General features: G+C 39.8%; 1 protein-coding gene across 4 annotated transcripts; it reads left to right on the forward strand.

Moving 5' to 3' along the window:
- The first annotated feature begins 62,870 nt into the window (after positions 1-62,870).
- On the forward strand, positions 62,871-121,509 carry LOC128698705 (RING finger protein 141-like). 4 transcript variants are annotated; one of them, XR_011393654.1, is made up of 7 exons: positions 62,871-63,282; positions 75,239-75,394; positions 77,248-77,419; positions 78,570-78,648; positions 83,075-83,384; positions 94,255-94,375; positions 118,403-118,524. XR_011393654.1 is itself a non-coding variant. In XM_070097749.1 (6 exons), exons 2-6 carry the CDS (start codon positions 75,243-75,245, stop codon positions 118,560-118,562), a joined length of 873 nt encoding a protein of 290 aa, XP_069953850.1. In that variant the 5' UTR covers positions 62,871-63,282; positions 75,239-75,242; the 3' UTR covers positions 118,563-121,509. The 4 variants fall into 4 exon arrangements, 3 of the variants coding, with proteins under 3 accessions (XP_069953850.1, XP_069953851.1, XP_069953852.1); XM_070097749.1 differs by lacking the exon at positions 94,255-94,375 and having other exon boundaries at positions 118,403-121,509; XM_070097750.1 differs by lacking the exon at positions 94,255-94,375 and having other exon boundaries at positions 83,075-83,324; positions 118,403-121,509.
- The last annotated feature ends 12,353 nt before the right edge of the window (positions 121,510-133,862 follow it).

Raw genomic sequence — 133,862 nt, forward strand, 5'->3', positions numbered from 1 at the left:
CTCACATACCTCCTGATCATTTCTTGTGAGTTCTCTACCTTCTGCCCTTAATCTGATCACCTGGTCTTTGACTGTTGTCTTCCTCCTGAAGTGGCTATACAACAGTTTCGGGTCAGTCTTGATTCTCGATGCTATGTCATTTTCATACTGTCGCTGGGCCTCCCTCCTTACCTGTGCATACTCATTCCTGGCTCTGCGACTGATCTCCCTATTTTCGTGTGTTCTCTGCCTTCTGTACTTTTTCCATTCTCTATTGCATTTTGTTTTTGCCTCCTTACACCGTGTGTGTGTGTGTGTGTGTGTGTGTGTGTGTGTGTGTGTGTGTGTGTGTGTGTGTGTGTGTGTGTGTGTGTGTGCCTGCGTGTGTTAAGTCCGTGTGTGTATGTTTGTGCTTGTGTGTGTGTGTGTATGTGTGTGTGTATGTATATTTCAACCAATAACTCATTACAGTTGTGACCGGGTGTGGACGTTATAACTGCTCATTACTTTATAATTTGTTCATAATTGTAGCCATGTATAAACGTAAGTAAATTTACTTACATGATTCATTACCTTTGTACCTAGTTCAGCTATGAAAACTTTGGGGGCCCCGTCCCTGGACCCATTATGTACCTCTGTAACCTTTTGACTACTGTACTGTAATACAATATAATACAATTACAATTACTTCTGAATACTTTCGTTTAATTTCCTTGGTTAGCTCAGTCGGTAGAGCGTCGGACTGTAAATATGAGGACGGCGGTTCGATCCCCGCCTGAACCTTTCTGTTTATTAATGGACAGTTGTTAATTAAACTTAATTTGAGTAAATATACATAACAAAGTATGAGAGTGAGAGTCAGCATGACTTGGTCATCATTGTTTGTGTAAGATCACAATAAAGTGAAGCAATAAAATCCTCCATAAGGCAACCTTCACTTGCAAGATCATCATCTTGTTGTGGTTAGTACGTCAGCTTGCGTGTGGCCAGCAGTAACAGCCTGGTTGATCAGACCCTGATCCACCATGAGGCCTGGTCTCAGACAGGGCCGCGGGGGCGTTGACCCCCGAAACCCTCTCCAGGTAAACTCCAGGTAAACCAGTTGCAGATGATGGATGAGTAGTGAGGGGCATATAAATGAGAATTGTTCGACATTTTTTATTTGTCGACCGATTTCGTTCAGTTTTGGTGTACTAATAGAAGCTTATATCGACCATGATTTGATGAAGTGCCAGAAAGATCGGCTGAAAGCAAATGAAAAAGAAAACAAAATTTACGAAAAATTACATTTGGCAGAGCACAGGGCCAAAGTGGTACTTGGAAAAGTGGTTTTGACACTTACTGCTGATAGAAACACTTTTAATTCCATCCTCCCTCGTTCCTATTTTTGTAATAAACCTTATCTTCGTTCTAAAAAAAATACAGTTTCTATGTTTCATGACATATAGGAAGATATCACCCTTGTTTACTCACACAAATCTGAAAATATTTGGGATACGTCAAAAATCGCAACGAGTTTGTTGTGAAAATCAGGTCAATTCGTTCATAAATATTGGGTCCGTGGCCCCAAATAGGTAAATAACTTACTTCCGAGATATAGGCCTATACGCGCGGCAGCCCAGGTATGCGGAGAAATATTTCTTTTGTCTGAAAAATTCGCTTTATTTAAACTTTTTCCGTAACCTACGAGTGTTTATTACAGTTAACCATCGTAAATTTCCATTTTCTCTCACAATAGTAACTAGAGAATGGGTATATGATTTTGAGATGTGATTTGTCCGTAGACTTTTTTCCCTCTGGGGCGTCATATTATGCTATATATTATTTGTTCTGGTGTACGTTTTATGCTTCTATGCTATTATTATATCACCTTATTAGATCAACTGGAATAGGTAAATAAGCCTTATACTTGTTATTAGCATAAGCATGGAATATTTTGTTGGCTGGTGTGTGTCAGCCATCTCAACACCATTCCCAGGGGAGGTTCCTGATTGGTTTCTGGACCACATTAACTCCGCCCACTCTACAATGATCTCAAATTTTGAATTTGTATTATATTAGATGTAAGTAAGTAAGTAAGTAAGTTTATTCAGGTATACACAATACAGTTACATAGAATTATCATACATAGCAGCATATGTGTAGAGAACCTAGGATAACCCAAGAAAGTCAGACACAGTGACTTATTTCCATTGGGGTCCTTTTACCTTATTATTATAATATAAAGGTTATAATATTTTCTTATTATTCTATAATGAAGATAACATCTTATTATCATACTAAAAAGACTATCTACTACACGAGGGTCATTAAGACTATCTACTACACGAGGGTCATTAAGACTATCTACTACACGAGGGTCATTAACACTATCTACTACACGAGGGTCATTAACACTATCTACTACACGAGGGTCATTAACACTATCTACTACACGAGGGTCATTAACACTATCTACTACACGAGGGTCATTAACACTATCTACTACACGAGGGTCATTAACACTATCTACTACACGAGAGTCATTAAGACTACTACACGAGGGTCATTAACACTATCTACTACACGAGGGTCATTAACACTATCTACAATACGAGGGTCATTAACACTATCTACAATACGAGGGTCATTAACACTATCTACTACACGAGGGTCATTAACACTATCTACTACACGAGGGTCATTAAGACTACTACACGAGGGTCATTAACACTATCTACTACACGAGGGTCATTAACACTATCTACTACACGAGGGTCATTAACACTATCTACAATACGAGGGTCATTAACACTATCTACAATACGAGGGTCATTAACACTATCTACAATACGAGGGTCATTAACACTATCTACTACACGAGGGTCATTAACACTATCTACTACACGAGGGTCATTAACACTATCTACAATACGAGGGTCATTTATTTATTTATTTATTTATTTATAATTTGAGCACACTTACAGAGGTACAAAAAAAAATACAGATAAGAGCAGCATGCCAAAGCCACTTATACTATGCATAGCATTACGGGCTGGCTTAAAATTAACTTAAGATTAACTAAGCAATGATGAAATCAGTGAAAAACATTAATGTAAACTGATTACTATAAAGCACAAGTGAGTATTACAAAGACAGGTCATATGGTTGCATGCATTGTTGTAAATTCAGTAGAATGGAGTATTCTGTTAGGTAGTGAATTTAAAAAATAATAAAGTTAGATTGGGTTTTAGGTTTAACATTTATGTGATATAATTGTGAGAAACATTTAAGATATACAATTTATAAGGTTCAGTTATTCAGTATTTATTTGGTTTTGGGTGAGTAAGTGATCTTTGAGAAGAGACTTGAATTTATAAACAGGTAGTGTTTCTTTTATATTTACAGGTAATGAATTCCAGATTTTAGGGCCTTTTATGTGCATTGAGTTTTTGCATAGCGTGAGATGGACACGAGGAATATCAAAGAGTGATCTGTGCCTTGTGTTATGGTCATGTGTTCTGTTGAGGTTGGCAAGGAGATGTTTGAGGGGAGGGTTAATATCAGAGTTGAGTGTTCTATGTATGTAATAGGTGCAGTAATAAGTATGGATGTTTTGTATGGTGAGTAGGTTGAGTGTATTGAATATTGGTGGAGTGTGCTGCCTGTAGTGAGAATTTGTTATCATTCTAACTGCAGCCTTTTGTTGGGTAATTAGTGGTCTGAGATGGTTACTTGTTGTTGAGCCCCATGCACAAATTCCATAGGTGAGATAGGGGTAAATAAGAGAGTGATATAGGGCCAGGAGGGCTGACTGTGGAGCATAGTACCGTATCTTCGATAGTATGCCTACAGTCTTGGAAATTTTCTTAGAAATTTGTTGTATATGTGTATGAAATTTGAGTCTATTATCAAGGTGGATTCCTAAGAATTTTCCCTCTGTTAGCTTTGTGATAGGTGATCCGTTTATCATTATGTTAAGAGGGACATCTGTAGCTCTGTTACCAAACTGAATGAAGTAGGTTTTGTCAATGTTTAGTGTAAGTTTGTTAGTACTCATCCAGGTAGATATTTTCTGTAATTCGGTATTTACAGTATTGGCTAGCGTGACTGGGCTCGGGTGGGAGAAGACGTATGTTGTGTCATCAGCAAATAGTGTGGGTTTGAGTAATTGAGAAGCATTTGGTAGGTCATTTATGTATAGGAGAAAGAGAAGAGGGCCAAGGACACTTCCCTGTGGGACACCAACTGTAATTGGTTGTGCAGAAGAGTTTGCCCCATTTGCGTACACATATTGGCTTCTGTTGCTGAGGTATGACTTGAGGTAGTTGAGGGAGTGCCCTCTTATACCATAGTGTGTTAATTTTACGTGGAGCAAGTCATGGTCAACTGTATCAAAAGCTTTACGTAAGTCAATGAAGATCCCCAGTGGGACTTCTTTTTTCTCTATTGCAGTGTATATATGTTCTAGCATGTGTATAATAGCATCATTAGTATTTTTATTAGGCCTGAATCCAAATTGGCAGGGGTTGAGTATGTTTTGGGAGATAAGGTAGGAGTAGATTCGTTTATGAATTAATTTTTCGAAGATTTTTGAGAGAGGGTGTAAGTTGGATATTGGCCTATAGTTATTCAACTCTGTTTGGTCTCCTCCTTTGTGGATCGGGGTGACCCTTGCTATTTTGAGTACTGTAGGGAAGGTGGAGGATTCAATGGATTTGTTAAAGAGTGTTGCAATGATTGGTGATAGCACTTGTGACACTTTTTTGTATATAAAGGGTGGTAAGGTATTTAAATCTCCTGCCTTGTTTTTTAGTGCGTTGATAATAAGGGAGACTTCGTATGGGTTAGTCGGAGCTAGGAACAGTGTGTTCGGGTAGTTGCCGGTGAGGTAGTCATTTGGTGGGGTATCTGAGCTTGGGATTTTATTGGCAAGGTTTTGTCCTATAGTGGAGAAGAAATCATTGAGTCTGTTTGCTGTTTCTGTTGGTGGGAGTTGGGGTTCATCTGATTTTGCTAATTTTATTTCGCTATTTCGTGATATCTTTTTTGTTCCCAGAATTTCTGATAGGGTTTTCCAGGTCTTTTTTATATCACCTCGTAAGTTGGATAATCTGTTCTCATAATACAATTTTTTTGCCCTTCTTATCAGGCTGGTTAGGATTGACGAGTAACGTTTTGTTTGGTCTCTGGTTATGTGACCCATTCTGTACTGTTTTTCATATTGGTGTTTTGTATTTATGGATTTGAGAATGCTGGGTGTTAGCCAGGGACTGTTCAGTCTCTTAGCTGTCATCTGCTTAGTTTTTTTAGGGCAGTGCTTGTTATAGAGGTATTGAGTCTTTTTTAGAAAATTATTAATACATTCGTCAATATCTGTATTGATTTCTAGCTCAGTGTGCCAATCAATGTTTGCTAATGCTGTTGTGAAGTTATTAATGGCTGCCTCATTGTGAAGTCTGAAGGTGACTTTAGTAGTGTCTTGGGGTAATTTACCAAGAGTTGTTATGAGGAAAGTAGGGTAGTGGTCTGTGGTATTATCTGTAATTATGCCTGATTTTAAAGGGGATATGGTGTTGGTCCAGATGTGGTCAAGTAGGGAAACACTAGTCTCTGTAACTCTTGTAGGTTTTGTTACTGTTGGTAGCAACATACAGTTACTCATTGTGTTTGTGAATTCGAGGGTCATTAACACTATCTACAATACGAGGGTCATTAACACTATCTACTACACGAGGGTCATTAACACTATCTACTACACGAGGGTCATTAACACTATCTACAATACGAGGGTCATTAACACTACAATACGAGGGTCATTAACACTATCTACTACACGAGGGTCATTAACACTATCTACTACACGAGGGTCATTAAGACTACTACACGAGGGTCATTAACACTATCTACTACACGAGGGTCATTAAGACTACTACACGAGGGTCATTAACACTATCTACTACACGAGGGTCATTAAGACTACTACACGAGGGTCATTACTAGGAATAAGGTAAAATTTACAAGTATGTTAGCTAAAAAGTAGACTTTGTATATAGTAGTATGTCATTGTTGTCAGCTAGGACTGTATACCTTGTACATGTACTTGTAGTAAATAAAGTTATTATATTATATTATATTTTATTATATTATAATGAAAAAAATATATTTCATTGTGTTTGTTTATTATTAAATTATTGTAAACTTATCTAAAATACATTTAGTTGGATTAGCTTAAATTAAATTGCGTTTGTTATAATGTTAGGTAAGTTTTCTAAGGTTCTTTTTGTACAAAATTATTAATTTTTACATTAACATAAATGAAAAAATATATCTTTAAACGTATCAGAGAAATTTTTAAAAAGGACTTAATTTTAAATGAGTTGTTGCTAATTGACTAATTTTACCTATTCTGCACGACATAAATAAATATAATATGCCAGCAGGCCACTGGTCTGCTGGCCAGTGTCTGCTGCTGCTGCTGCTGCTGCTGCTGAACATTGTTTACCTTGGTAGTGCTGCTGTGTCTGCTTCATGTACAACTATATAGTGTCTACTGCGTCTGTGTAGACTCTATATAGTGTCTGCTACATGTGTATAGCGTGTTGTAGTAACTGTAGCGCAGCATGTGAGTATAACTACTAACACTCGCACCTGCTGGGTATACATGAACCTCTCCATATGTATATACACGCAAGTGTATGAGGTATATACATATGTATATTTCAGGCATATACACAGGTGTATATATGCCTGGCTGGTCAGGTACTGACTTTAGGTGCCTGTCCAGCACCTTGAAGACAACCACGAATTTAATTGTAATCCCCCTTATGTATGCTGGGAGGCAGTTGAACAGTCTTGGGCCCCTGACATTTATTGTGTAGTCTCTTAGTGTAGGGAGATGCAGCATAACCGCTGCTTTTCATTGCGATATGTTGCATCTCCTGCCCAGTCTTTTGCTTTCATAGTAATTTTCGTGGGCTAATTTGGGACTAGCCCCTCTAGGATTTTCCAAGTGTATATTATTTATCTTTCTCGCCTAGATTCCAGGAAGTACAAATTAAGAGACTTCAACCATTCCCAGTAATTTAAGTGTTTTATCGTACTTATATGTGCCATGAAAATTTTCTGTGCATTCTCCCAGCTGTTTTATTTAACCCCAGAAAGCTCTGGCAACAACTAAAACAGCTGGGGTATAGTAATAAACCTGTAGATAGATTTAACATAGTGCTAAATATTGATAACAAGATATACCACAAAACTACTAAGGTTTTAATTGTTTTAGTTCATATTATACATCTGTCGTATTAACACTAGTAAGTAAACTGCCGGTTGCATCGAATGCCTTAACACACATTGATAAGTTTAAAGTATACTACACTAAAAGGGGCATCACCCCGAACAGTTGCCAACTGGTAGGTGTATCTTATGACATTGTACAAGAAGAACTAAGTAAAACCCAACAGAGCACTGATCCAGATAACATCCCTGCTAAGTTCCTAAAAGATGGTGCCTCAAAATTACCAGTACCCATTGCACACATAATAAATTTGTCCAGTATGGAGGGGTTCAAGGAGGCCAGAGTTACTCCTATCTTCAAGAAAAATAGTAGGTCTGATATCAGCAACTGTGGGCCTGTTACCTCTCAAGGGAGGTTCCTTGATGCTGATGAGGGGCTCTTGATCTAGGTAATTGGATCTGTGCTCTGGTTCCCTGAACTGAGCCTGAATACCTTCCATAACCCCCCCCTGCACATGCAATGTATAGTCCTACGGGTTTAGCGCTCCCCCATAATTATAATACAGGCCTGTTAGCATATTCAGTGTGATACCTGGGGTTTACCTGGAGAGAGTTCCGGGGGTCAAAATTCTAGAGAAGGCAATATACTTTCAAGTAATTAATTATCTGAACCCTTTAGGGGGCGGGTCCGAGTGTTTTTAGGACTTGACGTGCTGTTGGAGTGTGAGCAAGGTAACATTTATGAAGGGATTCTGGGAAACCAGCAGGCTGGACTTGAGTCCTGGAGATGGGAAGTACAGTGCCTGCACTCTGAAGGAGGGGTGTTAATTTTGAAATAATCTTAAAATATTATATATATATTAGGAGTTTTTGAGTTGTTGGTGGCAATATATAGTAACTGTGTTGTTAATTTTGGGAGATGAGGTGATTTCTAACCAGAGCCTTGAATTGTTGTGCAGGCAGGGGGGGGTCCTTTTGTATGTTCAGGCAATAAATTCCAGATCTTAGGGCCCTTTATGTGCATAGCATTTTTGCATAGTGAGAGATGGACACGAGGGATATCAAAGAGTGTTTTGTGTCTTGTGTTATGCAAGTGAGTTCTGTTGTAGTTCTCAAGAAGGAGTTTGAGAAGAGGGTTAATATTGGAGAATAATGTTCTGTGTATGTAGTAGGCACAGTAATATGAGTGAGTATTTCGTATGTTAAGCAGGTTCAGGCTCTTAAATAGTGCTGGGGTGTGTCGCCTGGTGCAGGAGTTTATAATCGGTTTCACAGCAGCTTTTTGTTCGATTATCAAAGGTTTAAGGTGATTTGCTGTGGTTGAACCCCTTGCACAAATATCATAGCTAGGCTTTAATTAATAAGATATCACAAGGACTCCAAAGTAAATAAGTCATGCACAAATACCATAGGTGAGGTAAGGGTAGCTGAGAGAGTGGTAAAGAACGAGAAGTGTTATTTGGGGTAGCTAGGCTTTAATTAAATAATAAGACATCACAAGGACTCCAATGTCAGTAAGTCACTTTATCTTACTTTTTTGGATTATCCTAGGTAATTTACACAAGTGGTGCTATGTATGATAATTGTAGTCACCTAAATTTGTGTACACCTGTACCTAAATAAACTTACTTACTTTAATTGTTTTCCAGGGGGGGGGGGAATCTTCAGGCAATTTTTTTTGTTATTATTTACCTTGCATACAGGCAGCTCCATTTCAATGCAGTGCTGTTGAACTTTATTTTGTTCTCACTTTTTTTTAAAATTTCTCTAAGTTTAATGATAGAGAAGTCAGATTGAGCTGTAATAAACAAGTTGCTGAATAAACAGAAAGATGGATGGGAGGCTCGAACTGTGGTCCAGAGACTGACAGGCCCAGCACTCTGCCACTTTGGCTATGGTGGTTTCAAATAGATCAAAATGAATTTGGAATGATTTGGAAACAGTAATTCTGTATATTCTTCTGTCAGCAGCACCAACTGTAACCCAACTGAACTTCTCCTCACAGCTAAGGAGCTTTAGCAGTAAATCTATTCTTACCTCCCTCAAAGCCATATAGTCTATGAACTCAGATTAAGTCATAATAAATTACTGTCAATATGACTTTGAGGGAAGTAAGAATAGATTTACTGCTAAAGCTTCATGGCTGTGGAGATGCATTCATTTAGGTTATAGTTGGTGCCTCTGACAGAAGCACCTACAGAAGTACCGTTTCCGAATCTTCCCGATTAGAAGCCACCATAGCTGAAGCAGCCAAGCACTGGGCTTGTCAATCTGTTGTCTCCCAGAATGTGACCCACAATAGTCAGCTAACACCCAGGTACCTACTGAATTTATTGCTAGGTGAACAGGGGCAGCAGGTGTAAGGAAAGATGCCCATGCTAGGGATTGATCCTGGACCCCTCATTGTGTGAACTGAGTATGTTACCCACCAAGCTATGAGGCACAGATCTTGTATGCTGAGGTATGGGGAAAATGAGAGAAAAGTAAAGCATTAGTAGTGTAGATTTCAGAACATAATAGTGCTACTTTTAAAGAGTATCCTTACAGTCTGATACTTTTGCCGATGTGTGTTGGATGTAAATATTAAATTTCAATTTGTTGTCAATGATTTAACCTGGGAATTTCCCCTCTCATTTTTTTCTATTTCTGTTTTATTAACCCTTTCAGGGTCCAGAGGCCAAATTTCAAAGTGTGTACCAGGGTCCAAGAATTTAAAAAAAAATAATTTTGTTACTTTTTCGTATGAAGTGGTAGAGAATCTTTTTCTGAAGGTAATAAAACAAAAAGGACGAAATTTGATGGAAAATTGATGAAATTATGCTCTCGCGAAATTTGATGTGTCAGCGATATTTATGCATCGGTGATTTTGCCGACTTTGATTCCCATTTTAGGCCAGTTACATTATTTCAGTTGACCAAATTCTTAGCTATTTCACTAGTATTACTTCTATTTTATTGATTAAGCACAAGAAATTGCCAAGTCAGCTGTTTCAACTACAGAATAGTGATTGGAAATTGGTAATGTGGCCAGTTTAATGCAAAATTCAAAATACAGTGGAATCTTGGCTTTCGAATGCCCCGCCATGCAAATTTTTCAGGATACGAACAGTCACTCGATCGATTTTTTGCTTCTGGATACGAACAAAATTTCAGGATGTGAACTTCCCCCTCAAGGGAGGTTCCTTGGTGAGGGGCTCTTGATCAAGGGAATTGGATCTGTGCTCCACTTCCCTAAATTAATAATAATAGCAATAATAATAATAGTTATTATTATTACATACTAATAATAATACAATTCACCAGGCCTGTTGGTCCATACTAGGCAGGTCCTTCACAATCCATCCCATTAACAGAATATTTGCCCAACTCAGTTTTCAATGCTACCCAAGCAATAAGCTTTGATAATTCTATTTACTCATGTGCAGGTCCCACTCACGTCCAACCTCTCTCACTCGTGTATTTATCCAACACAAATTTGAAACTACCTAAGGTGTTAGCCTCAGTAACCATACTAGGGAGATTGTTCCACTCATCAACATACAAATATAAGAAAGGAGGAACAATGCAGCAGGTCTGTTGGCTCATACTTGGCAGGTCCTTCACAAATCCAGCCCACTAACAGAATGAATGCTACCCAAGCAATAAGCTTTAATAATCCTGTGATAAATGGTTTAATAATCTTATTAATAATCCTATTTAATCATGTGCAAGTCTCACTCGTGTATTTATCCAACCTAAATTTGAAACTACCCAAGGTTAGCTTTAAAAAGAGATTGGAGAAATATATGAGTGGGAGGGGATGGATATGATTGGTGTCATGGGTACATAACATTAGAAAGGAAGAACACTGCAGTAGGTCTGTTGGCCCATACTAGGCAGGTCCTTCACAGATCCATCCCACTAACAGAATAAACGTACCCAAGCAATAAGCATTGACAATTCTATTTACTCATCTTGACTGTGTGCTAATGGAGGTACAGGAAGCTGACATCGAGGAATGCTGAACACTGACAATGATGCACCTGTTGTGCATTCTTTGAGAGATGAAATTAGATGAACTGTGATATATAAATAAACCGAAGCCGTAGAGTTGATATTAGCATCATATTGAAGTATTTTGTCGTGCCTCCTAAGAGCAGGAATTTCATTGGAATGGATTAATGCCATTTCATTTAATTTAAATGAGGAAAATTCACTCAGCATACAAACAAATCGGGATACGAATGAGGTCATGGAATGGATTAAATTCATAAGCCGAGGTTCCACAGTGTTCCAGTTTCAAAATAAGGGCCAGAATAAACAATGCAGGCACAGTGCAAAGAAACTGCTGTCAGGATAATACAGAACCACGTACAAGTCATCGTGCAAAACAATGAAATCAAAGAAACACGTTTGCTAGGAAAACCAGGAAGTAAACACAGTATAATGATCAGACTTCATTCATACGATAAAAGAAAGGACCTAATTAAATCAGCAGTTACAATGAAAAATGGAGTGTACATAAATGAGTGTCTAACAAAAAAATGTCAAAACCTTCTGTTCAGGCTGAGAAAACTTAAACAGGAAAACAAAATACATCAGTGTTTCACGCGAGATGGGAAAATACTAGTAAGGAAAACATCAACAGGACAACAATATACCATCTCAAACGAACATGATTTCTCTACCTTCCTTAGAAAAGCTGACATTTCTGTAACAGATTAGATAAGTGCCCTTAATACATATATACGTGTGGTGCATATAGTGTACGTTACTATTATATTGTACATTATTATTTTTATTATTTTTCATCACTAGCTAATGCCAACTACCTCCAATACTCTATACTTCTTTCTTACTGCTATTAATTGCTCATAATTTTAAATTACAAGTCAAATCTTACTCCAAATTAATAATATTCATTTTTCTTACCTGTCCATTTAATTTTGTTTATCACTACTTGTTTTTTAGTCACTTTTCATTGTGTATGCAATTAGTGTATATTCCAATTACTTTTTTGCAAGTACCAAAACTATCTTTTGCTAGCTAGTACCAACTACCTCATTTTTTTTTACTTTTATTGTGCAATAAACTGCTCAATTTATCTAATATTACAAATCAGATCTTACTCCTAAACCAATATTATTTCATAGTGACCATCTGTCCATTTAACTTTGTTTACCATTACTTAATTTTAGTCCCTTATATATTTTCTCCTTTATTTTAGCTTTATATAACTACCCTAGTTTATACATTCACAATTGTTAAAATAATCAAGGTGCTATTCTCAGGTGCTAAAGTAGAACAAGTTCACAATTTTGCCATTATATTCCAAAACTCATTTATTTTATAGTACTACCTACTATCACATTCCCAAGCTCCATTATTTGATCATCACTTTATTTGTACTAGTCCCTTTTATATTGTCTCCTTTATTTTAGCTTAAAAAAAAAAAAAAAAACTACCTTAGCTCATTATTTTACATTTGTTAAATAATTCAGGTGCTATTTTTTTTAGCTTAAGACTATTTACTCTGTTTTATACTTAATTCTACCTATAGATTCACTACAAATCTTATGATTACAAGCATTGATCCTGATACCAACCTCTTATTTAATGACTTAAATGAATCAAACAGTTACTGTAATTACTACACTGCAGAACAATCAAAGGCACTTCTCAGTGCCAACAACAACATAACTATCTTTAACTACAATATCAGATCTTTAAGCAAGCATTACGATGACCTCATAGCATTACTAAATTCCTTACATGCCAATATGTCCATCATTACACTAACTGAAACCTGGCTAAAGCCTGATAGTACAGATGTCTATGCCATTCCTGGTTACACAGCCATACACAACTGTAGGCCAGACCAACAAGGGGGTGGCACAGCCATATACTACTCAGACCAACTAGAATGTATCACTAATACTTGCACAAGAGATGAACATGGGGAATATATAATAGCCAAATTCAAATCCAAATACCTACAAAAACCTCTCACATTGATAAACATCTACAGAGTTCCACAGTCAAACATTAGCCAATTTAGTCAAAACCTAGGAAGTATGATAACTGATGCACGCATGAACAAAGATCACTTACTACTCTCAGGTGACTTCAATATAAATCTCCTGCAAGACCAGGACCCACACGTTACTGAATTCACAAACACAATGAGTAACTGTATGTTGCTACCAACAGTAACAAAACCTACAAGAGTTACAGAGACTAGTGTTTCCCTACTTGACCACATCTGGACCAACACCATATCCCCTTTAAAATCAGGCATAATTACAGATAATACCACAGACCACTACCCTACTTTCCTCATAACAACTCTTGGTAAATTACCCCAAGACACTACTAAAGTCACCTTCAGACTTCACAATGAGGCAGCCATTAATAACTTCACAACAGCAGTAGCAAAAATTGACTGGCACACTGAGCTAGAAATCAATACAGATATTGATGAATGTATTAATAATTTTCTAAAAAAGACCCAATACCTCTATAACAAGCACTGCCCTAAAAAAACTAAGCAGATGACAGCTAAGAGACTGAACAGTCCCTGGCTAACACCCAGCATTCTCAAATCCATAAATACAAAACACCAATATGAAAAACAGTACAGAATGGGTCACATAACCAGAGACCAAACAAAACGTTACTCGTCAATCCTAACCAGCCTGATAAGAAGGGCAAAAAAATTGTATTATGAGAACAGATTATCCAACTTACGAGGTGATATAAAAAAGACCTGGAAAACCCTATCAGAAATTCTGGGAACAAAAAAGATATCACAAAATAGCGAAATAAAATTAGCAAAATCAGATGAACCCCAACTCCCACCAACAGAAACAGCAAACAGACTCAATGATTTCTTCTCCACTATAGGACAAAACCTTGCCAATAAAATCCCAAGCTCAGATACCCCACCAAATGACTACCTCACCGGCAACTACCCGAACACACTGTTCCTAGCTCCGACTAACCCATACGAAGTCTCCCTTATTATCAACGCACTAAAAAACAAGGCAGGAGATTTAAATACCTTACCACCCTTTATATACAAAAAAGTGTCACAAGTGCTATCACCAATCATTGCAACACTCTTTAACAAATCCATTGAATCCTCCACCTTCCCTACAGTACTCAAAATAGCAAGGGTCACCCCGATCCACAAAGGAGGAGACCAAACAGAGTTGAATAACTATAGGCCAATATCCAACTTACACCCTCTCTCAAAAATCTTCGAAAAATTAATTCATAAACGAATCTACTCCTACCTTATCTCCCAAAACATACTCAACCCCTGCCAATTTGGATTCAGGCCTAATAAAAATACTAATGATGCTATTATACACATGCTAGAACATATATACACTGCAATAGAGAAAAAAGAAGTCCCACTGGGGATCTTCATTGACTTACGTAAAGCTTTTGATACAATTGACCATGACTTGCTCCACGTAAAATTGTCACACTATGGTATAAGAGGGCACTCCCTCAACTACCTCAAGTCATACCTCAGCAACAGAAGCCAATATGTGTACGCAAATGGGGCAAACTCTTCTGCACAACCAATTACAGTTGGTGTCCCACAGGGAAGTGTCCTTGGCCCTCTTCTCTTTCTCCTATACATAAATGACCTACCAAATGCTTCGCAATTACTCAAACCCACACTATTTGCTGATGACACAACATACGTCTTCTCCCACCCGAGCCCAGTCACGCTAGCCAATACTGTAAACACCGAATTACAGAAAATATCTACCTGGATGAGTACTAACAAACTTACACTAAACATTGACAAAACCTACTTCATTCAGTTTGGTAACAGAGCTACAGATGTCCCTCTTAACATAATGATAAACGGATCACCTATCACAAAGCTAACAGAGGGAAAATTCTTAGGAATCCACCTTGATAATAGACTCAAATTTCATACACATATACAACAAATTTCTAAGAAAATTTCCAAGACTGTAGGCATACTATCGAAGATACGGTACTATGCTCCACAGTCAGCCCTCCTGGCCCTATATCACTCTCTTATTTACCCCTATCTCACCTATGGAATTTGTGCATGGGGCTCAACAACAAGTAACCATCTCAGACCACTAATTACCCAACAAAAGGCTGCAGTTAGAATGATAACAAATTCTCACTACAGGCAGCACACTCCACCAATATTCAATACACTCAACCTACTCACCATACAAAACATCCATACTTATTACTGCACCTATTACATACATAGAACACTCAACTCTGATATTAACCCTCCCCTCAAACATCTCCTTGCCAACCTCAACAGAACACATGACCATAACACAAGGCACAGATCACTCTTTGATATTCCTCGTGTCCATCTCACGCTATGCAAAAACTCAATGCACATAAAAGGCCCTAAAATCTGGAATTCATTACCTGTAAATATAAAAGAAACACTACCTGTTTATAAATTCAAGTCTCTTCTCAAAGATCACTTAATCACCCAAAACCAAATAAATACTGAATAACTGAACCTTATAAATTGTATATCTTAAATGTTTCTCACAATTATATCACATAAATGTTAAACCTAAAACCCAATCTAACTTTATTATTTTTTAAATACACTACCTAACAGAATACTCCATTCTACTGAATTTACAACAATGCATGCAACCATATGACCTGTCTTTGTAATACTCACTTGTGCTTTATAGTAATCTGTTTACATTAATGTTTTTCACTGATTTCATCATTGCTTAGTTAATCTTAAGTTAATTTTAAGCCAGCCCGTAATGCTATGCATAGTATAAGTGGCTTTGGCATGCTGCTCTTATCTGTATTTTTTTGTACCTCTGTATGTGTGCTCAAATTATAAATAAATAAAAATAAATAAAAAAATTCCTGGCACTAAACTAACATTTCCTCTGCTCATTAGTTATGTTTTCAGGCTTTACAAATGAATTCCATTTTGATTTTTTATTCACATAATGAATTTTTATTCAAACCAAAAAATAGAAGATTTACTGTTGTGCAATATTGTAATAATTATATAAATAATATTACCACATTTGTGAACGTATATTAGACCCACCAGCTGGCGTGTATTAGAAGTGTGAGATCATTTGTTTACTCTTGAACATCAGCAAAAATTTAACATTTCTGCTACTTTGAGCTCGGTTTCAAGCCATTTTCAGTACTAAAACCAATCAAAATCATCTCTATTTCTGTTATATATCTTCCATTCTATCAAATGAGACCAAGAAATCGCAAATACAACTATGTATAAAAAACATACGAAAGAACATGGCAAAGTTGCTGTTTTAATAAAAAATTACGGTCAATTTTTTTCTCATTATGCACTGTGTGCTGCAGGATTTGTTTTATGTGGTGCACACATACCACAGATATATTCTCTCATATCTAGACCCAAATTTACCGCTCACAGCTTATCAGAGTGAGCTGAGCTCATGGCGTAGATCTACAGTTTGGACTCTCAACGTAAAGCTGTAGATCTACAGCATGGACCCTGAAAGGGTTAATTACAAAATTTAGTTGGGGAAATAGTTTGCTCCTCCCAAAATACATAATTTTTGTTTTCAGTATTAAGGTCAAGTTTATTGGTAATTATCCAGGTATATAGTACCTTGTTTTAATTCATCATAAACTACAGTGGACCCCCGCATACCGATTTTAATCCGTGCAAGAGGGGTCATTGGTATGCGAAATAATCGGTATGCGAATGAATTTTCCCCATAAGAAATACTAATGGAAATCAAATTAATCCGTGCAAGACACCCAAAAGTATGAAAAAAAAAATTTTTTACCACATGAAATGTTAATTTTAATACACACAAACTGAAAAAGGCATGCACACTTACATGACACTTACTTTTATTGAAGATCTGGTGATGATTGATGGGATGGGAGGAGGGGAGAGAGAGTGTTAGTGTTTAGAAGGGGAATCCCCTTCCATTAAGACTTGAGGTGTCGAGTCCTTTTCTGGGGTTACTTCCCTTCTTCTTTTAATGCCACTAGGACCAGCTTCAGAGTCACTGGACTTCTTTCGCACAACATATCTGTCCATAGTGGCCTGTACCTCTCGTTCCTTTATGACTTCCCTAAAGTGTTTCACAACATTGTCATTGTACAGGTTGCCAACACGGCTTGCAATAGCTGTGTGAGGGTGATTTTCATCCATGAAGGTTTGCACTTCAAGCCACTTTGCACAGATTTCCTTAATCTTTGTAGTAGGCAACTTCTTCAATTTCTCTCTCCCCTCCTCTGAACCAGTTTCCTCAGGTCTGGCTTCTTGCTGTTGAAGTTGATCTATCAGCTCATCAGTGGTTAGTTCTTCATTGTCCTCCTCCACCAACTCTTCCACATCCTCCCCACTAACCTCCAACCCCAAGGACTTTCCCAATGCCACAATGGATTCCTCAACTGGCATAATCCTCTCAGGGTTAGCCTCAAACCCTTCAAAATCCCTTTTGTCTACACATTCTGGCGACAGTTTCTTCCAAGCAGAGTTCAAGGTCTTCTTAGTCACTCCCTCCCAAGCCTTACCTATAAGGTTTACACAATTGAGGATATTAAAGTGCTCTCTCCAAAACTCTCTTAGAGTCAGTTGAGTTTCTGAGGTCACTACAAAGCACCTTTCAAACAGAGCTTTTGTGTACAGTTTTTTGAAGTTTGCAATAACCTGCTGGTCCATGGGCTGCAGGAGAGGAGTGGTATTAGGAGGCAAAAACTTGATGTTAATGAATTTCATGTCCCCGTAAAGTCGCTCTGCCACGTCTGTAGGATGACCAGGGGCATTGTCTAACACCAGGAGGCACTTAAGTTCTAATTTCTTTTCAGTTAGGTAATCTTTCACATTGGGGGCAAATGCATGGTGTAACCAGTCATAGAAAAAGTCCCTAGTGACCCATGCCTTACTGTTTGCCCTCCACAGCACACACAAATTCTCCTTGAGGACATTCTTTTGCCTGAACGCTCTGGGAGTTTCAGAGTGATACACTAATAAAGGCTTGACTTTGCAATCACCAGTAGCATTGGAACACATCAACAAAGTAAGCCTGTCTTTCATAGGCTTATGTCCTGGGAGTGCCTTTTCCTCCTGAGTAATGTAGGTCCTGCTTGGCATTTTCTTCCAAAACAGGCCTGTTTCATCACAATTAAACACTTGTTCAGGTTTCAGTCCTTCAGCCTCTATGTACTCCTTGAATTCATGCACATATTTTTCAGCCGCTTTGTGGTCCGAACTGGCAGCCTCACCATGCCTTATCACACTATGTGTGCCACTACGCTTCTTAAATCTCTCAAACCAACCTTTGCTGGCCTTAAATTCACTCACATCATCACTAGTTGCAGGCATTTTTTTAATTAAATCCTCATGCAACTTCCTAGCATTTTCGCTTATGATCGCTTGAGAGACGCTATCTCCTGCTAGCTGTTTTTCATTTATCCACACCAATAAGAGTCTCTCAACATCTTCCATCACTTGCGATCTTTGTTTCGAAAACACAGTTAAACCTTTGGCAAGAACAGCTTCCTTGATTGCCTTTCTGGTGCCCACAATAGTAGCGATGGTTGATTGGGGTTTCTTGTACAACCTGGCCAGGTCGGCGATACGCACTCCACTTTCATACTTATCAATGATCTCTTTCTTCATCTCTATTGGAATTCTCACCCTTATTGCTGTAGAGTTGGCACTAGAAGCTTTCTTGGGGCCCATGGTCACTTATTTTCCAGAAAAAGCACCGAAAACACTGTAATAATACGAAATATTCCGATTGTATGCTTGGATGTTACCGCGGAGGCTGGCTGGTAAACAATGGCACGGGCGGCACATGTGAGGCTGGCTGAGGGCGCACATTGGACGCGTCTCGGACGAACATCGGTGAGCGGGTTTTTAAGCGGTATGCGAGGCAAAATTTTTGCGATTAAAGCAAGCGGTATGCGGATTAATCGTTATGTGATGCCAACGGTATGCGGGGGTCCACTGTATTGTGTTTATTGCCCAGGGGTCTGAACTTGATACTGCATTATAATTATTATAATAGTTATAATTTAAGTTTTCGAACTGTAGTACATGTATTGGCATGCCCCAGGCAAAACAGTGCTGCAGCGAGTAATGATGAAAGTACAGTGGAATCTTGGTTGTCGAACATACTAGTTGTCGAAAAAATCGGTTTTCGAACAAAGAATTCGGTCCTGGTTTTCGTACGTGGTCTTGGTGATTGACCAACAGTGCTAGGATCACGTGATCACCAGACAGAGCCCATGGCGTGGGTTTCAGCCAGTATAACAACTAATGCACATGCTGTAAATATCTCTTGAGCTCTTGCTGGGCATCTTGTGAAAGTAATGAAATCGGAAGTATGAAATTTCATTAAAAACTTACGGAATTATGCTATCACAAAGTTAGCGGTCTCATTGATATTACACATCAGCGATTTCACTCACTTTGAGCCTTATTCTGGGCCAATTTCATTGTTCCAATCTACCAAACTCAGCTATTTCACTAGAACTCCTTTTATTCTATCAATGAGTACAAGAAACTGTCCATTTACCTATTTCATTTTTAATTTTTATTCACACAGTTATTACAGTTATGCAGACTACTGCATAATTGTAATAACTGTATAAAACTAATGTCATTGTATTTGTGAATGCATATTAGACCCACCAGTTGACATGTATTGGACTCTTGACATGATTTGTTTACTCTTGACCATCAGCAAAAATCAAACTTTTCCACTACTTTGAGCTCAGTTTCAAGCTATTTTTAGTCTTTACACCATTGAAAATCATCTCTATTTCTGTAACATATCTTCCATTCTATCAGATGAGACCTTATTCCCTATTCCTATTCTTGAAGAAAATAAAATACCATATGAAAATATACTGCAAAGTCACTGTTTTAAACCAAAAACGCTGTCACAGTTTTTTTTCTCATTATGCACTGCGTGCTGCAGGAATTTTTTTTATACTGCACACTGACCACGCAGATCCATTCTCTCACATGTAGGCCTACCAGCTTTCTCCTGCAAGATTTGGAGCTGCTAGAATTTTGCCATTAGCTCTCCTCTAACAGGTAAGAGGAAGTTAAATTTTCATTTACTGTACAGTATTTCAGTTAAATTTTCATTTAGTATTCATTTTTTACAGTTTCCATGTGCTGTTTAATTTTATACATTGTTTTAGGTAGTAGTTAGTACATTATTATTAATAAATTATTATACTGTCATTTTGGTTTGGAACAGATTAATTATATTTACATTATTATTTATGGGAAAAATTGGTTTGGTTGTCGAACCGACATCTAGAACGAATTAAGCTCGACAGTTCCTTTGTATAAAGGCAAAGTGGACAAAAGAGTGTAAAAATTATAGGGGAATAAGTCTGTTGAGTATATCTGGTAAAGTGTATGGTAGAGTTATTACTGAAATAATTTTAAGAGTAAGACAGAGAGCAGGATAGCAGATGAACAAGGAGGCTTTAGGAAGGGTAAGGGGTGTGTAGACCAAGTGCTTGCATTGAAACATAGGTGAACAGTATTTAGATAAGGGTAAAGAAGTTTTTGTGGCATTTATGGATTTGGAAAAGGCATATGATAGGGTGGATAGGGGGGGCAATGTGGCAGATGTTGCAAATGTATGGAATAAGAGGTAGGTTATTGAAAGCAGTGAAGAGTTTTTACGAGGATAGTAAGGCTCAGGTTAGCCCTTAAACTGTCCAAACGTAGATCTACGTTTATATGGGTAGCGCTCCAAACGTAGATCAGTGCTTTATTTTTCATTCCTTTAAATTTGGCACAATAGGCTTGAGTTGCCTAGACATGAAAGAATGGGTCTGTGCACTCAGTGTGTGCACTATTAAAAAAATCTGGGAGCACTTAGTACCTTGTGGGAGCACCAGTTCAATTGAGCGCCAGCTAGAGCAAATAGCGTGGCAAACACCAGGGATTCGCTGATACTGTGTCACATTAACACTCCCATTTTAAGAGGAAAGTAAAAATAGGTTAGATAAATACATGATTTAGTGTGGGTGGGTGTGAGTTGGACCTGACTAGCTTGTGCTACTAGTTGTAATGTCATGCTCCTTCCTTCAATGGATGTGACCTGACTAGGTGGGTCATTGGTCTAAGCCGGGGGCAGGGTGACATGTACCTGCCTTGCATGGGCCAGTAGACCTGCTGCAGTGTTCTATCGTTCTTATGTTCTTATGTATTTGGCAGGTTGGCTTGCTTTGGCTCTCTCTCTGTCTATATCTCTGTCTATCTATATCTCTGGCTATGTATCTGTCTATATCTCTGTCTCACATGTACACATAAGTACAGTTATTATACATAGTGTAAATTACCTAGGATAATCCAAAAATTCCAGCCAAAGATAGACAGGCAGACAGACAGGCAGACAGACAGACACAGAAACATGTTTGTGTGCATCAGTGAAAACAAACAAAGCCAGGGTTCCCCCAAGCACCCATTTATAAATCAGATGTCACTGAACTGATAACGGATGTCATAACACGATTCTTCAAGGAGTGTGATATACTCCAGGCAGACAGAAGGACAGATAAGCAGAGACAGACAGACACAGGCAGGCAGGCAGGCAGGCAGGCAGGCAGACAGATAGACAGACAGATAGACAGACAGATAGACAGACAGATAGACAGACAGATAAATAGAGAGACAAGACATGTTTGTGTGTAACAGTGATAACAAATACAGTGAGGGTTAGCTGGAGTAGTGGGCATTTATCAAATGTCACTGGGCTGTCAACAGTATAGGGATGCCTTTCATGACAACATGCTTCAAGCTATATGCCAGGGTATCTACAACATTGCTGGGACCTATAAATACTTTGTATATATTTCTACGCAATAGTAAATAATCCAAGCAGGTGTAAATGTTCACCTGTCAATGTGATTGTGACTATTTGAACACTATTTCAGTACCTAATAATAGTGTCAGAACAAAGATTGGCTATGAAATTACAAGAACTGTTATAAATTGTAATTATCAGAACATAAAAAAATATAAATTAAAATAAAAACGAGAAAAAAAGGTATATCGGCAACACTTCTGCAAGCAGCAGGAGTCTGTGTTGCTGACAGGTGAGCATCCAGAGGCAGCTTCATGGTGGTCTTATATCTCGGTAAGTACTGACCCTAATTTTTGTTTTTAATCCTACAACATGTAGAAAAATGTGCTCTTCATTTTAAAAGAAAAAAACGATTTTTGTCTTTTTCAAAATATTCGGAGTGACATGCGAGTGAATGTAGATCTATGTTTGAACAGTTTAAGGGTTAGAGTATGTAGGTGAGTGGGAGATTATTTCCTAGTAAGAGTAGGCCTTAGACAGGGATGTGGAATTATGCTCTTGCGAAGTTAACTGTCTCGACGATGTTTACGCATCGGTGATTTCGCCCATATTGAGCCTTATTTTCGGCCAATTCCAATGTACCAGTTGACAAAAATCATACCTGTTTCACTAGAACTCCATTTTTTCTATCAAATGAGTACAAGAAACCACCCATTTACCGATTTCAGGTATCCAATAAAGTGGTCAGAAATTGGCAGTTTTACCAATTTCACACAAATTTCAAAAGATGCCAATTTCCAAATAGGGTCCAGAATAAACAAGACAGACATTCTTGGCACTAAAATAACATTTCCTCTGTTCATTACTCACGTCCCCAGGCCTCTGTTACATTTCCTTTCCACTTTGAATTTATATTCTCACAAAAAAATAGAAGATTTATGTTATGCAAACTACTGCATTAGTGTAGAAATGGTATAAATAATATCAGTGCACTTGTGAAAGAATGTATTAGACTCGCCAGTTGACGTGTATTGGACGCATGGCATGATTTGCTTACCTTTGAACTTGGGCAAAAATTTAACATTTCTGCTACTTTGAGCTCAATTTCAAGGTACTTTTCATTGTGAAACCAATCAAAATGCGTAATCTCAATTTCCGTAATATGTCTTCCATTCTATAAAATGAGACCAGGAAAACTAGAATACAACCATAAATAGCATACGAAAATACACTGCAAAGTCGCTGTTGTAAACCAAAAACACGTTTTTTTTTTTTTTTTTTACCTCATGATGCACTGTGTGCTGCAGGATTTTTTTTACACTGCGTACACTGACGACATAGACCCATTCTTTCATATGTAGGCCTACCAGCTTTCTCTTGCTAGATTTGAAGGCACTAAAATTTATGCTTACTAGTACGGCACCAACCTTGGCGTGCAAGCCATACTAGTACGGCACCAACCCTGAAAGGGTTAATGCTGCAGTTTTAAACTGTAGTGTAACCATGCCTCTGGCAAGGCAGTGATGGAGTGAATAATGAAAGTTTTTCTATTTCGGGCCATCCTGCCTTGGTAGGAAACGGCCGATGTGTTAATAAAAAAAATTAAAAAAAAAAAAAAGAGCTTCCACTGTATTTCTTCTTTTTCAGGTCACCCTGCTGTGGTGGGTAATGGCTGATAATTTCCAACACTGCATTGTAATTTTCTTGTGTTAATACCAGAAGTACTGTATATGGCATTATTTGTGAGAATAAAATAAATTATGAGAGGAAAGGGCATTGATGAGTAACTGAGTAGTTACCATTTCTTGTTAAGAATGTGGAAAGTCCTCCCCGGATATATTATAAGCCTTATCTAATCTACAAGAGGAGAAGGGTGTTTTCTGTCTTTTACAGCATTTATATAATGTCATTACTGAATTCAGTATACAGTTAGCCGGCCAGCCTCCTGTAGTTCACTGTACAGTTGAGCAGTAATACTGGTATGCTTTTAAACTTTGTTTATCTATACATGATAATTATTTTTTATACTGTACTATAGTACTTTGTTTTTTATGTTTAACTTTCAGAACTTGATGTTATCGTATGTAATAAAAAGAATGGCTTACACTTCTTTGAATTCCTATGTGTATAGCAGTCTACAATGTTAGAGTACTTTATAAAAGATATTAGATTTCTTTCTGTTAGATCAGTGAAGGGAGGGTGGGGATTCCTGTAGGGTTATCAGAGTAGTTCAAGTATATAATTAAATAGATTATGGCTAGTTTTTGGACACTATTTTCTCACATATGCATTGGGTCTGGGTGTTGAAGTTCAGTTTATATATTGTCTATTTGTAGGCCTATGAATTTGGTGTCTTTTTATTTGGAACAATTGATCACTACAATATTCTTATGTGGTGTTAGCATGAGTGTTGGAGTATGGAGGACCAGGAGGAGCGTCTGCTTGACCAAGAGGAGTGGCATGTGGAAGCTGCTGCTGTCATCCAGGATGTGAAGGACTGTGTCTCCCAGATTCAAGTATCCTCCCTTCCCTCCTCAAATACCACCATTTATTTCAATCTTACCACAAGGGAAGATAATATCTACTGCATTGAGCTTACTGCTTCAGGATTCAGGTGGGGTTTTATAGTTGTACAACAGTGTTTTTGTTTTGTAAGGTATTTAAGTTCCCAACTTACAAATTACCTAAGTTGTAGACATCTGCACTTATAAACAAGGAAACCAGTTAATAAATGACACCTGCCAAGCTGAGGTATGAACATGTGTGAAATATAACATCCTTTGTACTGTTAGATTCAATATTGGTGCAGATTCAAAATTTTAAGTTGGCAGTGCAGGAACACAAATCAATTGCAAGTTGAAAACCTCCTATATTCTATTATAGATGATGACTGAGAGGTTAGGTAATTTAGATGTAGAATGAGTATATGTATATGAATACAGGTTACTGGGGACTACATGAATGGTTCAGAGAAAAATTCAAGAATATGAGTGATTGAAATTAAGTACATTAGTGAGAATGATGCCTGTGAGGAAGTGAAAGTCAGGAATGTCAGGGAGGAAGTATACTAGTTTGTTTTATCTTATTTACAGAGCACCAGAACCACCTGGTTTTTCAGTGCTTTAAACATATGCTGTATCTAAAATCATCAAATTTACACTTATAATATTATGTTGTAGGTAGTAGGTTGGTAGACAGCAAGCACCCAGGGAGGTACTACCGTCCTGCCAAGTGAGTGTAAAACGAAAGCCTGTAATTGTTTTACATGATGGTAGGATTGCTGGTGTCTTTTGTCTGTCTCATAAATATGCAAGATTACAGGTACGTCTTGCTACTTCTACTTACACTTAGGTCACACTACACATACATGTACACGTTTATTTATACACACTCATCTGAGTTTTCTTTGAATTTATCTTAATAGTTCTTGGTCTTATTACTTTTCCTTTTATATCCATGGGGAAGTGGAATAAGAATCTTAACTCCGTAAGCCATGCGTGTTGTAAAAGTCAACTAAAATGCCGGGAACAATGGGCTAGTAACCCCTTTTCCTGAAAAGATTACTAAAAAGAATAAGAAGAAGAAAATTGTCAAAGTGGGAAGTCTGAATGTGCATGGATGTTGTGCAAATGATAAGAAAGAGATGATTGTGGATGTTATGAATGAGAAGAAACTGGATGTCCTGGCTTTAAGTGAAACAAAGCTGAAGGGGGTGGGAGAGTTTCAATGGAGAGGAATAAATGGGATTAGGTCAGGGGTTTCAAATAGAGTTAGAGCTAAAGAAGGAGTAGCAATAATGTTGAAGGATAAGCTATGGCAGGAAAAGAGGGACTACAAATGTATAAATTCAAGGATTATGTGGAGTAAAATAAAGATTGGATGTGAAAAGTGGGTTATAGTAAGCGTGTATGCACCTGGAGAAGAGAGAAGTGTAGAGGAGAGAGAGAGATTCTGGGAAATGTTGAGTGAATGCATGGGGAGTTTTGAATCAAGTGTGAGAGTAATGGTGGTTGGGGATTTCAATTCTAAAGTGGGTAAAAATGTTATGGAGGGAGTAGTAGGTAAATTTGGGGTGCCAGGGGTAAATGTAAATGGGGAGCCTTTAATTGAGCTATGTGTAGAAAGAAATTTAGTAATAAGTAATACATATTTTATGAAAAAGAGGATAAATAATTATACAAGGTATGATGTAGCACGTAATGAAAGTAGTTTATTAGATTATGTATTGGTGGATAAAAGGTTGATGGGTAGGCTCCAGGATGTACATGTTTATAGAGGGGCAACTGATATATCGGATCATTATTTAGTTGTAGCTACAGTTAGAGTAAGAGGTAGATGGGAAAAGAGGAAGGTGGCAACAACAAGTAAGAGGGAGGTGAAAGTGTATAAACTAAGGGAGGAGGAAGTTCGGGTGAGATATAAGCGACTATTGGCAGAAAGGTGGGCTAGTGCAAAGATGAGTAGTGGGGGGGTTGAAGAGGGTTGGAATAGTTTTAAAAATGCAGTATTAGAATGTGGGGCAGAAGTTTGTGGTTATAGGAGGGTGGGGGCAGGAGGAAAGAGGAGTGATTGGTGGAATGATGAAGTAAAGGGTGTGATAAAAGAGAAAAAGGTAGCTTATGAGAGGTTTTTACAAAGCAGAAGTGTTATAAGAAGAGCAGAGTATATGGAGAGTAAAAGAAAGGTAAAGAGAGTGGTGAGAGAGTGCAAAAGGAGAGCAGATGATAGAGTGGGAGAGGCACTGTCAAGAAATTTTAATGAAAATAAGAAAAAATTTTGGAGTGAGTTAAACAAGTTAAGAAAGCCTAGGGAAAATATGGATTTGTCAGTTAAAAACAGAGTAGGGGAGTTAGTAGATGGGGAGATGGAGGTATTGGGAAGATGGCGAGAATATTTTGAGGAACTTTTAAATGTTAAGGAAGAAACAGAGGCAGTAATTTCATGCACTGGTCAGGGAGGTATACCATCTTTTAGGAGTGAAGAAGAGCAGAATGTAAGTGTGGGGGAGGTACGTGAGGCATTACGTAAAATGAAAGGGGGTAAAGCAGCTGGAACTGATGGGATCATGACAGAAATGTTAAAAGCAGGGGGGGATATAGTGTTGGAGTGGTTGGTACTTTTGTTTAATAAATGTATGAAAGAGGGGAAGGTACCTAGGGATTGGCAGAGAGCATGTATAGTCCCTTTATATAAAGGGAAAGGGGACAAAAGAGACTGTAAAAATTATAGAGGAATAAGCTTACTGAGTATACCAGGAAAAGTGTACGGTAGGGTTATAATTGAAAGAATTAGAGGTAAGACAGAATGTAGGATTGCGGATGAGCAAGGAGGTTTTAGAGTGGGTAGGGGATGTGTAGATCAGGTGTTTACATTGAAGCATATATGTGAACAGTATTTAGATAAAGATAGGGAAGTTTTTATTGCATTTATGGATTTAGAAAAGGCATATGATAGAGTGGATAGAGGAGCAATGTGGCAGATGTTGCAAGTATATGGAATAGGTGGTAAGTTATTAAATGCTGTAAAGAGTTTTTATGAGGATAGTGAGGCTCAGGTTAGGGTGTGTAGAAGAGAGGGAGACTACTTCCCGGTAAAAGTAGGTCTTAGACAGGGATGTGTAATGTCACCATGGTTGTTTAATATATTTATAGATGGGGTTGTAAAGGAAGTAAATGCTAGGGTGTTTGGGAGAGGGGTGGGATTAAATTATGGGGAATCAAATTCAAAATGGGAATTGACACAGTTACTTTTTGCTGATGATACTGTGCTTATGGGAGATTCTAAAGAAAAATTGCAAAGGTTAGTGGATGAGTTTGGGAATGTGTGTAAAGGTAGAAAGTTGAAAGTGAACATAGAAAAGAGTAAGGTGATGAGGGTGTCAAATGATTTAGATAAAGAAAAATTGGATATCAAATTGGGGAGGAGGAGTATGGAAGAAGTGAATGTTTTCAGATACTTGGGAGTTGATGTGTCGGCAGATGGATTTATGAAGGATGAGGTTAATCATAGAATTGATGAGGGAAAAAAGGTGAGTGGTGCGTTGAGGTATATGTGGAGGCAAAAAACGTTATCTATGGAGGCAAAGAAGGGAATGTATGAAAGTATAGTAGTACCAACACTCTTATATGGGTGTGAAGCTTGGGTGGTAAATGCAGCAGCGAGGAGACGGTTGGAGGCAGCGGAGATGTCCTGTTTAAGGGCAATGTGTGGTGTAAATATTATGCAGAAAATTCGGAGTGTGGAAATTAGGAGAAGGTGTGGAGTTAATAAAAGTATTAGTCAGAGGGCAGAAGAGGGGTTGTTGAGGTGGTTTGGTCATTTAGAGAGAATGGATCACAGTAGAATGACATGGAAAGCATATAAATCTATAGGGGAAGGAAGGCGGGGTAGGGGTCGTCCTCGAAAGGGTTGGAGAGAGGGGGTAAAGGAGGTTTTGTGGGTAAGGGGCTTGGACTTCCAGCAAGCGTGCGTGAGCGTGTTAGATAGGAGTGAATGGAGACGAATGGTACTTGGGACCTGACGATCTGTTGGAGTGTGAGCAGGGTAATATTTAGTGAAGGGATTCAGGGAAACCGGTTATTTTCATATAGTCGGACTTGAGTCCTGGAAATGGGAAGTACAATGCCTGCACTTTAAAGGAGGGGTTTGGGATATTGGCAGTTTGGAGGGATATGTTGTGTATCTTTATATGTTTATGCTTCTAGACTGTTGTATTCTGAGCACCTCTGCAAAAACAGTGATAATGTGCGAGTGTGGTGAAAGTGTTGAATGATGATGAAAGTATTTTCTTTTTGGGGATTTTCTTTCTTTTTTGGGTCACCCTGCCTCGGTGGGAGACGGCCGACTTGTTGAAAAAAAAAAAAAAAAAAAAAATGATGTAGCACGTAATGAAAGTAGTTTGTTAGATTATGTATTGGTGGATAAAAGGTTGATGGGTAGGCTCCAGGATGTACATGTTTATAGAGGGGCAACTGATATATCGGATCATTATTTAGTTGTAGCTACAGTTAGAGTAAGAGGTAGATGGGAAAAGAGGAAGGTGGCAACAACAAGTAAGAGGGAGGTGAAAGTGTATAAACTAAGGGAGGAGGAAGTTCGGGCGACATATAAGCGACTATTGGCAGAAAGGTGGGCTAGTGCAAAGATGAGTAGTGGGGGGGGGGTTGAAGAGGGTTGGAATAGTTTTAAAAATGCAGTATTAGAATGTGGGGCAGAAGTTTGTGGTTATAGGAGGGTGGGGGCAGGAGGAAAGAGGAGTAATTGGTGGAATGATGAAGTAAAGGGTGTTATAAAAGAGAAAAAGGTAGCTTACGAGAGGTTTTTACAAAGCAGAAGTGTTATAAGAAGAGCAGAGTATATGGAGAGTAAAAGAAAGGTGAAGAGAGTGGTGAGAGAGTGCAAAAGGAGAGCAGATGATAGAGTGGGAGAGGCACTGTCAAGAAATTTTAATGAAAATAAGAAAAAATTTTGGAGTGAGTTAAACAAGTTAAGAAAGCCTAGGGAAAGTATGGATTTGTCAGTTAAAAACAGAGTAGGGGAGTTAGTAGATGGGGAGAGGGAGGTATTAGGTAGATGGCGAGAATATTTTGAGGAACTTTTAAATGTTGAGGAAGAAAGGGAGGTGGTAATTTCATGCACTGGCCAGGGAGGTATACCATCTTTTAGGAGTGAAGAAGAGCAGAATGTAAGTGTGGTGGAGGTACGTGAGGCATTACGTAGACTGAAAGGGGGTAAAGCAGCTGGAACTGATGGGATCATGACAGAAATGTTAAAAGCAGGGGGGTATAGTGTTGGAGTGGTTGGTACTTTTGTTTAATAAATGTATGAAAGAGGGGAAGGTACCTAGGGATTGGTGGAGAGCATGTATAGTCCCTTTATATAAAGGGAAAGGGGACAAAAGAGATTGTAAAAATTATAGAGGAATAAGTTTACTGAGTATACCAGGAAAAGTATACGGTAGGGTTATAATTGAAAGAATTAGAGGTAAGACAGAATGTAGAATTGCGGATGAGCAAGGAGGCTTCAGAGTGGGTAGGGGATGTGTAGATCAAGTGTTTACATTGAAGCATATATGTGAACAGTATTTAGATAAAGGTAGGGAAGTTTTTATTGCATTTATGGATTTAGAAAAGGCATATGATAGAGTGGATAGAGGAGCAATGTGGCAGATGTTGCAAGTATACGGAATAGGTGGTAAGTTACTAAATGCTGTAAAGAGCTTTTATGAGGATAGTGAGGCTCAGGTTAGGGTGTGTAGAAGAGAGGGAGACTACTTCCCGGTAAAAGTAGGTCTTAGACAGGGATGTGTAATGTCACCATGGTTGTTTAATATATTTATAGATGGGGTTGTAAAAGAAGTAAATGCTAGGGTGTTCGGGAGAGGGGTGGGATTAAATTATGGGGAATCAAATTCAAAATGGGAATTGACACAGTTACTTTTTGCTGATGATACTGTGCTTATGGGAGATTCTAAAGAAAAATTGCAAAGGTTAGTGGATGAGTTTGAGAATGTGTGTAAAGGTAGAAAGTTGAAAGTGAACATAGAAAAGAGTAAGGTGATGAGGGTATCAAATGATTTAGATAAAGAAAAATTGGATATCAAATTGGGGAGGAGGAGTATGGAAGAAGTGAATGTTTTCAGATACTTGGGAGTTGACGTGTCGGCGGATGGATTTATGAAGGATGAGGTTAATCATAGAATTGATGAGGGAAAAAAGGTGAGTGGTGCGTTGAGGTATATGTGGAGTCAAAAAACGTTATCTATGGAGGCAAAGAAGGGAATGTATGAAAGTATAGTAGTACCAACACTCTTATATGGATGTGAAGCTTGGGTGGTAAATGCAGCAGCGAGGAGACGGTTGGAGGCAGTGGAGATGTCCTGTCTAAGGGCAATGTGTGGTGTAAATATTATGCAGAAAATTCGGAGTGTGGAAATTAGGAGAAGGTGTGGAGTTAATAAAAGCATTGGTCAGAGGGCAGAAGAGGGGTTGTTGAGGTGGTTTGGTCATTTAGAGAGAATGGATCAAAGTAGAATGACATGGAAAGCATATAAATCTATAGGGGAAGGAAAGAGGGGTAGGGGTCGTCCTCGAAAGGGTTGGAAAGAGGGGGTAAAGGAGGTTTTGTGGGCGAGGGGCTTGGACTTCCAGCAAGCGTGCATGAGCGTGTTAGATAGGAGTGAATGGAGACGAATGATACTTGGGACCTGACGATCTGTTGGAGTGTGAGCAGGGTAATATTTAGTGAAGGGATTCAGGGAAACCGGTTATTTTCATATAGTTGGACTTGAGTCCTGGAAATGGGAAGTACAATGCCTGCACTTTAAAGGAGGGGTTTGGGATATTGGCAGTTTGGAGGGATATGTCGTGTATCTTTATACGTATATGCTTCTAAACTGTTGTATTCTGAGCACCTCTGCAAAAGCAGTGATAATGTGTGAGTGTGGTGAAAGTGTTGAATGATGAAAGTATTTTCTTTTGGGGATTTTCTTTCTTTTTTGGGTCACCCTGCCTCGGTGGGAGACGACCGACTTGTTGAAAAAAAAAAAAATATATGATTTATAAATCATAATCACCAGGCAAGTAAAATTATTTGAAGTATTTTTCCCAATCAGCAACCCACAATCATAAGTTATTTTGTGTTGTCAGCCATGATTGCCAATGCATATAGATGAAAGAGGAAATATCCCACCATTTTATACCAAAAGAGTTGCTTTGTTCTTAGTCATACACTGTATGGAGTGGGGCACCCTTCCCCGAGAATAGTCCCTACCCTAGGCACAAACCGCCCAAATCTCACCACTGAGTTGAGGTGACCCAGTGTTGGGAAGTGGGGAGGAAATACAGTAGGGCCCTGCTTTTCGGCGTTTCACCTTACGGTGTTCCGCTAATATGGTGATTTCAAATTATGACCAAAACTTTCTATACGGCAAGCGGTCTTTCAAATACAACACACACCACCCGGTTTGTTTACATTCTTCATGAGCACATATCCCTATTATGTAATAATAATCACTCTTGGGCACATTAAATGTCTTATTTTACGTCAATATAGACATTCTCATTAATCCATCTATGATATTTTCTTCAAAACTATATAAGAAACACGTTACATAGAATATAAACATTTTGTTTATATACTATGGAGGTGTGATAGCTGGGCTGAGGGAAAACAGTACGTCACTCCCCTTAATACATAACACTCTTGTTTACAGTTCTCGGCATGAATTATTCATTACTTCTCCCTTTGTTTATGATGGCATCTAAAGGTAATAGAAACGATTAAACTCGGTGAACATGGTATGTCGATGGTAATAATATGGCTCTGGGCCACATTAAATATCGTGTAGCTATGTAGGTAGGTGTAGGTATGTAGCCCAGGTGGACTACATATCTACATTACAGTATATTATTTAATTTTCAGTAGCTCCATTATTTTTTAGATTTAAATTAACTATCTTAGTTCATAAGTTCATAATTGGTAGGGGTTTAACTATCTTAGTTCATAAGTTCATAATTGTTAGTGGTTAGCATCATTGCTTTGGTCTTTTTGTTCTTTAACCCTTTGAGGGTCGCTAGGCCCTCTCAGAGACTTGTTCTCAGGGTCGCCAAAATTTAAAAAAAAAAAAAATTATTTTTTCTTATGAAAAGATAGAGAATCTTTTCCCGATCATAATGACACCAAAAGTATGAAATTTGATGGAAAACTTAGGAATTATGCTCTCGCGAAGTTAGCGGTCTCGACGATGTTTACGTATCGGTGATTTTTGCCCACTTTGAGCCCTATTTTCGGCCAATTCCAGTGTACTAATCGACAAAAATCATAACAATTTCGCTAGAACTCCGTTTTTTTCTATCAAATGAGTACAAGAAACCACCCATTTACCGATTTTAACTTTCCAATAAAGTGGTCATAATTTAGCAATTTTGCCAATTTCACACAAATTTCAAAAGATGCCAATTTCCAAATAGGGTCCAGAATAAACAAGAAAGACATTCCTGGCACTAAAATAACATTTCCTCTGTTCATTAGTCATGTCCCCAGGCCCCTCTTACATTTCTTTTGCTTTCCACTTTGATTTTTTATTCTCACAAAAAAAAAAAAAAAATAAGATTTACTGTTATGCAGACTACTGCATTAGTGTAGAAGTGGTGTAAATAATATCGGCGCACTTGTGAAAGAATATTAGACTCGCCAGTTGATGTGTATTGGACGCTTAGCATGATTTGTTTACTTTTGAACTTTGGTAAAAATCGAACATTTTTGATACTTTGAGCTCAATTTCAAGGTACATGTCATTGTAAAACCAGTCAAAATCATCTCAGTTTTTGTAATATGTCTTCCATTCTATACACTGAGACCAGGAAAACTAGAATAGAACAATAAATACCATATGAAAATACAGTGCAAAGTCGCTGTTTTAAACCAAAAACACGGTCAAAGTTTTTTTTTTTTCTCATTACGCACTGTGTGCTGCAGGATTTTTTTTATACTGCGCACACTGACCACATAGACGCTAGAATTTATGCATACTAGTACGTACGTGGCCCGGTGGCCTGGTGGCTAAAGCCCCCGCTTCACACACGGAGGGCCCGGGTTCGATTCCCAGCGGGTGGAAACATTTCGACACGTTTCCTTACACCTATTGTCCTGTTCACCTAGCAGCAAATAGGTACCTGAGTGTTAGTCAACTGGTGTGGGTCGCATCCTGGGGGACAAGATTAAGGACCCCAATGGAAATAAGTTAGACAGTCCTCGATGACGCACTGACTTTCTTGGGTTATCCTGGGTGGCTAACCCTCCGGGGTTAAAAATCCGAACGAAATCTTATCCTATCTTAATCTCTTAAAAACCCTGGTGCGTAAGCCGTACTAGTATGGCCAAAACCCCGAGAGGGCTAATAATTTTAACGGCTATTTCTCTACGTACCCCTTATGAATGAAAGCATTGATCCTGTTATCAACCTCTTATTGAACAGCACACATAGTCCAAACAGTAATTGCCATTACTACACTGCTAGTCAGGCTAATACCCTTCTCAATGTCAGCAAGAACATTACAGTCTTCAACTACAATGTTAGATCATTGAGTAAACGCTGTGATGACCTCATTGCACTAAAGTCTCTAAATGCTACTATAACTTTCATTATACTTACTGAAACCTGGTTACACAGCCATACATAACTGTAGGCCCGATCAATCAGGAGGAGGCACTGCCATCTATTTGATGAACTAGAATGAGTGAAATCAACTAATGTATGGGACGAAAACGGTGAATATATAATAGCTAAATTCACATCAAGAACACTTAACCCTTTCAGGGTTTCGGCCATACTAGTACGGCTTATGCACCAGGGTTTTTGACGTACTAGTACGCCTAAATTCTAGCGCCCTCAAATCTAGCGAGAGAAAGCTGGTAGGCCTACATATGAAAGAATGGGTTTATGTGGTCAGTATGCGCAGTATAAAAAAAATCCTGCAGCACACAGTGCGTAATGAGAAAAAAAAAAACTTTGACCGTGTTTTTGGATTAAAACAGCGACTTTGCACTGTATTTTCGTATGATATTTATTGTTGTATTCTAGATTTCCTGGTCTCATTCGATTGAATGGAAGACATATTACAGAAATAGAGATGATTTTGACTGATTTTACAATGAAAAGTACCTTGAAATTGAGCTCAAAGAAGCAGAAATGTTTGATTTTTACCAAAGTTCAAAAGTAAACAAATCATGCTAAGCATCCAATACATGTCAACTGGTGAGTCTAATATTCTTTCACAAGTGCACCGATATTATTTATACCAGTTTTTACACTAAAGCAGTAGTCTGCATAACAGTAAATCTTCTATTTTATGTGGGAATAAAAATTCAAAGTGGAAAGCAAAAGAGTGTAAGAGAGGCATTGGGACATGACTAATGAATAGAGGAAATGTCATTTTAGTGCCAGGAATGTCTGTCTTGTTTATTCTGGACCCTATTTGGAAATTGGCATCTTTTGAAATTTGTGTGAAATGGGCAAAATTGCTAAATTATGACCACTGTATTGGATAGTTGAAATCGGTAAATGGGTAGTTTCTTGCACTCATTCGATAGACAAAATGGAGTTCTAGCAAAATATTCATAATTTTTGTCAACTAGTACAGTGGAATTGGCCGAAAATAGGGCTCAAAGTGGGCAAAATCGCCGATACTTAACCCTTTCAGGGTCGACAGGCCCTCTCCGAGACTCATTCTCAGGGTTGGCCAAATTTAAAAAAAAAAAAAAGTTTTCTCTTATGAAAAGATAGAGAATCTTTTCCCGATCATAATGACACCAAAAGTTTGAAATTTGATGGAAAACTTATGGAATTATGCTCTCGCGAAGTTAGAGGTCCCAGCGATGTTTACGCATCGGCAATTTTGCCCACTTTGAGCCTCATTTTCAGCCAATTCCACTGTACTAGTCGACAAAAAACATTAATATTTCGCTATAACTCCATTTTTTCTTTCGAATGAGTGCAAGAAACGACCCATTTATCAATTTCAACTATCCAGTACAGTGGTCAGAATTTAGCAATTTTGCCAATTTCACACAAATTTCAAAAGATGCCAATTTCCAAATAGGGTCCAGAACAAACAAAGACATTCCTGACACTATAATGACATTTCCTCTGTTCATTAGTCACGTCTCAAGGCCCCTCTTGTATTCTTTTGCTTTCCACTTTGAATTTTTATTCTCACAAAAAATAGAAGATTTACTGTTATGCAGACTACTGCATTAGTGTAAAAAATGGTATAAATAATATTGGCGCACTTGCAAAAGAATATTAGACTTACCAGTTGACGTGTATTGGACGCTTAGCATGATTTGTTTACTTTTGAACTTTTACCAAAGTCGAACATTTCTGCTTCTTTGAGCTCAATTTCAAGGTACTTTTTATTGTGAAACCAGTCAAAATCATCTCAATTTCTGTAATATGTCTTCCATTCTATAAAATGAGACCAGGAAAACTAGAATAAAACAATAAATACCATACGAAAATACAGTGCAAATTCGCCGTTTTAATCCAAAAACACAGTCAAAGTTTTTTTTTTCTCCATTATGCACTGTGTGCTGCAGGATTTTTTTATACTGTGCACACTGACCACATAGACCCATTCTTTCATATGTAGGCCTACCAGCTTTCTCCCACTAGATTTGAGGGCGTAAGTAAGTAAGTAAGGCGCTAGAATTTAAGCGTACTAGTACGTCAAAAACCCTGGGTCGTAAGCCATACTAGTACGGCCGAAACCCTCAAAGGGTTAATAATTATTTTCTCTCGGTTTTCACTCAGGAAGACACTGACAATATCCCAGTAATTAATTTTTATAGTGGGCTTGAAGATGATAAATTATGCAGTATCACAATCACTAGCGAAATGGTTATTAAACAGATAGACCACTTAAAGCAAAATAAATCCCAGGGCCCTGATGAACTTTTTTCAAGGATTCTTAAAGAGTGTAAAGTGGAACTCTGTGAACCTTTAACTAATATTTTTAATTTATCTCTTCAAACAGGTGTAGTGCCTGATATGTGGAAGATGACTAATGTAATTCCTGTTTTTAAAAAAAGGGGACAAGTCGTTACCGTCAAATTACCGCCCAATAAGCCTAACCTCAATTGTAGGCAAATTACTAGTCAGTTATAGCTGATAATATAAGAAGCCATCTCGATAGGCATAATTTGATTAATGATACTTGACATGGTTTCACCAGGGGCCGTTCCTGCCTAACTAATTTATTAACCTTTTTCAGGAAAGCTTTTGAGGCCGTTGATCAGGATAAAGAATTCAATGTTGTTTATTTAGATTTTAGTAAGGCTTTTGATAGAGTACCACATCAGAGACTTGAAGAAAGTGGCTGCTCATGGCATCGGGGAAAAAATGCTGTCATGGATCAAGTCATGGCTCACTAATAGGAAGCAGAGAGTGTGCATAAATGGGGTTAAATCTGAGTGGGGATCTGCAACAAGTGGCATTCTGCAGGGGTCATTTTTAGGCCCATTGTTATTTATTATATAAATGACCTTGATGAGGAAATTACTAGTGACATAAGCAAATTTGCTGATGACACGAAGATAGGTAGGATAATTGATTCAGACATAGATGTCTCACAACTTCAGGAGGATTTAGAAAAACTCAATTGGTGGTCAGAAAAGTGGCAGATGCAGTTCAAGGTAGATAAATGTAAAGTTTTAAAGCTCGGAAATGTCCATAACCCTAGCACCTACCAGCTTAATAATGTTGAACTTAGCCTAAGCGTGCGTAATAAGGCAAATAGATTGCTGGGATATGTATCAAGAAGTGTAAGCAACAGAAGTCCAGCGGTTATACTTCAGCTTTATACATCTTTAGTAAGGCCTCACCTAGATTATGCAGCTCAGTTCTGGTCTCCATATTACAGAGTGGACATAAATTCGTTAGAAAACATTCAGCATAGAATGACTAAATTAATACATAGCATTAGAAATCTTCCTTATGAAGAAAGATTGAAGACCCTTCAATTACATTCACTTGTTAGACGAAGAATGAGGGGAGACATGATTGAAGTGTATAAGTGGAAGATGGGTATTAATAAGGGGGATATTAGCAAGGTCTTGAGGATACGTCTCCAAGAGAGATCCCGCGGTAATGGATTCAAATTGGACAAGTTTAGATTTAGAAGGGATGTAGGAAAGTATTGGTTTGGAAATAGGGTAGTTGATGAGTGGAACAGTCTGCCTAGTTGGATTATTGAGGCTAAAACCTTGGGTAGTTTCAAATATAGGTTGGATAAATACATGTACTTAGCTCTGTGAAGACCTTTTTGCGCGCTCTCTACGAATTGAAGCAAGATGCCCTCCATCGAGCAACTTTACCAACAGCTTAAGGAAGAATTGAGGATGGCGAAGTTGGAGATTCGGCGACTGACCAAGGAAAACAAGAAGATTCGTAATAGTCCTCCTGTTTTGAGTCCTCAGGTCAAGAAGGGAAACTGGTCAGTGGCTGGACAGCAGGGAACGAAGTTGATGATCAAGAAGATGAATGGAAAGGTAGGAACGATGAAGAAGAAAGAGACTGCCGTGGAAACTGTTGTGGAAACATCTAATACATTCTCAGTGCTACCCGACGAATGTGAGTCGACTACTGGGAACATCACGACGAACGACACCAAGGAAGGTAAGAATATTGTTGTTGTTGGGGATAGCCAAGTTAGGTATATGGATATGGTGTTCTGCTTGAAGGACAGGAGTAGGAGACAGAGAGTTTGCTTTCCTGGGGCTGGGATGGAGGATATTGTTAGCCGTCTGGATGACATCATGAGAGGTAATGGGAGCAATCCTATTATCTGTCTGTGCTGGAGCCAACGATGTTGGCAGACGTAGGAGTGAAGACCTGATTAGCATGTATAGGTCAGCAATAGAAATAATTAGGAGTAAGGGTGGGAACCCTGTCATATGTGGTATTTTGCCAAGGAGAGGAGTTGGAAATGAATGGTTGTCCAGGGCAATTGGTGTCAATTGCTGGCTGGACAAACACTGTAAGGAAAATGCGGTAACATTCATTGACAACTGCGACCTCTTCTATGGCAGAAATGACATGTATGCCAGGGATGGGGTTCACTTATCTAGGTCTGGGGTGGTAGCACTGGCAACTGCAGTGGAGGGAGCAGTTAGGACTTTAAACTAGGAATAGTTAGTGGTATGGGTTTTGGCAGGAAAACAGTGAAGTCCCAGTGTAGTAATATTACGAGTTCTAGGGGAACTAGTAATAATAAGAACGATGTAGATATTGAAAAGCCAGGGACTTTGGGTGATAAGGACAGTAATAGGTTTAGTAGAAAAACAGAAATGAGCAGGAAGGGTAAAGAGAAAGGAGAGTCTTTCAATGTTTATTATGCTAATTGCCGTAGTGCTAGGAATAAGATGGACGAGTTGAGATTAGTTGCTAGTGCAGGTAACATTGATGTATTTGCCTTAACTGAGACGTGGTTTAATTCAAAAAGTCGGGACATGCCTGCGGAATGTCATATTCAGGGTTTTAAATTGTTCCAAGTAGATAGAAGTATCGGGAAGGGGGGTGGGGTGGCATTGTATGTCCAAGATCGCTTGAACTGTTGCATAAAAACGGGTATTAAGTCTGAAGTAACACATACAGAGTCTGGATAGAATTTTCAGAGGGGCATGAAAAACTGATTTTAGGAGTGATATACCGTCCCCCAAACTTAGATAGGGACCAAGGGAGACTACTATGGGAGGAAATTGTTATGGCCACAAGGCACAATAATGTAGTAATTCTAGGAGACTTTAACTTTAGTCATATTGATTGGAATTTCTTGACTGGGAATTTAGAATCATATGACTTCTTAGAAGTAGTTCAGGATTGTTTTTTGAAGCAGTTTGTGACAGAACCTACAAGGGGAAATAACCTGCTTGACTTAGTTATGGCAGACAATGAATCCCTTATTAATAATTAAGAAATTTCAGAGGAACTGGGTGCTAGCGTCCACAAATCAATTACATTTAGCATTGAATGGAAGTACGATAGTAGCGATAACTCAGTAACAGTCCCAGATTTTCGCTTAGCAGATTACGATGGGCTTAGAGAACACTTATCTGTTGACTGGGGTAACGAAGTGAGCTATCAATGACAGTTTTCTGAACACTATACATGCTGCTCAAAGAACGTTTATCCCATATAAAGAAATTAGATCAAATAGAAATGACCCAAAATGGATGAATAATAGGCTCAAATATCTACTAGGGCATAAGAAAGGAATTTATAGGCGTATCAAAAGAGGTGAGGGTCATCTTATGAATCAGTATATTGACATTAAGAGGGACATTAAAAAGGGGATAAGAAAAGCTAAAAGGGACTATGAAATTAAAGTTGCTAGGGATTCTAAAACTAACCCAAAAAGTTTTTTCCAGGTCTATAGAACAAAAGTTAGAGATAAGATAGGTCCCCTTAAAAATAACTATGGGCACCTTACTGACAAAGAGAATGAAATGTGCTCGATTTTTAATAATTATTTTCTCTCAGTTTTTACACAGGAAGACACTAACAATATTCCAGTAATTAATTTTTATAGTGGGCTAGAAGAAGATATATTATGTAACATCACAGTCACTAGTGAAATGGTTGTGAAGCAGATAGACTGAAGCAAAATAAGTCGCCGGGTCCTGATGAGGTTTTTTCAAGGGTTCTTAAGGAATGCAAAATGGAACTCTGTGAACCATTAACTAATATTTTTAATTTATCTCTTCAAACAGGTGTAGTGTCTGATATGTGGAAGATGGCTAATGTAATTCCTATTTTTAAAACAGGGGACAAGTCGTTACCGTCAAATTACCGCCCAATAAGCCTGACCTCAATTGTAGGCAAATTACTAGTCAATTATAGCTGAGATTATAAGAAGCCATCTCGATAAGCATAGCTTGATTAATGATACTCAGCATGGATTCACAAGAGGCCGGTCTTGTCTAACTAATTTATTAACTTTCTTCAGTAAAGCTTTTGAGGCTGTTGACCACGATAAAGAATTTGATATTATTTACTTAGATTTTAGTAAGGCTTTTGATAGAGTTCCGCATCATAGACTGTTAAAGAAAGTGGCAGCTCATGGCATTGGGGGAAAAGTGCTCTCGTGGATCGAGTCATGGCTCACTGACAGGAAGCAGAGAGTGTCCATAAATGGGGTTAAATCCGAGTGGGGATCTGTAACAAGTGGCGTTCCACAGGGATCAGTCTTGGGCCCGTTGTTGTTTATAATATACAGTGGACCCCCGCATAACGATGGCATCACATAGCGATTTTTCCGCATACCGATTACTTTTATCGCAAAATTTTTGCCGCGCATACCGATTAAAAACCCGCTTACCGATTTTCGTCCGAGATGCGTCCAATGTGCCCTCACATGTGCCGGCCGTCCCATTGTTTACCAGCCAGCCTCCGCGGTAACATCCAAGCATACACTCGGAATATTTCGTATTATTACAGTGTTTTCGGTGCTGTTTCTGGAAAATAAGTGACCATGGGCCCCAAGAAAGCTTCTAGTGCCAACCCTGTGGTAAAAAGGGTGAGAATTAGTATGGAAATTAAGAAAGATTTTGAAGGGTTTGGGGCTAACCCTGAGAAGCCTATGCCAGTTGTGGAATCCATTGTGCCTACTTCAAAGATTAAGGAAATGTGTGCACAGTGGGTTGAACTGCAAACCTTTATAGATGAAAATCACCCTGACACAGCTGTTGCAAGCCGTGCTGGTGACTATTTCAATGACAATGTTGTGGCCCATTTTAGACAAATCGTAAAGGAACGGGAGGTACAGAGCTCTATGGACAGATTTGTTGTGCGACAGAGGTCCAGTGACTCTCAAGCTGGTCCTAGTGGCATTAAAAGAAGAAGGGAAGTAACCCCGGAAAAGGACTTGCTACCTCAAGTCGTAATGGAAGGGGATTCCCCTTCTAAACAGTAAGAAGATAATGCTCTCCCCTCCTCCCATCCCATCAATCATCACCAGATCTTCAATAAAAGTAAGTGTCATGTAATTGTGCATGCCTTTTTCAGTTTGTGTGTATTAAAATTAACATTTCATGTGGTAAAAAAAATTTTTTTTCATACTTTTGGGCGTCTTGCACGGATTAATTTTATTTCCATTATTTCTTATGGGGAAAATTCATTCGCATAACGATTATTTCGCATAACGATTATCCCTCTTGCACGGATTAAAATCGTTAACCGGGGGTCCACTGTATATCAATGATCTTGATGAGGGAATTACTAGTGATATGAGCAAATTCGCCGATGACACAAAGATAGGTAGGATAATTGATTCAAACGTAGATGTTATGAGACTTCAGGAGGATTTAAACAAACTCTATTCTTGGTCAGAAAAGTGGCAGATGCAGTTCAATGTAGATAAATGCAAGGTTCTGAAGCTTGGGAGTGCCCATAACCCTAGTACTTGTAAGTTAAATGATGTAGAACTTAGTCATACAGATTGCAAAAAGGACTTGGGGGTTATGGTGAGCAGCAACCTTAAACCAAGACAGCAATGCCGAAGCGTACGTAATAAGGCAAATAGATTACTGGGATTTATATCAAGAAGTGTAAGCAACAGAAGTCCAGAGGTTATACTGTAGCTTTATACATCATTAGTAAGGCCTCACCTAGATTATGCAGCTCATTTCTGGTCTCCATATTACAGAATGGACATAAATTCGTTAGAAAACATTCAGCGTAGGATGACTAAATTAATACATAGCATTAGAAATCTTCCTTATGAAGAAAGATTGAAGACTCTTAAATTACATTCACTTGTTAGACGAAGAATGAGGGGAGACCTGATCGAAGTGTATAAGTGGAAGATAGGTATTAATAAAGGGGATATTAATAAGGTCTTGAGGATGTCTCTCCAAGAGAGAACCCGCAGTAATGAATTTAAATTAGATAAGTTTAGATTTAGAAAGGACATAGGAAAGTATTGGTTTGGAAATAGGGTAGTTGATGAGTGGAACAGTCTACCTAGTTGGGTTATTGAGGCTGGGACTTTGGGTAGTTTCAAATTTAGGTTGGATAAGTACATGAGTGGGAGGGGTTGGATTTGAGTGGGACTTTCACATCAGAGCTTATTTCTTGGGTGGCATTGAAAATTGGGTTGGGCAAATGTTTTGTTAGTGGGATGAATTGTAAAGGACCTGCCTAGTATGGGCCAACAGGCCTCCCGCAGTGTTCCTCCTTATGTTCTTATGTTCTTATGAGTGAGATGGGTTGGATTTGAGTGGAAGTTGCATATGAGAGTGGATAGAGTTATCAGAGCTTATTTCTTGGGTGGCATTGAAAATTGGGTTGGGCAAATGTTTTGTTAGTGGGATGAATTGTAAAGGACCTGCCTAGCATGGGCCAACAGGCCTGCTGCAGTATTCCCCCTTTCTTATGTTCTTATTACTGATTACTTAACACTAGACGTACAAAACATAGTTTGATAAGGTTGCACTAATTATACAGTTGGTTATACATCTATTAAATATTTGTTATTCAACCTTTGCATTAGGTTGAAATATGAGAATTTATTGTACTTAGAGCATTTACTTATGGGGTTCTGAGGCTAGGGGAGTAACACAGTGAGCAATGATATTTTGAGGCAGTGGAGAGTGATTTGGGTGAGTAGGCAGTTTTTAAGAAGAGTCTTGAATTGATGTACAGATAGGGTTCCTTTGGTATTCACTGGTAATGAATTCCATATTTTTGGGCCCTTTATGTGCATTGAGTTTTTACATAGTGTGAGATGGACGCTGAGAACATCAAAGAGTGATCTGTGTCTTGTGTTATGGTCGTATGTCCTAAGGTTGGCAAGGAGAAATTTGAGTGGAGGGTTTATATTTGAGTGTAGTGTTCTATGTATGTAGTAGGCTGAGGGACTGATTACCTCATTCTCCTCCTGTTCTTCAAGTTTCTCCTTTGTATGGACTGATGAAGCCACTGTGTGGCGAAACGTTTCCTCAATAAAGATACCCAAGAGTTGCACATGTGTCTAATTCAGCAACATGTCGGTTCTCTGAACCATTCATCTACAATGTAGTAGGCACAATAAGTATGGATGTTCTTTATGGTGAGTAAGTTTAGACTTTTGAATATTGGTGGAGTATTCTGTCGGGAGTGGGAATTCATCATCATTCTGACTGCAGCCTTTTGCTTGGTTATTAGTGGTCTGAGATGATTTATTGTTGTTGAGCCCCATGCACAAATTCCATAGGTGAGATAGGGGTAAATGAGTGAGTGATACAGGGCCAGGAGGGCTCACTGTGGAACATAGTACTTTATCTTTGATAGTATGCCTACAGTCTTAGAGATTTTATTGGAAATTTGTTGTATGTGTGTCTGAAATTTGAACCTACTGTCAAGGTGGATTCCTGAGAATTTTCCACCTGTGAGTCTTTTGACAGGTGATCCATTTATCATTATGTTAAGTGGAATGTTTGTAGCTCTGATTCCAAACTGAATGAAATAGGTTTTGCCAATATTGAGAGTAAGCTTGTTAATTATCATCCAGGTAGATATTTTCTGTAATTCAGCATTTACAGTGTTGGCTAGTATGACTGGGCTTGGGCGAGCGAAGACGTACGTAGTGTCATATGCAAATAATATGGGTTTGAGTAGTTGAGAGGCATTTAGTAGGTCGTTGATAAATAATTGAGAAAGAGAAGTGGGCCAAGGACACCTCCCTGTGGGACACCAACTGTAATTGGTTGTGTAGAAGAGTTAGCTCCATTTGTGTACACATAAGTATTGGCTTCTGTTGCTAAGGTATGACTTTAGATAGTTGAGGGAGTGCCCTCTTATACCATAGTGTGTTAATTTTATAAGCAGCAAATCATGGTCAACTGTATCAAAAGCTTTATGTAAATCAATGAAGATTCCCAGTGGGACTTCTTTCTTCTCAAGAGCAGTGTATATTAGTTCTAGCATGTGTATAATTGCATCATTCGTGTTTTTATGTGGCCAGAATCCAAACTGACAGGGGTTGAGTATGTTGTGGGAGGCAAGGTAGGAATAGATTTGCCTATGAATTAATTTTTCAAAGATTTTAGAGAGAAGGGGTGAGTTAGATATCGGCCTATAGTTATTCAGGTCTGCTCGATCTCCTTTGTGGATCGGGGTGACCCTTACTATTTTGAGAATTGATGGAAAGAATTGATGGATGCGTTGGATTTGTTAGTGTTGCAATAATTGGTGGCAGTGCTTGAGAAGCTTTTTTGTACATAAAAGGTGGTAGGTTATTTAAATCTCCTGCCTTGTTTTTAACCCTTTCAGGGTTTCTGACATACTAGTACAGCTTAGGCACCAGGGTTATTGATGTACTAGAATGCCTAAATTCTAGCGCCTTCAAATCTAGTGAGAGAAAGCTGGTAGGCCTACATATAAAAGAATGGGTCTATGTGGTCAGTGTGCATGGTATAAAAAAAAATCCTGCAGCACACAATGCATAATGAGAACAAAAAAAAACTCCAACCGTGTTTTTGGTGTAAAACAGCGACTTTGCAGTATATTTTCGTATGGTATTTGTGGTTATATTCTAGTTTTCCTGGTCTCATTTTATAGAATGGAAGACATATTACAGAAATTGAGATGATTTTGATTGGTTTCATAAAGAAAAGTAGTGGAACCTCAAAAATCGAACTGCTCCCAACTCGACCAATTATGTAAGTGTATTTTTGTAAGTGCTTCTATAAGTGTATTTTTGAGGGTCTGAAATGGACTAACCTAATTTACATTATTCCTGATGGGAATAAATTCGTTCGGTAGCGACACTTGAACAGCCTTCTGGACTGAAGAAAGTTCTATATTTGAGGTTCCACTGTACAGTGGACCCCCGCTTAACGATCACCTCCAAATGCGACCAATTATGTAAGTGTATTTATGTAAGTGCATTTGTACGTGTATGTTTGGGGGTCTGAACTGGACTAATCTACTTCACAATATTCCTTATGGGAAAAAATTCGGTCAGTACTGGCACCTAAACATACTACTGGAATGAAAAAAGTTCGTTAACCGGGGGTCCACTGTACCTTGAAATTGAGCTCAAAGTAGCAGAAATGTTCAATTTTTACCAAATTTCAAAAGTAAACAATTCATGCCAAGCATACAATACACGTCAACTGGTGAGTCTAATATTCTTTCACAAGTGCACTGATATTATTTATACCATTTCTACACTAACGCAGTAGTCTGCATAACAGTAAATCTTCTATTTTTTTTTGAGGATAAAAATTCAAAGTGGAAAGCAAAAGAGATGTAAGAGGGGCCTGGGGATGTGACTAATGAACAGAAAAAAATTTATTTTAGTGCCAGGAATGTCTGTCTTGCTTATTCTGAACCCTATTTGGATATTGGCATCTTCTGAAATTTGTGTGAAATTGGCAAAATTGCCAATTACTGACCACTTTATTGGATAGTTGAAATCAGTAAATGGGTGGTTTCTTGTGCTCATTCGATAGTAAAATGGAGTTCTGGTGAAATAGATATGATTTTTGTCAACTAGTACACTAGAATTGGCCGAAAATAGGGCTCAAAGTGGGCAAAATTGCCTATCTGTAAACATCCTCGAGACCGCTAACTTCGCGAGAGCATAATTCCGTAAGTTTTCCATCAAATTTCATACTTTTGGTGTCATTATGATAGGGAAAAGATTCTCTATCATTTCATAAGAATTTTTTTTTTTTCCGAAGAATTTTCGACCCTGAGAACGAGTTTAGGAGAGGGCCTCTCGACCCTGAAAGGGTTAAGTGTGTTGATGATGAGTGAGACTTCTGTTGGGTTGGTCAGAGCTAGGAATAGTGTATTCAGGTAGGTGCCAGTGAGGTAGTCTTTTGGTGGGGTGTTTGAGCTTGGGATTTTGCTTGCTAGGCTTTTTCGTATGGTGGAGAAGAAAACATTGAGTCGGTTTGCTGTTTCAGTCGGTGGGAGTAGGGGTTCTTCTGGTTTTGTTAGTTTGATTGTTCTGTTTCTGGATATCTTTTTAGTTACTAGAATTTTAGATAAGGTTTTCCAGGTCTTTTTCATATCACCTTTTCAGTTATGCAATCTGGTCTCATAATACAGTGGACCCCCGGTTTACGATATTATCTCATTCCAGAAGTATGTTCAGGTGCCAGTACTGACCGAATTTGTTCCTATAAGTAATATTGTGAATTAGATTAGTCCATTTCAGACCCCCAAACATACACATACAAACGCACTTACATAAATACACTTACACAATTGGTCGCATTGGGAGCTGATCATAAACTGGGGGTCCACTGTACAATTTTTTTGACTTTCTGATCAGGCTGGTTAGGATTGATGAGTAATGTTTCATTTAGTCTCTGGTTATTTGCCCCCCTTCTGTACTGTTTTTCATGTATGTGATTTATATTAACCCCTTCAGGGTCCAAGGCCAAAATCTGAAGTGGTGCTCCAGTGTCCAAGAAATTTTTAAAAAAAAAAAAAAAAAAAAAAAAAATCTTACAGAATTAGAGTATATTTTTGTGAAGGTAATAAGACAAAATTTTTTTTTTTCTGATCAGTACTTACTGAGATACAGTGCCGAGAAGTTTACCCCAAATGACGTGGTGGTGGCAACAGCGACGATTTCCACATACGCACATTACTTTGTTTACCGTTTTTTGTAGTTTTTTCTTTTCTTTTCTAATTTTTTTCTTTTCCTACTAACATTTGGGGTTTGAGAGACCAATACTGTATATAATGTATATATATAAACTCACTGTATTGAACACAATAACTGCACTAAAGTTATTATCATATTATTGTTTACCACTGTTGTTTATTACAATAAACATGCACAAATATTGTATAATACTAATGTTCTATCATATATTTACATATTTACAATCACTGGACATGGTTTTAGAACTGCTGGAGCTTGTGGAACTCCTTGAAACAAGGCACCATGCACAGAGGCACCTTACATTCCTCACACATAAACCGAGTGTCTTTGCGTCTTTGTTGCCGTCGTTTTGTTTGTGCACAGACGATGCATCTCTTCTTAGCAAATTTCTTCTGAGTTGAAGGAAGCTGTATTATGAAATGATCACCTTCCTTCCTCAAACGCTTGGGTATATCCTGGGGAGTTCGAGGACCTTGTTGTATAGCAGGTGTTGTTACCTGGTACTTCATTATGAGTTGTCTGACAACAGACAAACAAAATTCACCATACGGTGGTCTGTTGCCAGTCTTCATTTGGTACATATTATATGCATTGAGCATTGAAATGTCCATGAGATGGAAGAAAAGTTTTATGTACCACTTGTAACTTTTACGAACACAATCAACATTTGTGTATAATCAGTCACTGTCACTGGTTTTCGAATACATTCATTAGTCACTCGATCAACTTTGCCACTGTCTCGCATTTCATTACGGTGAATGGTTGTCAACAATGTGACATCTCGTTTGTCATGCCACCGTAATGCCATGATGTCATTGGCAGTAAACACCTGCACGTCATCACCACGAGCACCTGCGTTGAGCCTGGGCATATGTTTACGATTAGAACGCACTGTGCCACACATCTGTCTTGTTCACTCGCAAGAAATCACTGAGTAGTAGGCTTGTGTACCAGTTATCGGTATATAATGTATGCCCCTTACCAAGATAAGGTGCCATCATGCTTCTCACTATGTCACCTGAGATACCCAATAACATCTTGATATCTTTCAATATTTTACTTCCCGTGTATACAACAATATCCAATACCAAGCCACTGTCACAGCCACAGAGTAAAACAGTTTTATACCAAAGCGTTTCCTCTTGCTCGGTATATACTGCTTGAATGACAGCCTACCTTTGAACAAAATCAAAGACTCGTCAATTACAAGATTCTTGAATGGATAAAAGTACATGCTGAACTTTTGTTTGAGATACATAAAAGCATTTCTAATCTTGTATAACCTGTCACTTCTGTCAGGCCTGGTTTTGTCAGAGAAGTGCAACACACGTAACAGTAAGATAAACCTGTTCACTGGGATGATTTCACTGAAGACCGGGGTAGAAATTAGCCGATCTGTGGACCAGTATTCTTTTATATTATGCATATAGACATGAGGCATAAGCATTATTGTTGCAAAAAGCAAATACATTTCTGCAACAGTCGTCTCTTTCCACCGGTGTAGTCTTGACTGTGGTGATATGATCGTATTTGCCATGGTGTACTCAAAATACTTATTACTTTCCCTGACAATAGTTTCCATCAATGGCTGGTCAAAGAATAGTTCAAAGAATTCCAGTTCATTTGCAGTGTTTCCAAGGGGACAAGTTGGTAGAATTCCACTTTCAGAGTCATCACAGTGGTGAGGCTTGGGAACAAAATTGGGATTTTGCTGCCAATCCCAGATATGGTTTGCTGGTGGATACTGGACATCATAGGCTGGTTGTGCGGGTAGTTGTGGTTGTGGTGGGCTGGTGGCTGACGCTCCACTTTGTCCTTGAACTGCGGAGTCAGCAGCGTGGGTCCCAGCCTGGGCTGGTGAGTCACGCATGGCCGTGGCACTACCATCACCACTACCGCCATCTAGTGATGCCTGTGGTCTATCCATGCCAAGTGTAGCCACATCATCCTCACTATCACTATCTATACCTGGTGTAGGGCCACGGGATGTACTCCGTCCCCTGGGCACGGCATAGGGTACACTACCCGAGCGCATGCGGCGGCGTACATTCCGATGCTTCACTGGTGAATATGATTCCTCACTATCACTACTCGAATGATCGTCAAGAGCAATAAAATCACAATCCACGTCACTATCATCATCATTACTGAAGTCAGAGGCCTGGCCACACGAAAATAATAGTTTTCTCTTGCGTTGAGGTACAACCGACTGTGACTGACGAGTGCCCACACCAGAGGTAGAAGGTTGAGGATCGTCAGGGTTTTCTGCACTATTATCGATATCCGGGTCATTCCTTTCGGTCACTAACTGATCAGAGCCAAAGAATTCGTCTTCATTTCCACTTCCATCACTATCAGAGCTATCAGATAGGAACAGGAGAGTCCCAATTTTTCTTGGAGTGAGAGCTGCCTTGCGACATGGCATGGTGAACAAGGGTAACTGAGCTGGCGTTCCCACAATGCTATGCGGGCGCCTTGATTTTTTGTTTATGGTGCACACCCACCACGCAGACCCGTTCTCTCACATGTAGGCCTATGAGCGTTTTCGTGCTAAATTTGACGGTGCTAGAATTTTGGCATAGATCTACGGTTTGGACACTCAACGTGAAGCCGTAGATCTACGGGACAGACCCTGAGAGGGTTAATGGATTTGAGGATGCTGGGTGTTAGCCAGGAACTGTTCAGTCTCTTAGCTGTAATCTGTTTAGTTTTTAGGGCAATGCATGTTATAGAGGTACTGGGTCTTTTTTTAGAAAATTATTAATACGTATATTTGTCAGTATCTGTATAAATTTCTAGATCTTTGTGCCAGTCGATGTTTGTCATTGCTGTTATAAAGTTATTAATAGCTGTCTCATTATGGAGTCTGAAGGTAATTTTAGTAGTGTCTTGGGGTAATTTACTGAGGTTGGTTAAGAGAAAGGTAGAGTAGTGGTCTGTGGTGTTATCTGTGATTATGCCTGATTTTAAAGGGGATATGGTGTTAGTTCAGATTTGGTCTAATAAGGAGATACTAGTCTCCGAGATTCTTGTAGGTTTTGTTACTGTTGGTAGCAGCAAGCAGTTGCTCATAGTGTTTGTGAATTCAGTTACTTGTGGGTCCTGGTCATGCAGGAGATTTATATTAAAGTTGCCTGTGAGAAGCAAGTGGTCTTTGTTCATGTGTGCATCAGTTATTATGCTTCCTAATTTTTCACTAAATTGGTAAATGTTTGACTGTGGTACTCTGTAGGTGTTTATCACTGTGAGAGGTTTTTGTAGGTCTTTGGATTTAAATTTAGCTATAATATATTCTCCATGTTCATCCCTTGTGCAAGTATTATTGATACATTCAAGTTGATCTGAGTAGTATATAGCTGTTCCACCCCCTTGTTGATCTGGCCTACAGTTGTGTATGGTTGTGTAACCAGGAATGACATAGATATCTGTAGTATCAGGCTTTAGCCAGGTTTTGGTGAGAGTAATGATAGACATACTTGCATGCAGGGAATTTAGTAATGCTGTGAGGTCATCGTAACGTTTGCTCAAAGATCTGACATTGTAATTAAAGACAGGTATGTTATTGTTGGCTTTGCTTGTTCTGCTGTGTAATAATTACAGTTGCTGTTAGATTCATGCAAGTCATTTAATAAGAGGTTGATGTCAGGATCAATGCTTGTAATCATAAGATTGAGTGTGATTCCATAATTAGACTTAAGAATAAAACAATGTAAATAGATTTCTTAGCACGTGAATTAGTACCTTAATTATTTTAACAAATGTGAATATTTGAACTATGGTAGTTATTCTAACGCTAAAAATAAAGGAGTTAGTGAATATAATAATAAAACAATGAAAGTAAAACACTTTAGCACCTCAGCCCTCTGTTTGATCGTTCGTTATCCTGGAAACCTCACATTATACAGTGGACCCCCGCATACTGATGGCATCACATAACGATTAATCCGCATACCGCTTGCTTTAATCGCAAAAATTTTGCCTCGCATACCGCTTAAAAACCCGCTCACCGATTTTCGTCCGAGACGCGTCCAATGTGCGCCCTCAGCCAGCCTCACATGTGCCGCCGGTGGCATTGTTTACCAGCCAGCCTCCGCGGTAACATCCAAGCATACAATCGGAATATTTCGTATTATTACAGTGTTTTCGGTGCTTTTTCTGGAAAATAAGTGACCATGGGCCCCAAGAAAGCTTCTATTGCCAACCCTACAGCAATAAGGGTGAGAATTCCAATAGAGATGAAGAAAGAGATCATTGATAAGTATGAAAGTGGAGTGCGTATCGCCGACCTGGTCAGGTTGTACAAGAAACCCCAATCAACCATCGCTACTATTGGTGGTACAGCTGCTGCTGCTGCACTGTCAGCTGCTGCTGCTGCTCTGTCAGCTGCTGCTGCTGCTGCTGTAGCATCGTCTGCTGCTGCTGTAGCATCGTCTGCTGCTGCTGTAGCATCGTCTGCTGCTGCTGTAGCATCGTCTGCTGCTGCTGCTGTAGCATCGTCTGCTGCTGCTGCTGTAGCATCGTCTGCTGCTGCTGCTGTAGCATCGTCTGCTGCTGCTGCTGTAGCATCGTCTGCTGCTGCTGCTGTAGCATCGTCTGCTGCTGCTGTAGCATCGTCTGCTGCTGCTGTAGCATCGTCTGCTGCTGCTGCAGCATCGTCTGCTGCTGCTGTAGCACTGTTGTTGGTGTGGCTTATTGAGAATATACCAAGAAACAATTAACCCCAGAGGATTTGCCACCCAGGATAACCCAAAAAAGTCAGTGTCATCGAAGACTGTCTAACTTATTTCCATTGGGGTCCTTAATCTTGTCTCCCAGGATGCAACCCGCACCAGTCGACTAACACCCAGGTGAACAGGGAAAAATGCCTGGAACTAGTGCTCATATTGGTGAATTTAAAGCCAGCAAAGGTTGGTTTGAGAGATTTAAGAATCGTAGTGACATACACAGTATGATAAGGCATGTTCTGGAAGAAAATACCAAACAGGACCTACAGTACTCAGGAGGAAAAGGCACTCCCAGGACACAGTGTCTCATCAGTCATTGCTGCATCTTCAATAAAGGTAAGTGTCATTTATTCTTCATTTAGTAGACTAGTACATGCACAATATATACTGTGCATGTACTACTCTACTATTGTGCATGTATCCTTCTCTTTGTGTGTAGGAAAATGTATATTTCACGTGGTAAATTTTTTTTTTTCATACTTTTGGGTGTCTTGCACGGATTAATTTGATTTCCATTATTTCTTATGGGGAAAATTCATTCGCATACCGATTATTTCGCATACCAATGAGCCCTCTTGCACGGATTAAAATCAGTATGCGGGGGTCCACTGTATCTCTAAAGGCAACTTGTCATAGCCAGCTGAACCTCCTTAAAACCCTCGCTCATCTTTCATGGGAGGCTGATCATAGAACTCTCCTTCGACTACATTCGGCCCCAATTTTATCGAAATTTGATTATGGCAACCAAATACATATATTAAGTTGCCTCTCCTGCACTTTTTCTAGCCTTAATCCCATCCATCACCAGGCATTACGTTTATGCCTTTGTGCTTTTCGCTCTTCACCGGTTGAGAGCCTTTATGCAGAGGCGAATATTCCATCCTTATCCGATCGCCATGATGCTCTTTGCCTGTGTTATTATGTTCGCTCTCATTACCTCCGCAACCCTTCCATATACATGTATAGGATAGTCACTGATGTTAGTATACGTTCTTTATTTGTTTGTTGCCCCTGTATACTCCGTCCCATTTTCTCTTTGCCTACATTTGCTCTCGTCTTCTCTTCAGTTACCACCTTTCTGTGTTCATGTGCATGTCACTTTTCCCTTTGGGAAGTTCCAACGGTTCATGTCTTTTTTCCCGTTGTTATACATACGTGAAAGCCCAACTTCATGTGGTGGCTTCTCGCTCTCTTTGTCTTATCTGATTCTGATCTCATTCTCATGCCATCACAGTGTACACCGATAGTTCCAAGTCTTCTGACTGCGTCGGATTCACAGCAGTTTCTAGACAGCATCGTGTGAGGACATTCATTATCCTCGGCTAGCATTTTTACGGCTGAATTGTATGCCATTCTCATAACACTTACCCATTTTGCATCTATGCCTGTGTCACCATTTGTGGTCATTTCAGACTCCCTTAGTGCTGTACAGGCTTTAAGAAAATATGATACACTTCATCCCCTGGTTCTTCGTGTCCAACTTTGGTTACACCGTATCTCTAGCAAGCACAAAGATATTGTTTTTTGTTGAGTCCCCGGTCATGTTGACATGCAGGGCAATGAGCAGGCAGACACTGCTGCACGGTCAGCAGTACATGACTCCCAGTTTCATATAGAGGTGTACCATTCACTGACTATTTTGCTGTAATTCATACCCATCTTTGCACCTGTTGGCAACAATGTTGGTCTGATCTGCTACATAACAAATTATATTCTATTAACCCTTAAACTGTGCAAACGTAGATCTGTGTTTGTACTGCTAGTGCTCCAAACGTAGATCTACGTTTTTAGATTTTCCTGCCTTCAAATTTGGCACGATTGGCCTGAGCTTCCTGGTCAGTGTAGAATGGGTGTGCACCTTATAGTGGACCCTTCGATTTCGTCCAGTGTGGAAACCGTACGGTTCAGATTTCAGCCACTTTTTTTGGCGAAATTTTACTACGGGTTTCGTACATCAGCTCGGAAATCGTCCGTACCAGACGCGTCCGCTTGGGCTGCTCATACATTCATGACTCACTCTTGGGCACATTAAATGTCTTATTTTACTTTAATTTAGACATTTTCATTAATCCATCTATGATATTTTCTTCAAATTTGTATAAGAAACTCGTTACTTAGCATATAAACATGCCTTCGTTACTCTTTCACTAAGAGTGTCCCTCTAGTCTTAACACCATAGTAATAGTGCTAATACGTAATAAAAATCACTCTTGGGCACATTAAATGTCTTATTTTACATTAATATAGATTTTTTCATTAACCCTTTCAAGGTTTCGGCCATACTAGTATGGCTTACGCACCAGGGTTTTTGACGTACTAGTACGCCTAAATTCTAGCGTCCTCAAATCTAGTGAGAGAAAGCTGGTAGGCCTACATATGAAAGAATGGGTCTATGTGGTCAGTGTGCGCGGTATAAAAAAAATCCTTCAGCACAGTGCGTAATGAGAAAAAAAAACTCTGACCGTGTTTTTGGATTAAAACAGCAAATTTGCACTGTATTTTCGTATGGTATTTATTGTTGTATTCTAGTTTTCCTGGTCTCATTTTATAGAATGGAAGACATATTACAGAAATTGAGATGATTTTGACTGGTTTTAACCCCTTCAGGGTCCAAAGCCCAAATCTGAAGTGGTGCCCCAGTGTCCAAGAATTTGCAAAAAAAAAAAAAAATTTGTTATTTTTTCTTGTGAAATGGTAGAGAATCTTTTTGTGAAGGTAATAAAACAAAAAGTACGAAATTTGATGGAAAATTGACGAAATTATGCTCTTGCGAATTTTGATGTGTCAGCGATATTTACGAATCAGCGATTTTGCCGACTTTGACTCCCATTTTAGGCCAATTACATTATTCCAATCAACCAAATTCTTAGCTATTTCACTAGTATTACTTCTATTCTATCAATTGAGCACAAGAAATCGCCAATTCAACTGTTTCAACTACAAAATAAAGTGATCGGAAATTGTTAATTTGGCCAATTTAACACAAAGTTCAAAATATTCCAATTTCAAAATAGGCTCCAGAATAAACAATGTAGGTATTCCTGGAACTAAACTAACATTTCCTCTGTTCATTAGTTACATTTTGAGGCTTTACAAATAAATTCCATTTTGATTTTTTATTCACATAATGAATTTTTATTCACACCAAAAAATAGAAGATTTACTGTTATGCAATACTGTAATAATTGTATAAATATCATCACCATATTTGTGAATGTATATTAGACCCACCAGCTGACGTGTATTAGATGTGTGAGGTCGTTTGTTTACTCTTGAATATCGGCAAAAATTTAACATTTCCGCTACTTTGAGCTCAGTTTCAAGCCATTTCCAGTGCTAAATCCAATCAAAATCATCTCTATTTCTGTAATATGTCTTCCATTCTATCAAATGAGACCAAGAAATCGCAAATACAACTATAAAAAACATACAAAAAACACTGCAAAGTCGCTGTTTTAATCGAAAAATCATGATTTAAGTTTTTCTCTCATTATACACAGCATGCTGCAGGATCTGTTTTATGTGGTGCACACATACCACATAGATGTATTCTCTCATATCTAGGCCCAAATGTACCACTCACAGTTTATCAGAGTGAGCTGAGCTCATGACGTAGATCTACGGTTTGGACCCTGAACGTAAAGCCGTAGATCTACGAGACAGACCCTCAAAGGGTTAAAAAGAAAAGTACCTTGAAATTGAGCTCAAAGTAGCAGAAATGTTCGATTTTTACCAAATTTCAAAAGTAAACAAATCATGCTATACGTCCAATACACGTCAACTAGTGAGTCTAATATTCTTTCACAAATGCGCTGATATTATTTATACCATTTCTACACTAATGCAGTAGTCTGCATAACAGTAAATTTTCTATTTTTTTGTGAGAATAAAAATTCAAAGTGGAAAGCAAAAGAATGTAAGAGGGGCGTGGGGATGTGACTAATGAGCAGAGAAAATGTTATTTTAGTGCCAGGAATGCCTTTCTTGTTTGTTCTGGACCCTATTTGGAAATTGGCATCTTTTGAAGTTTGTGTGAAATTGGCAAAATGCTAAATTCTGACCACTGTATTGGACAGTTGAAATAGGGAAATGGTTGGTTTCTTGTACTCATTCGATAGAAAAAATGGAGTTCTAGCGAAATAGTTATGATATTTGTTGATAAGTACACTGGAATTGGCCGAAAATGGGGCTCAAAGTGGGCAAAATCGCTGATGCATAAACATTGTCGAGACTGCTAACTTTGCGAGAGCATAATTCCGTAAGTTTTCCATCAAATTTCATACTTTTGGTGTCATTATGATCGGGAAAAAATTCTCTATCTTTTCATTAGAAAATTTTTTTTTTTTTTTTTGAAATTTGGCCGACCCTGAGAACAAGTCTCTGAGAGGGCCTGTCTACCCTAAAAGGGTTAATCCAAAACTATGTAAGAAACACGTTACATAGCATATAAACATACAATGTTTATATGCTATGTATGTTTAACCCTTTGACTGTTGCTGACGTATATATACGTCTTACGAGCCAGTGTTTTTGACGTACAGTGGACCCTCAGTTAACAATATTAATCCGTTCCAGAGAGCTTGTCTTTAACCGATTCTCTCATTACATATATGAATTAATTTTCCCCTAAGAAATAATGGAGATCCAATTACACCTACATCCGACTTACGACCTGCTCGACATATGACAACTCGACTTACGACCGTGTTTTTTATGCCAAATTTCTGGGAAATAAACAAGTGTTAGTGTTGTACACAGTGTTTATCCTAAACCTTACAGTATAAAATACAGTACTAACAGCATAAAAAAGTAAAGTAAAACATGAAATACCAAAATAAGACAATAAAATAGTCATTACAAAAATGTTATGTTGATATTCAGTAGTATAGTTCGATTTGCGTCCATTTCGACTTACGACCGGTTTCTCGGAACTGAACTCTGTCGTAAGTCAGATGGTAGGTGTAATCAGTTTCAGACACCCAAAAGTATTAAAAAATGTTTTCTACATGAAATATGCATTTACCTACACAGAAAACAACGATACATGAAGAATAAAACAATAATATCACACTTCCCTTTTTGAAGACATCGTGATGTATGGAAGATAGGAGGAGGGGAGAGGATGGAAGAGTTTACAGTTGTTTGGAAGGGGAATCCCATTTCATAAAGACTTCAGGTACCTAGTCCTTATCCTGGGTTACTTCCCTCCTTTGATTTTTAATGCCACTAGGACCAACTTGAGAGCCACTGGACCCGTCGCTCAAAAAAGTTTTCCAGAGAGGTTTGTTTCTGGCATATGTTAGGAATTGTGTTGGGAGACACAAGATAGTCCTTCAGTATGACACTAATATCAGTTTTATGGCTTATTCATCTAGCACAATTAATCTATTATGACATAAACAATATTAATTACATAGAAACATAACATATACTCTAGAATAAATAAAATACGCCATTAGGTATGTCACGAGTATTGCTGTGTTGTTGTTGTTGTTAGGTGTATAAGGGCCACTGAGAGCATAAGCCATACATAGTGGTGGTGGAGGCAGCATCAGCGGTAGAGACTAGAGACGGCGGTGTTGTCAGTCGCCCTATATACTAACTCCAACAACATTGGAAGAGTTAGGTTCGTGCTGTTCTTTTTCTATTGATTAATCGCTCAACTTACTTGCTACAGTTAATGCTACACTTTATCGCTGGCTGCCGCTCTCACCTTTATAGACTCCTGCTGCTTTAGTATAGTACATATTGCAGAATCACTGAAAAAGGCACATTCTCCCCTCTCTCTCAGCCCTTTACCTAAGGGCTGGCTGGCACTAGAAGCTTTCTTTGGGCCCAAGGTGGCTTATTTAGCAGTTACAAGCATAAAAAACCATGGGATAATACAAAATGTATCACATGTACGCATGGAATCATCCTCACTGACTTGTAAACAATGGCACACTGGCTGTACATGGAGTGGCCAGGCCGCTCAGGCCACACTGACACGTTCAGGACAAATGACTTTAACCAAGTTCTTTGTTGTTAACTGAGCCAATATTTTGATGCAAAAACGTGTCATTATCCGATTTTTACGTTATCCAATGACATTAACTGAGGGTCCATTGTATTTATACTCCAAAATTCTAGCAGCTTCAAATCAAGCAGGAGAAAGCTGGTAGGCCCTCATGTGAGAGAATGGGTCTGTGTGGTCAGTGTGCGCAGTATAAAAAAAATCTTGCAGCACACAGTGCATAATGAGAAAAAAAATAACTCCGAATGTGTTTTTGGATTAAAATGCCTACTTTGAGGTGTATTTTCATATAGTATTTATAGGTGTATTCTCATTTTCTTGGTCTCAATTGACAGACTGGAAGACATATTACAGAAATTGAGATGATTTTGATTGGTTTCACGATGAAAAGGGTGTTTGGCTTCATGCCTGCTTATACAGACACACCTTTGTCACAGGTTGAACATTGCAGAATTATGGGGAGCAAGAGCATTCATACCTATATAGTGACTTTTTTCTGTTTCCTGTATGATGAATAACTGCCATAAACATAGCAATGCTGTATGACCCTGGTGGGTTTAGCAATAAGTTCTTATTGTAATAATGGCATCAGCATATTTGGGTTTAGGCTGTATGAATTGTTTTATTTTCTTGTGAAAATGTTTGTGGGTTAAAATCTTTAATTATTAGAATTGTCTAAAACTGAACAACAGAATGCTCTAATGGGAATAAAATTTTGCTTATATGTACCAAATAGGAATTTTTCGGCAAAATTCGTTGGTAATTTTAAAAAAAGTAAGAATTGTGGTTAATAAGTTTAACGTTTTGATGTTTAATTAATATGCTACCCATGATGCAACAGTTAATAAATTACTAAGATGTTTTTTGAATGAATGTGATGTTTGTAGTTACAGTAATACCTCGGTTTTTGTTTTTAATCCGTTCCAGAAGGTCGACCGAAATCCGGAAAGGACGAAAACTGAAGTAATATTTCCCATAAGAAATAAATATAAATACAATTAATCCATTCCAGACACCCAAAAATATTAACAAAAAATACATTTTATAGAGTAACTATAATTTTACATATAGAAAATAATGAGAAATAAATAAAAACACTAATTTTAATGGATAAATTAACATTTAACCCTTAAACTGTCCAAACGTAGATCTACGTTTTTTTACTTCTTTCTTATGGGGAAAATCAAGGTCAGAGCACTACGCGTGAAAACGTAGATCTACGTTTGGACAATTTAAGGGTTAAATCACCATTTCATACCTTTATTGAAGACTTGTTGGCATACAGAAGAAGGCAAGGAGGGGAGAGAGAGGAGAGATTATTGTTTGGAGGGGAATCCCCCTCCATAAGGACTTCAGGTTTCAAAGCCTTATTAAAAGTTCTATCAAAGCCCTCCACAACACTATCTCCCACTAACTGTTTTTTGTTGATCCACTCCAACAACAACTTCTCCATATCCTCAGTTGTTTGTGATCTCTGTTTCATTAGCATATTTACCCCTCTCGCAACATCAGCTTCCTTGATTTCTGTTTTCTTTGCCAGGATGGGACCAATTGTTGATGTCGACTTCCTGTACATCCTGGCGAGCTCATTCACACATACAGTGGTCCCTCAATTATCGTCCATAATCCGTTCCTGGAAGTGGGACTATTATCGAAAGAGACGATTTTCGAATCAATTTTCCCATAAGAAATAATGTAAATACAATTAATCCGTTCCTGACACCCAGAAGTATTAAAACAAAAAAATTTTTTACATGAAATATAGATGTAGTACATAAACAATACAATGGCACATGATGAATGAAACATTAACAGAATAACACTTACCTTTATTGGCAATTCTTCTTAGTGTATGGAAGACTGGAGAAGGAGAGAGATTGGATTATTTACTGTTTGGAACGGGAATCCCCTTCCATCAACACCTCAGGTACAAAGTGCTTTTCTGGGGCTACTTCTCTTCTCTGTTTCTTAATGCCACTAGGACCAGCTTGAGTCACTGGAGTCCTGTCTCACAAAAAAACTGTCCAGAGAGCTCTGTTTCTGGCGTCTCTTTAAAACTTCCCTAAAATGGGCCAAGACTCTGTCGCTGTACAAGTTGCCGATATGGCTTGCAACATCCTTCTCAGGGTGATGTTTCTCCATAAATCTTTCCATCCTACCCCACATTTCAAAAATCTCCTTAATTTCTGAAGAAGGCAACTTCTTTCATCTCCCTTCCTCCTCCTCTGCAGCAAGATTCTGAGCTGCGATCTGTTGCACTTCCTGCTGAAGCTCTTGCAGCTCCTCAGTGGTTAGCTCTTTGTTGTGGTCCTCCACCAACTCTTCCACATCCTCCAAACTCACATCCAACCCCATGGAACTCCCCAATGCCACAGTAGGGTTCACAACTGACATAGGCTCATCAGGGGCTGCCTCAAACCCTTCAAAATCCCTCTTGTGGACACAATCTGGCCACAATTTTCTCCAAGCAGAGTTCAAAGTCCTGGTAGTCACTCCCTCCCAAGCCTTACCTATAAGGCATATGCAATGGAGAATACTGAAGTGTTCCTTCCAAAAATCTTTTAGGGTCAAGTGAGTGTCTGAGGTCACATTAAAGCACCTTTCAAACATTGGTTTGGTGTAGAGTTTTTTAAAGTTTGAAATGACTTGCTGGTCCATGGGCTGGAGGAGAGGAGTGGTATTCGGGGACAAGAACTTCACTGTGATGAACCCAAACTCCTTCAGAATTAGGTCATCCAAGTTTGGAGGATGAGCAGGTGCATTGTCCATTACTAGGAGGCACTTGAGATCCAATTTTTTTCCAGGAGGTAATTCTTCACACTAGGGCCAAACACCTCATTGAACCACTTGACGAAAATGTCCCTTGTGACCCATACCTTAGTATTAGATCTCCAAAACACACACAATTTACTCTTCATAACATTGTTTTTCTTGAACACCCTGGGATTTTCAGAATGGTACACTAGTAACGGCTTCACTTTGAAATCCCCACTAGCATTAGCACAGAACATGAGCATCAACCTGTCTTTCATAGGCTTGTGTCCTGGCAGTGCCTTTTCTTCCTGAGTAATGTAGGTCCTCTTTGGCATTTTCTTCCAAAAGAGGCCTGTTTCGTCACAATTGAACACTTGTTCAGGTTTCAGTCCTTCAGCCTCTATGTACTCCTTGAATTCCTGCACATATTTTTCAGCCGCTTTTTTGTCAGAACTGGCAGCCTCACCATGCCTTATCACACTGTGTATGCCAGTACGCTTCTTAAATCTTTCAAACCAGCCTTTGCTGGCCTTAAATTCACTCGCATCACCACTAGTTGCAGGCAATTTCCTTACCAAATCGTCATGCAACTGCCTAGCCTTTTCACAAATAAGCGACGTCATTAGACTATCTCCTGCTAATTGTTTCTCGTTTATCCACACCATTAATAACTTCTCAACATCTTCAAGTACTGGTGATCTCATTTTTGTCAGCATATTTACCCCCTTTGCAACAACAGCTTCCTTGATTTCCTTTTTCTTGGCTATGATGGAAGATATGGTTGTACGGGATTTGTTATACATCCTGGCCAGTTCGCCCACACGTACGCCACTTTCATATTGTTCAATGATGTTTTTCTTAAACTCAATCGTATTTCTCACTTTCTTTACCAAAGGCTTGGCACTATGAGCTTTCTTTGGAGCCATGGTAGTTTATTTAGCACTTGCAAGCACTAAAATCAATGGAATATTATGAAATATTTCGTATGAACACATGAGGGGACTGTCGCTCACTGGTGAACAATGGCACACTGGCTGGGAAGGGAGGCCGAGGCAGCTCAGAGCGTGAGTACGCGTCCAGGACGAAAGACGATTAGCGAGTTAACGGACCATTTGCGAGCCAATGTTTAGACGAAATAACAGAACTATTTCTGAAATGGACGACTTTCAGGCCGGACAATTATTGCGGGACCACTGTACTCCACTTTCATATTTTGCTACAAGTTCTTTCTTGAATTCTATCGTGTGTCTCACCTTCTTTACCAAAGGGCTGGCATTCTGAACTTTCTTTGGCCCCTTGGTGGCTTATTTCATAGTCACAATCAATAAAAAAGCACAAAAAACAATGGATGAACGCACAGAGTATTGCTAACTCAATGAAAGACAGTCAGACTGAGTCTGGTATGAGTGAGAAGTGGCGTCCCGGGTGGGTGGATGCGTCTGATGTAGACGATTTCCGAGTGGATGTATGAAACCTAGGGGAAAATTTTGCCGAAAAAAGTGCACGAAATCCGAATTGTGCAATTTCCACACCAGACTAGAACCAAGGGTCCACTGTATAACAAACTACATAATTAAGCCAAAAGATACGGCTGTTTTTGTTATTATGGATGAAATTTACTAATATGGCACAGAAACACAATATGCAAAGAGCACTTGGAGTGCTGCATGATGGGTTTTGATGTAACTTTAAGAGAGGGAAGATTAATTTCTCTTGACAGGTCAAGTTTGTGTCCAAAGTAAATAGCTATGGAATGGTCTGGCAGGGTTTATACTTTCACAGAATACATTGAGGCTTTTATGATTTGATAATTCTGTATTTTTTTCATTGTTTTATTTTTAAAGTTTTCATTACACATCCATTTGAATATCATAGAATAATCACATTTTTATTACTCTAAAGCAGTTGGAGTGATTTTTATTAAGCTGTTGTGTCATTAGATCTTGAGATGTTAAATTTTAATGGAAGATTCATTATAATGTATTGCATACAAATTTGTACAACCTGTAAGGATAACCCTTCTCATCTTCCTCCAGAATTGTAGGAGCTAAATACGACGACAACTCTCAGCCTTCAGAAAATCACTTTGAAACTCCTTACGCATTGCTGGACAGCATTAGCCCCCTGTACCGTGAAAGTTTTAGTTCAGCTTTAGCTGCTAAGCTGAATACTTTACTTGGGGAGACTGACAAAGAAGAAATGGAGTCTGTTGATTAATAACTTTAGGTCATTATTGCTGTGTATATAGAACATGTGTGTAAACAATATATTTGTGTTTGAAGTAGCAATACGCTGCAATACGAAATTTTACCCCAGCAGTGTTAGTGTGTGAAAGGTAAAGTGTATTAGATAATTTGAAGAGTAAGAAGTGTGATGTAATAAATTTAATATCAGATAATGAAGGCTTGATAATTTCTGTATCAGGACAGTTAAAAAAAGACAATACAGTATGATATAAGCTTATTATATAAGAATAGTAAATTATGTTTCCTTGCAATATCTGAAACACATTTTAGCTTCTAACTCACAAGCAGGAGAACGGATGGTACAAAAGCCAATAATGTGACCCGACGAAGTTTGGAAAGTGAAGCAGCTGCTTCTTTCACGGGTACCTTACATATACAGGTTAGTGTTTATTGTTACTTATAATTATTAGATCACTCAGTGGATTTTCTATTAATGATTTATTTTTCATTTCTTTTTAAGCAGTTAATTTGTTGACTGCTCAGAGACTAAAAAGAAAAGTAGGTGAGTTCATACCAAAGTTCTTAAAATGTAAACAGTATTTTCATTACAAATATTTTTCATCAGTAAGTCAACATATTTCACCCAGAATACTGTGTTGTGGTAGTGATTCACACACTAGTCTCATTGTTATTACACCATTTGTAATGTTAATATTTTTCATTAATGTATTGTCTTTATAGCATTTATGTATTAGGAACAGTAGAAAAGATAGCCAAAGTAAACCTTTTATTGTTATGACGTTTCATCTACAAGAGTTTTGTCAGTTTTTTTATGGGTGACGTTAGCAATAAAAATTCTGCTCTACATATCTTTTTCCACTACTAGCAACCTGTCCTAAAGAAATAGTTGATTTCTCTTGCACAATTTTAAGCAAATTTCTCATTTTTATTTTTAACTTGGGCTGTCTACCATCAAGGTAGCTAGACCCCATAAAAGGAGAAGCACCATCATCACTCACTCCGTAACTATCTAGCCAGGGGTGCATCAACATTACAACTCACATGCCCCTCCAAACTGCAGTATCCCCACCTGTCCTTCAGAGTGCAGGTTGTAAACTTCCCACCTCCAACACTCGAATCTAGCTAATTGGCTTCCCTGAATTTCTTCATAAATGTTACCTTGTTCACACTCCAATAGCATGTTAAGTCATAAAAACTACTTGTCTCCATTTCTATCTAAAATATGCCTGTTGGATGCCCAAGTCCTTCATATACAGAACCTTTACCCCTCCCTCCCTCCAACCTTTCCTAGGATAACTCCTACCCTGCCTTCCTTCTACTATTTTGCTCCATCCTCTCTACATGTCCAAAACACCTCAATAACCCCCTCCTCAGCCCTCAAGATAATACTTTTAATAACCCTGCACCTCCTACTCTGCAAATTATGAATTCTCCACATAATATTCACACTGCTCATATAACTGCATCTTCAGTGCTTCCAGCCTCCTCTTTGCTGCAACATTTAAAACCCATGCTTCACACCCATGTAAGAGTGTTGGTACCGCTGTATTCCGACACATTTTCCTTTTGCCTCCATAGATGAAGTACTTTGTCTCTGCAGAGGCTTCTATGTATGACCCACCTGTTTTTTGCCCATGTCAGTCAGATGGTTCACCTCATCTTTCATAATCCCATCCACCACCAAGTCCACTCCGAAATAGCTGAACACATTCACCTTCTCCATACACCTGCCTTCCAGTCTTTCATTACCAAGTTTTTTGTTGCTCTCATTACCTTGCTCTTGTCTATATTTGTTATTAATTTTCTTTTATTTAAGTACCCTCTCAAATTTGTCCAACTTCTCATCAGAATCTCTCTGCAAAAATCAAGTGTGACAACTCCGACTTTGTATCAGATTCTTCATCTTTTAATCCCATACCTTTTCCTAACACCCTAGTATTCACTTCTTTTACAACTCCATCTATAAATTTTGTGTGTTAAACAACCATGGTGACATCAAGCAGTCCTGTCTATGGCCTATTTTTACTGGAAAATAGTTTCCGTCTCCTGTGTACCATAACCTAAGCCTCACTATCTTTATAAAAACTTTTAACTGCTTTAAATAACCTACCACCTATTCTATGCACCTTCTGCATCTGCCATATTGCTTCTCTATCCACCCTGTCATACTTCTTTTTTAAATCCATAAATGCAACAAAAACTTCCTTTCCTTTATCTAAATATTGCTCACTACATGCTTCAATGTAAACACTTGGTCTACATATCCCTTACTCTTCCTAAAACCTCCTTGTTCATCTGTGATCCTGCTATCCATCTTACCCTTAGTTATTTGAATAATAACTCTATTATACACTTTACCGGGTGTATTCAACAGGCTTATTGCCCTATATCTCTTATTCTTTTATCCTCCTTTTCTTTATGCAAAATATTATGCACACTGCCAATCCCTAGGTATTTTCCCCCTTTCATACATCATTTGAACAAATGGACCAACCATTCCAAAACTATATCTCCACCAACTTTTAACATTTGTGTCTTGATCCCATCAGTTCCAGCTGCTTTACCTCTTTATATTCTACTCACTGCCTAATGCATCTTCCCCAACAATGACATCTTGCTGTTCCTCACTCCTAAAAGATTTTGTACTTCCCTGCCCACTACATGAAATAACTGCCTCCCACTTAATTAACATTTAACAGCTCAAAATATTCCATCTATCTCCCCAATACCTCCACTTCCCCATCTAATAACCTCCCTATTTTATTTTTAACTGTTAAATTCATTCATTCTCTAGGCTTTCTCAGCTTATTAATCTCAATCAAAAATCTTTTTCCTGTTTTCAGCAAAATTTGTTGACAAAACCTCACCCATCCACTCATTTGCTCTCCCTTTATACCACCTCACTACCCTTTTAACCTCTAATCTCCACGTGATTAAATCAGTTGTATCTGAGAATTAAAGGAGTAGTGGTAATGTTGAATTATTAGTTATGGAAGGAAAAGAGAGACTATAAGAGGGAATAACATCTTGTAGGAGTGAGGAAGAGCCAGTCGTGAGTGCGCAAGGCAGTGGGTAGAATGAAAGGGGGTAAAGCAGCTGGAATTGATGAGATAAAGATAGAAATGTTAAAAGCAGGTGGGGATATAGTTATGGAGTGGTTAGTGCTTTTATTTAATGAATGTATGGAAGAGTGTAAGGTACCTATGTATTGGCTGAGAGCATGCATAGTTCTCTTGTATAAAGGCAAAGGGAACAAAAGAGTGTAAAAATTATAGGGGGATAAGTCTGTTGAGCATACCTTGTAAAGTGTATGGTAGTTATTATCGAAACCATTAAGAGTAAGACAGAGAGCAGGATAGCAGATGAGCAAGGAGGCTTTAGGAAGGGTAGGGGTGTATAGACCAGGTGTTTACAGGAAACATATCGGTGAACTGTATTTAGATAAGGGTAAAGAGGCTTTTGTGGCATTTTATGGAATTGGAAAATGCATATGATAGAGTGGATGGGGGGGGGGAATATGGCAGATATTGCAAATGTATGGAATAGGAAGTAGGTTACTAAAAGCAGTGAAGAGTTTTTATAAGGTTAGTGAGACTCGTGTTTGAGTATGTAGGAGAGAGGGAGATTATTTCCCAGTTAAAGTAGTCCTTAGACAGGGTTGTGTAATGTAACAATGGTTGTTCAATATATTTATAGATGGGGTTGTAAGAGAAGTGAATACTCGGGTGTTGACAAGAGATGTGGGGTTAAAAGATGAAGAATCCAACACAAAGTGGGAGTTGTCACAGTTGCTCTTTGCTGATGACACTGTACTTTTGGGAGATTCTGAAGAGAAGTTGCAGAGGTTGGTGGATGAGTTTTGTAGGGTGTGTAAAAGAAGGAAATTAAAAGTGAATATATGAAAATGATAATGTTTATTACCTTGCAAAGCTTACAATGTGTGGTTTACATATTATAAAATATTAATTACAAAGAAGGCCTCTAGCATGCCTAGGCATTTTGGGCAGACTAATCCTAATTCTTACTCTATATTGACAGTACCTATTAATATACTTTTTCTAAGAAAAATAGAACGAATTTTAACATACTGTAATGACAGTAAAGGCAATAAACACTTTTGGATTACAAACAGAAAATGGGAACCCAATGAGTGCACATTTATATAAACAGTCAGTCACTCTGAAATTCCATTGTCAGTCATACATCCAAATGTCTTAGCCACTTTAAAATACAGTAAACCCATGATTTATGGGGGCTTCGATTTAAAGGACCTTGAAAATATGGGACAATTTCCAATTGATTCGTAAACAACAAAGTCCATTGAATGCAAAATTCTGTTATTGTTATGATCACCCCAAAACAATCTTCTCTCTCTTCACCATAGCATTACTGGCCACCTACTCTTCCCTTTTAATCCATTAAATGGAGGGTTTACTGTACAGTTCTTACTTTGATTAGGAAGTTGGCCTGCACTCCAACTAAATTACAAATACAGCCTCTCCTCACTTACTGACGTACTCGTTTATTGACAACTTGGAGTTACGACAGGCTCTCTGACAAGTTGTTGTTGTATACTGTACGAGAAGTTGGGTCATGAACGGGCAGTGCAGCGCCTCAGCATCGAGCATCTCGATCTCCTTCCTACAGCCACTCAGTACACTAGCTTTCACAGTCTCCAAGACTACATATTTGTACAAATTTGTACTTTATTGTGCATTCCATAGTAGAAGATAGAGTTAGAAGTGCAGCAGCACTTGGAAGAGAAAAACAAGAGGAAAATGGAAGAAGTACAAAAGAAGTTCACAGTAAAGGGGTTAGCTGGTGTGTTCTTCTGTGTGTTTACATTCTTGGTGTATCATGGCAGCTTAAGAAATTATTAAACTCAGTGATAATACAATCATCATAATAATAATAATAATAATAATAATAATAAATAATAGTGAGGCTCAGGTTAGAGTGTGTAGAAGAGAGGGAGACTACTTCCCGGTAAAAGTAGGTCTTAAACAGGGATGTGTAATGTCACCGTGGTTGTTTAATATATTTATAGATGGGGTTGTAAAAGAAGTAAATGCTAGGGTGTTCAGGAGAGGGGTGGGATTAAATTATGGGGAATTAAATACAAAATGGGAATTGACAGTTACTTTTTGCTGATGATACTGTGCTTATGGGAGATTCTAAAGAAAAATTGCAAAGGTTAGTGGATGAGTTTGGGAGTGTGTGTAAAGGTAGAAAGTTGAAAGTGAACAGAAAAGAGTAAGGTGATGAGGGTATCAAATGATTTAGATAAAGAAAAATTGGATGTCAAATTGGAGAGGAGGAATATGGAAGTGAATGTTTTCAAATACAGTGGACCCCCGCATACCGTTGGCATCACATACCGTTTATTCCGCATACCGCTCACTTTAATCGCAAAAATTTTGCCTCGCATACTGCTCAAAAACCCACTCACCGCTGTTCGTCCGAGACGCGTCCAGTGTGCGCCTTAGCCAGCCTCACATGTTCCGCCGGTGGCATTGTTTACCAGCCAGCCTCCGCGGTAGCATCCAAGCATACAATCGTAACATTTCGTATTATTACAATGTTTTTGGTGATTTTATCTGGAAAATAAGTGACCATGGGCCCCAAGAAAGCTTCTAGTGCCAACCCTACAGCAATAAGGGTGAGAATTACTATAGAGATGAAGAAAAAGATCATTGATAAGTATGAAAGTGGAGTGCGTGTCTCCGAGCTGGCCAGGTTGTATAATAAACCCCAATCAACCATCGCTACTATTGGTGGTACAGCTGCTGCTGCTGCTGCTGCACTGTCAGCTGCTGCTGCTGCTGCTGCTGCTGCTGTAGCATCGTCTGCTGCTGCTGTAGCATCGTCTGCTGCTGCTGTAGCATCGTCTGCTGCTGCTGTAGCATCGTCTGCTGCTGCTGTAGCATCGTCTGCTGCTGCTGTAGCATCGTCTGCTGCTGCTGTAGCATCGTCTGCTGCTGCTGTAGCATCGTCTGCTGCTGCTGTAGCATCGTCTGCTGCTGCTGTAGCATCGTCTGCTGTAGCATCGTTTGCTGCTGCTGTAGCATCGTCTGCTGCTGCTGTAGCATCATCTGCTGCTGCTGTAGCATCGTCTGCTGCTGCTGTAGCATCGTCTGCTGCTGCTGTAGCACTGTTGTTGGTGTGGCTTATTGAGAATATACCAAGAAACAATTAACCCCAGAGGATTTGCCACCCAGGATAACCCAAAAAAGTCAGTGTCATCGAAGACTGTCTAACTTATTTCCATTGGGGTCCTTAATCTTGTCTCCCAGGATGCAACCCACACCAGTCGACTAACACCCAGGTGAACAGGGAAAAATGCCTGGAACTAGTGCTCATATTGGTGAATTTAAAGCCAGCAAAGGTTGGTTTGAGAGATTTAAGAATCGTAGTGGCATACACAGTGTGATAAGGCCTGTTCTGGAAGAAAATGCCAAACAGGAGCTACAGTACTCAGGAGGAAAAGGCACTCCCAGGACAAAGTGTCTCATCAGTCATTGCTGCATCTTCAATAAAGGTAAGTGTCATTTATTCTTCATTTAGTAGAGTAGTACATGCACAATATATACTGTGCATGTACTACTCTACTATTGTGCATGTATCCTTCTCTTTGTGTGTAGGAAAATGTATATTTCATGTGGTAAAATTTTTTTTTCATACTTTTGGGTGTCTTGCATGGATTAATTTGATTTCCATTATTTCTTATGGGAAAAATTCATTTGCATAACGATAATTTCGCATAACAATGAGCTCTCTTGCAAGGATTAATATCGCTATGCGGGGGTCCACTGTATAAATATATATACTACTTAAATGAGTAATGAAATAGATAAAAAACATCTAAAACCTTTAAAATAATATTTACGTACCTTTATTGAAGACTTGTTGGCATCTGGAAGATAGGGAGGAGGAGAGAGGGAGAACTTATTATTGCCTCCACCACTGCCTCCACCACTGCCTCTGCCACTGCCTCCGCCACTGCCTCCGCCACTGCCTCCGCCACTGCCTCCGCCACTGCCTCCGCCACTGCCTCCGCCACTGCCTCCGCCACTGCCTCCGCCACTGCCTCCGCCACTGCCTCCGCCACTGCCTCCGCCACTGCCTCCGCCACTGCCTCCGCCACTGCCTCCGCCACTGCCTCCGCCACTGCCTCCGCCACTGCCTCCGCCACTGCCTCCGCCACTGCCTCCGCCACTGCCTCCGCCACTGCCTCCGCCACTGCCTCCGCCACTGCCTCCGCCACTGCCTCCGCCACTGCCTCCGCCACTGCCTCCGCCACTGCCTCCGCCACTGCCTCCGCCACTGCCTCCGCCACTGCCTCTGCCACTGCCTCTGCCACTGCCTCTGCCTTTGCCACTGCCACTGCCACTGCCTCTGCCACTGCCTCCGCCACTGCCTCAGCCACTGTCTCAGCCACTGTCTCCACCACTGCCTTCACTACTGCTTCAACCACTGCCTCCACCATGGAGGGTAATGTTCACTCAAGGATAAACAAAGCCACAATGACTCACGATGCCTGCGCAGGCAGGTGTTCAGGCACGGGCAGGCGGACAGGTCTGGTACGTGGGCCGAAACATGGGGCACAGTACGAAACCTGGGACAAAATTTAGCCGAAAAAAGTGCTCGAAACTCGAAGCAGCTGAAACTAGAGGCAGCTGAAACTCGGGGTTCCACAGTATTAAGGTAATTACACAACATTTTATTAGTGCCACGGCTAGTATCCGATGCCCATGATGACTCACCATATACTGAATGCTGCTCCTGCTGGCCTCTCCCTCTCTTCTATAGCTCCTCCCACTCTGTAACGATGTTAGATGGTGAATTTAATGTACAGTGGACCCCCAGTTTGCGTTATTAATCCGTTCCTGAGAGCTCATCGTAAACCAAAATTATCAAAAAGCGAATCAATTTTCCCCATAAGAAATAATGGAAATCAAATTAATCTGTGCAAGACACCCAAAAGTATGAAAAAAAAAAAAATTTCCCACATGAAATATTAAGTTTAATGCACACAAACTGAAGAAGACATGCACAGTTTGTAGTACTCTACTAACAATAGAATACATGACACTTACCTTTAATGAAGATCTGGTGATGATTGATGGGATGGGAGGAGGGGAGAGTGTCGAAGTTGTTAATGTTTAGAAGGGGAATCCCCTACCATTAGGACTTGAGGTAGCAAGTCTTTTTCCGGGGTTACTTCCCTTCTTCTTTTAATGCCACTAGGACCAGCTTGAGTCACTGGACGTCTGTCGCACAACATATCTGTCCATAGAGGCCTGTACCTCTCGTTCCTTTATGACTTTCCTAAAGTGGTTCACAACATTGTCAATGTACAGGTTGCCAACACAGCTTGCAGTAGCTGTGTGAGGGTAATTCTCATCAAAAAAGGTTTGCACTTCAAGCCACTTTGCACACATTTCCTTAATCTTTGAAGTAGGCAACTTCTTCAATTTCTCTATCCCCTCCTCCGAAGCAGTTTCCTCAGGTCTGGCCTCTTGCTGTTGAAGATGATCTAGCAGCTCATCAGTGGTTAGTTCGTCATTGTCCTCCTCCACCAACTCTTCCACATCCTCCCCACTAACCTCCAACCCCAAGGACTTCCCCAATGCCACAATAGATTCCTCAACTGGCATAGGATTCCCAGGGTTAGCCTCAAACCCTTCAAAATCCCTTTTGTCTAGACATTCTGGCCACAGTTTTTTCCAAGCAGAGTTCAAGGTCCTCTTAGTCACTCCCTCTGAAGCCTTACCCATGAGGTTTACACAATTGAGGATATTAGAGTGATCCTTCCAAAACTCTTTTAGAGTCAATAGAGTGTCTGTGGTCACTTCAAAGCACCTTTCAAACATAGCTTTTGTGTACAGTTTCTTGAAGTTGGAAATGACCTGCTGGTCCATGGGCTGCAGGAGAGGAGTGGTATTAGGAGGCAAAAACTTGACGTTAATGAAGCTTATGTTTCCAGAAAGTCGCTCTGCCAAGTCTGTAGGATGACCAGGGGCATTGTCTAATACCAGGAGGCACTTAAGGTCTAATTTCTTTTCAATTAGGTAATTTTTCACATTGGGGCAAATGCGTGGTGTAACTAGTCATAGAAAAAGTCCCTAGTGACCCATGCCTTAGCGTTTTCCCTCCACAGCACACACAAATTAGCCTTGAGGATATTCTTTTGCCTGAACGCTCTGGGAGTTTCTGAGTGATACACCAATAAAGGCTTCACTTTGCAATCACCACTAGCATTGGCACACATCAGAAGAGTAAGCCTGTCTTTCATAGGCTTATGTCCTGGGAGTGCCTTTTCCTCCTGAGTAATGTAGGTCCTGCTTTGCAATTTCTTCCAAAACAGGCCTGTTTTGTTGCAATTAAACACTTGTTTGGGTTTCAAGTCTTCACTGTCTATGTAATCTTTGAACTCCTTCACATATTTTTCAGCTGCTTTTTGGTCCGAACTGGCAGCCTCACCATGCCTAATCACACTATGTATGCCACTACGATTCTTAAATCTTTCTAACCAACCTTTGCTGGCCTTAAATTCACTCACATCACCACTAGTTGCAGGCAATTTCTTTACCAAATCGTTATGCAACTGCCTAGCCTTTTCACAAATGATCGCTTGAGAGATGCTATCTCCTGCTATCTGTTTTTCATTTATCCACACCAATAACAGCCTCTCAACATTTTCTAACACTTGCGGTCGCTGTTTCGTAATCACAGTTGCACCTTTTGCAACAACAGCTTCCTTGATTGTCGTTTTCCTGGTCACTATAGTACCTTGATTGTCGTTTTCCTGGTCACTATAGTAGAGATGGTTGATTGGGGTTTGGTATACAACCTGGCCAGCTCCGACACACGCACTCCACTTTTGTACTTTGCAATTATCTCTTTCTTCATTTCAATAGTCATTAGCACCCTTTTTCTCGAAGGGTTGGCACTAGAAGCTTTCTTGGGGCCCATGGTGACTTATTTTGCAGAAAGAAGCACCAAAAACACTGTGATAATATGGAATGTACCGAATGTATCCTTAGATGCGAGCACACTGGCTGGCTTGTAAACACTGGCACACACGGGGCAGTTCAGGCCACACGTAGACACGTCTCGGACGAATCGCGTATACTGGGTTTTTTAACGGGACCCGAGGCAAAATTTTTGCGTTAGAATGTATTGCATACCGGATTTATCAGATACCGATGGCATTGCGAACCGGGGGTCCACTGTATTAGACAGAAAAATTAAAAAAAAAAAAAAATTTCATAATTAATTTTTGTAAAATGACTATAATTCTTTGTAGAAACATGGTACAAAGATGATACTTATACCAAAATGTTGCCAGATTCTGAAGCTATTTTTCTGTAAGCCAAGACAGCAATTGCCTTAGTGTGCGCAACAAGGCCAACAGATTACTTGGATTTATCTCAAGAAGTATAAGTAACAGAAGTCCAAAAGTTATTTTACAGCTCTATACATCACTAGTGAGGCCTCATTTAGATTATGCTGCTCAGTTTTGGTCCCTTTACTACAGGATGGATATAGACTCATTAGAGAACATACAGAGAAGAATGACTAAAATGATTTACTGTGTAAGGAAACTCCCGTATGAAGATAGACTTAAAGCCTTAAATCTCCACTCTCTGGAGATATCATTGAAGTGTATAAGTGGATGACGGGCATAAACAAGGGAGACATTAATAAAGTACTGAGGGTGTCGAACCAGGTAAGAACCAGGAATAATGGATTTAAGTTGGATAAATTTAGATTTAGAAAGGACATAGGTAAGTACTGGTTTTCTAACAGAGTTGTAGATGCGTGGAACAGTCTTCCCAGTGGGGTGATAGAGGCTAGGACCTTGGGTAGCTTTAAGAAGAGACTGGACAAATATATGAGTGGGAGGGGCTGGGTTTGATTGGTGTCATGGGGTACGGGAGTTATTTCTTGGGTAGCTTTAGGTAGATGTCGTTTTGATAAGGACCTGCCTCGTATGGGCCAGTAGGCCTTCTTCAGTGTTCCTACATTCTTATGTTCTTATGTTCTTATTTGTATTTTACTTATTTTTTCTGTAATACATAAGAGTTATGCAAATTAAAATAAAATTATCAAGTTGGAGTTTCATTTTTAATTTATTTTTTCTTTCTAATATACATATTTAATTCACCATTTGGCATTGTTACAAAGTGGACAGAGCTATAGCAGAGGGAGAAGCCAGCAGTCTCGGCTGATGATTCACAGCACTAAAAAATATTGTATAATTATACTATTACTGTCAATAAAGGTTATACCTATCATTTATTCCAGAATAATATTAGGCATGTCATAAATAACGTAGAAGCATGATAAAGACGCCCAAATTAATAAAAACTGACATTATACAGAGAGGTATTGAATGGTGGAGGGCAGGGAAGGATAAAAAAAAAATGACCACGATCATTACAGAAAATGTTACACACTATGCACCTGAAGGGTAACTATAGAAGATCATTCTTATCTTATGCAAAGACTGAGAAAGTGTGATTTTCTAAAAAAAAAAAAAAAAAAAAAAAAAAAAATCCCAAGTAATCAGCTATGCATGCGTTTCCTGGAATATCTTGGAGGTCATTGACCTATTTCACGTTGTATTGCTATTAATAATAAACAGATTGAGAGAAATTTCACAGCAAACACGAAACTGAATGTTTTAATTGTGGGTCCCCTCAAGGGAGGTTCCTTGACGCTGGCAAGGGGCTCTTGATCTAGGGAATTGGGTCTGTGCTCCAGTTCCCTGAATTGAGCCTGAGTACCTTCCATTTCTCCCCCCCCCCTACATGCGCTGTATAATCCTACGGGTTTAGCGCTCCCCCATAATTATAATAATAATAATAATTAATTGTGGGTGATGACACTTTTGAAGTGTCAGTAAGGGGTGATTCCTCGAGTAGCGATGAATTCGTTTATTGACATGGTCTTAGGAACAGAACTCCATTGGTAAGTGAGGAAAAGCTGTACACAAATTACGTAAGTTTTTTGATTCTGTATGACTTATGGGTTCAGCGTTTTCCCGTGAAAAAATATTTAATAATGGAAGGGGCAATACTCTTTATAAGTACCCCTTTAGATATTAAAAGTTTATCACCTTTAGGATGGTGAAATTTTCTCTCTTCTCTCTTCCCACTTCTACTCCAGTTAATGAAATTCAAAAGGTTTGAATTGTGATATCTGCACACTTCTGGCAAGATGACTGTTGAATGAATGATGGTAAATGTGTTTCCTGTGGTTTTTGAGGAGGAAGTTATAGTAAGATATAAGGAGCTGCTGGGGGAATGAACTGTGGTAAAAAAAAAATGGTTTAAGATCAGTGTCAGAGATGTATGTTATCTTTGCAGCAAGATGGGTCAAGGTAACAGTAACTCTCTACGGGAGAACCTGGAGTCCCTCCACAACCAGCTGATGAAGCACGCTGGGGCAGATTATGATATTGCCACCACCACTACTCTCACTTACGACCAGTTTCTCAGTTACATCACACAACTTAATCAGATGTAAGAAAGGTGCATGGTTTTATTTACAGACCTTTTTCTCTGAATATTTAAACTTTTCTTTATTTTTGTTTTTTGATAATAAAAATATCAAGAAACAAAAATAAAGTACAGGTACAGGTTTCTCTTTCCTAAGGTGGATTAAAGTGGTGCAGATTTGCTTATACAGTGGATCCTCGAATTTTGTAATTAATCCGTTCCAGAGAGTGTGACAAAAGTTGAAATTAACAAATGCCGAAACCATTTTCCCCATAAGAAATAATGTAAATCCAATTAATCCATTCCAGACACCCAAAAGTATTAACCCTTTCAGGGTTTCGGACGTACTAGTATGGCTTACGCACCAGGGTTTTTGACGTACTAGTACACCTAAATTCTAACGCCCTCAAATCTAGTGAGAGAAAGCTGGTAGACCTACATATGAAAGAATGGGTCTATGTGGTCAGTGTGTGCAGTATAAAAAAATCCTGCAGCACACAGTGCGTAACGAGAAAAAAAAACTTTGACCACGGTTTTGGATTAAAACGGCGTCTTTGCACTGTATTTTTGTATGGTATTTATTGTTGTATTCTAGATTTCCTGGTCTCATTTGATAGAATGGAAGACATATTACAGAAATTGAGATGATTTTGACTGGTTTTACAATGAAAAGTACCTTGAAATTGAGCTCAAAATAGCAGAAATGTTCGATTTTTATCTAAGTTCAGAAGTAAACAAATCATGCTAAGCATCCAATACATGTCAGCTGGCGAGTCTAATATTCTTTCACAAGTGCGCTGATATTATTTATACCATTTCTACACTAATGCAGTAGTCTGCATAACAATATATCTTCTATTTTTTGTGAGAATAAAAATTCAAAGTGGAAAGCAAGAGAATGTAAGAGGGTCATGGGGACGTGACTAATGAACAGAGGAAATGTTATTTTAGTGCCAGGAATGTTTTTCTTGTTTATCCTGGACCCTATTTGGAAATTGGCATCTATTGAAATTTGTGTGAGATTGGCAAAATTGCTAAATTCTGACCACTATTGGATAGTTGAAATCGGTAAATGGGTGGTTTCTTGTACTCATTCGATAGAAAAAGTGGAGTTCTAGTGAAATAGTTATGATTTTTGTCAACTAGTACACTGGAATTGGCCGAAAATTAGGGCTCGAAGTCGGCAAAATCGCCGATGCATAAACATCGTCGAGACCGCTAACTTCACGAGAGCATAATTTCGTAAGTTTTCCATCAAATTTCATACTTTTGGTGTCATTATGATCGGGAAAAGATTCTCTATCTTTTCATAAAAAATAATTTTTTTTTTAAATTTGGCAACCCTGAGAGCAAGTCTCGGCGAGGACCTGGGGACCCTGAAAGGGTTAACAAAAAATATTTTTTTTTTTACATTAAATATGGATTTACATATAGAAAACAATGAGACATCAAGTAGACAACAAAAATAACATCACACTTACCTTTATTGAAGACTGTTGTTGGTGAATGGAAGACAGGAGGAGAGGAGAGGATGGAGAAGTTACACTGAATAACAAAGAAAGGCACAATACCGTGACTGGACCAATGTACAAATAACTTGCACATAGAAGAGAGGAGCTTACGACGATGTTTAGGCCAGACTTGGACCATTTACAAAGTCGCACAGTGTGACTTTGTAAATGGTCCAAGTCGGACCAAAACGCTGTCGTAAGCTCCTCTCTTCTATGTGCGGGTTATTTGTGTATAATTCACTGAAGGTTAAACATATGTTACTAGTAAGCATTTATGAAATTTAACAATTGAGTGTGTTTTGTCATTTCTCCCTAAATATTAAAATGGTCCAAGGGGATATAACTCAGAGTGATGATTCTTTTCAGTTGCCGAGAGTACAAAGACAGTGAAGGTCATGTGTTAGTTTTTGCTGTGAAGAAGGGAACAGACTCCACTATCTTTTGGAAAGCCACTGTGCGTATTGCATGTGTTAAGCTCAACACCACCACAAACAAGGTGCAGTCATATCGGCTGTTAAATATACGACAGTTTTTGCAAGTAAGTATTTTTTTTCATTCTCATCATAAGCTATGTGAAATTTCTAAAGTTTTCTTGCAAAAGATAAGCCATTGATAGTATGTATAATGGTAATGATTGTGGATTTTAAATACATGTAGTATAGCACACTACAGGACTCCCTCAACATTCGCATTTTCCACTTTTGCGGGCTTCGAACATTCGCGAATGCCCAGCCACCCAATCGTATTTAAAATATATCATTACATATGTTAGGAATTGTGGCAGTGGCAGAGTTTGTTTGGAGATAGGACAAGCTAGTCCTTCAATATGACACTAATATCAACTCTACGGCTTATTTATCTGTCACAATTTATCAAATATGACATAATAAATATTATTAATAACATGGAAAACATGACACATACTCTTGAATGAATAAAATACGTCATTATGTCAAGAGTGTTCCTGTGTTGTTGTTGGGTGTATAAGGGCCACTGAGAGCATAAACCTTACATAGTGGTACTGGAGGCAGCATCAGAGGTGGTAAAGTCTAGAGACGGCGGTGTTGTCAGCTGCCCTATATAACTCCAACAACATTGGAGGAGTTAGGTTTGTGCTGTCCTTTTTCTGTTGATTAATCGCTTAACTTACTTGCTACACTGTTAATGCTACACTTTGTCGTTGGCTGGCGCTATAAGCTTTATCAACTCTTGCTGCTTTAGTATCGTACATATTGTAGAATCACTGAAGAAGGCACATTCTCCCCTCTCTTCCTCCTCCACTTTGGTACTCTGCTACGAGTTCTTTCTTGAATTCTATAGTTTTTCTCGCCTTCTTTACCAAAGGGCTGGCACTAGTACAGTATTTTACGATGTTTTCATGTGTTTTATGATTGTTTATGGTTCAATAGGTTAAGGAAGCAGTATTGTATTATACTTCCCTACAATATATTGGGGCACCAAACATTCACGATTTTTCAACATTTGCGAGGTTCTTGATCCCCTAACCCTCGCGAATGCTGAGGGAAATTTGTATAAATTTTCTTTTAATTTATAATTTAGTTTGTGTTTTATAAATGATGTGTCAGATTCAATAAATGTATGAATTAGTTTTTGATTAATTACTTTATTAAGAAGTGTTTCTTAATATATTTTGAAATGTGTGTGTGTTACATTAGTTTTGTTTGCAGGTGTTCAGAAGAATAACTTATGAATGTACTGGTGGATCACTGGGAACCATGGATGGCATATTTGATGTTGATGCAGCAAGTAAGATAAGTTTCCCTCTTGTTTGTGTAAATTACTCTGCTTTTTTTAATACTTTTGCTGTTTCCCACTGAGGCAGGGTGACCCAAGGCATGCTGATACTATAGTTCAGAAACTACAACATATCTCCACCCCTCCTTCAGAGTGTAGGCACTTTTAAAATACTAGCAGGAATGGTATACTTGTCACCCCTGACTCACGTGTGACAAGTATTTCTCTCTATCCTCAGAATATTTTTGTTGATGTTAAAAAAAATCTGTAGGGTCAGTATTTTTTTAATTTCTCAAAGATAGTCTCATTACATCACTTCCTAATTGCTACTTTCAATGTGTGGAGCTGTAAGATAATGCTGATGGTTATTTGTACAAGTTAATCTTCCCAATTTAATCCCCTAATTTCTAGTACTCAGAATTTCTTTGCTTATCTGTATCATTTACCATTATGTTGTTTTGCATTTTGAAGATCGTCTCATCTCATGCACACCTGTGGTCTTCAGCCACTTGTTTTTCTAATCCAAGCACCAGTTGATAACAGGTTAATGAGGGACATTTGACAAGGGTGATTACTGATTCATCGAACAACTTATACGTATACTGTACTTCAAAAGTTACACTGTGGTCGGGTTCCATGAGCCATGAGAAATAATGGATTTTAAATTGAGACATATAGATTTAGCAAGGGTGTAGGAAAATACTGATTTTGAAACTGAGTTGCTGAGTGGAACAATCTCCCAAGTCGAGTCATAGAAATTAGATTCTTGGGTAGCTTTAAAGAGAGATTAGATATGTATATAAGTGGGAAAGGTTGTTTTTAATTAGTACCTAAAGGACTGAAGCAAATTCTTGGGTGGCTTTGGGAATTGAGAAGGACCTGCCTAGTATGGGTCAGTAGGTCTGATGTAGTATTTCTCAATTCTTATGTTCTTAAGAATTTTATTACCAGTACCCAATATTATGGAAGAGGTAACTGAAGACTTATTAACCCTTTCAGTGTCTCTTATGTAGAACTATGTTATTGGCACCATCATTGTTGGCATGGGAGGCCTAGTAGGCCTACATATGAGAGAACAGGTCTGTGTGGTCATTGTGCACAGAATACAAAAAAATTTAAGTTACTGCAGTGCATTATGGGAATGCCATACTTAGTATACCCTGCTTACCATACTGCTCTGACACAAAGGTCTCACTCCCAGTGATAGCTCCAACAACAAGGATTATGGAACCAAGGACGAGTTCTATAGTTTTGAAAGTTTAGTGACAGCAAGTGATGCACAGGCTGTCAGAAATGGTGCTGAAAACCCTGATACACTGTTCGGCTAGGCCGAAACCCCTGATGACTGTTGTCACATTTTTTATGTTTTTCAGTTATTTCCTTAAATTTTTGCAAAGTGCCAAATCAACTTTCCATTGGCATAAAAAATACTGTATGCATTCACAATAAAATGTGAGAAAGTGCATGTCCATTTTGTTTTTCATGCGAGTTAACAAATAGTTTATTCAAAGTAATGTCTTCATTAAAGAAATTTATATTTTTTTCAGAAATGTTTCGAGGTTTACCTAGGAATAATGTTCATTTACTAATGAACATTAATTTATAATAACATACTTGTATACTTCCAAGTATGTAATTCAGTTTAGTTTTGTGTAATGGAGTGAACTTAGCAAGAATATTCTTTTTAATGTGAAATTATTTTATATAATTCAGTTACCCTCCATAGAGAAATAGAGAAGAATCCTTCCTCCATAAACCATTCATGTCATAAAGTATTTTTATTATTTTTTATTATCACACTGGCCGATTCCCACCAAGGCAGGGTGGCCCGAAAAAAAAAAACTTTCACCATCATTCACTCCATCACTGTCTTGCCAGAAGGGTGCTTTACACTACAGTTTTTAAACTGCAACATTAACACCCCTCCTTCAGAGTGCAGGCACTGTACTTCCCATCTCCAGGACTCAAGTCCGGCCTGCCGGTTTCCCTGAATCCCTTCATAAATGTTACTTTGCTCACACTCCAACAGCACGTCAAGTATTAAAAACCATTTGTCTCCATTCACTCCTATCAAACACGCTCACGCATGCCTGCTGGAAGTCCAAGCCCCTCGCACACAATACCTCCTTTACCCCCTCCCTCCAACCTTTCCTAGGCCGACCCCTACCCCGCCTTCCTTCCACTACAGAATGGAGCGAGTTTCGCTCCATTCTCTCTACATGTCCGAACCACCTCAACAACCCTTCCTCAGCCCCCTGGACAACAGTTTTGGTAATCCCGCACCTCCTCCTAACTTCCAAACTACGAATTCTCTGCATTATATTCACACCACACATTGCCCTCAGACATGACATCTCCACTGCCTCCAGCCTTCTCCTCGCTGCAACATTCATCACCCATGCTTCACACCCATATAAGAGCGTTGGTAAAACTATACTCTCATACATTCCCCTCTTTGCCTCCAAGGACAAAGTTCTTTGTCTCCACAGACTCCTAAGTGCACCACTCACTCTTTTTCCCTCATCAATTCTATGATTCACCTCATCTTTCCTAGACCCATCCGCTGACACGTCCACTCCCAAATATCTGAATACGTTCACCTCCTCCATACTCTCTCCCTCCAATCTGATATTCAATCTTTCATCACCTAATCTTTTTGTTATCCTCATAACCTTACTCTTTCCTGTATTCACCTTTAATTTTCTACTTTTGCACACCCTACCAAATTCATCCACCAATCTCTGCAACTTCTCATCAGAATCTCCCAAGAGCACAGTGTCATCAGCAAAGAGCAGCTGTGACAACTCCCACTTTGTGTGTGATTCTTTATCTTTTAACTCCACGCCTCTTGCCAAGACCCTCGCATTTACTTCTCTTACAACCCCATCTATAAAAATATTAAACAACCACGGTGACATCACACATCCTTGTCTAAGGCCTACTTTTACTGGGAAAAAATTTCCCTCTTTCCTACATACTCTAACTTGAGCCTCACTATCCTCGTAAAAACTCTTCACTGCTTTCAGTAACCTACCTCCTACACCATACACTTGCAACATCTGCCACATTGCCCCCTATCCACCCTGTCATATGCCTTTTCCAAATCCATAAATGCCACAAAGACCTCTTTAGCCTTATCTAAATACTGTTCACTTATATGTTTCACTGTAAACACCTGGTCCACACACCCCCTACCTTTCCTAAAGCCTCCTTGTTATCTGCTATCCTATTCTCCATCTTACTCTTAATTCTTTCAGTTATAACTCTACCATACACTTTACCAGGTATACTCAACAGACTTCTCCCCCTATAATTTTTGCACTCTCTTTTATCCCCTTTGCTTTTATACAAAGGAACTATGCATGCTCTCTGCCAATCCCTAGGTACCTTACCCTCTTCCATACATTTATTAAATAATTGCACCAACCACTCCAAAACTATATCCCCACCTGCTTTTAACATTTCTATCTTTATCCCATCAATCCCGGCTGCCTTACCCCCTTTCATTTTACCTACTGCCTCACGAACTTCCCCCACACTCACAACTAGCTCTTCCTCACTCCTACAAGATGTTATTCCTCCTTGCCCTATACACGAAATCACAGCTTCCCTATCTTCATCAACATTTAACAATTCCTCAAAATATTCCCTCCATCTTCCCAATACCTCTAACTCTCCATTTAATAACTCTCCTCTCCTATTTTTAACTGACAAATCCATTTGTTCTCTAGGCTTTCTTAACTTGTTAATCTCACTCCAAAACTTTTTCTTATTTTCAACAAAATTTGTTGATAACATCTCACCCACTCTCTCATTTGCTCTCTTTTTACATTGCTTCACCACTCTCTTAACCTCTCTCTTTTTCTCCATATACTCTTCCCTCCTTGCATCACTTCTACTTTGTAAAAACTTCTCATATGCTAACTTTTTCTCCCTTACTACTCTCTTTACATCATCATTCCACCAATTGCTCCTCTTCCCTCCTGCACCCACTTTCCTGTAACCACAAACTTCTGCTGAACACTCTAACACTACATTTTTAAACCTACCCCATACCTCTTCGACCCCATTGCCTATGCTCTCATTAGCCCATCTATCCTCCAATAGCTGTTTATATCTTACCCTAACTGCCTCCTCTTTTAGTTTATAAACCTTCACCTCTCTCTTCCCTGATGCTTCTATTCTCCTTGTATCCCATCTACCTTTTACTCTCAGTGTAGCTACATAAAGAGGCAATGAAAATGCTAGGAGCAAGGGGCTAGTAACCCCTTCTGTATAAATTACTAAATGTAAAAAGAAGGAAAACTTACATTTAACCCTGCCTTGGTGGGATATGGTCAGTGTGTTAAAAGAAAGTTATTACTAATATTTATTCCTGTATTTATATGTGGCCTGTACCCTTTGTATGGTGAATTAAAGTTCCTCTTGCTTTCTACAGATGAGAGTTGTGAGGGACGAAGCAGTAATGTTGCCGTCCCACCAACCATGGCAGCATCATTGGTGTTGGGGAATATGCAGGAAGTTTCAGCACCATCGGCTAGCCACCTACATCAGGACGGGCTAGAGAGCAGTGCTGCCTCAGGGACGTGTGGAACTAGTCTGGAGGAGTGCGTCATCTGTCTAGAGCGGCGACCAGATGTCATCCTGCCCTGTGCCCACGCTTACTGCCTTCCCTGCATAGAACAATGGTGGGAATACACTAGACCCTCCTCACAAGAATGTACTTCCTCCAATGTTGTGTATTCAATGTAAGCACAGGAATGATATTGCTTGGCTTTGCATCCTAATCTTTAAAAGGCTGTTGCAGATGGCTCAAAGTGCAGTCTTAAATTTTACTTCACATCTGAGGGGAAGGTACAGTAATTACTGCAGATGACCTGATGAGCAGTGGTTATATTATTGAATTAAATTGAAAATAGATACATATATTTTATCTAACTTTACATTAAGCAATAGGAATGGTAATTATTGATATTTTTAACTTTTAAAACTTAAGTAAGCTGTTTTTCATTAATAAGAAAACACATTCACTCTCAGTTGTCCTCTGTCTGCCTTTCTAGACATCACAGTCTAGTCATACCTCATGGATGTGCAAACACTGTAGTACTTCCCACCTTGAAAACTCAAAAGATATACCTGCATACAGTACAGGCAGGCCCTTACTTATATAGCAGGTTAAGTTTTGGGATGCCACTGTAAAGCAAAAAATAAATGTTAAATGAAACATAGCATTTTTCACTTTCAAATGCATGGAAAAACTTGATAACATGTTTACAATATCATATATTAAGTGAGCAATAGAGGTAGGCCTAAAAAATGCATATACAGTACACACATTACTCATGTTAAAATATTTTTGTCCTTAGGTTATAGTGACTGGTGAATGTATTTATTGTAGGAAGTCTCAATAAATGAAGAATGGTTATAATTGAAAACTGCTGCATTAGCAAAATGCTGTAAAGTGGGGCCCTTCTGTACTTGAATATTCGTATGTATAGCAATAATGCATAATAATAGGTATTTTTGTTTTATTTTAACAAGTCGGCCGTCTCCCACCGAGGCAGGGTGACCCAAAAAGAAAGAAAATCCCCAAAAACAAAATACTTTCATTATCATTCAACACTTTCACCTCACTCACACATAATGACTGTTTTTGCAGAGGTGCCCAGAATACAACAGTTTAGAAGCATATACGTATAAAGATGCACAACATATCCCTCCAAACTGCCAATATCCCGAACCCCTCCTTTAGAGTGCAGCTTTGTACTTCCCATTTCCAGGACTCAAGCATGGCTATATAAAAATAACCGGTTTCCCTGAATCCCTTCGCTAAATATTACCCTGCTCACACTCCAACAGCTCGTCAGGTCCCAAATACCATTTGTCTCCATTCACTCCTATCGAACACGCTTACACACACCTGCTGGAAGTCCAAGCCCCTCGCCCACAAAACCCCCCTTACCCCTTTTAACCTTTTCGAGGACGACCCCTACCCCGCCTTCCTTTCCCTACAGATATATACGTTCTCCATGTCATTCTACTTTGATCCATTCTCTCTAAATGACCAAACCACCTCAACAACCCCTCTTCAGCCCTCTGACTAATACTTTTATTAACTCCACACCACCTAATTTCCACACTGAATTTTCTGCATAATATTTACACCACACATTGCCCCTTAGACAGGACTTCTCCACTGCCTCCAACTGCCTCCTCGCTGCTGCATTTACAACCCAAGCTTCACACCCATATAAGAGTGTTGGTACTATTATACTTTCATACATTTCGTTCTTTGCCTCCATAGATAACATTTTTTGTCTCCACATATTCCTCAGTGCACCACTCGCCTTTTTTCCCTCATTAATTCTATGATTAACCTCATCCTTCATAAATCCATCCGCCGACACGTTAACTCCCAAATATCTGAAAACATTCACTTCTTCAATATTCCTCCTCCCCAATTTGATATCCAATTTTTCCTTATCTAAATCATTTGATACCCTCATCACCTTACTCTTTTCTATGTTCACTTTCAACTTTCTACCTTTACACACAATCCCAAACTCGTCCACTAACCCTTGCAATTTTTCTTCAGAATCTCCCATAAGCACAGTATCATCAGCAAAATGCAACTGTGTCAATTCCTATTTTGTATTTGATTCCCCATAATTTAATCCCACCCCTCTCCCGAGCACCCTAGCATTTACTTTTTCAACCCCATCTATAAATATATTAAACAACCATGGTGACATTACACATGCCTGTCTAAGACCTACTCTTTCATATATCCAAAATTTCATATGCATCACACAACAGAATTAGTGAATCTCCAGACATCCTTACTGCATGGTTATATAAACTTGCTGTCTCATACACAGATTAATTGGCAGTGGGCACTTTCTGTATTGGATTGGGTTTGGGGAGATTATGGTGATAAAAGCAAGTGTTTCAGGGGGAAATACTTGCCAGAAGGATTATAAATTAGATGGGGAATTGGAAGTAGTGGGAAGATGGCGGGAATATTTTGAGCAACTGTTAAATGTTGATGGAGAGAGGGAGGCAATAATTTCATGCATTGGGCAGGGAGGTATAACATCTTTTAAGAGTGAAGATGAGCTGGATATGAGTATGGGGAAGGTGTGTCAGGCATTAGTTAGAATGAAAGGGGGTAAAGCAGCTGGAACTGATGGGATCATGACAAATGTTAAAAGCAGGGGGAGTCATAGTGTTGGAGTGGTTGGTATTTTTGTTTTGTTTAATAAATGTATGAGAGAGGGGAAGGTACCTAGGGATTGGCAGAGAGTATGTATAGTTCCTTTATATAAAGGGAAGGGGAATAAAAGAGATTGTAAAAATTATAGGGGAATAAGTTTACTGAGTATACCAGGTAAAGTATATGGAAGGGTTGTTATTGAAAGAATTAGAGGTAAGGCAGAGAGCAGGATTGCATATGAGCAAGGAGGCTGAGGCTTTAGAATGGGTAGGGGATGTGTTGATCAGGTGTTTACATTGAAGCATATATGTGAACAGTATTTAGGTAAAGGTAGGGAAGTTTTCATTGCATTTATGGATTTAGAAAAGGCATATGAGTGGATAAGGGAGCAAATGTGGCAAATGTTGCAAGTGTATGGAATAGGTAGTAAATTACTAAATGCTGTAAAGAGTTTTTATAAGGATAGTGAGGCTCAGGTTAGGGTGTGTAGGAGAGAGAGAGAGAGAGAGAAATTACTTCTCAGTAAATGTAGGTCTTAGACAGGGTTGTGTAATGGCACCATGGTTGTTTTACATATTTATAGATTGGGTTGTAAAAGAAGTAAATGCTAGGGTGATGGGGATAGGGGTGGAATTAAATTATGGGGAATCAAATACAAAATGGGAATTGACTCACACTTTTTGCTGATAATACTGTGCTTTTGGAGGATTCTAAAGCAAAGTTGCAAAGATTAGTGGATGAGTTTTGGAGGGTGTGTAAAAGTAGAAAGTTGAAAGTGAACATAGATAAGAGGGTAAGGTGATGAGGGTATCAAACGATTTAGTTAAAGAAAAATTGGATATCATGATGGAGGGAGGGAGTATGGAAGAAGTGAATGTTTTCAGATATTTGGGAGTTGACTTGTCAGTGGATGGGTTTATGAAGGATGAGACAAACCATAGAATTGAAGAAGGGAAAAAGTTGAGTGGTGCATTGAGGTATCTGGAAACAAAAAAAAAAACGTTATCCATGGAGGAAAAGAAGGGAATGTACAAGAGTATAGTGGTACCAACACTCTTATATGGGTGTGAAGCATGGGTTGTAAATGCTGCAGCGAGGAGGCGGCTGGCGGTAGTGGAGACGTCGTGTCTAAGGGCAATATGTGGTATAAATATTATGTAGAGAATTCATAGTGTGGAAATTAGGAGGAGGTGTGGAGTTACTAAAAGTATTAGAGGGCTGAAGAGGGGCTTTTGAGGTGGTTTGGTCATTTAGAATGGAAGAAAGTAGGATGGCTTGGAGAGTGTATAAATCTGTAGGGGAAGGAAGGCAAGGTAGGGGTCATCCCTGAAAAGGTTGGAGGGAGGGGGTAAAGGAGGTTTTGTGGGCGAGGGCCTTGGATTTCCAGCAAGCGTGTGTGAGCGTGTTAGATAGGAGTGAATGGAGATAATTGGTTTTTAGGACTTGACAAGCTGTTGGAGTGTGAGCAGGGTAATATTTTGTGAAGGGATTCATGGAAACTGGTTAGCCAGACTTGAATCCTGGAAATGGGAGGTACTATAGCTAACCATACCCCTGGCTGGGATTGAACCCGCGGTCATAGTCTCTCAAAACTCCAGCCCGACCGCGGGTTCAATCCCTGCCGGGGGTATGGTTTGTTTGCAATCGTGTCATTACGATTTCTTGAGTCGTACTATAGCTGTACTTTACAGGAAGGATTTAGGATATTGGCAGTTTGGAGGGACATCTAAACTATTGTATCTGAGCACCTCTGCAAAGACAGTGATTGTGTACGAGTGATGGTGAAAGTGTTGAATGATGATGATTTTTTTTTTTTTGGGGGGGGGGGGGGGGGGTCACCCTGTCTTGGTGGGCAGGGTGACCCATGGGAAAGTGGAACAGAATTCTACTTCCATAAGCCATGCATGTCATAAGAAGCAACTAAAATGCTGGGAGCAATAGGCTAGTAGTGCCTTCTCTGGTATAATTTTCTAAAGTTTAACCCTTGAACTGTCCAAACGTAGATACAGTGGACCCCTGCATAGCGACTTTAATCCGTGCAAGAGGGCTGATTGTTATGCGAAATGTTCGGTATGCGAATGAATTTTCCCCATGAGAAATAATGGAAATCAAATTAATCTGTGCAAGACACCCAAAAGTATGAAAAAAAAATTTTTACCACATGAAATATACATTTTCCTACACACAAAAAGAAGGATACATGCACAATAGTAGAGTAGTACATACACAATATATATTGTGCATGTACTACTCTACTAAATGAAGAATAAATGACACTTACCTTTATTGAAGATGCAACAGTGACTGATGAGACACTGTGTCCTGGGAGTGCCTTTTCCTCCTGAGTACTGTAGGTCCTGTTTGGCATTTTCTTCCAGAACAGGCCTTATCACACTGTGTATGCCACTACGATTCTTAAATCTCTCAAACCAACCTTTGCTGGCTTTAAATTCACCAATATGAGCACTAGTTCCAGGCATTTTTCCCTGTTCACCTGGGTGTTAGTCGACTGGTGCGGGTTGCATCCTGGGAGACAAGATTAAGGACCCCAATGGAAATAAGTTAGACAGTCTTCGATGACACTGACTTTTTTGGGTTATCCTGGGTGGCAAATCCTCTGGGGTTAATTGTTTCTTGGTATTCTCAATAAGCCACACCAACAACGGTGCTACAGCAGCAGCAGCAGCAGCAGCTGACGGTGGTACAGCAGCAGCAGCAGCAGCTGACGGTGGTACAGCAGCAGCAGACGATGCTACAGCAGCAGCAGACGATGCTACAGCAGCAGCAGACGATGCTACAGCAGCAGCAGACGATGCTACAGCAGCAGCAGACGATGCTACAGCAGCAGCAGACGATGCTACAGCAGCAGCAGACGATGCTACAGCAGCAGCAGCAGCAGCTGACGGTGGTACAGCAGCAGCAGCAGCAGCAGCTGACGGTGGTACAGCAGCAACAGACGATGCTACAGCAGCAGCAGACGATGCTACAGCAGCAGCAGATGATGCTACAGCAGCAGCAGACGATGCTACAGCAGCAGCAGACGATGCTACAGCAGCAGCAGACGATGCTACAGCAGCAGCAGACGATGCTACAGCAGCAGCAGACGATGCTACAGCAGCAGCAGACGATGCTACAGCAGCAGCAGACGATGCTACAGCAGCAGCAGACGATGCTACAGCAGCAGCAGACGATGCTACAGCAGCAGCAGACGATGCTACAGCAGCAGCAGACGATGCTACAGCAGCAGCAGACGATGCTACAGCAGCAGCAGACGATGCTACAGCAGCAGCAGACGATGCTACAGCAGCAGCAGACGATGCTGCAGCAGCAGCAGACGATGCTGCAGCAGCAGCAGCAGCTGACGGTGGTACAACAGCAGCAGCAGCTGACAGTGCAGCAGCAGCTGTACCACCAATAGTAGCGATGGTTGATTGGGGTTTATTATACAACCTGGCCAGCTCGGAGACACGCACTCCACTTTCATACTTATCAATGATCTTTTTCTTCATCTCTATAGTAATTCTCACCCTTATTGCTGTAGGGTTGGCACTAGAAGCTTTCTTGGGGCCCATGGTCACTTATTTTCCAGAAAAAATCACCAAAAACACTGTAATAATACGAAATGTTCCGATTGTATGCTTGGATGTTACCGCGGAGGCTGGCTGGTAAACAATGCCACCGGCGGAACATGTGAGCGTGGCTCAGGCCGCACATTGGACGCGTCTCGGACGAAGAGCGGTGAGCGGGTTTTTGGGCGGTATGCGAGGCAAAATTTTTGCGAAAAAAGTGAGCGGTATGCGGATTGTACGCTATGCGATGCGTGCGGTATGCGGGGGTCCACTGTATATGTTTGCACACGTAGCGCTCCGAACGTAGATCAACTTTTTATTTCTCATTCCTTCAAAAATGAGGCAATAGGACTGAGTCGCCTAATACGAGAGAATAGGTCTTAACACTCTGTGTGCGCAGTATTAAAAAAATCTGGGACCACTTAGTACCTTGTAGGAGCACCAGTTCCATTGAGCGCCAGCTAGAGCAAATAACATGGCAAACACCAGGGATTCACTGATGTCATGTCGCATTAGCACTCCCCTTTGAAGTGGAAAGTAAAAATAGGTTAGATAAATAAATGAGTGGGTGTGGGTGGGTGTGAGTTGGACCTGGCTACCTTGTGCTACTAGGTCTGATGCCATGCTCCTACCTTCAGTTGATGTGACCTGACTAGGTGGGTCATTGGTTTAAACCGGAGAGTGACATGGACCTGCCTTGCATGGGCTAGTAGGCCTGTTGCAGTGTTCCTTCTGTCTTATGTTCTTATGTATTCAGCAGGCTGGGCAGCTGGCTGGCTTTGGCTGTGTCTCTGTCTGTAGCTGTCTGTCTATATCTCTGTATCTCTGTCTATCTCTGTTTCTCACATGTACACATAAGTACAGTTATTATAGAGTGTAAATTACCTTGGATAACCCAAAAATTCCAGGCAAAGTGCTATACAGTGCTTGTAGATATAAGACATAATAAACATGATGCAAGTACATAATACGCATTTTCACTTGCTCAGCAATCAGGGAGTGACTGTAAACCAAAAACCAACAGGTTTACAAGCCGCTCCCTGAGACAGAGAGACAAGCAAATGGAAAGACAGACACCCACAGGCAGACAGACAAATAAGCAGAGCTAGACACAGACAGACAAACAGACATGTTTGTGTGTACCAGTGAAAACAAATAAAGCGAGGGCTTCCGGAAGTGGCGCACATTCACCAAGTGTCACTGGGCTGTCAGCAGTATACTGACATTTGTCATAGTGCCGTTCTTCATGGAGTTTCCTATACAGTATACTCCAGGCAGACAGAAAGACAGATGAGTAGAGCTAGACAGACAGACAGACATGTTTATGTGTAACAGTGAAAACAAATGAAGCCAGGGATCCCTGGAGCAGTGTACATTTATCAAGTGTCACTGGACTGTCAGCAGTTTACTGACACTTGTCATAACACTACGCTTCAGGGAGTTTCATGTATACTCCAGCATGTCTAAAACACTGCAGGGACCTATAAATACTTCGTATATATTTCTAGACAATAGTAAATGACCAAGGCAGGTGAAAATGTTCACCTGTCAGACTGATGGTGACTGAGTACTGTTTCGGTACCTAATAAGTGTCAGAACAATGATTGGCTATGAAACCACAAGAACTATTATAAATTGTAATTATCAGAACATAAAAATTATATAAATTGAAATAAAAATGAGAAAAAAAAGGTATATCGGCAACACTTCTGTAAGCGGCAGGACTCGATGTTGCTGTCAGGTGAGCATCCATTACCAGCTTCACGGGCTTATCTCTCGGTAAGTACTGGCCCTAAATTTTTTTCCCCCTATAACAGTTATAAAAATGCACTTTTTTTTTTTTCAAAAAATATTTGGAGCGCTGCACAAGTGAGCATAGATCTACATTTAGACAGTTTATGGGTTAAGAGAGAAACTTGCATTGTTCTTTTTAGGTCACCCTACCTCAGTGGAATATGGCCAGTTTGTTGAAGAAAATAAAAAAATTACAGATAATGTGAAAATCCTATACCATACAAGTAATAAAAATAACCAAATCCTAGAAATGAACTTGGATATATTATTTAAATGGAGAGCTACACAAGCTGGGTAATTAAACTTATTGTTAGTAAATGGCATGTAATGGAATTGGAAGAAGGCAAAAACAGGTTATGTGAAGGTTATAAATTATGATAAAATAGTGAAGGCATTAGAATGAGAAAATGATCCAGGAATAATTATAGAGAAAAAGATTATCACCAGAAGATTGCATAATTGAGTGAAAAACTGGTATGGTTTGCTGGAAAACTTCAAGATGTCCTTCAGATATATAGGTGGAGAAATGTTCTAAAATTGTTCAAAGTACAGGAGGGCCGGTAGGTTAGCTTCTGGCCGGGTACTGTAAAATTAAAATTGCTGTAAAGTGAAGCACAGCCTTTATTTTTTTCACATTCAAATGCATATCAAAGCCTGATAACAGGTTTACACTATCATATATTAAGTGAAAATATAGCTAGGTCTAAAAAATGCATATACAGTAAATACATTACATACCTTAAAATATTTTTGTCATTAGCTTATAGTGAGTGGTGAATATATTTAGTGTAGGAAGTCTGAATAAATGAAGAATGGGTATAAGTGAAAACTGCTTTATTAGTGAAACGCTGTAAAGTGGGGCCTGCCTGTATAGACTTAGTGGCCACTATTAGGCTCACCTGTACACCTGCTCATTTATGCAAATTCAGTATCTAATCAGGTAATCAAGTGGCCATGCATACATGGTCATGAGATTCAATTGTTGCTCAGATTAAACATCAGAGTGGGGAAGAAATGTGTTTTAAGTGACTTTGACCATGGAATGATTGTTGGTGCCGTACAGGGTGATTTGAATATCTCAAATTGCTTATCTCCTGGGATTTTTATGCACAACATTCTCTAGAGATTATAGAGAATGTTGTGAAAAACATAAAACAGTCAGTGAGCAGCAGTTCTGTGGGATAAAATGCCTTGATAATGAGAAAGGTTAGAGAATAGCCAGACTGGTTCAAGCTGACAGGAATTGACAGTAACTCAAATAACCACATGTTACATACAACAGTGGTATAAACCATACACCATACCATGGGTGAGGATAGAACCCGCGATCAGAGAATCTTAAAACTCCAGACTGACTCAAGATTTTGCGAGTCAGTAACAGTGGTATGCAGAAGAGCATCTCTGAACTCACAACACATTAAGCCTTGAAGTGGATGGGATACAGCAGCAGATCATACCAGGTTCCACTCCTGTCATCTAAGAACAGGAAACTAAGGCCACATTGGGCACAGACTCACCAAAACTGGACAGTTGAAGATTGAAAAAAATGTTGCCTGGTCTGACGAATTGTGATTTCTGCTGTGACATCCAGATGGTAGTCAGAATTTGGCATAAATGTTTGGAATTTGGTAGAACAGGAGATATGCAGCATGAATGTGCAGCCGACAAATTTGCAGGAATTCCTTAATGCTGTCATGTCAATATGGACCAGTATCTCTTAAGGAATGTTTCCAGCACCTTGTTGAATCCATGCCACAAAGAATTCCAACTATTCTGGAGGCAAAGGGGGATGGGGGTGGGACCCTACCTATAACTACTAGAAGGTTGTACCTAATAAAAGTGCTCACTGAGTATGTTTGGCCAAAATTGGAATATTCATCAGAGGTGTGATGTCTGCACGAAAAAAAAAAATGGATAAGTCCGAGTACAGATTTCAAAATTGCTTCCTGAGCTAACTCAAGAAGGGTAAAGAATCCAAGACTTTCCAACACCCTCCCTTCATATATAAGAAAAATTCCCAACAGATCTCTAATTGTCTTCAGGAGGGAGCTTGACAGGTTCCTCCAGGCAGTTCTTGATCACTTGGGCTGTGGTGTTTATATTGGACTGGGTGCTACTAGCAAAAATAGCATGACCAGTCAAGCTCTCAACCAGAAGGCTTGGTCCAGGACTGGGCCATGTGAGGCTATGACCCTCAAAACCATCAGGTATGTCAGTAAGTAGGTAGTCTAAAATATATACAAGATTGTGCTTTATATATAGTTCTGACCTGAAAGTAATTTTTTTCACTAAACAAGTATCATTTTTATTATTTCATTTAGTGTTCACTCTCTGCTTTAATTAATTTTTAAGATATTCTAGGTGTCTTGTCTCACTGTAATTTATATATTTTTTTTCTCTGTGGCATTGCATTATTAAGCAAGTCTGCTGTACCTGTGGCTTATATAACATATTTTGTTATGCTTTTGTGGCAGTTTTATAAATCCACATTTGCCCTTTTATATCCCTTTGTTCACCTAGCAGTAAAAGTAGGTACCTGGCATTAGTCAATTGTTGAGAGTTGAATCCTGGGATAAAATTACTATGCAAAATGTCTGTAAAAGATATCCACACAATTTATGTATTTATTTATTTATTTATTTATTTGAACATGATACTTTGAAGTACAAAAAATACAGTGGTTAAGTGTAACATGCCAAAGCCCCTTGTATGCAGAGCATTATGGGCAGGCTTAAAATTAACTTAAGATTAAACTAAGCAATGATATATTCAGTGGTAAACATTACTGTAAACAGATAACAATTAAGCACAAATGAGTATTTCAAAGACAGGTCATATGTTCATTTACTGTGTTACTGAGCATTCAGCAGAATGGAGTATTCTGTTAGGTAATGTAATTAAAAACAACAAAGTTTGATTGGGTCACATGTTAAACATTTATGAGATACAATTATTCAGTATTTATTTAGTTGTGGGTGAGTAAGTGATTTTTAAGTAGAGACTTGAATTTATAAACCAACAGTGTTTCTTTTATATTCACAGGTAATGAATTCCAGATTTTTGGGCCTTTTATGTGCATTGAGTTTTTGCATAGTGTGAGATGGACACGAGGAACATCAAAGAGTGATCTGTGCCTTGTGTTATGGTCATGTGTTCTGTTGAGGTTGGTAAGGAGACGTTTGAGGGGAGGGTTTATATCCGAGTTAAGTGTTCTATGTATGTAGTAGGTACAATAATAAGTATGGATGTTTTGTATGGTGAGTAGGTTTAGAGTTTTGAATATTGGTGGAATGTGCTGCCTGTAGTGGGAATTTATCATTCTGACTGCAGCCTTTTGTTGGGTAATTAATGGTCTGAGATTATTTATTGTTGTTGAGCCCCATGCACAAATTCCATAGGTGAGATAGGGGTAAATAAGTGAGTGATATAGGGCCAGGAGGGCTGACTGTGGAACATAGTACCGTATCTTCGATAGTATGCCTACAGTCTTGGAAATTTTCTTAGAAATTTGTTGTATATGTGTTTGAAATTTGAGTCTATTATCAAGGTGGATTCCTAAGAATTTTCCCTCTGTGAGCTTTGTGATAGGTGATCCGTTTATCATTATGTTAAGAGGGACATTTGTAGCTCTGTTACCAAACTGAATGAAGTAGGTTTTGTCAGTGTTGAGAGTAAGTTTGTTAGTCCTTATCCAGGTAGATATTTTCTGTAATTCGGTATTCACAGTATTGGCTAGCATGACTGGGCTTGGATGAGAGAAGACATATGTAGTGTCATCTGCAAATAGTGTGGGTTTGAGTGTTGCGATGCATTTGGTAGGTCATTTATGTAAACGAGAAAGAGAAGAGGGCCAAGGACACTTCCCTGTGGGACACCAACTGTAATTGGCTGTGCGGAAGAGTTTGCTCCATTTGTGTACACATATTGGCTTCTGTTGCTGAGGTATGACTTTAGGTAGCTGAGGGAGTGCCCTCTTATACCATAGTGCGACAATTTTTTGTGGAGCAAGTCATGGTCAGTTGTATCAAAAGCTTTACGTAAATCAATGAAGATCTCGAGTGGGACTTCTTTTTTCTCTAGTGCAGTGTATATTTGTTTTAGCATGTGTATAGTAGCATCATTAGTATTTTTATTAGGCCTGAACCCAAACTGACAGGGGTTGAGTTTGTTGTGGGAGATGAGGTAAGAATAGATTTGCTTATGAATTAATTTTTCGAAGATTTTAGAGAGAGGGTGTAAGTTGGATATTGGCCTATAGTTATTCAAGTCTGTTTGGTCTCCTCCTTTATGGATCGGGGTGACCCTCACTATTTTGAGAACTGTAGGGAAGGTAGAGGATTCGATGGATTTGTTGAAGAGTGTTGCAATGATTGGTGATAGTACTTGTGACGCTTTTTAGTATATAAAGGGTGGTAAGGTATTTAAAACTCCTGTTTTGTTTTTTAGTGCGTTGATAATAAGTACAGTGCCTGCACTCTGAAGGAGGGGTGTTAATGTTGCAGTTTAAAAACTGTAGTGTAAAGCACCCTTCTGGCAAGACAGTGATGGAGTGAATGATGGTGAAAGTTTTTCTTTTTCAGGCCACCCTGCCTTGGTAGGAATCGGCCAGTGGGATAATAATAAAAAATAATAATAAAATAATAAGGGAGACTTCTGTTGGGTTAGTTGGAGCTAGGAACATTGTGTTCGGGTAGTTGCCAGTGAGGTAGTGGTCTGTGGTATTATCTGTGATTATGCCTGATTTTAAAGGGGATATGGTGTTGGTCCAGATGTGGTCTAGTAGGGAAACACTAGTCTCTGTAATTCTTGCAGGTTTTGTTACTGTTGGTAGCAACAAGCAGTTACTCAGTGTTTGTGAATTCAGTAATGTGTGGGTCCTGGTCTTGCAGGAGATTTATATTGAAGTCACCTAAGAATAGTGAGTGATCTTTATTCATGCGTGCATCAGTTATCATACATCCTAGGTTTTCACTAAAACGGCTAATGTTTGACTGTGGTACTCTGTAGATGTTTATCACTGTGAGAGGTTTTTGTCGGGTTTTTTATTTGAATTTAGCTATTATATATTCCCCATGTTCATCCCTTGACCTAGGTAGTAGGTTGGTAGACAGCAACCGCCCAGGGAGGTCGTACTGTCCTGCCAAGTGAGTGTAAAACGAAAACCTGTAATTGTTTTACATGATGGTAAGATTGCTGGTATCTTTTTTCTGTCTTATAGACATGCAAGATTTCAGGTATGTCTTGCTACTTCTTCTTACACTTAGGTCACACTGCACATACATGTACAAGCATATATTATTATTTTTTTTTTTTTCAACAAGTTGGCCGTCTCCCACCGAGGCAGGGTGACCCAAAATGAAAGAAAATCCCCAAAAAGAAAATACTTTCATCATCATTCAACACATTCACCTCACTCACACATAATCACTGTTTTTGCAGAGGTGCTCAGAACACAACAGTTTAGAAGCATATACGTATAAAGATACACAACATATCCCTCCAAACTGCTAATATCCCGAACTCCTCCTTTAGAGTGCAGGCATTGTACTTCCCATTTCCAGGATTCAAGTCCGGCTATATAAAAGTAACCGGTTTCCCTGAATCCCTTCACTAAATATTACCCTGCTCACACTCCAACAGATCGTCAGGTCCCAAATACCATTCGTCTCCATTCACTCCTATCGAACACGCTCACACACACCTGCTGGAAGTTCAAGCCCCTCGCCCACAAAACCTCCCTTACCCCTTCCTTCCAACCTTTTCGAGGATGACCCCTACCCCGCCTTCCTTCTCCTACAGATTTATACGCTCTCCATGTCATTCTACTTTGATCCATTCTCTCTAAATGACCAAACCACCTCAACAACCCCTCTTCAGCCCTCTGACTAATACTTTTATTAACTCCACACCTCCTAATTTCCACACTCCGAATTTTCTGCATAATATTTACACCACACATTGTCCTTAGATAGGACATCTCCACTGCCTCCAACCGCCTCCTCGCTGCTGCATTCACAACCCAAGCTTCACACCCAAGTAAGAGTGTTGGTACTACTATACTCTCATACATTCCCTTCTTTGCCTCCATAGATAACATTTTTTGACTCCACATATTCCTCAATGCACCACTCACCATTTTTCCCTCATCAATTCTTTGATTAACCTCATCCTTCATAAATCCATCCGCCGACACGTCAACTACCAAGTATCTGAAAACATTCACTTCTTCCATACTCCTCCTTCCCAATTTGATATCCAATTTTTCTTTATCTAAATCATTTGATACTCTCATCTCCTTACTCTTTTCTATGTTCACTTTCAACTTTCTACCTTTACACACACTCTCAAACTCATCCACTAACCTTTGCAATTTTTCTTTAGAATCTCCCATAAGCACAGTATCATTAGCAAAAAGTAATTGTGTCAATTCCCATTTTGTATTTGATTCCCCATGATTTAATCCCACCCCTCTCCCAAACACCCTAGCATTTACTTCTTTTACAACCCCATCTATAAATATATTAAACAACCATGGTGACATTACACATGCCTGTCTAAGACCTACTTTTACCAGGAAGTAATCTCCCTCTCTTCTACACACCCTAACCTGAGCCTCACTATCCTCATAAAAACTTTTTACAGCATTTAGTAACTTACTACCTATTCCATATACTTGTAACATCTGCCACATTGCTCCCCTATCCACTATCATATGCCTTTTCTAAATCCATAAATGCAATAAAAACTTCCCTACCTTTATCTAAATACTGTTCACATATATGCTTCAATGAAAACACTTGATCTACAAATCCCCTACCCACTCTGAAACCTCCTTGCTCATCTGCAATCCTACATTCTGTCTTATCTCTAATTCTTTCAATAATTACCCTACCGTACACTTTTCCTGGTATACTCGGTAAACTTATTCCTCTATAATTTTTACAATCTCTTTTGTACCCCTTCCCTTTATATAAAGGGACTATACATGCTCTCTGCCAATCCCTAGGTACCTTCTCCTCTTTCATACATTTATTAAACAAAAGTACCAACCACTCCAACACTATATCTCCCCCTGCTTTTAACATTTCTGTCATGATCCCATCAGTTCCAGCTGCTTTACCCCCTTTCATTCTACATAATGCCTCATGTACCTCCCCCATACTTACATTCTGCTCTTCTTCACTCCTAAAAGATGGTATACCTCCCTGGCCAGTGCATGAAATTACCGCCTCCCTTTCTTCCTCAACATTTAAAAGTTCCTCAAAATATTATCGCCATCTACCTAATACCTCCCTCTCCCCATCTGCTAACTCTCCTACTGTTTTTAACTGACAAATCCATTCGTTCCCTAGGCTTTCTTAACTTGTTTAACTCACTCCAAAATTTTTTCTTATTTTCATTAAAATTTCTTGACAGTGCCTCTCCCACTCTATCATCTGCTCTCCTTTTGCACTCTCTCACCACTCTCTTCACCTTTCTTTTACACTCCATATACTCTGCTCTTCTTATAACACTTCTGCTTTGTAAAAACCTCTCATAAGCTAACTTTTTCTCTTTTATCACACCCTTTACTTCATCATTCCACCAATCACTCCTCTTTCCTCTTGCCCCCACCCTCCTATAACCACAAACTTCTGCCCCACATTCTAATACTGCATTTTTAAAACTCATCCAACCCTCTTCAACCTCTCCCCCCCCACCCCCCCCCACTACTCATCTTTGCACTAGCCCACCTTTCTGCCAATAGTCGCTTATATCTCACCCGAACTTCCTCCTCCCTTAGTTTATACACTTTGACTTCCCTCCTACTTGTTGTTGCCACCTTCCTCTTGTCCCATCTACCTCTTACTCTAACTGTAGCTACAACTAAATAATGATCTGATATATCAGTTGCCCCTCTATAAACATGTACATCCTGGAGCCTACCCATTAACCTTTTATCCACCAATACATAATCTAACTAACTACTTTCATTACGTGCTACATCATACCTTGTATATTTATTTATTTCTCTTTTTCATAAACTATGTATTACTTATTACCAAATCTCTTTCTACACATAGCTCAATTAAAGGCTCCCCATTTACAGTTACCCCTGGCACCCCAAATTTACTTACTACTCCCTCCACAACATTTTTAGCCACTTTAGCATTGAAATCCCCAACCACAAGTACTCTCACACTTGGTTCAAAACTCCCCACGCATTCACTCAACATTTCCCAAAATCTCTCTCTCTCCTCTACACTTCTCTCTTCTCCAGGTGCATATACACTTACTATCACCCACTTTTCACATCCAACCTTTATTTTACTCCACATAATCCTTGAATTAATACATTTATAGTCCCTCTTTCCCTGCCATATCTTATCCTTCAACATTATTGCTACTCCTTCTTTAGCTCTAACTCTCTTTGAAACTCCTGACCTAATCCCATTTATTCCTCTCCACTGAAACTCTCCCACCCCCTTCAGCTTTGTTTCACTTATAGCCAGGACATCCAGCTTCTTTTCATTCATAACATCCACAATCATCTCTTTCTTATCATTTGCACAACATCTACGCACATTCAGACTTCCCACCTTGACAGTTTTCTTCTTCTTATTCTTTTTAGTAATCTTTACAGGAAAAGGGGTTACTTGCCCATTGTTTCCGGCATTTTAGTTGACTTTTACAACACGCATAGCTTACGGAGGAAAGATTCTTATTCCACTTCCCCATGGATATAAAAGGAAAAGTAATAAGACCAAGAACTATTAAGATAAAATAAAAGAAAACTCAGATGAGTGTGTATAAATAAACGCATACATGTATGTGTAGTGTGACCTAAGTGTAAGTAGAAGTAGCAAGACATACCTGTAATCTTGCATGTTTATGAGACAGACAAATGACACCAGCGATCCTACCATCATGTAAAACAATTACAGGCTTTCATTTTACACTCGCTTGGCAGGACGGTAGTACCTCCCTGGGTGGTTGCTGTCTACCAACCTACTACCTATATATACCTATATATACCCTATATATACCTATATATACCCTATATATACCCTATATATACCCTATATATACCCTATATATACCTATATATACCCCTCTGGGTTTTCTTCTGTTTTCTTACTTGGTTTTGTTCTTGTTTATTTATTGTTATCTCCATGGGGAAGTGGAATAGAATTCTTCCTCCGTAAGCCATGCGTGTTGTAAGAGGCGACTAAAATGCCGGGAGCAAGGGGCTAGTAACCCCTTCTCCTGTATAAATTACTAAATTTAAAAAAATCTTTTGTTTTTCTTTTTGGGCCACCCTGCCTCGGTGGGATACGGCCGGTGCGTTGAAAGAAAGTAAGTTCATCCCTTGTGCAATATTAGTGAAACATTCTAGTTGGTCTGAGTAGTATACAGCTGTGCCACCCCCTTGTTGATCTGGCCTACAGTTGTGTATGGCTGTGTAACCAGGAATGGCATAGACATCTGTAGTATCAGGTTTTAGCCAGGTTTCGGTGAGAGTAATGATGGACATACTAGCATGCAGGGAATTTAGTAATGCTATGAGGTCATGTTTGCTTAAAGATCTGATATTGTAGTTAAAGACAGTTATGTTGTTGTTGGCACTGAGAAGTGCCTGTGATTGTTCTGCTGTGTAGTAACTACAGTTACTGTTTGATTCATTTAAGTCATTCAATAAGAGGTTGGTATCAGGATAAATGCTTGTAATCATAAGATTTATAGTGAATCTATAGTTAGAGTTAAGTATAAGACAAAGTAAATATTCTAAAGCTAAGAAATAGCACCTGAATTATTTTAACAAATGTAAAAATATGAGCTAAGGTAGTTTTTTAAAGCTAAAATAAAGTAGACAATATGAAAGGGACTAAAATAATTTGTGGTGAGCAAATAAAGTGATGATCAAATAAAGGAGCTTGGGAATATAATTGTAGGTAGTTCTTTAAAGTTAAAATAAAGGAGACAATATAAAAGGGTCTAATATAAGTTGTGGTGAACAAATAAAGTGGTAATCAAATAAATGAGCTTGGGAATATAATGACAAAATAGTGAACTTATTACACTTTAGCACCTGAGAATAGCACCTTGATTATTTTAACAATTGCAAATACAGTGGAACCTCTACTTGCGAGTTTAATCCGTTCCATGACCTTGCTCGCAACTGGATTTGCTCGTTTGCAGAGTCAGTTTTCCTCATTTAAATTAATTGAAATGCAATTAATCCGTTCCAGTGGAATTCTGTACTTTAATAATTTCGCTAATATCAACTCTACGGCTTATTTATCTATCTCACTTCATCTAATATGACATAATAAACAATATAAATAACATACAAACCTGATATATACTCTAAAATGAATAAAATATGTCATTCATGTGGTGTCAGCGGTGGATGAGAGTTTGTCTGGAGACCGGGCAAAATACTTCATGAATAATTTAGCTAATATCATCTATATGGGTTATTTATCTATCACAGTTCATCTAATTTGACATAACAAACAATATGAATAACATAGAAACATGATATATATACTCTAGAATGAATAAAATATTATTATTATATATTTTTTATTATCACACTGGCCGATTCCCACCAAGGCAGGGTGGCCCGAAAAAGAAAAACTTTCACCATCATTCACTCCATCACTGTCTTGCCAGAAGGGTGCTTTACACTACAGTTTTTAAACTGCAACATTAACACCCCTCCTTCAGAGTGCAGGCACTGTACTTCCCATCTCCAGGACTCAAGTCCGGCCTGCCGGTTTCCCTGAACCCCTTCATAAATGTTACTTTGCTCACACTCCAACAGCACGTCAAGTATTAATAAAATATGTCATTATGTAACAGGTGGAGGCAGCCACAACCGCTCCCTCTTTGTTGTGGTAAACACTGCCATCTAGTGATGGCCTTTTGAAGCCGTCTATTATAATTGTTATATGTAGTACATTATTATTTAAAAAAAAAAAAAAAAAAATGTACTACATATAACAATTATAATATATTATATATGTATTATTATTATACATATTATTATTATTATTATACTATTATTATTATACGTATTATTATACATATTATTATTATTATTATTATTATATAAATTGTAATTTTTATTCACACAAAAAATATAAGATATACTGTTATTCCTTATTGCAATAATTGTATAAATAATGTCAACCCATTCACGACTGCATATTGGAATGGACAGTGATGTCATTTGTTTACTCTGAAACAGCCAAGCAATTGACCATTTGTCCTAGGTTGAGCTCAATTTCAAGGAACTTATCATGAAAGCAATGAAAATCATATCTATTTCTGTAATATATCTTCCATTCTATCAAATGAGACCAAAAAAACGAGAATACAACCATAAAAACCATTCGAAATTACCGCTAAGGGGTGGCTAATTGCTGAGAAGTGAACTCCATTATTTATGCTTAGATTTCTTTCATTTTTGGTGTATGCTAAGAAGCATCTTTCCATCATACATTGCCCAAGTTTCAATAAGATAGTCCAACAAACAAATGAGATACAATTCCCGAGATCAAGAGCAAGAGCCCCTCACCAGTGTCAAGGAACCTACCTTGAGGTCTGCTTGCTTGTGGAAATTTTGCTCGCGTATGGAAGTAAAAAATCGACCCATCGACTGCTCGTATTTGGAAAAACTCGCATGTGGACACGCTCGCAAGTAGAGGTTCCATTGTATATTAACTAAGGTAGTTATATAAAGCTAAAATAAAGGAGAAAATATATAAGGGACTAAATTAAGTAATGGTAAACAAAGTTAGATGGACAGATAGTCACTATGATATAATATTGATTTGGTAGTAAGCTCTGATTTGTAATATATAACAAGTTGAGCAATTAATTGCACAATAAAAATTTAACGAATATGAGGTAGTAGGTACTAGCTAACAAAAGATAGTTTCGGGACTCACACAATAATGTAATTGGAATATACTCTAATTGCACACACAATATAAAAGGGACTAAAATAAGTAGTGATAAACAAAATTAAATGGACAGGTAGCAACCATGAGCAACATTAATTTGGAGTAAGATTTGACTTGCAACACAAAATTATGAGCAATTAATAGCAATTAAAAAGAAGTATAAAGTATTTGAGGTAGCTGGTATTAGCTAGTAAAAGAAAAAAAATAATAATGCACAATAATATAATAGTAACGTACACTATATGCACCACATGTATATATGTGTTAAGGACACTTATCTAGTCTGTTACAGAAATGTCAGCTTTTCTAAGGAAGGTAGAGAAATCATGTTCATTTGAGATGGTATATTATTGTCCTGTTGATGTTTTCCTTACTAGTATTTTCCCATCTCGAGTAAAACACTGATGTATTTTGTTTTCCTGTTTAAGTTTTCTCAACCTGAACAGGAGGTTTTGACGTTTTCTTGTTAGACACTCGTTGATGAACACTCCATTTTTCATTGTAATTGCTGATTTAATTAAGTCCTTTCTTTTATCATATGAATGAAGTCTGATCATAATACTGTGTTTTCTACCTTGTTTTCCCAGCAAACATGTTTCTTTGATTTCATTGTTTTGCACGATAACTTTTATGTGGTCCTGTATTATCCTGATAGCAGTTTCCTTGCACTGTGCTTGGGTTATGTCACTAGGAATGTGAGGGTTGTTTATTATAACTGCATCAGACAACTTACCTTGTTCAGTTTTGTCGTCTTGGAAATCAAGGTATTCATTCAGTCGAGTGTGCATGTTCTAATTCCAGTCCTTGATTGCTTCTTCAACCTTCATATTTAGGGTTGTTATTTGCTCAGTGTGACTGGCTATAACTGTTTTCAGAGTATTTTCTGTGTCAGCACTTCCTGATGTAATCTTCTCTTCAAGGTTTTGGATCTTGTTCTCAAGGTTGGTTATCTTGGATTCTCGTCGTGCAAGTGTTGCTTTAATATCTTTGATTTTGCTTTCTAGAGCGACGATGTAGTCCCTAATATTGTCAGGAATAATCGTACCTGAGTTATCATGGGTGAATCCTTTGATGGGAGTCGAGTTTTAGGGGGAGTCAGCCATGTTTGTTGTTGTTCCCTGGGTGGTAGTGGTGAGGGGGGTTGATGATACACTGGCTTCCTGCTGGGTAGACAAGTTGAGTTGTAGGGTCCTTGGTGTTATTTTTTTCTTACTGCTGTTGTTTCTTCTGCAATATCCTTTCATAGTATCACTAGAGTAGATACTGTGTAGCTATGGCGGAGAAAGCTTGATTTCCCTGAGCTTGGGTTAAGTGATTGTCTGGCAGCGGAGGCAGTGTTTGGGTTAGCAGGGCTGTCTTCCTTAGATCTTCTATTTTGTCAAGATTTGGGTTAGATTCTTAGTATTCTTGGGTCATTTTGTGGTCTACGTGGGTTCATGTAGCTGTACCTTCAATTAGGCCATCACAGACTTTGACGAGCGATGGTTTCTTGAAGAATAAGAGCTGCTAGGATGGCGCTGCTGCCGCTGCCAAACTGAATGCAGACATTCCTGGCACTAAACTAATATTTCCTCCGTTCATTATGTTTTCAGGCTTTACAAATGAATTCCATTTTTATTTTTTATTCACATAATGAATTTTTATTCAAACCAAAAAATAGAAGATTTACTGTCATGCAGTGTTGTAATAATTGTATAAATAATATCACCACATTTGTGAATATATATTAGAGCCACCAGCTGGCGTGTATTAGACGTGCGAGGTCATTTGTTTACACTTGAACATTGGCAAAAATTTAACATTTCCGCTACTTTGAGGTCAGTTTCAAGCCATTTTGAGTACTAAAACCAATCAAAATCATCTCTATTTCTGTAATATATCTTCCATTCTATCAAATGAGACCAAGAAATCGCAAATACAACTATAAAAAAACATACGAGAAAACTCTGCAAAGTTCCTATTTTAATCGAAAATTACGGTCTCGGTTTTTTCTCTCATTATGCACTGTGTGCTGCAGGATTTGTTTTATGTGGTGCACACATACCACATAGATGTATTCTCTCATATCTAGGCCCAAATTTACCGCTCGCAGCTTATCAGAATGAGCTGAGCTCACTGCGTAGATCTACGGTTTGGACCCTCAACGTAAAGCCATAGATCTACGGCACGGACCCTGAAAGGGTTAATCCATTCCAGTAGGTCGGCCGAAAACCAATTTGTACGAAAACTGAAGTAATATTTCCCCTAACAAAATAGTGTAAATCCAATTAATCTGTTCCAGACACCCAAAAAATATTACCAAAAAATGAATTTTATAGAGAATAACTGAAGTTTTATATACAGAAAACAATGAAAACTCAATATAAAGCACTAATGAAATGGACAAATGAACATATAAATTACTTTTGCTTTTATTGAAGACTTTTTAGCGTAAGGAAGATGGTGAGGAGGGAAGAGGGAGGAGAGGTTATCTCTACCACCATCACTACCACCATCACTACCACCCTCTACCACTATCACTACCACCCTCTACCACCATCACAACAACTACCACCATCACTACCACCCTCTACCACCATCACAACAACTACCACCATCACTACCACCCTCCCCCACCATCACTACCACCCTCTACCACCACCACTACCACCCTCTACCACCATCACAACTACCACCATCACTACCACCCTCTACCACCATCACAACAACTACCACCATCACTACCACCCTCCCCCACCATCACTACCACCCTCTACGACCATCACTACCACCCTCTACCACCATCACAACAACTACCACCATCACTACCACCCTCCCCCACCATCACTACCACCATCACTACCACCCTCTACCACCATCACTACCACCCTCTACCACCATCACTACCACCCTCTACCACCATCACTACCACCCTCTACGACCATCACTACCACCCTCTACGACCATCACTACCACCCTCTACCACCATCACTACCACCCTCTACCACCATCACAACAACTACCACCATCACTACCACCCTCTACCACCATCACAACAACTACCACCATCACTACCACCCTCCCCCACCATCACTACCACCCTCTACCACCATCACTACCACCCTCTACCACCATCACAACAACTACCACCATCACTACCACCCTCCCCCACCATCACTACCACCCTCTACGACCATCACTACCACCCTCTACCACCATCACTACCACCCTCCCCCACCATCACTACCACCATCACTACCACCCTCTACCACCATCACTACCACCCTCTACCACCATCACAACAACTACCACCATCACTACCACCCTCTACGACCATCACTACCACCCTCTACGACCTTCACTACCACCCTCTACCACCATCACTACCACCATCACTACCACCATCACTACCACCATCACTATCACCATCACTACCACCACTACCACCATCCCCCACCATCACTACCACCATCACTACCACTCTCAACCACCATCACTACCACCCTCTACCACCATCACTACCACCCTCTACCACCATCACTACCACCCCCTACCACCATCACAACAACTACCACCATCACTACCACCCTCTATGACCATCACTACCACCCTCTACCACCATCACTACCACCCTCTACGACCATCACTACCACCCTCTACCACCATCACTACCACCCTCTACCACCATCACTACCACCCTCTACAACCATCACTACCACCATCACTACCACCCTCTACCACCATCACTACCACCCTCTACCACCATCACTACCACCCTCTACCACCATCACTACCACCCTCTACAACCATCACTACCACCCTCTACCACCATCACTACCACCATCACTACCACCATCACTACCACCATCACTACCACCATCACTACCACCATCACTACCACCCTCTACCACCATCACTACCACCATCACTACCACCCTCTACCACCATCACTACCACCATCACTACCACCCTCTACCACCATCACTACCACCCTCTACCACCATCACTACCACCCTCTACCACCATCACTACCACCCTCTACCACCATCACTACCACCATCACTACCACCCTCTACCACCATCACTACCACCCTCTACCACCATCACTACCACCCTCTACCACCATCACTACCACCCTCTACCACCATCACTACTGCCCTCTACCACCATCACTACCACCCTCTACCACCATCACTACCACCATCACTACCACCCTCTACCACCATCACTACCACCCTCTACCACCATCACTACCACCCTCTACCACCATTACTAAAACCCTCTACCACCATCACTACCACCCTCTACCACCATTACTACCACCATCACTACCATCCTCTACCACCATTACTAAAACCCTCTACCACCATCACTACCACCCTCTACCACCATCACTACCACCCTCTACCACCATCACTACCACCTTCTACCACCATCACAACAACTACCACCATAACTACCACCATCACTACCACCATCACTACCACCCTCTACTACCATCAGTACCACCATCACTACCACCCTCTACCACCATCTCTACCACCCTCTACCACCATCACTACCACCCTCTACCACCATCACTACCACCCTCTACCACCATCACTACCACCCTCTACCACCATCACTACCACCCTCTACCACCATCACTACCACCCTCTACCACCATCACTACTGCCCTCTACCACCATCACTACCACCCTCTACCACCATTACTACCACCATCACTACCACCCTCTACCACCATCACTACCACCCTCTACCACCATCACTACCACCCTCTACCACCATCACTACCACCCTCTACCACCATCACTACCACCCTCTACCACCATCACTACCACCATCACTACCACCATCACTACCACCCTCTACCACCATCACTACCATCCTCTACCACCATCACTACCCCCCTCTACCACCCTCTACCACCATCACTACCACCTTCTACCACCATCACAACAACTACCACCCTCCCTCACCATCACTACCACCACTACCACCATCACTACCACCCTCTACCACCATCACTACCATCACTACCACCATCACTACCACCCTCTACCACCATCACTACCACCCTCTACCACCATCACTACCACCCTCTACCACCATCACTACCACCCTCACTACCACCCTCTACTACCACCCTCTACCACCACCCTCTACCACCACCCTCTACCACCATCACTACCACCTTCTACCACCATTACTACCTCCCTCTACCACCATTACTACCACCCTCTACCACCATCACTACCACCCTCTACCACCATCACTACCACCCTCTACCACCATCACTACCACCCTCTACCACCATCACTACCACCCTCTACCACCATCACTACCACCCTCTACCACCATCACTACCACCATCACTGCCACCATTACTACCACCATCACTGCCACCATTACTACCACCCTCTACCACCATTACTACCACCCTCTACCACCCTCTCTACCACCATCACTACCACCATCACTACCACCATCACTACCACCCTCTACCACCCTCTACCACCACCATCACTACCACCCTCTACCACCCTCTACCACCATCACTACCATCATCACTACCACCCTCTACTACCATCACTACCACCATCACTACCACCATCACTACCACCCTCTACTACCATCACTACCACCCTCTACTACCATCACTACCACCCTCTACTACCATCACTACCACCCTCTACCACCATCACTACCACCCTCTACCACCATCACTACCACCCTCTACCACCATCACTACCACCCTCTACCACCATCACTACCACCCTCTACCACCATCACTACCACCCTCTACCACCATCACTACCACCCTTTACCACCATCACTACCACCCTCTACCACCATCACTACCACCCTCTACCACTACCACCCTCTACCACCATCACTACCACCATTACTACCACCATCACTACCACCCTCTACCACCATCACTACCACCCTCTACCACCATCACTACCACCCTCTACCACCATCACTACCACCTTCTACCACCATCACTACTTCCATCACTACCACCCTCTACCACCCTCTACCACCATCACTACCACCCTCTACCACCATCACTACCACCCTCTACCACCATCACTACCACCTTCTACCACCATCACAACTACCACCCTCCCTCACTATCACTACCACCATCACTACCACCACTACCACCATCACTACCACCCTCTACCACCATCACTACCACCATCACTACCACCCTCTACCACCATCACTACCACCCTCTACCACCATCACTACCGACTCTACCACCATCACTACCACCATCACTACCACCATCACTACCACCCTCTACTACCACCCTCTACCACCACCCTCTACCACCATCACTACCACCATCACTACCACCTTCTACCACCATTACTACCACCCTCTACCACCATTACTACCACCCTCTACCACCATCACTACCACCCTCTACCACCATCACTACCACCCTCTACCACCATCACTACCACCCTCTACCACCATCACTACCACCCTCTACCACCATCACTACCACCATCACTGCCACCATTACTACCATTATCACTGCCACCATTACTACCACCCTCTACCACCATTACTACCACCCTCTACCACCCTCTCTACCACCATCACTACCACCATCACTACCACCATCACTGCCACCATTACTACCATTATCACTGCCACCATCACTACCACCCTCTACCACCACTACCACCCTCTACCACCCTCTACCACCACCATCACTACCACCCTCTACCACCATCACTACCATCATCACTACCACCCTCTACCACCATCACTACCACCATCACTACCACCATCACTACCACCCTCTACTACCATCACTACCACCCTCTACTACCATCACTACCACCCTCTACCACCATCACTACCACCCTCTACCACCATCACTACCACCCTCTACCACCATCACTACCACCCTCTACCACCATCACTACCACCATCACTACCACCCTCTACCACCATCACTACCACCCTCTACCACCATCACTACCACCCTCTACCACCATCACCACCACCCTCTACCACCACCCTCTACCACCATCACTACCACCTTCTACCACCATCACTACCACCTTCTACCACCATCACTACCACCCTCTACCACCATCACTACCACCCTCTACCACCATCACTACCACCCTCTACCACCATCACTACCACCCTCTACCACCATCACTACCACCATCACTACCACCCTCTACCCCCATCACTACCACCCTCTACCACCATCACTACCACCCTCCACCACCATCACTATCACCCTCCACCACCATCACTACCACCCTCTACCACCATCACTACCACTATCAACCTCTACCACCATTACTACCACCCTCTACCACCACCACTACCACCCTCTATGAGTAACAAAGGCAGACTGAGTGACGAATGTATGAGCAGCCGTGTCCTGTGAGCAGGCGGACATGTTTGGTATGGACGATTTCCGAACGGATGTACGAAAACGGGAAAAATTTCGCCGAGAAAGTGGTCAAAAACTGAATTTTACGATAACCAGGCCGGACGAGAACTGATTTTCCACTGTACTTATTGATGAGGACACTGATGTTAGTATAAAGTTTTGATATTATGAAAGGGTGAATCTTAATGTAGATAGTGAGACTAGTATATCTGCAGGTAGAAGAGTGGTTGTCCTGAGCCCTCCATGGATCCATTAACATTGGGAGAAGTAGAAGGAGAACTCCATTTTGCCATTTAGTATAAAATATAAAATAAAATGTTTATTTTCCAAGATACATTTGTGTGTTATAGTACAGTAGGGAGCATTGAAATTTTGGTCAAAGCTGCACTCTTCAGGCATTGTTCCTTATATACATCTTAGATTCAGTGCAAAATATGAAGTTGATTGGTTGAGGTCTAGCCTACAGCATTTGTGATTGAAATTTTTTAATATGTCTGTATTACTGAGTAGCGCAGCACAGTGCTTTATATACTGTGTCTATGTACTCTTCATTATTTATAAACATTAACTAACTTTCTCAGTGATTATACTGGAGCTGCCATTGCTACCGCCACCTTAATGGACTATGGATGACAAAAGTCAAGTTAATAATAAAAAAAGGCACAATACCGTGACTGGAACGATACACAAATAACCCGCACATAAAAGAGAGAAGCTTACGATGACGTTTTGGTCCGACTTGGACCATTTACAAAGTCACACTAACCAGAAGTGGAGCAGGACGGCTATATATAGGCAGGAAGAGGTGGTGGTAGTAGTAGTAGTAGTACAAGAATGGTATATAATACTGACAAGGTGAAATTAAGACACATGCGCAACACCCGGGCATCCCTATCGTAGACGTTTCGCCATCCAGCCAGCCACTGGATGGTGAAACGTCCACAACAAAGACACCCAGACGCCGCACATGTGTCTTAATTTCATCAGTGGCAGTAGTAGTAGTAGTAGAAGAGGTAGTAGTAGTGGTAGAAGTGGGGAATAAGGAGGACAAGCCAGTCAAATACAAAGGAAGGGGAGCACTGCAAGAGAGGTAGATGCCCACAGAGGGAGAGCAAGCGCACAGAGGTGCGTGAAAGGGGAAGTGGTGAAATAAATGAAGAAGGAACAGAAACATGAGACAGAAGAGAGAAAGACAACCCAGAGGAGAAAAAGGAAAGAGGAGAGGGGAAGAGGGAGAAGAAGAAAAAGAAAAAGAAAAAATGAGAAGTCAGGTTAAGTCACGGGTGTTTTGAAGTTTGGAGCATTTTACAATGTAGTGGGAGAGGAAGGCATCTACAGAGGCAAAGCCAGGGCTAAGATTCAATCAAGGAAAGTTGTGTATTAGAGAGGATTCAACTAGACGGCGACTGTTCGAGTTGGAAGTAGGGAAGACAGCTTTAGCAGAAGACCAGTCAAAAGGATGGCTATGATCTCTGATGTGACAGAAAAGAGCATTGTTAGTGTTGGCAAGCCTAACACTATTTTTGTGCTCCCTAAGTCTGTCAGAAAGAGATCAACCAGTTTCTCCGAAGTATTGAAGAGGACAGGAGGAGCAAGAAATAGAGTAGACACCAGGAATATCTGTAGAGGGAGGAGAGGTATGAACGAGATCAGTGCGAAGAGAGTTAGTCTGGCGGAAGGTAAGCTTGATGTCTAAGGGACGGAGAGAATTATTGAGATTAGAAAGACCGGAAATGTAGGGAAGGCAGAGGATAGAAGGATTCCCAGGAGTAGAGAGTTTGGGAGAGAAGAAATTACGTTTAGCACGTGAGAGGGCAGAGTCTATGAAATGGGAAGGGTAGCCAAGACGGGAAAACTAATTATGAAGAGTGGAAATTTCTGCTGGAAGGAACTGAGGATCACAGATGCGGAGGGCACGGAGAAAGAGGGAGATAAGAACACTTTTCTTGACAATTCTCTTCGTCCCTTAGACATCAAGCTTGCCTTCCGCCAGACTAACGCTCTTCGCACTAATCTCGTTCATACCTCTCCTCCCTCTACAGATGTTCCTAGTGTCTACTTTATTTCTTGCTCCTCCTGTCCTCTTCAATACTTCGGAGAAACTGGTCGATCTCTCTCTGACAGACTTAGGGAGCACAAAAATAGTGTTAGGCTTGCTGACACTAACAATGCTCTTTTCTGTCACGTCAGAGATCATAGCCATCCTATTGACTGGTCTTCTGCTAAAACTGTCTTCCCTACTTCCAACTCGAACAGTCGCTGTCTAGTTGAATCCTCTCTAATACACAACTTTCCTTGTATGAATCTAAGCCCTGGCTTCATCTCTGTAGATGCCTTCCTCTCCCACTACATTGTAAAATGCTCCAAACTTCAGAACACCCGTGACTTAACCTGACTTCTCATTTTTTCTTTTTCTTTTTCTTCTTCTCCCTCTTCCCCTCTCCTCTTTCCTTTTTCTCCTCTGGGTTGTCTTTCTCTCTTCTGTCTCATGTTTCTGTTCCTTCTTCATTTATTTCACCACTTCCCCTTTCACGCACCTCTGTGCGCTTGCTCTCCCTCTGTGGGCATCTACCTCTCTTGCAGTGCTCCCCTTCCTTTGTATTTGACTGGCTCGTCCTCCTTATTCCCCACTTCTACCACTACTACTACCTCTTCTACTACTACTACTACTACTACTACCACTGATGAAATTAAGACACATGTGCGGCGTCTGGGTGTCTTTGTTGTGGACGTTTCGCCATCCAGTGGCTGGCTGGATGGCGAAACGTCTACGATAGGGATGCCCGGGTGTTGCGCATATGTCTTAATTTCATCTTGTCGGTATTATATACCATTCTTGTACTACTACTACTACTACCACCACCACCTCTTCCTGCCTATACAGTGGACCCCCGCATAACGATGGCATCGCATAGCGATTTTTCCGCATAACGATTACTTTTATCGCAAAATTTTTGCCCCGCATACCGATTAAAAACCCGCATACCGATTTTCGTCCGAGACGCGTCCAATGTGCCCTCACATGTGCCGGCCGTCCCATTGTTTACCAGCCAGCCTCCGCGGTAACATCCAAGCATACACTCGGAATATTTCGTATTATTACAGTGTTTTCGGTGGTGTTTCTGGAAAATAAGTGACCATGGGCCCCAAGAAAGCTTCTAGTGCCAACCCTGTGGTAAAAAGGGTGAGAATTAGTATGGAAATTAAGAAAGATTTTGAAGGGTTTGGGGCTAACCCTGAGAAGCCTATGCCAGTTGTGGAATCCATTGTGCCTACTTCAAAGATTAAGGAAATGTGTGCAGAGTGGTTTGAACTGCAAACCTTTATAGATGAAAATCACCCTGACACAGCTGTTGCAAGCCGTGCTTGTGACTATTTCAATGACAATGTTATGGCCCATTTTAGGAAAGTCTTGAAGAAACGGGAGGTACAGAGCTCTATGGACAGATTTGTTGTGCGACAGAGGTCCAGTGACTCTGAAGCTGGTCCTAGTGGCATTAAAAGAAGAAGGGAAGTAACCCCAGAAAAGGACTTGCTACCTCAAGTCCTAATGGAAGGGGATTCCCCTTCTAAACAGTAAGAAGATAATGCTCTCCCCTCCTCCCATCCCATCAATCATCACCAGATCTTCAATAAAAGTAAGTGTCATGTAATTGTGCATGCCTTTTTCAGTTTGTGTGTATTAAAATTAACATTTCATGTGGTAAAAAAAATTTTTTTCATACTTTTGGGCGTCTTGCACGGATTAATTTTATTTCCATTATTTCTTATGGGGAAAATTAATTCGCATAACGATTATTTCGCATAACGATGAGCCCTCTTGCACGGATTAAAATCGTTAACCGGGGGTCCACTGTATATAGCCGCCCTGCTCCACTTCTGGTTAGTGTGACTTTGTAAATGGTCCAAGTCGGACTGAAACGTCGTCGTAAGCTTCTCTCTTTTATGTGCGGGTTATTTGTGTAAAAGTCAAGTTATTGGACTACAGAAGTTACGAGATGCCAGACACAAATACCATATGGAGAGGCAAGAAAATGAGGTAGCAAACTTGGAAAATATCACATCACTGTGTTTTGATGGTAAGACGACCTCTACTCGTGTAATAGCAAAGAATGAGAAGACCAAGAAATGGAGTCCAAAGATAGTGGCGAAAGATCATTACATCATCATGGTGGAGCCCGGCACTGAATATCTCACTCATGTGACTCCCAAGTCAAGCCATGGAAAGGAGATTGCCAAGACTGACTATGCACTTCTGGTGGAACAGAAACTAACTCGGCAGCCTGTTGTATGTGTTGGTAGTGACGGAACCAACATAAATGTCGGAGGTGACAGTGGAGCCATTCTTCTTGAAGTGTTGCTTGATCATCCGGTCCATTATTTCATCTGTCAGCTTCATGGAAATGAGCTGCCATTCTGGGCTAGCAAACTTTAAGGTTATAGAATTTGAGACAACTGATGATTGGTTTTGGAGTTTTTGTCAACGCTATGGCTTTATTATAAGAAAAACCTATGTACCATCTGTATCTCCCTCACAATCTACCTGTCTGTCTCCCACACCATCTGCAGTGATACTGCTGGAGCTTTACAGTTCCACTGACGTAGAATAAGTTATTCTGGGTCACCATTAGACCACATGGGAATACTGTACTATATTGTATATCTAAGCTCATCTATCCACCAGAAAAGGTAAGAAAAAGTATTATACTGTGTACTCTATTGTACAGTGTAACCTCGGTATGCGACCTTAATTCATTCCAGAAGGCTGTTCGAGTGCCAGTCCATTTGAGTATCAAATAAGTTCTTCCCAACGAATTTTCTGTTTGGTTGGCTGTTATCACTGATCTTCGTAGGCCCCATGGTGACTTATTTATACAAATACAAAAAAAAAAAAAAATACAAAGAGACACAAAATAGTTTACAACGAAGTTCTGGCAGGTCATATTTGTTTGATAGAGTGCCAAACCTTGTTTGAGTAGGGAGCTGGTCGTGTACCGAGGTTCCACTGTATTATACAGCGCTCTACTTTTAACCCATTTTCTTTTCAGCTTCATTTACAGGTAATACTGTATTGTAATCTAGTTTATTCTGTGTCCAGTAGTTCAACACTACTGCAGAAAGTGTGTTTTATTGGGTGTTTGTCCATGTCTGGTAGTTGATTGATTAAGCGAACTACATCTACCTAATTGAAACATTCAGTATAATGGAATTTTTGATAAATTAGACACCCCATCCCCATTTTTAGTAAATTTTTGTTGGACCTTTACTGTATAATGTTTGTACCTGTGTAATGAGAACAGGAATTAGTCACCAAGTGTTTGTTATAAATAAAACAGTACAGTGGAACCTCTACTTACGAGTGCATCCACATGCGGGTTTTTCCAGATACGAGCAGCTGCTCGGTCGAGTTTTGCTTCCAGACGCGAGCAAAATTTCCAGATGCGAGTGGGCCTCAAGGGAGGTTAATTGACACTGGTGAGGGGGCTCTTGCTCTTGATCTAGGGAATTGGATCTCAGTTTGTTGGACTATCTTATTGAAACTTAGGCAATGTATGATGAAAAGATGCTTCTTTACGTACACCAAAAATGAAAGAAATTGGACCATAAATAACGGAATTCATTTCTCAGCCATTAGCCTCCCCTTAGCGGTATATTTTCGTATGGTTTTTATGGTTGTACAGTATTCTTGTTTTATTCGTTCTCTTGCGATAGAATGGAAGATATACTACAAAAATAACTATGATTTTAATTGGTTTCACGATGAAAAGTACCTTGAAATTGAGCTCAAAATAGCAGAAATGTTCGATTCTTTGGCGACTTCAGTGGTAGACATCATGAGGTAGCAGTGGCAGACAGCATGAAGCAGCAGTGACAGACAGCATGAAGCAGCAGTGACAGACAGCATGAAGCAGCAGTGACAGACAGCATGAAGCAGCAGTGGCAGACAGCATGAAGCAACAGTGGCAGACATCATGAGGTAGCAGTGGCAGGCAACATGAAGCAGCAGTGACAGACAGCATGAAGCAGCAGTGACAGACAGCATGAAGCAGCAGTGGCAGACAGCATGAAGCAACAGTGGCAGACAGCATGAAGCAGCAGTGACAGACAGCATGAAGCAGCAGTGACAGACAGCATGAAGCAACAGTGGCAGACATCATGAGGTAGCAGTGGCAGGCAACATGAAGCAGCAGTGACAGACAACATGAAGCAGCAGTTGCAAAGTGTTGCATTAAGAGTGTAGCATTTAAATGTAGCATTAAGAGTATAGCATTAAGTGAAGCATTAAGAGTGTAGTCACTCTGTCTAACTTTTTTGGGTTATCCTAGGTTCTCTGCACATGTAGTCAGGAGCAGGAATAGCCACTGTGATGGGCCTATAAACCCCAACAACAATGGCTGCTGTCACCACCACTAGCCACATAACTAATGACATGTATTTTATTCATTCTAGTGTATATATCATGTTTCTGTGTTATTAGTATTGTTTATTATGTCATATTACATGAACTGTGATAGATAAATAAACTGTAGAGATGATATTAGGGAAATTTTTAAAGTATTTTCTCGTGCCTGGAATTCCACTAGAACGAATTAATTCCATTTCAGTTAATTTATATGAAGAAAATTGCCTGCAAACGAGCAAATCCAGTTGCGAGCAAGGTCATGGAACAGATTAAACTCATAAGTAGAGGTTCCACTGTACTACTAGATACTGTATTCATTGTGGAATACAGTATATGGCTACAAGTTAGCCTTAGTAAGCATAAATGGTATCAAAGTAGAGGTCAAGAAGCAGGGAAGGATAGAGAAAAGATTAAATACTGTACTAATAGTACATGTACAGTACTGTAACATACAACTAAAGAAAAATTAAGACAGTTGACAGCCACTGAAGAATTTGGCTTAAAATAATGCATTGTAATGTACAGTATAATTGTTTTACTTGATACCCTTTTATTCTATTTAGAATGATCTAAAATATATTGTTTCATGGGAAAAGAATTCTTTTGTAAGCCATGCATGTTGTAGGAGGCAAATAAAATCCCAGGAGCAAGGGGCTAGCAACCCCTTCTTCTGTATGAATTACTGAATTTAAAAAGAAAAAGTTAAATTTTCCTTTTTAGGTCACCCTGCCTCAGTGGGATGTGGCCAGTTCGTTGAAAACAAATATTTATACAGCCTCTCCTCACTAAGTAGTGTACTCGTTTACCAACAACTCGTACTTATGACGGGCTCTTTGACTAGTATGCATACCTAAATATTGTATATTGGAGCTGATTTCCTTTATTCTTTTTATTACAATATACAGTACACTACTGTACAAACATTTGAAAATATACTAAAAATGTTATAAATGGTGCAAAGGTGACATTAAAACTATATAAAAGATGGTTGACACAAACCCACTACCATTATACTGTGCTCCTTGCTTAGCCATGAATTCATTTACTGATGCGATCTTAGGAACGGAACTCCGTCGTTAAGTGAGGATAGGCTGTATTGGAATTAGAAAATAATATATGAAATTTTGAATTTTCAAAGTAAGAGCTACAATTTCAAATCTCAATTTGGATAATATTTCTAATTCAGATACAGTATTTTTTTATTTTTAATAAGAAAAATAATAAATTTCCCTTATTTGGAATTTTATGTAATTCGTATATAGTACACTAACAGACACAGTAATATGAATAAGAGATATTACTGTGTTGCATTAAGTAGGGATATGTGAAGGTGGGAAGAGACTCATCTCTGGTAATGCTTTCATATACAGTTCAAAAAAATAGGCCATTCAACTGGTTTACCTGTGTCTTTGGGTTTCTTTCCAGGACTGTGGTAGATAGAACCTGCCCTGTCTGCAGAGAATCTCTGAAGAACACAGATGACACCTGGGTGCTCTCAGAAGTTCCTGATAATGATGAGGTGACTGAAGAAATTCGCAGAGCACTCATTGGTTTAGCTGGGAGTGAATCTCAGAGTTCAGTGTGAAGACCCTTAACCTTTTATACAGTGACAGACCTATTTTTCCCAGAATTATGGTACTGTATATATGTTCATGCAAAATCTTCAAATTTGAGTTTTTTTTTTTTTTTTTTTTTTTTTATCACACTGGCCGATTCCCACCAAGGCAGGGTGGCCCGAAAAAGAAAAACTTTCACCATCATTCACTCCATCACTGTCTTGCCAGAAGGGTGCTTTACACTACAGTTTTTAAACTGCAACATTAACACCCCTCCTTCAGAGTGCAGGCACTGTACTTCCCATCTCCAGGACTCAAGTCCGGCCTGCCGGTTTCCCTGAACCCCTTCATAAATGTTACTTTGCTCACACTCCAACAGCACGTCAAGTATTAAAAACCATTTGTCTCCATTCACTCCTATCAAACACGCTCACGCATGCCTGCTGGAAGTCCAAGCCCCTCGCACACAAAACCTCCTTTACCCCCTCCCTCCAACCTCCAACCTATTGAGTTTGTTGTATGGGTGTAAAAAAAAAAACTATGTAGAACAAGCTTTTTTGGGGACTGTTTTTCTCAGGGTTGAGCTATATCAAGTCGTACAGAGGAAAATTAAGGCCAGTATGGCTCTTCCTTTTCCATGGCTGACTTTACAGACCTCATCAAAATGTATAAATTTAAACTACAGTAAACCATTGATTAACCAGAGATCATACTACTAGTTTTTCTCTGACAGCTATAGAAAGCATAACCAGTCATAGCACAGAAACAATTGCTGTTACACTCTTTAAAATGTGGAAGGATCAATCTACACACATATTTGTGACAGTTCACGCAGTGGGTTTTTTCCCATCGAAACCTTGGGACTATGCATTGAGTGGAGAGCCACATCATTAATAACATCTTGTCTACTCTACAGTTTCAGTCACAACTCGTCCAAGACTGCAGACAGAAAGCCCAAAAAATCCTATCCGCTCCCCAAAAAAGATGACTCAGATAGTGTAGATCTACTCACCAAGGCACTGAAGAGAAGGGATACTAATGTAACAGTTGTCACATCAGAAACCACTTTTGACACCAGACCTGGATACAAATCAATTAGCAGCAGTGTTGGTGTATACAGTACACCATTCCACATGCAGGCTGTGGTAAATAATACTGTACATAAGAGAAATGCCACAGAACTGAAACACTGGTGCTTGGAAACATCAGTATGCTTTTAGAATCCATAACACAGTCTCCATGGGGAAGTGGAACAGAATTCTTCCTCCATAAGCCAGTCGTGTCATAAGAGGCGACTAAAATGCCAAGAGTTAGGGGCTAATAACCCCTTCTCCTGTATATATTGCTAAATTTAAAAAGAGAAACTTTTGTTTTTCTTTTTGGGCTATCCTGCTTTGGTAGGATACAGCCGGTTTGTTGAAAGAACACAAACAGTGCATGCGTCATTCACTGGGACAAACATGCACACCTTATTGTATGGAAAAACACCAAACTTCATTATTAAAAAGGGGGACAGCTTGTGATAATTGTTACTAGATCATCAGTACAGCAGTTACTATTGAATAGAACCAGGCTGCCTTCAGCCTAGCAAAACCTTGGCACACATTATCTTGTAAGGTAAATACCCAGCCCATAATGCAGCAGTAGTTTAAACCTTGATAGTGGACCAGGTGGCTGACTATAGTCCTGCACTACCCACATCATCAGCACTTGATATATTATTTTGTGCTATTCTTGCCTCACTCTTCTTCTTTTTTTTTTTTTTTTTTTTGTGTGTGTGTGTGTGTGTGTGTGTGTGTGTGTGTGTGTGTGTGTGTGTGTGTGTGTGTGTGTGTGTGTGTGTGTGTGTGTGGTTTTCTGTGTTTGTCTGTCTCTGTTTGAATGCATGTTTAGATGTATGTATGGCTTGATCAAGCTCAGTCTTGGACATAATATAGTCCCTATAAAAATTTGTTCTGCATACTGTGTCTTCGTTCTCATACCTGTTGGTATTTCACTCTACATTCAGTTTGTATTTGTTGTTCATCTGTCCTTTGCTGCCAGTATCATATATGGCAGTGTCATATTAATTCTGATCATGACACTGAAAATAATATACTAAAATTGATCCTTGAGAAGAGATGCATTAAAATTACATTTCTTTATTATTTAAAAATCATTAGTCATTTATTTCCTTGAGGGAGGTGCCTTGATGAAGATGAGAGGCTTTTGATTCAGGGAATTGAACCTGTCATCCTTTTCCTTGGATCAAATCTGATTTTCTCTCATTCCCATATGCTCTGTGACCCTATGGGTTGAATGCTCCTCCCATGAGTATAATAATAATAGTCATATAGTAAATAAGGTACTTTAGGAGTATTATGAGCTCGTGTAATTAGATGAGGTTACCACCACTTCTCTGGTTCTCACGTACTGTGTGAAGTTTTTTTCTAAGACAATAATGTAAGCTAAGCTCAAGCTATATGGCAGATTAGTTATTAAAAAAAAAATCAGATACAATGAGGCTAATTATGTAGGTGTATTAAAACTTTCTATAGCAGTTTGATACTTTTTAGAAATTACATACAGTACAGTATAGTATAATACATTTGAAAAAGGTATTAAGGTTAGGCTAACTCTGCATATAAATCTGGGTAGCACTGTGTTATGTTGAGGGTAGTATGCATACATATATATATTTAGTGACATGAGGTGTCAAAGCTGACAGTATCTTCTCTCTGATTATGCAGCTCCACTCCATCACACAAGCCTCTCAAGGGCATTAAGCCACTATACTATATTTCTTATTGATATATACAGTTTTATATTTAGCTCAGTATAGTATATAAAAACTATAAAATATGGAAGAAATTTATCTTCTGATATGAAGAAACAAGTAGATTAGAAATATATAGAATGCCAATTATGTAAATGTTTCCAAATATATTATAGCTGACTTGTATCATTTAATAAAGTGCTATTAAAGGAATAATAAAATTTATCATTTTATTCAATTTTCAGTGGATATATTTATTTCTGAAGGTAAGTTTCAGTGTAAGCTGAATAAAACTAAAGCCTACTAACATTAATGTGGTATTTCCCTGTCTTACTGCACTTGTCTTAGATGTTTATATACACAGAGCAGAGCTGAGGAAGTTATAATGATGTGCTGCAAACTGATAATGTTAAAAGTAAAACAAGTTAAAGAAGATTGAAAATGCTACTATGGGTTTGTAAGCTTGAATGAGGCATATTGATTTTAAATGTATACCATATACTGTAGGTGTGTGAGGCATTATGTAGAATGAAATGGGGTAAAGCAGCTGGAACTGATGGGATCATGACAAATGTTAAAAGCAGGGGGAGATATATTGTTGGAGTGGTTGGTATTTTTGTTAAATGTGTGAAACAGGGGAAGGTACCTAGGGATTGGCAGAGAGTGTATGTAATTCCTTTGTATAAAGGGAAGGGGGACTAAAGAGACTAAAAATTATAGGGGAATAAGTTTACTGAGTAGAGCAGGATTGCAGATGAGCAAGGAGGCTTTACAATGTGTAGATCAGGTGTTTACACTGAAGCATATATGTGAACAATATTTAGATAAAGTTAAGGAAATGTTCATTGCATTTATGAATTTAGAGAAGGCATATGATAGTGGATAGGGGAGCAATGTGGCAGATGTTGCAAGTGTATGGAGTAGGTAGTAAGTTACTAAATGCTGTAAAGAGTTTTGTGAGGATAGTGAGGCTCAGGTTAGGGTGTGCAGGAGAGAGGGAGACTACTTCCCAGTAAAAGTAGGTCTTTGACAAGGATGTGTAACGTCACCATGGTTGTTTAACGTATTTATAGATGGGGTTGTAAAAGAAGTAAATGCTACGGTGCTGGGGAGAGGGGTGGGATTAAATTACAGGAATCAAATACAAAATGGGAGTTGACACAGTTACTTTTTGCTGGTGATACTGTGCTTTTGGGGGATTCTGAAGAAAAATTTCAAGGGTTAGTGGACAAATTAGGAACGGTGTGTAAAGGTAGAAAGTTGAAAGTGAATATAGATGAGTAAGGTGATGAGGGTATCAAATGATTTAGATAAAGAAAAACTGGATATCACATTGGAGGGAGGGAGTATGGAAGAAGTGAATGTTTTCAGATATTTGGGAGTTGACTTGTCAGTGGATGGGTTTATAAAGGATGAGGTAAACCATAGAATTGATGAAGGAAAAAAGGTGAGTGGTGCATTGAGGTATCTTTGGAGACAACATTATCCATGGAGGCAAAGAAGGGAATGTACAAGAGTATAGTGGTACCAACACTCTTATATGAGTGTGAAGCTTGGATTGTAACTGCTGAAGCAAGGAGGTGGCTGGAAGCAGTGGAGATGTCCTGTGTAAGGGCAATGTGTGGTGCAAATATTATGCAGAGAATTCAAAGTGTGGAAATTAAGAGGAGGTGTGGAGTTACTAATAGTATTAGTCATAGGGCTGAAGAGGGACTGTTGATGTGACTTGGTCATTTAGAGAGAATGGAACAAAGTAGAATGACTTGAAAAGTGTATAAATCTGTTGGGGAAGGAAGGAGGGGTAAAGGTTGTCCCCGTGAAGGTTGGAGGGAGGGGGTAAAGGAAGTTTTGTGGGCAAGGGGCTTGGGCTTCCAGCAAATGTGCATATGTGTTTTAGGAGTGAATGGAGATGAATGGTTTTTGGGACCTGACGAGCTGTTGGACGAGCAGGGTAATATTTTGTGAAGGGATTCAGGGAAACCGGTTAGCCAGACTTGAGTCTTGGAAATGAGAAGTACAATGCCTGCACTATAAAGGAGGGGTTTAGGATATTGGCAGTTTGAAAGGACATCTAAACTGTCATATCTGAGCACCTCTGCAAAGACAGCGATTACATACGAATGATGGTGAAAGTGTTGAATGATGAATTTTTTTTTTTTTTGTCACCCTGCCTTTGTGGGAAGTGGCCAATGTGTTAATAAAAAAAAAATAAAAAAAAAAATACACTGTACCTGGTATACTCAAACTTATTCCCCAATAATTTTTACAATTTTTTTGTCCCCCTTCCCTGTATATAAAGGAACTATACACACGCTCTGCCAGTCCCTCAGTACCCTTCCCTCTTTCATATAATTATTAAACAAAACTACCAACCACTCCAACACTATATCCCCCCCTGGTTTCTAACATATCTGTCATGATCCCATCAGTTCCAGCTGCTTTACCCCCTTTCATTCTATGTAATGCCTCATGCACCTAATCCACATTCACATCCTGCTCTTCTTCACTCCTATAAGATGTTATACCTCCCTGGCCAGTGCATGAAATTACTGCCTCCATTTCTTCATTGACATTTAAAAGTTCCTCAAAATATTTCTGCCATCTACCCAGTGCAGTACCTCCAGCTCCCCATCTGCTAACTCGCCTAATCTTTTTTGTAACTGACAAATCCATTTGTTCCCTTTTATATTTGCAAAAATATTGGTTATTCTTTTTTGTGTTGCTTTGCACTGGTGATTTTGTTGGTGAATTTAATACTGGTGAGGTCGTTGGCGAGTCTAATATTTTAGTCTAGTATTGCATCCATTACTAGTCTATGTTTAGTTCGCTTGTTTTGTTCAGTACAGCTACATCTCTTTGTAATACTGCTGGTGTGGGTATTCTGGTTTTACTCAATATGGCTAATGTTTATAGTACAATTAACTAGTACAGTGGACCCCCCGACATTTGATGGCATCGACATTTGATAAATCCGATATTTGATGCATTTTAACGCAAAAATTTCGCCTCGACATTCGATACGATTCGTACGAGACGTGTCCACGTGTGGCCTGAACTGCCCTGTGTGTGCCAGTGTTTACAAGCCAGCCAGTGTGCGCGCATCTAAGGATACATTCGGTACATTCCATATTATCCATATTATCACTGTGTTTGGTGCTTGTTTCTGCAAAATAAGTCACCATGGGTCCCAAGAAAGCTTCTAGTGCCAAGCCTTCGAGAAAAAAGGCACTAATGACTATTGAAATGAAGAAAGAGATAATTGCAAAGTACGAAAGTGGAGTGCGTGTGTCGGAGCTGGCCAGGTTGTATAGTAAACCCCAATCAACCATCTCTACTATAGTGAGCAGGAAAATGGCAATCAAGGAAGCTGTTGTTGCAAAAGGTGCAACTTTGTTTTTGAAACAGAGATCGCTAGTGTTAGAAGATGTTGAGAGACTGTTATTGGTGTGGATAAATGAAAAACAGATAGCAGGAGATAGCATCTCTCAAGTGATCATTTGTGAAAAGGCTAGGCAGTTGCATGATGATTTGGTAAAGAAATTGCCTGCAACTAGTGGTGATGTGAGTGAATTTAAGGCCAGCAAAGGTTGGTTTGAAAGATTTAAGAATCGCAGTGGCATACACAGTGTGGTAAGGCATGGTGAGGCTGCCAGTTTGGACCACAAAGCGGCTGAAAAATATGTGCATGAATTCAAGGAGTACATAGAGGCTGAAGGATTGAAACCTGAACAAGTGTTTAATTGTGACGAAACAGGCCTGTTTTGGAAGAAATTGCCAAGCAGGACCTACATTACTTAGGAGGAAAAGGCACTCCCAGGACATAAGCCTATGAAAGACAGGCTTACTCTTCTGATGTGTGCCAATGCTAGTGGTGATTGCAAAGTGAAGCCTTTATTGGTGTATCACTCGGAAACTCCCAGAGCATTCAGGCAAAAAAGTATCCTCAAGGCTAATTTGTGTGTGCTGTGAAGGGCAAACAGTAAGCCATGGGTCACTAGAGACTTTTTCTATGACTGGTTACGCCATGCATTTGCCCCTAATGTGAAAAATTCCCTAATTGAAAGGAAATTAGACCTTAAGTGCCTCCTGGTATTAGACAATGCCCCTGGTCATCCTACAGACTTGGCAGAGCGACTTTCTGGGGACATGAGCTTCATTAAGGTCAAGTTTTTGCCTCCTAATACCACTCCTCTCCTGCAGCCCATGGGCCAGCAGGTCATTTCTAACTTCAAGAAACTGTAAAACAAAAGCTATGTTTCAAAAGTACTTTGTAGTGACCACAGAAACTCAACTGACTCTAAAAGAGTTTTGGAAGGATCACTTTAATATCCTCAGTTGTATAAACCTTATAGGTACGGCTTGGGAGGAAGTGACTAAGAGGACCTTGAACTCTGCTTGGAAAAAACTGTGGCCAGAATGTGTAGACAAAAGGGATTTTGAAGGGTTTGAGACTAACCCTAAGAATCCTATGCCAGTTGAGGAATCCATTGTCGCATTGGGGAAGTCCTTGGGGTTGGAGGTTAGTGGGGAGGATGTGGAAGAGTTGGTGGAGGAGGACAATGAAGAATTAACCACTGATGAGCTGCTAGATCATCTTCAACAGCAAGAGGCCAGACCTGAGGAAACTGCTTCAGAGGAGGGGATAGAGAAATTGAAGAAGTTGCCTACTTCAAAGATTAAGGAAATGTGTGCAATGTGACTTAAAGTGCAAACCTTTTTTGATGACAATCACCCTAACACAGCTATTGCAAGCCATGCTGGTGACTATTACGCTGACACTGTTGTGAACCACTTTAGGAAAGTCATAAAGGAACGAGAGGTACAGGCCTCTATGGACAGATATGTTGTGCGACAGAAGTCCAGTGACTCTCAAGCTGGTCCCAGTGGCATTAAATGAAGAAGGGAAGTAACCCCGGAAAAGGACTTGCTACCTCAAGCCCTAATGGAAGGGGATTCCCCTTCTAAACACTAACACCATCAACACACTCCCCTCCTCCCATCCCATCAATCATCACCAGATCTTCATTAAAGGTAAGTGTCAATTATTGTATTGTTATTAATCTATTGTTATTGTTGTTATTGTAATTATTCTATTGCATTAAACTTAATATTTCATGTGGTAAATTGTTTTTTTCATACTTTTGGGTGTCTTGCACGGATTAATTTGATTTCCATTATTTCTTATGGGGAAAATTAATTCGACTTTCGATATTTTCGACATTCGATAGCTCTCAGGAACGGATTAGTATCGAATGTCGAGGGTCCACTGTAATAAGAGCCCAGTCAGACTCTCTGAGACTCCTAAAGCTATTAAAAAATGCAACCAAAAATGTTAAGGCATATGAAAACAATTGGTATTGTGGTCTGTAATATGTGGAAAGGTCATTGTAGCACAGTTGTGGTAATGCATGGTGTTTTTTAACCTCTGATCTATTGGGCCTGATGGTGTATGATTTTGTTTGGAGAAGCACTGCACGTTCCTTCCCACCGTGCCCTGCCACCTGTGCTACCAGTTGCCTTCTGAATATGTCATGTTTTATTACCTTCCTACCTATTATGATTTTTGTATCTTTTCATTACCCTATCTCATCTCTGGATATAAACTATGACATGCAAAAGAACTGTTAGTGATAATGGAGGTTTCAAGAAGAATAATAATTCCAGACCCAGATAACTGTCACCCCTCAATTTAACCATCTAAAAGAAGACAAACCCTCTCCCTTTTCCACAAGCCCCACACTTCCCAACTTCTCGGTAACCTTCCCACATCAGTCCCCTTTGTATTAATTTAGCTCCACATGGCAGACACCTCTCAAGGAAGGCTCCTTCATGCCAGTGATTGGCACTTGATCCAATAAATTGGGTCATCCCTTCTCTGGATTGAACCTGAGTGCCTCCCTGTTAATCCCAGGCACAATCCACCAAAAACCAGCATCATCACACATGATCATCACATGTACTCTCCCCCTCCCACCCCCTCTTCTCCCTACCTACCTAATCAACCCCAGGAAAGACAAGAAGTAATACACAATAAGGTAAGCTATATGAACACAGACATAATGACAAATAAGACTAAATGAAAGGATAAAACTCAGACTTTATCACAATTACTGAAGCTAAATTAACTGAATTGATCATAATGCTGCTTATTCCTTGGGGAAGGTGCATTTATGCTAGTGAAGGGTTTGTGATCATAGTATTATTTTCTGATCAAACATGATTACTACCCAGCCCTCCACTGTATGACCCCAGCAAATTTATCATTTCCCCAGTAAAATGATACAGGCAAAAATTTTCCAAAGTGTTTCTGTATTAGGATCTTTCTACCCTCTTTGAAGGGCAGAAGGGTCCTAATAGATGAGTGAACAAAGTCCTAGGACCAATGCATTTCCATAATAAAATGGCCTAAGTGTTTACTTATGTGTTTGAGCTGCAACTTGTAGGTATTACATATTAGGGTTTCACTGAAGATAGATATCTCCCTATCTAATAACATCAATCCCCTTTACTTCAATGTACAAAAAGGGAATGGTACAGTTTGTAATGAAGTTAAATATCAACATTGAAGATTTGAAAGCAATCAGAAGTTATCATATGAAAACTATCCTAATTTCTTCAATAGAAATGATAAATTGGCACCTTCACAGTGCAAAATCTAAATCTTCCATTTGTTAAGATAAACCAGTTTTGAAAGCTTAAAGCCAATCGGAGGATTCAGTCTCTAGTTAACACATTCTTTTTTTTTTTTTTTCAACATGCTGGCTGTCTCCCACCAAAGCAGGGTGACCCAAAAAAGAAACACTTTAACCATCATTCACACATAATCACTGTCTTGGCAGAGGTGCCCAGATATGACAGTTTAGATGTCACTCCAAACAGCCAATATCCTAAACCCCTCCTTGAAAGTGCAGGCATTGTACTTCCCACCTCCAGGACTCGAGTCCAGCTAACCGGAAAAACTCCTCCAGGGGTTGAACCTAAGTCTTTCGTTTTAAAGGTGGCCATGCTGACAGCTGCACCATAGAGCCAAATACCCCAAAATGTATCAGCACTGTATGAAGCCACTCAGAATTTGCATTCTCAATTTATGTTGATTTAAGGTTTACAGCCAAATGGATAAAGCATTCATTAAATAACCCTTGAAAGTCAGTATTTTAAATTTGTCAGTACAATTTGCAACTACACTTCTTATGGAAGTTTTTTTATGCTGATGAGGGGGGCTTGCCCTTCCCTCCTGTTTATGCCATACCACGGCATCATGCGACTAGCTAGCTCCTGTACATGTATACCATGGCATTCACCCAGCCAACTCCTGTATGTCATATCATGGCATCATTCACCCAGCCAGCTCCTGTTCCTACTATACCATAATATCAGTCATGTAGTCTGCTCTTGTATGTGCCATACCATTTACCCAACCTGCTCAGAAATTTGTGCATTTGTAGGCTTTCATTGTCCTCTTTGTAGTGAAGGGTTTTCCATAAGGCAGACATATATGGCAGTAAATAATATTTGGAAACTTCCATCAGTTTCAAGGGTGTAAACAAAACACAGATGCTGTGTATGGATCATATGCCCCTAAAGTATTGCCACCACCTGTAAATATTTCATGAATTCTTGTTCTGTCTTATGCCTTAAGTGATCTGTGACCAAAATGCAACTTTGTGACTTTTGTCCCACACTTCAAAGACTTATCACACCCAATGGCTATTAAATGAAAGTGGATTGTTTGTTCAGCAAAATAGACACAACTCCTCCAGTCAAGTAACAAGAGTTTCTCTATATGCACATGTAGGGGTATGTACACTGAGAGATGCATATATCTATGTATACACCAATGGCTCTTGTGTAGTTGAAGGCTTCAAGTATAAATTAAGCACTGTATAATCCTTGTGAGTTTAGCACTTAGTTATAATTATAATAATTATAAATTAAGCAAGCGTTTATGCATTGCAGTCAGCAGGTGAGACGAGATGCATGTTAGACACAGCAGGTAAGAATAAAAAGTCACAATATCATGACTGGAATACACAGATAACCTACAAATAGGGGACTGAAACTTGTGACAATGTTTTGGTCTGACTTGAACCATTAACTAGTCACACAGAAGCACAAAGGTATGGAGCTAGAATATTTATGAGGGGGGGAGGGCAGGACCAGGAACAACATAACAAGGAGGGAATGGTATAGAGTGGTAGTAGGGTGGTAGTGGCAGTAGAGGTGGCAATAAAAAGGAAGTAGTGGCAGTGAAAAGATAGTAGAAGAGATAGTAGTCGTAGAGTAACGGTGGAGGTTATTATTACCATGGGGAGCATTAAACCTGTAAGGATTATACAGCTCCTGTGGGGGGGATGGAAGGCATTCAGGCTCAATTCAAGGAACTGGAGCACAGATCCAGTTCCCTAGGTCAAGAGCCCCTCACCAGTGTCTAGAAACCCCCCTTGAGGGGGGCCAATAGTATACCTGGAGAGGGTTTCGGGGGTCAATGCCCCTGCAGCTCAGTCTAAGACCAGGCCTTGTGGTGGATCAGGGTCTGATCAACCAGACTGTTACTGCTGGTTGCACACAAACTAATGGGTGGCCCGGTGGTCTGGTGGCTAAAGCTCCCGCTTCACACACGGAGGGCCCGGGTTCGATTCCCGGCGGGTGGAAATTCCGACACGTTTCCTTACACCTATTGTCCTGTTCACCTAGTAGCAAATAGGTACCTGGGTGTTAGTCAACTGGTGTGGGTCGCATCCTGGGGGACAAGATTAAGGACCCCAATGGAAATAAGTTAGACAGTCCTCGATGACGCACTGACTTTCTTGGGTTATCCTGGGTGGCTAACCCTCCGGGGTTAAAAATCCGAACGAAATCTTATCTTATCTTATCTTATCTAGCCCGGCTGGACAGGTACTATAGGTGCCTGTCCAGTGCCCTCTTGAAGACAGCCAGGGGTCTATTGGTAATCCCCCTTATTTATGCTGGGAGGCTCCTAACACTTAATGTGTTGTCTCTCAGTGTACTCATGGTGTCCCTGCTTTTCATTGGGGGAATGTTGCATCTCCTGCCGAGTCTTTTGCTTTCATAGGGAGTGATCTTCATATGCAAGTTTGGTACTAGTCCTTCTAGGATTTTCCAAGTGTATATTATCATGCATCTCTCTCACCTGCATTCCAGGGAATACAAATCAAGGGACTTCAAGTGTTCCTAGTAATTTACGTGCCTTATCGTACTTATGTGTGCCTGAGTGTTCTTTGTACGCTCTCCAGGTCAGCAATTTCGCCTGCCTTGAAAGGGGCAGTTAGTGTACAACAGTACTGTATTCCAGGTTCTCATTATCCATCCTATCATTTTCCTAGCAGATGCGGTAGATACATTGTTGTGGTCTTTGAAGGCAAGATCGACTAACATTATCACTCCCAGGTCCTTCACATTACTTTTTTGCTCTATTGTATAGTTAGAATTTGTTGTATACTCTGATACAGTTTTAATTTCCTCAAGTTTTTCATATATGAGTAGTTGAAATTTCTCTTCATTGAACTTCATATTGTTTTGAGTGGCCCATTTGAAGATTTGGTTGATGTCCACTTGGAGTCTTGCAGTGTCTTCGATGGCAATTTGGGTGTCTTCTGCAAAGGAAGACACAGAGCTATGTCTTACATCTCTGTCTATGTTAGATATGAGGAATAGGATGGGAGCGAGTACTGTGCCTTGTGGAACAGAGCTTTTCACCATAGCTGCCTTGGACTTTACTCTGTTTACTATTACTCTTTGTGTTCTATTTGTCAGGAAGTTATACATCCATCTACCAACTTTTCCTGTTATTCCTTTATCACTCATTTTGTGCACGATTACAATGCGATCACACTTGTCAAAGGCTTTTGCAAAGTCTGTGTATACTACGTGTTCATTTTGTTTATCCTCTACAGCATCCAGGACCTTGTCATAGTGGTCCAGTAGCTGGGACAGGCAGGAGCGACCTGCTCTAAATTCATGTTGTCCTGGTTGTGTGATGGGTATATAGGTGGTTGGCTATCTTGCTTCTTAGAACGCTTTCAAAGATTTTTATGATATGGGATGTTAGTGCTGTTGATCTGTAGTTCTTTGCAATTACTTTACTGCCACTTTTGTAGAGTGGGGCTATGTCTGTTGTTTTTAGTGAGTGTGGGATGACCCCTGTGTCTGTGCTCCCTCTGTATAGCATGCTGAAGGCACATGACAAGGGCTTCTTGCAGTTCTTGATGAACATGGAGTACCATGAGTCTTGATCTGGGGCACAGTGAATGGGCATGTCATTTATTGCCATTTCAGAGTCTTGTGGTATTAAGATAATATCAGAGATTTTTGAGATGACCAAATTTTGGGTCTTGTTCATAAAGAATTCATTTGGATTGTTGACCCTTAGTCTGGGTAATGGCTCGCTGAACAGTGAGTCATATTGGGACTTTAGTATCTCACTCATTTCTTGGCTATCATCTGTGTATGTCCCATCTCCTAAGCAGGGGCCCAGCATTGGATGTTGTTTTTTCCTTAGATTTGGCATAAGAGAAGAAGTAGTATTTTTTTTTTCAATTTCCTTTATGGCTTTTAATTCTTTCTGTGATTCTTGTCTCCTGTAAGATTCCTTCAGCTTAAGTTTGATATTTGCTATTTCATTGACCAGTGCCTCCCTTCGTATTTCAAATATATTGGTCCCTCTCAGCAGCTCTGTGATTCTTCACCTTTGTCTATATAGGGAGTCTCTCTCTCTTTAGTTTACATCTTCTCTTTCTTTTTCTTAATGGAATGTGCCTGCAGATCTCAAGAACCACAGAGTTTATTTTTTCTAAGCAAAGGTTCGAATCTGTGTTGTTTAGGATATCTTCCCAGCTTGTTTCATATAGGAAATTGTATGTTTTTGTTATTGAAGTTGAATTTTGTGAAGAAACTCTCATAACTGTTCACATTTTGCTGGTCATGACCCCTGTACATACATGTTTGTACCCCAGTTATGTTGTGATCAGAGTGTATCGTCTTTGATACAGTTATATTACATATCAGATCATCTTTGTTAGTGAAGATGAGGTCCAGCGTATTTTCTAGTCTTGTAGGCTCTAATATTTGCTGGTTTTAGGTGAATTTGGTGCAGAGATTTAATAGCTCGTGTGTGTGAATTTTCATCTGAGCTGCCTCCTGGGGTGATCTGTGCTAAAATATTATTTGCTTCACTCCTCCATTTTAGGTGTCTCAAGTTGAAATCTCCCAATAACAAGATGTTTAGGGCAGGAGCTGGGAGATTTTCCAGACAGTGGTCAATTTTCAAAAGCTGTTCCTGGAATAACAAAAAAGGCACAATACCGTGACTGGAACGATACACAAATAACCAGCACATAGAGAGGAGCCTATGACGATGTTTCGGTCCGACTTGGACCATTTACAAAGTCACACTAAAGAAAATGAGAGAAGGAGGGGTATATATAGGAAGGAGGTGATAATAGTAGTGGTAGTGGAGGTAGAAGGTAGTAAGGAGGAGGAGGAGCCAGTCAAATACTAAGAAAGTCGGACCAAAACATCGTCGTAAGCTCCTCTCTTCTATGTGCGGGTTATTTGTGTATCGTTCCAGTCACGGTATTGTGCCTTTTTTGTTATTTATGGACCCCGTGGTTAAGCGTCTTATTCTTTCCAATTTTTATAATGTTCTTCCTTTTAAACTCCTCTTTCGTTCTTATGAGGCTGCTCTTATTGCTACCAGGCGTCGTAAGAATCAGCTTCGCTTCCTATGTGACTGTCTTGCTGAACAAGTTCTGCCCTCTTTCTTCTCCCATTTCCTGAAACCCTGAAACTCCTTTTCCTAATCATGCCTGTCTCCTACTTCAACAGCTCGTTCTTTCTACAAAGTCTCAGTTTGAAGATGCCTTCTTTACTCTCCGTCAGCGTCAATGTGCTCTCTTTGCGTCTCTTCCACAAGATCTCTGTAACCTTCTCTCTACCGTTGCTTTTGACACTGCTCACCTGAATTCACAAATTCATTCTTCTAAACTACAGAATAAACTTCAAAGTCTCATCTCAGATAGCCCTTGGTCTAAATTCTCCCTTACTGAATGTGTTACTAACCTGTCTTCTGTCTCTCTCAATATGAGCTTGAACTTCTTGGTTTTGGTCTTTCATTTGCCACTTCACCTACCCCTCAGGCTGGTATTGCCATGATTAGCTCTTTTGATTCTTTTCATCGGTCTCGCTCCCATAATCTTCCTGACTTGCCCACTTTTCGTGACTCTCCTTCCTGCTCTTGATAGTCTGTTTTCTAAGAACCACCACCTTCTGTGCTATTACCAACTTGCCCTTTCTTCTCTTAAATCCAACACTAACATTGTCATACTATCTTCTGACAAAGGTAATTCAGTACAGTGGACCCCCGACATTCGATGGCATCAACATTCGATAAATCCGACATTCGATGCATTTTAACGCAAAAATTTTGCCTTGACATTTGATGGAAAATCCGACATTCGATACGATTCGTACAAGACGTGTCCACGTGTGGCCTGAACTGCCCCGTGTGTGCCAGTGTTTACAAGCCAGCCAGTGTGCACACATCTAAGGATACATT

The sequence above is a fragment of the Cherax quadricarinatus genome, chromosome 59 (genome assembly GCF_038502225.1).
Source record: "Cherax quadricarinatus isolate ZL_2023a chromosome 59, ASM3850222v1, whole genome shotgun sequence".
NCBI lineage: Eukaryota > Metazoa > Arthropoda > Malacostraca > Decapoda > Parastacidae > Cherax > Cherax quadricarinatus.

Coding starts and splice junctions, on each gene's coding strand:
- LOC128698705 (XM_070097749.1), top strand. CDS start 75,243: ATGGGTCAAGGTAACAGTAACTCTCTACGGGAGAACCTGGAGTCCCTC. Junction 75,395..77,247: donor ATCACACAACTTAATCAGAT/GTAAGAAAGGTG, acceptor GATTCTTTTCAG/TTGCCGAGAGTACAAAGACA. Junction 77,420..78,569: donor ATATACGACAGTTTTTGCAA/GTAAGTATTTTT, acceptor TTTTGTTTGCAG/GTGTTCAGAAGAATAACTTA.